Below are 144,179 nucleotides of genomic sequence, written 5' to 3'. Positions count from 1 at the left end.
GCTGGACCACGTGGCACATGGATGGGGAGAGGCTGAGGAACAGAGGATTTTTCCACCTAGAGAAGGTGATAATTGTAGCCCTCCCCTACCAAATGGTGGGAGGGGTGTATAGAAGGCAGAGCCCCAGTTTTCCCAGTTAGGAGAGGCAGGTGACCTATAGACATATATTGGCCTACTTGAAAGATACATTCCTCGTGTGTGTAATGAGTAATTGTTTAACTGAGAGTTCATAAGGATTAACATAAAGTGCATCTCAGCCTCTGAAAATTCAACCCCCACTACTCTCCTGGTTTTGTTTATGCCTTTTAAGTCCTGGATTCTCTTCTCCCCCCTTATGTTAATTTTTATGAACAAAGCTGCTTCTCTGTCATACTCAACCTATTCATCTGTGAGACTGAATGCTTAACATAAATCTTTCAGTGTGAGCATTCTTCCTGCCTTCCCTTGAAAAGTTTCATTATCATCACCATTATCTAGCTCAATTGTGTCAGTCGAGGGTGAGGGACAGGAAAATGTACAGGTGATGAATAGCGAGCAGGGTGTTAAATAATTGGTGCTGTAACTCTAAAACAGTGAATACAAAAGTGACAGAGCTAGCAGGGAGTATTCATGTAAGAACATGGACCATGGAAGCTGTATTCAGCCTGGAGAAAAAGAGAAGACTATGGGGAATCTGGTTTCCACTGTGTCATGGGTGGAACCAATGTGGAGAATGGAATTTTCATGGGAAGAAGAAGAGAAAATATTTTCATGGCAAGAATCATTAAACGTTGAGAATAAAGGTGCCCAAAAAGGTTGCAGAATGTCCATCCCTGGAGGCTTTGCACAGTCATCTGGATAAATTCCAGGTCCATCTGAATTAACATAACCTGATATATCTTTGAATTCATCCCCACTTTGAGCAGGAGATTGAACTAGGTGACCTCTGGACATTCTTTCTAACCAAACTATTCTATGGTTGAGAAGTGGAGCATTTACTTGAAGACTAAAAATGCTTATGGAATTTAAGCAAGTTAAGGTTTTTTTTTTTTCTTTTTTAAATACTCATTTTGCTTTAGAAAATTTATTTTAAGGACAGGTAAACTCTCTTTTTACTCTTAATCTGCTACTTGTGTGATTAAAAATTTACACTTCTTTCCTATGAGATTTGAGATCTCAATGCCTCAATAATCATTTCGAAGGCAAGAGGCCAAAGTCTGCTGCATTGATGAAGTTCATAAGTATGTATATTAGTAACGCGGTATAAGTTCTTCTCCAGAGAAAGAAAGAAATGGCAGTTTGCATCTTTTAAGAAAAAATGTAGCCACTTAGAGAAAATGTGATTGTTAGAACAAGCAGTCTGACAGCTAAACTGTTATACTGATATGTTGATGTTTGTAAATTTATTTTTTTTGTGTGATTTGCAGTTGTCTTTTCTGCAATGCCTATGGTGTATCTATATTTAGAAATAATGTCTTATTGCACTACTCTAACAGCAAAAATTCAAGGCATGAAAAATGCTGTTCCCAAGAATGATAAAAAGAGACGAAAACAACTGGCTGATGAAGTTGCCAAACTAGAGGCAGAACTTGAACAGAAGCAGAAGGAGGAACTAAAGCAGCTGAAGGAAGCTTTACCTGAACAGAATAAGGTAGGTGCCATAACTTCAGCTGGTGTTGTACAGGTACAATTTGTGTTAAGGCTCTTTAACTTCTAAAAATCATAATGAAATAACACTTTAAAGTACTTATCCTTTTCTTCACGGTATTAGTAACTCTTTCCAACTTCAGAAAGATTCAGCTTTTGGGATGAGTGGGCATTGCTGGAAGAGGCGTTTAACAGTGGGATTTTCTTCTTGTTGTTGAGCACTGTTGAGAAGAAGTGGTTTGGTTGCTCAAAGAATCACTTTCAAAGATATCGTCAAAAGTAGGTTTAATATAAATTTGCAAAAGCACAACAAAATTTGATGGCAAGGTTTACTGTTACCTAATCCGTGGATGAGGCATACAAGGAAAATTGAATTAATTTAGAATGATTTGCATAGAGACTGGGGATGCAAAAGAGAGACCCTAGCATTGAGTTTAAGATTCAGAGTGGACCCCCTTACTTTCTAAACTGCTGATGGAGCCTAGTTGTGGCTGAGTTTAAACTTAGTCACGGACTTGGGTGGCTGTTTACATCCAAAGGATTTTAGCAGCACTTAATCATTGACTAATTTGCAAGGTGGTTCAATAGGATTAACTGTAATCACAATAGTAACTCACTTATGTATAGATCCAAGACAGCAACATTCATATTACACTTGCTCTAGGGTGTTTAAATCAATTCACACAGACATGCACACAGACACAAAGATATATATCTATAAATGTACAATTCCCCTTTGCCAGTGGTGCTGGCAAAGCCCACTGTGGCCCAGGAGACTGCTTAGGGTCTCACTTAGGACCACTGCGTTTAGGGTCAGCTTTAGACATTAATAACTTCCCATCCTGGCACTAACCCAAGTTGATAATTACTGAAATTATTCATTAGTCCAGTAACAATGGTAACATTCTGCTCCAGTTCTGATTGAGGTGGATAATGTTCCAAGGCTAAGGGGGACGGTAGGGCAGGTAACTGATTATTTCCAATTCACTTCCTTGGTCAGGCAAAAGGTATCCCTGGTATGAACGGTGCCACTCCCATGGAAGCCATGCAAGAGTTCTGGTATGCTCAAGGGACACTTCACCAGCCAACTCACTACACAAAGGCCAAGGTGTAATGAGAATTTCTGAGGTTGTAAAGCAGGCCCAAAGAGGTAGAGAAGGCCCGCGTAGGGGTAAGGGTGCACCACCAGAAGAAGTCTTTGGTTTTGCTCTTAAGGCTGCCATGAGTAGCTCAGTCATGTTAGAGAATTATTTTTTTAAGTTACTGTTATATTGCCACTCTTAAGTATCTTATGTAGACTACTAGAGTATTGTTGACCTTCAGTAGGTGTTTGACTTATCCAGTGTGTTTTATCTTGCAATTCTGTCAACAGTGTAACTGATTTTTTTTGTCAGAGGACACTTTCTTTGATGAGAATTGTCTTCATAAATGCTGCTGTTCTGCCTTGTTGGCAACATAGCTGCATACTTAAATGATGCCAGTTTGATGACAAACCACTTATTTTTTAACAGAGGCTTAGCATTATTCAAATTTAGTTGCAGAAAATATGACCACCTGAGTAAACTAGACACTACTAAATAGTTGTGTGACATACAAAAGTTGACCTGTGTTTTAACTGTTAATAAGGAGAGTGTTGGAAACTTCAGAAATATTGAATTTGCAATCCATAGACTTAATTCTGTATATCCAGTACTGTAAAGTATTCTATTTGTACCATGTGCCTGAATTTAAGGACCGATTGTGCAAGTAGGCCTGTTCATTTACTTTCTCCTACCCGAATAGAAATAGAGCTTGTGGCTAAATTGGTGCCATAGTTACCTGTGAATGACACTTGCTCTGTGCTCATACATGTCCTGAAGTGTTTTCCTAAGAGTGTGTGGCTTTTGGCTGCTAAAATCTTGTAAAGAGGCAAACAAAAACCTGTATGGCTGATAGTTTCTGGACTAGGTGTTTTCTGATTAGTGACCTAACAAACAGTTAACCAGAACATACTTTTATTTGAAAAGGAAAGTGAAAACATGACTATTGGGGGAAATAGTTTTGATTGAGAAGCATCTGCTGAGAATCCTTGTGCATAAAATGTGTTCAATTGCAAGAGTTATGACCTTACAACAGTTTTCTTTAGTAGTTTTTAATCAGATGCTTAAACAGATGATTGATGGATAAGTGTTAAACATGATGCTTCTGTTTACCTGTATCTTAGATTAGTTTCAAAAATTTGTTTTATTTTGCTAAATGAGTGTCACAGGCAGACTGGAAACTTTGAACAAAGTTTTTCAGAGAAGCCTGTCCGAGTGACAAGGTTCAGAAAGGACCCACTTGCTTTCTAAACTCGTTCTCAGAGAGGAGTCTAGCTGCACCTGGATCCAGTCTTAGCCCCAGACTTAGTCAACAGTTTATGTTTAAAGGATTAGAGGTGTAGTTGAACCTTTATACAACTTTGCCCCTGAGGGTTAAGGATGGCAAACCAAATATGTTTATAGGATTAGAATAAATTATTTTTCTAAATTGGTGATTATGATAACAATAATGATTAGACTAAAAGAGCCTAATTGGAATTATTTGTTACACAGTATAGATAGCTATAACTGCTACTATATTGTTGGTTCCTTTATCAGGAACCTTGTTTGCCACACCCTCACTGCTGTCAGTTTCTGTCAGGAAATTTGTTCTTCTTCAGAGCCTTTAACTTAGGGATTGGTGAGCTCGGCTGGTCTCAGTACTCTTCAATACCAAAAGCAGTATCACCCCCTTCTCTATGCAGCACTCAGAACTTCTGCAAACAGGGTATTGTCGGAGGTGTTTTACCCCCACTTAGGCAGAGTATCCTGCTACAATGAGCTGGAAAAGCTTTCTGATGAAGATGGAGGATCTTTCAAGCTAAAATCCTTAGCCTGGACTCAGCTTCGCCTGCGAAGATCTTGTTTTGATATGTATGGTTTCTTTCCCTTCTCAGCTTTTTATTTAGATTGAACATATTCATGCTTCCAAAGGTGACATCTAGCTCATACAGTTACAGGGTTAGCTTTGTAGTTTTTCTTGAGAAGTGTCAACTCCCTGTCTTTTCCAACTGCTGGTTACACTTTGGTATGGAAGGTGGAGTCTTCTGCTTAGTTGTCACAGACTTGATAATGGCTGGCTGGATACCAGTGGCTATTGTGATGAGGAAAACCTTTTCTTTCCACCAATGAGCAGTGTTCACACTTCAGTATGTAAGAGAACTTACTGAAGAGAACATACTGAAGTATGAAAGGGAACAGCTTGAGATGCTCCTTTCCTAACCGTGTCTTTGTCAAGACTACAGAAAAAGTAATGAACTGCATGACCATGGTTTGGGATATGAAATGCTCTACTTTTGGTTTTGACAGGTACTGCACCATACACAGATCTTTGTGGCTAAAATTTGTAAATATGCCCATGAACAGAACTTAAAACTGTTTCAGAAGATGCATATCTTTATACTAATAAGAACATCTAACTTTTTTTTTTTTTAGACAGATTCTGTAGCTGATGGGGTTGCAAATTTAGAACTTGAAGGAGTAGAGCGACAGATTCAGCATCCTCGAATATCAAAAGCACAGAAGAGGCGGGTATGACTTCACATTAAATATTTTACAAATAATTGATTGACATTATGTTCAATTAAACTTTATTGCACTAACCGAAGTTAAACAATTTTACAGGGGACTGGCTAATTCAGTATTGATGCTGTACCTACTGGGTGCCTTGAAAATCTGTAAATCTGCTGCCTAGAGATATGTAAGCATTTTATAAATAGTTGTACTTGTCTACCCTCAGCCATGAGCTGGGAATCAGAATAGGTCAGGAAATGGGAGACAGAAAAAAGAAATTATGTAAAGCAAATGGGTTTTGAAAGCATTTCGCTAAAAATTTATTAAAATTAAATCGAATTAAAATAATGGATGAAATTTTAAAAATTAATTAAAATAATGGAAAATACTATGTGGAAAATATGCAATAGTAGGACTTTACTTGTTTAACAAAAGAACATTAATACTGAACTTCTTTTAAAATTTTGAGTTGTTAAGAAACACTACCTGGTGTCCTGGCTGTTAGACTTAAATCTGGTTAAGCCTCAGATATTAAGCTATGATGGATTAACATTCTCATTGTACCTGCATGAATATTAGTTCAGGGCCAGAGGAGTGCTGCTTTATTGCATAGTCCATCCCCTCTTACATGATCACTGCAAACATAATAAAAGGATGTTCATAATTCATGGCACCATGTCTAGGCAAGCTGGCAGCTCTAGTCTGGTTTTCCTATATTGTGATTGCCTGAACCAGTCTGGTCTTGATTTATGTTGAATTTCAAGAATGAAAGTGAAAAGATCATTTCCTGTACTGCTTCCTTTTTTATTTGCTTTCTTGTTAACTTAAGCATGAACTTATGAAACATTCTATGAAGGTAATTTTTGTGTATTATTGCATCCCTTCTAGTATTCTTTATATGCATTCTTATCCATTATTTAGGTTAGGAGCAGTCCTTTATGATGTATAGTACCTAGCCTGGGGGGTTTGTTTCCTGACGTGAGCTCCATTATTCAATCATATGCTTTAGTCATAGGTCTCACACTTATTATGTATTTTCTGATGTTTAATTAGAATTCCCCTACTTGAGTGGTGAAATAGGTGATCTTGAAGAAATAGCTGTAATTAATAGCCTTTGTATGAGTGTTGTAAAGTGTTATTTTGCATGCTGATATAATTAAGACTTCTGTCCCATAATTTTAGGTGTATTGGAGACAATTAGGATATATTGGTCACTTACAATTTGCTAAAGTTTGAGTTTAGAAGGTCCCTAATGGGTAGTACCGATTCAGGCAAATATTTCACAGATAAAAATGTACTGAGAAAATATTTGAAGAGTTAGAAGCAAGCACTAAGCCAAGAACTAAATTTTAACAGGCATATTCTAAATTTTAACATTTGATGTAATTTTTGTGTTTTTAATATAAGGAGAAAAAAGCTGCCTTGGAGAAAGAAAGAGAAGAAAGGATAGCTGAAGCTGAGATAGAAAATTTAACAGGTGCTAGACATCTTGAAAGTCAGAAACTTGCCTCCCTTTTGGCAGCAAGGCACTTAGAGATTAAACAGATCCCTTCAGATGGCCATTGCATGTACAAAGCTATTGAAGATCAGCTCAAGGATCGCCAGAATTCCTGGACTGTTGCAACTCTGAGGAACCAAACAGCAAAATATATGCAAAGTCACTTTGATGACTTCCTGCCCTTTCTTACAAACCCTAATACTGGAGACATGTATAGCAAAGGTAAGACTTGTGGCATAAGAGATTTAGAAAAGTATTATAACTGTTTCTGATAAATCTCAATATGAGTTATAGATGAATTGGGACCTTTGTGGTGTTTGTTCTTGAACTGTTATTTTATTGGTTTGACTGTGTTTTATGGAACACAAAATTATGATCCACTATGAAACTTAGTATACCTGAATCTTAGTAATTTAATTTTTTTTTAAAGTAATCTATCAAACATTATTCCCCATTAAAAAAAAAAAAAATCACAATTTACTGGTTACTAGATGGCAATCATGTTCCAGGATGTGATTTAAGTTGTTATAAGCAGCTTGTCTACCAGGTTAGGGATGATTTTTTTGTCAAGTTTTATATTGGTTTTTGCAACATAGGAAAGCTGTTGAAAATAGTTGTGAAATTCAAGAAAATCTATTTTATAATTATTTTATAATACTTTGCATAGATGCACTTTTTAATTCTACCCTTTATTTTCATTGTTAACGCAAGGTTTTTTGGAACCCATTCTTACAAACAGACTAAACCAAAAAATATAAAGAGCTTTAGTATGGAGCAATGGCTCAGTAAATGCAGTTAAATGGAGTTTATGTACCTCTTATTTGAGCAATACATGATTTATTTATTATGCCTGGAATACCACACAAATGACTGCATAATTTTTTTTAACTTAATGCTACATTCAGTTAATAGGTGTTGCTGTGGATCTCCTTTGGTCACTGGGGGCTGTCTTTCCCATGTTGACAGAGATAATTGTCACAGAATAAATGTGTCCCAAGAGAATACTGAATGAAGTTCTGCAGAGCAGCAGGGAATTGTGGTTTTCTGTTATAAGGGAAATGTATGAAAAATAATTCTGAGCAGCCTTTAGAAAATCTGAAGATTCTTTTTTCTCAAAATCTGTTCTTAGGGTTCAGAAGCTTGAGGGCTTGGAATTTATAATTTTTAAACTCAGTTTCTGTAGAACATGATCTGAAAAGAGTTTATTTACCTATTTACAAAGGAACTATTTGGAATAAATAGAGTTTAAAAAAAAAAAGCTAATTTAGAAATTTAAAAAAACCCTCAACCATTGAACTACATACAGTTACAAGACTTAAAATATACCTGACACCTGGCAATTGTAAGAACTGAGTGTACTGTTGGGTTGTTTTCTAGAGTCTAAACATCCCCTGAAATTTAACAGAAGGAAAACTGTGTGCAGTTCCATGTTAGTTGTTACCAGTTTTCCGAATAAAAAGTTTAAATTATGAACTGCATTTGTTATACTCAAACTTGTTTTTATTCCGGTCTTCAGCCGTAAATTTGCTTTTCAAAACAGTTACGAATTTGGGTTTTTTTGGCCTCTGGTGTTTTTGTTTTTCTTCTCTTCAGTGAAATACATGTTTTGCTGTATAATATGCTTGTACTTTTCTGGTTCTAGTTCTTCATTGTACAGTCAGTATTTTTCCTTAGTTGCTTGTTCTCAAATAAGGGAAGTACTAAAAGTTGTCTTTTCTTTCCCTGCAGAGGAATTTGAGAAATACTGTGATGATATAGCCAATACAGCTGCGTGGGGTGGTCAGCTGGAAGTAAGTATTGTCTTGATAATTTTTATTTGGGAAATTCTGAAGTGAGTGAATATACCTTAAAAAAAAGTGCTTCTTAATAAAGAATACCTGAACACATAAGGGAACATAGTCACTAATAGTTTATTAAGAACTTCCTTCTATGGTTTTAAGTTGTTTTCCCAAAGTAGTAGCTTTTCTCGTGGTGCACTGTGTTCTAATGTATTGGATGACATGCAAGTTAATGAATCTGGTAGGTCTAAATATCGTTAGAAAGACTGACACTATGAGTGGGGGAAGACTTAAATGGTAGCAAAGCTGCCTAGATTAGAGTAAAGTTCAGTTTTTATCATGTAAACAAGAACCTGAGCTTTAGAAACTACATGTGCATTTTTGTCTTACTGTTTTATGATAGTTACCAAATTACTGAAAGTAGGCCAATGTTGTATCCTCAAAACGATGATTAGTTTAAGGCAACCTGTTTTCAATTAAAGTTTTAAAAGTTAAAATAATTTTGCTTATTTTAATAAGTTTATTTTCTGATAATATTTGTAATGTTGTGTTTGAATTGTCTGCTAAAATTAAATGCCTAGTCTTCCTGTCTCCTCCCTACATTAGATTTAATCCTATTACTGAATTGTTTTTATGCCTTAAAGCTAAGGGCTTTGTCACACATTTTGCAAACACCTATTGAAGTAGTGCAAATGGATTCCCCTCCCATTATCGTTGGTGAAGAATATTCAGGCAAACCAATAACACTTGTGTAAGTATGTAATTTCATCTCTTAAAATTAGTGCCCTTATTTCTATAACATAGGGCTCAACTTTGGTTTTCAGTTGCTCTTTTACTTTCTTATTACATATCTGACATTGAAATGCTGCTTGAATAATGACCATGCAGGTCAGAAATTGTTTTTGATTGACACATTAGTTTGAAGAAACAGTAATTGGAGTACTTAAAATGCTGACAATGTCTGATGTATATCAGTCACTGTGTATCAGCTTTATAGAATGCTGCAAGGTCATTTTGCCTGTTAGATAACTGTAAAATAATTGTGAAATTGATATAAGATCTGGGAGGAAACTTTTTTTCCCTCTTCAGAGTATATGTCAATATGTGCCTGGAAGTCACCAGAATTAAAAATTGTCTTTATTAATGAATGCTCTTGTATTTAATGAATATTTTCCATATATTTTCTGTGATCAAACTTGGCTTTATTTAAGGTGTCTTCCAGTGTTGTTACTGTTTGGCATGACATGTACTTTTAGTTAAACTGAACACTAATTCTATAACTTTTTTTTTTTTTAGGTATATGAGGCATGCCTATGGATTAGGAGAACATTACAACTCTGTAAAACTTGTAACAGATACTGCTACAGAAAACAGCAGCTAGCATACAAAAGTGGTACATTCGCATGGATAACAGTTGCATCATGATGTGTTGGGCTTCAGGCAATTCCCAGACAGACTGGAAAGTAGAACTAAATGGAATGTATTAACAATGAGGGAAAAAAAAAAAGACATGGAAGGTTTGACTATAAATCAGACATAGCTCTTGATTTAAAACAAACCCAAACCAAATCCACATCATAATATTTTGAACTTGTTGGTATTAATTATGTTTAGAAGATCTTCTCTAATATGGTGGCTATATAGATCAGATTTTTTTTTTAAATAAAGCTTCTTCCCAAGCTGCAGTGAAAATACTGAGTAGTAAATGTTTTGGTTAATCTACATTTCTGCTGAACAATTAAGGTTACTTGAAGGTTCCTATTCCATTATTTCTGTTAGATTTTGATGATAAAAGAAGAGTTAAGGCATTTGAAATGATTGTATTTTGGTTGATGGAATATCCTCTACAGTGTTCCTTTAGTTCTATCAGGATCTACTTGTAAAGCTGTAGTAAGGATCTCCTTCTTTATTTGGACATAGAAGACCTGGAGGCAAATCCAGTAGTAAAATACCTAACTTGGCTGAAGGAATTGCACAATTTTTTTAAAGACTTTCATGTGAGATTTTTGCCAAGGATTGAGTTAGGGGTTTTTTGCAGTTGACAGGAGGAACTGAACACCTGTGCAGCAAGAGCATTGCTGTTTATGACTGTACATATTAGCATTGATGCAAGTTATCTGCACTGTTCATTCTTCATAGTCTTTCATTTGTGCATTTCAATGATACAGGAATCTAACAAAGAGCCCCTCAATGTCCTCATAAAACTCATCTGAACTCATCATTTATGGATCTGCTGATCTAAGCACTTTGTCATCGAAAGTGTAATGTTTTATAATGCTTAAAAAAGCTGGTTGCATGCATGTAGAAATAACCACTTTGGGTTTTATCAGTAATTTTAAAGGTGATCTGGAGAACAATTAAGTTTAATTGCTTCTTTGATGCACAGAGACTTGAAAGGTGGGAATTTTAGTGTGGCTTGACTTTTTACGTTAGAAACGTAAATTGTTGTCTTTAAGTCACTATAAATGTGACTTCAAAATTAGAAGCATACTGAAACCAAAGTTGTAATGCAAATGTTTTTTTAACAGGTGATTTTTAAATTATTTTTTGTTTAAAGCCTTAGTTAGTAACATAATTATCTGTATTTTACTGCTGCTGAGTTGGTTTGGACAAAAGTGGTTCATATCCAGATTAGACACCTTTGCCCTGGTTTGAGGATTATGACCTAACAGTACACATCTTGTAGCCCTAAAGCTAGCTAGTAGATTGACATTCCTGGAACGTACAAATTAGAAAGAAAAATCTGCTCTTATTTAAGAAGGAGATAAGTGTTCACTTTATGGGTCAGATTATGTCTGATTTAAAGCACTTTGAGAGAGAGGGAGGGAAAAAAATCAGATAATTATAGCAGAGGGTTTTGGACAAGCAGTTCTTTAAACTGGTGCCTGCCAGGAAAACAAAGTATTAACAAGACCATAAGTTTTTACATCCTTATTTATCTGTTACAGTATAGCAAATATAGTTGGTTTATATATCAAACCAGCTGGTTTACTATAGAATTTGGCTTACTAACTTGATTGTATAAAATTATGTTTTTAATTTCAAACAAAAAATAGGATACAATAGCTTGGATAAAGTGTTTCTATTCATAATACCATTATGAATTTCACTAAAAATAATAATCAAAAATACTCTTCTCTGCATTTTTTTGAATTGATGTGATATGAAATGCACGTGCTGCATTTTATAGATACTTGGTGAGAAAGGTTCTTTGCTTTATTTGGGTCCCAGTTTTGTTTGATTAACCGAGAGAGAAAAGATGCTGGAATCAGGGAGCACCCCTACCAACAGTTTGTCATATTGAGGATGTTTACAGTTCGTTTAAAGTTAAATAATGTTCTAATGTAGTGAGTGAAAGATTCTTACTCATGCTGTATGGGACTTGCCAAAAAGTAATAAATTGGTTTATTTGTGGCAAATCTTGTTGTTGTCGCTTTGTATTTTGTACTCAGATACTTCACTTCTTATTTCTTAGTAAGAATAAGCTTACCCATTTACCCCTTGTGACTTTAGGGTCCTACTGTAGTATGAATTCTCAAGCAACTGTTTATATTCAAGCAGATAGAGCTTTGCTCTGTGTGAAATAAAAGTGTTTCTAAACAAAATTTATCCTCAACAGTTGAACTTTTCTGAAAAGTTGTGTTTGAAAATACTGTTGAACTTCACCATGCATAAAAATGATCAAGTGAAGCCGAGAGGTTTTTTTTCCCGCAGTTTAGCTTTTAACTTCTTTGTCAGTTTACATTTTCTCTGCAGAATAGTGGTACTTCCTTTGAGTTTCAATGCATTTCAGTAGCTTTTCTTACTTTTATCTGCAATTCACTGACATCAGTTTCTTCAGCTACTATATGTCTTAAGGATTCTTAGGTGTTCTTTTTCCAGATTGAGATTAGTTTCCACTAGGAATGCTCACATGAACGGGAGGGAAACTGTCTAGTGATCCACAATAAATTGTGTACAATATTCTGAAAGGGACAAACCAATTTGTTGTTGAAAGCAATGGGTATAATTAGGCAAACTAGGACACAGAAGAACTCACCTCCTCTTGAAGGCACCTGTGGCATTTAGTGCTCTTCTCTGTCCCTTTCACTTGCTCTGCACCAGTCTCTGCTCCCCTGTGCATGCCCAGCTGTGTGGGCTGCAGCTAGCCCTGGAGAGCGGGTGGGAGGTGGGTGGCTGTGGGAGGGAGTGCTCTCATAAACTGTTTAAATAGTCCATGAGTTCGAGAGGGTTTTTTAAAAGAAAGAAATAATATAAAATGCAATGAAGCTGTGATGCTCCTTGTGCGCATTTGTCCAATTCTCATAACTTCTTGTGTTTATGAATATTAAAATGTTGCACCAAAGCTAAAACAGAACTTTACGTTTAGAGTGGTTGAGGTGGTGTAGTTTAGGAACAGCACTCCCTAATTTAGTGCCTCCCTCCTCCTGCCCCAAGACTCTCCCAAACCAGGCGTCCTCGCTCCCCTCCCTCTTCCCATGGGAGATACAAAAGGCAGAGATGATGGATTGAGATGAGAATAATTTACTGTAAACAGCAGTGCGATGAGAAAATGAACAGTAACAGCAACAATACTAATAACAGTGTACAAAAGAGAGGGTGGTTTACATGCAAAAATGCTCACCAGGCCCAGGACAATGAAAAATAATGGCAGACAGACCCTCTGCACCCTCCCTTTTTTTCCTGTCTACAAGCCATGCCCACCTTCTTCCTGGAAGTGAGAATCCCTGACCTTCACCCCCTGTGGTGACATGAGATGGTATAGAATAACAGCCCAGGCACACCCACATGGTGCCAGGCTCTACCCCCTCACACCTACTACAAAAAAATTTAACTAAAATCCAGGACAGGAGGGAAAGCTACTGAGAAATCCGTTGGCATAGTCAGAAGAGAAACGCGTGTTCTGTGTGTTTGCTTCAGGCTGCAGGTCCCTTGTTTGTGTGTCAATATTGCTCAAAGGGACCACACTTCTCAGAAATTCTTTAGCTGAGGATTTCCCCAGTTGGAGATGAGTTTTCCAGCTTCTTCAGGCTCAGCCTTGTAGGTCACAGGGAGATGTTTGTTTGGGGTTTTCTGAGCACATTGATTGATAGAGCCATCTGACAGACTAGAACAGCTTTAAAGGTATGTCTTGTTATTCAGCCTATTTACAGTGCTGGTGTGTTGTATTCAGTAGGATTAACTCACCTGATGCTTATTCCTTTAGACAAGTTTTCCATTCCATTCTTATCCTTGACTCTGCCTTTCTCATACGAGCTATCATACCTAGTGCTTTTCAAATAAATCATTCTATTAGAAAATAGCTGAAGAGTTGCAGTGGTGGACTGTAGTCTCTTTCTGCTGGGACTGGGGACTGTTGAAGTTACTGAGGAATTTTACCATTTGATCTGTTATTGCTGGGGACTCCCGGAGCTCTCAGCTGTGTACCGTGGTGGTTGTGAGCACATCCCAGGCAAAGAACACTGCTTACCTCTTTTGGGCACAAAGTCAAAGTGAGCAAGTCACCCTTGGTTTGCTGCTTGAATTTCAGTTTTTGTCATTTTTTGTTTATATTTCCAAGGACCTTTCTATGATCACACCTCCCTTCAGTTTAGCAGCAGCTGCACATCTCATTAAAGCAGTTTCTATTTCTTGCACCTCATTAATGAAGGTGTTACAAGACTGGACTGGACATCACTAATGGACTTTGTCACACAGCATTAGCTATCTCACTCAGTGGATGCCTTGAACTTTTATAATTCTCTCTGAACCTGTCTACATCATGGAACACCAATCCCAACAAGCATGGAGTGTTTCTGGCAGACTTTGTTATGTGGCACCAAATACTTTGTTAGCTGGACAAAAATTACCCAAGTTATTACACAGAAATCACTCATTTCATAGGCCTTTCACCTCTTGAAAAGGCTTCTTCGTCTCAGAGTTGATAATGATTTCTTTGCATGTGCAGTTCTCACTGCTTCTTCTCTGACTGCCAGTAAGAGTTCCAACCACATGATGATTTTTTTCAAAATCTGGACTTCATCCATGAGTGTCTGGATGCAGGCCAGGGAGCTAATATCAAATAGTTTGTAGTAGCAATTCTCTATTATAACTCATAGAGTACGTAATGAAAAGAGTGACTTGGAAATAGAATGTCCTAAATTCCATGGCCATCTCCCTCAGCCAAGCAGTTCTCAAGACACACTTGCATTTATATTTACTTTCTGAAGCGCTGAAAGTCCTAATTTTTCCCTAGGTCCTCTTAAAGTTACAGAGTTTTTGGAATAAAGATTTGTGTGTTGGATAATGAACTTTCAACCCCATATTAAATGATGTAATGCAGTTAAAAGTTGCTCTTTTAACAAGCAAGAAAGAGGCTGAGGTGGATATGCCTCATTCCAAACGTGGGTGACTTAAAGGGTCCCATTATGGAAAAATAAATGGAGCTTCATACCCATAATTACTTTAGCTGACATGTTTAGCTGTGCAGCAATAAAACATACATCATCTTAATATATATTGTTAATCTTGCCAATGATTTATACCATCTGAAATTACCTCACCAGGTTAGATAAAATGAAGTCAGTGAAAAGCAGCTAAGCTTGATAATTAGGCTAGACAAAGTGGCAAGTAGGTTTTTCACTGCTTAATATATGTTATTACAAATTATTTAAATGCTGAAAGATAACATGAAATTCCTTTCTTTTAGCTATAGTTAGTCCTGCTGCAGATGTGTTCAAACAAAATAGGTATTTCAGATATTTCATAACAGTAAATAGACACGGTTTTGTTTCATTTGGAGAACTGCATTTCAATGTGCTAAGATTTTAGGTTAAGAAATACCTCCAGCCTTGACATTCTCCTGATAAATCATGGTTGCAAAGCAACTAACAAGAGAACTTCATTGTTGTGTGTGTGTGTATGTGTGTTGGAGTACATTTCTGTCTGTACTGCTTGGGAGAGGACATTTTTGTTTAGGTATGTTTCTTCCTATCTTTTCTCACCTGAGAGAAGTCAACGTGGAGGTGACAGAAACTGGGAATCTTTTTAATTTTCAGAAAATCAAATTGTGTAATCGTCTGCCTTTTCCATTTGAAGATGATTATTCTTTATCTGAAGTGTACGGCATTTGTACTTATTGGGATATTTTCAAGCAATTTAGCATAAAATGAGATTACGTTACATTTCATTGACCAACAATATCCTTCTTTTAAACATATAGATGTATAAAAGCAATAGTTCAAACCTGAAATTTGGAAGAAAATAAAATCCATATGCTTTTAAATTTTTCTTATCATTGTTTGTAATTTTGTAACAACTTGGAGCAATTATCTTAGTCCAAGATTTTGAACAGAACACAGTTGACTTTTTAGTCATGGCTGCACAGTTCCTTAAAGGCCATTAGCACTTATTTTCTGTATGACAGTGAACACAGGAAAACACGAATGTCTTCAAAACAAAGAACTGATTTAATAAACTGTTTGTGGTTACTCCTAGTTTTTGTTCATGACTGAGTTGTAAAGGATATGCTCCTATGCAAGCCTAATTTTATGAGGTGGTATGAATTATTGGGTTCTCTTTCTATGCTATCAGTTGAGCACAGGTGCATCTTTGTGCTTGTTATATGGGCCACCGATTTGCTGTGGTAGATAAGGTCATAGAGGTTAAATGGCTTGTCTGTAATATGATGAATTGTACAACAGGAAAGAGAATTGCATTACGCAGAGATGTGGGATGAGAAATTGAGATGGAATTGTAAATCTTTGGGAAGCATTTGGATGTGCAGTACTGAGAAACAAGAAATCCTGAGCATGTACTGTTCAACGTGAGCATAAATATCTCTGGAAGTAAATGAATTTTAAAGTCATGAAAGTATTTGGATTTTAAAACTCTCTTGTTTTTCTGGTTCTGGATGATCTAAGATAAGGAGACTTAGAGTACTATTAATTGAAGGACTGAATTTGATTGATTTCTTGTATAGCTGCTTAACCAAAGGCTTTATTCTGTTTTAGAACTTATAGGTTTATAAAACATTTTAAAGACATCAAATATGAATGCATTTTGGGTCCCAGTGTAGGTGATGGAAGGGAAGGTTGAGGACGGTCAACACCTCAGAAAGCCAAATCTCTTAAGAGCAGTTTGAAAATGGAACGTCTCCCAGCCAAGAGTAACAGCTGGATTTCACAAGCTTAAACAACTTTCCAGCTGGATGTTGCTTATGCTCCTATTTCTGTAGACACAGCTAACATTGTGAAAAAAGAGTGAGAAACTTGAGGATCTGTTTACAGCATCTATATAGTGCTTACCTTGTTATTACTGGCAAGTCATCCATGTCATGGAGTCAAGAGTCACGGAATCGTCATGGTTGGAAGGGATCTCCTGAGATCATCTAGCGTAAGCCCCTGCTTAGGCAATTTAAATCTCTTGGTACGTTAGCTATGGATAGAAATTAAGTTAGGTTTCTAAAGATGTTAAACTGAATGTTGACTAGACAATAATATTAACAGTGTCTTGTCTTTTGAAGTGAGGAGTTACTAATCTGCTGGATTGCACCCCCTTGACAGGGAAAGCAGGGTGGAAGTCCCTGGTGTCAGGGTGGTCTTTCTCTGTTGCCACTCTGTGTGTCCTTCCTGTCTCTTTAGGCTTAGGCTGTTCAGGATCAAAACCACCTCTAGTCATATGTATGATGGTCAGCCCCTGGCTGTGAAGTCAAGTGGCACAGCCTGGCTGGTGTCTGTGTTGCTTTTCACAGCAGCCTGTCCCACAGTGGGAGGCACAGCAGTTGGCTTTGGCTCTCTGTTGGACCCTGCTTGATGCATGCATGGCTCTAAGAAACAATCTTTATCTTTTGTGTGCTCCTCTCATTTTAAAGTTTCTCAAGTAAACTGAGGGCAGTTTGTTCAGCTCACAAGGGCATTGCACAGAATGGAAGTGCAGGTATGCATGCATGTTATAGAGTGCAGGATGAGGATTTTTAGGGGTTTGTGGGGATGGAAAAACTTCTGGGATATAGCATTAAATGACTGAATATGAAAAAAAAACCCAGAACTGGTGTAACCTTATCCATACTGACTTTTGGCTCTGGTTTGTTTTTTTTTTTCAAGTGAAACCTTCTCCAAACTTTGCTCCATTGCCTGGAGCAGCCCAAAAAAATGCAGGCAATGAGCAAAAAATGAAGGGTCTGATGCACAAATTTGTTTTCTAGCCCTCAGTTACTTATCAGTGTGGATGTTTGCCACAAATGCTAGTTAGAATATTATACTACTTAGAATATTATTTATACTGCATTATAAATAATAAATAAATTAGAAATTAATTTCTTCTTCCTAAATTAAAAATAATCTAAGTTGCTTTTTTGCTCTCAGAAGCCTTATGTTTTCTTTAGCAACATTACTTACTGTCCACTCCTCGCTCAGGGTTGCACATGACATGGCAGATAACAGGGGACCCTATCCTAAGGATCTCTACATTTAAGTATTAATCTTGAAGACAAAATTTAAGTGTAAATTGTGCTCTTGAAGCCTTTGCCTTCTAAACCATTTAAAAAGAACCAACACTGTACAGAACATTTGACAGAATAAGAATTCATCAGTGCTTGTGGTACAGATTTGTGGAAAGTGATCTTGAAACATTGGTGCTACAGTTTTTCTTAAAAAAAAAAGAAAGTATAGCACCTCTTATTTTGAGAAGAAAATTAAAATAAGCTGAAACATATACCTGCCAATATAGAGATGATGCTGTGCTCCTACCCAGTGTAGGATCAGTTGCTGCTGCTGTGCCATAGAGCAAGCAGGGAATGCACTCACTAGATCTATCAGATTGCTCTCTTTGGTATTGTTTACAATAACTGTTAATTAGTTTCCTAGGATAGTACCTCATTTGTGGTCAAAATAAAATGTACACCAGATGGAGAGAAAATTAATGCTGAAGCAGTAATCTATTCATATACATAATTATTCCTTGTAACTCTGTAATGGTGATGGTTCTGGCTGTTTAAACTCCAGCAACAGATAGATCAAGCAGATGACATTGCTTAAACATTATTCAGGGTTTTATTGGGTAAACCATACACAATTGATGCATGATTGCTTTTTGACTGGCTTCTTTCATGTGTTTTAATTTGATAATGTGATTAACATTTTTTCATTTAGAGACTTTGAGTTCAAATTTTGAAGTTGCAGGAAGTGTTTGGATGTACAGAAAGTGTTACAGCATTTTTGCTGTAAGTCCTAGTTTTGCTTAGTTTTGAGATTTGCTTTTAAAATATGATGTATAGATTTCTCAGTGTAGAAATAGATACATTTTTAAAAATGAAGGTAAAGAACCAGGTGTGAAATGTTTGGTAGTTTTTATGTTTGTTTGTTTGTTTGTTTGTTTTGCTGGTTTTTGTTTGTTTTTTTCTGAAACAGCTTTAAACTGAAGGAGACTCTTAGACTTCATGGAAAGTAGTGAGAAAGCATGAATTACTTTATCTTTAGAATGCTGCGTTTATAATCTGCCTGTGCTTTTATTCCTGTGGATTATTTCATTTGGAAGCAAGATCAGTGTTCCTTTCTTTTATGCTAAGAGTTTGATCATTCATGTAATTTCCCTCTTTTCTGAAACGAGTTTTTTGTCATTTCTCACCCTTTTAAAATGATTGTGTTGTTAAAAAGGTAAACTGATTCAGGAAACATGTTCCTCAGTAGGTAATTAGTCAGCAATTTCAGTGGGAGTCTCAATCTGCTTGAATTTAGGGATGTGCTTAGTATGCTTCTTCAATTAGTCCAAATTTACTTTTTTAAAAATAATTCTAGTATGTCTCCTACTCTTATAATAGATGTCTTACTTATATATTTCTTATAAGTAAGTCAAAGTTCCATAAACAGATGAAGATTTTTTTTTTTCTGTAGCTTTTGTGTTTAGAATAAAGGATTGCTGGAATGCAAATGTTTCTGAAGATTTTTGGCCCTGTGATAGAGCCAATGGGGACTTTGGCTCTATCTTGATCTTTTCACTTTGAACAATGAGATCAGCTGAGAGATGGTGAACTTTTTTTTCACTGCTGTGCAAACTGTGAGCGATATCTCGGTACTGCTCCAAATATTCTGTCACCTTCCTGAATCTGAACATTTCAGTAAGAGGGTGTTTTAAAAGCACTTAATTCTATTTTGGTTTTTTGACAGAATAAAAATGTAAACATGACATACTAAATTCATATCCCTATCATGGTAAGAGGAAGTTAAGAAGGCTGTGGCAGGTGCCCAAATGTATGGAGGTGACAAAACCAGAGCTGGTTGGGGAACCATAGTTGTGCTTCCCCTTTAAGCATGTTTAGAAAGCGATGTTTTATGTGCAATCAGGTTGGACTTTCAAATAAAAGATCAGACTATTTTCATAGCTGTCTAGTCTAAGACATAACATTGAGCATGATATAAAAACCAGTTATTTAAAAAACTAAAAGAGAGTCTATACAGGTTATATTTTTTGCACTCAACTAATTTATGTAATGTATGTAGTGCTTTTCCTTTGGGTAGGGGATAAATCAAAATCCATCAAGGACAAGGAGAAAAATATATTACTGAAGTTTACACAAGTGCTGTCCCAGAGCAAATATTCATATGGACACTTGCACAAACCTTGTCTCTGTAGGAAGAAATTCACACATACAGGTTAAACATTTAGAAACCTTCCGAAAAATATAGCGAATTCTGTAGAACATTAAAAATTCTCTATAATTTTATACAAAAAGTTATTCTGTCCAACACAGGTTTTGTTGTTAAATGTAGATGTTCTAATTCACACTGAAATGTTTGTCCTGTTTTCCTTTTTGAAAAGCAGTTTTAATTACAACATGATGTTACGCAGTGTTTCCTGTTTGATGTTATATTAACATTAGTTTAAGTTGTTGACTTTTTAAATAACATACTTTACAAATAAATGTATAAAAAAGTAAGGCAACATCAAAGTGGTAGATAGTAATTATAAATGTAGATAAAATAAGTCTTTGGTGTCAGACAGGAGTCTCGTTTATCAGCCACTGGGATATAAGATGACTTGAGGCAGCAGAAGGTAAAAGAAGAATAGGAAAATGAAGTCATGGTTTGGTAAAGTGAGTACTGGCTCTAACAGCTGCCCAAAACTTTGGGCTCCCAAGTATAGGTTCTCGTTACTCCTTTGTAGTTCTTTGCAGTTTGTGTAAAGGATGGTCATGAGAAATCTCACTGCTTTACTTTCTGATGAACTGCTAAGTAACATTTCCTCCTTCCATTTATGGATGGACAGGGAGTGTCTAAAATGGAAGAGACAGGGCTCTTCTGTCCATGGAGACTGAAATGATAGCTGAATGTGACAAATTGGTGTCAGTACGTGCAGGTGAAATCAGTCTTGCTTCTCATTCAAAATGCTTATGTGAGGACACCAGATTTCTTTGAAGTCTGCAAAGGTCTGAAAAGTTTCTCTGAATTAATCAACGTTTCTTCCTCTCATTCTGGTAAATAAGTTTTCTGTAGAAATTGTCCCAAGATGTGTTTTGAAGCAAGAGTTTTTTGGGTTTGTATTTTGTTTTGTTTTTTGTTTGGTTGTTTTTGTTTGTTTGTTTGTTTGTTTGTTTTCAATTGGTGGTTTTTTTATTTGGTTGTTTTTTTGTTTGCTCATTTTGATGTTTGTTTTTTTAATTACTGTATCTTGGAGAAATCTTCCCCTGTCTCCTTTGAAATCCTATTACAATTTCAACTTTGGCAAAATTAACCCAAATTAATCATAGTTTGAAACAACAAATCTATGCTATATATGCCTTATTTTACGTGCTGTTCTACCCAAACATTACAAATTTCTGAATGAATGATTCATTTGAGGGAAGTAATTCCAAAATGGGAAAGTGTGAAACTGATCTGTAATAAAAAAACCCCAGTGAATAATTGTACCAATGCATTTGAGCACATGGAACAGGTTTTAATGGGGTGGAAGGAATGGAATATGGGAATCAGAACATAGAAATCTTGCATAAGAGGAGAAAAAGATTTGTAAACCAGTCTAAGAGAAGACAAAGGCAACATAAGAGCTGAAAAGTCTAAATTTCAAAAGTAGCAATAGAAAAGGAAATATGAGGGGGAAAGGCAAAAAAATAATGGTTTGTGTCATTTGCAAAAATCAGGAACTAAACAAAAGTAACTGCTAAGCACCTGACTCAGCAAACTATCCAGCCACATGCTCAAGTGCATTTTCACTTAACAAAGCACTCCACAGTCAATTAAGCAATCACTAGGGTCAGGAGAAATCTTCCCATAACAGCTATGAGAAGGAATCTTGCCGTAACAACTTGAACTTTTTTCTTTTTTAATGTAGTAAAATGTAGGTTTCATGTCCCTATTGTTTAATTTATTGTTAATTCTATCGGATTACACGAAATGAGGCTAAGAAAATTATAAAGATTTTTATAATTTCTATGTAAATTTTAAATGCATATATAATGAAAAGCTCAGTTTTCGTGACTACTTTCCAAAATGTATTTGAAAAATTTGCATCAATTGCTGGTTTTCTGCCATGGAAATACACCTTAAAAATACAGGTTTTAAAGTATTTAGGAAAGAGCATTGGCATGGAATGACCTGAATTGTCTGTACTCCCTCTCCATGACAAGGAAGGGTGGCAATTTCATAAGGTTTGGAGCTATCTAGGGCAAATATTGATTATTTGGGAAAACACTGATGTTCTGCAACAGTTGTTTGATAGCAGTGGTCTATTTATCTTGCTCCTATAAGCATGTTTGAAACAACCTTTTCAAACATGTTAAAAGTGTGAATGAATTAAAGTGCACACAATTCAGTCATGATAATGAATTAACCATTTCCTTTTTGTCAATCATGGCCAAAAGTCTTATCCTTCCTCCATGCTCCCTCAAGCAGGACAGAACAGTGTGATCCAGTCATCTTTATCAGCTGTTCACCCTGTAGTTGGTGCCATTTTCATGCTGTGTTTTGCGATGTAGGAAATTGCCTAGAACCCCAGGAAAGGGATCATGTTCACAACCATAAGGTGTTTACTGAGACTACCTAATTTACTAGTATCTTATCTTAAATTGTCTAATCTAAGTAACAATTGATGATTAAGAAAGCTGCAGAACTACTACCTTTTCTTCATCAATGATGTCATTAGCAATCACATCAGAAGAGAACAAGAGTATATCTTAATTAGGATGTGAAGCAGAGGTGTAAAGACAGAATGCTTTCAGAATGCATTTGAGGTCACCTAGAAAAGATTTTTTTTGCTGTGAATATAGATCAGTAAGAATTAGGGCAAACTGTCCAAATCATGGAGTCCAGGCCATGCAAGATTGTACAAAGAATTACTTTTTTATGTAATCAATTCTATAAATGTATATAGTTGCATAAAATGTACATAGTTGCATAAAAATGTGCAAGTAGCAGCATTTAATTGGGTTGTCTCAATTATTCTGTAATTTTTATGCAAATTAAAATGGATTCTGACTTGGGAATTGGGGAACATGAATCTGTATAGTGGGCACTTTGGATAAAATATGGACCCATCTAGATGGCATATTTGAATGAGCAAGCTCTCTTTTTTTTTTAGTATATTTTAATGGATTCTTAAGAACCTGGCATGCGAGTCACTGTGCTCTGAGTCATTGTACACAGATTGGGTTGATTTTGTTCCTACACTTTGGAAGAAATTGCTGAAGTAGCAGCAAGGTTCCTGATTTCAGAGCACCTGGCAAGTATACTGTGAGATTTAGTTTGAATTATTTCTAAACTTTTGGAATTTAGAAATGTTATTTTTTTATAACCTATGGATGCATGTACGGGGGAGTTTAAAAGACATTATTTCAAATTAATTTGTGTGTGTCTAGTCACTAAGTCCCAAGCAAGGATGAGACTTTTTATTGAAATAAGCAAAATAGTTCAGCACAACTGTTTATTGTGTGAGTTTTCTGAGGTTAATGTCTTGTAGTAGTAAAGTTGTTTAGAAAACTCATGTTCTTATGCCTCTATATATCCTTCATGCTTTTTTATGGATCTAGTAAAAGCTGATATTACAATTCAGATTATTATTAGCACAGATCTTTTTGTCTTCTGTCTAATTTGGCAGCAATGGATTTTCTGTGTACTTGCTGATGATTATTAGTTAAGTTAGTTTGGCAAACAACAACTTCAGGGAGAAAAAGAATGAAACTATTTTTTGTCTCAGGTTTGAAAAGTAACCCCTTTTTAATTCAGTATCCACTGGGCATTCTTCATGTGAAACTTTCTGTTAACTGTGCAGACTACAAAGTAGTAGTCTCCTAAAATACCTGTTCAGATATTTTAAATTAAAATGGGGAAAGAAAGGGCTCTGTGAATACATTAATGCTTCTAGATTGTTGTTTTTTTTTCAAGAACTGCTTTAGCTGTTCCACAGGCTGCATGGAATTTGATCTGCTGTGATCCTGGAATTCTGTCAGTTTGCTGTCTCTGAGGGCAGCAAGATATTACCTACCTTAATACTAAATTTTAATTATTACTCTTCATAGGCTTTCCTTTTTGAATGGCTGTATTTTCTGTCATATATTGTAAAATTTGTTATTACTGTGATTTATATTATGACAGCCTGCAGATCTGGATTAATATGCTGCCTTTTAAATACACAGTTAACTTAGTTTCCTCAGTGAGGTAATTAAGTATCTGTTTCAGTTGACTGAAATTAAGTTAGTGAGTGAAGTATATGGGCACTGAAATTGCAGGTTTTTCTGATTAACACTTTCATCGACTGATGTGTGTCCATAAAATACTTACCAGTACCACAGTGCACTGTCAAAGTGGGTAGAAATAAGGCGTTTTGAGGCTTTTACATGGAAGAAAAGAAGTGGGATAAGATTATTATGGGATGCAAAAGAAGGGATTTTGTCTACTGAAGGGTCTGGAGGCAAGGTATTGCTGATTATTCAGATAGCAGTAACTTCTCTTTGTAGAGTGTCAGAACAAAAAACTTACTGTTGAAGAAAGGTTATGTAAATTGGGATAATCTGTGATTTATATTCATTCCTCTAGCATAAGATGACGTAACACTCAACAGAGAGGAATGCAGTGAGGAGGGTTAAGCACAAGAACAATTTGTTCCTTGAACTTGTGAAAAATATTCCTGAGCAAGGTTCTGAGCAACTTGATCTGGCTTTGAAGTTATCCATTCTTTGAGAAAGGTTTGGATGAGATGACCTTCAGAGGTCCCTTCCATCTTAAATTATTCTATGCCCCCAGGGTTAGCTGGAGATAAAGTTCTTCAGGAATGCTTATTTCACGATAGTTGTTCCCAAATAGTTCTCAAGTGTAAGAGTTCTGAAATCTGTTTTCAGTCCATTCTGTGACACTTAACCCTGTTTAGAAATAAAAAAAAAAATTAGGCTATTTTTTCTAATTTGAAGGTAAATTTGAAGGTAACCTTCAAACAGCTGCTAGAAACAATTGTAAAAGGAAATGAAAAATGATATTTTCTTTTCCAGATGTTTTCCGTAAGAGATGGACACTATTGGTTTACTTATGCTCATTTTAGATATGCTAAAATTATCTAATATATCTTCTTAATAATTTAATTTTTTTTTAAATTCGTTAACACGTGAATGGCAATTTATTAGCAGACAGCTGTAAGGATCTCATCAGGAACAGAGTTTAAGAGGACGGTTGCATTATCAGATCTTTTTTTTACCTCGTCTCCACTTCCATTTCTCATTCATTAGATGACTTCAGTGAACACTGTACCTGAGCATTAAGAGCTCCCATGGTTCAGTGTCTTGCTAATCTATCAGCTGACCGCCTGTCTTAAATTTTCAACCAGTAAACATATTTAGAATGTAGTGAGTAAACCCTTTATTGATGCTACAGAAATTGATTTTCAACTAACTTCGTTATTAAACTATGTAGTTAGTATTATCCAGTTCAAAACCTATTGTATCATGAGGCAGCATCAGATCTAGATGGTGCTCTTGGGCCCTGCAATAACCAAATGAAAATACCAAGCAAAGCCACTCGATGTCAGTGTTGCTTCACTGAGTTTTGCCTGGCACAGCATCACTAATGGTGCTCAAAAGCCCATTTACAGAGAATATGTTAAAGTCGAGCTCTAGCCATTTGAGCCAGGTCCAGCTTCTGTTATCACAGTCTTTTTCAGCATGATGCTCCAAAGGGCCACGGCAGACCTCGATGATCAGGACGGTATCTACATTTGATGCCGTACTGATGGAACCCTATTCAACCTAAGGCGACTGAAGGCCCACACCAAGATCTTAAACCATCTTGTCTTGGAGCTGCTTTATGCTGATGACGCCGCCCTTGTCGCCCACACAGAAGCAGCTCTGCAGCGTTTAACATCCTGCTTTGCAGATGCTGCTGAGCTCTTTGGGCTGGAAGTCAGCTTAAAGAAGACAGAGGTCCTCCATCAACCTGCACCTCAGGAAGTCCCCCATCATCCCCACATCACCACTGGCGAATCAGAACTCAAATCAGTCCAGCAGTTTAATTACCTAGGGAACCTCATCTCCTCGGACGGTAAGATTGACGGAGAGATAGACAACAGGTTAGCAAAGGCATATAGTGCCTTCGGGAAGCTTCATAAAAGAGTTTGGCGAAATAAACACTTGAAGAAAAGTACAAAGATCAGTGTTTACAGAGCCATAGTGCTGTCTACTCTCTTATATGGTTCCGAATCATGGGTCATCTACTGCCACCACCTGCGACTCCTAGAACGTTTCCATCAACACTGCCTCCGTACAATCCTAAACATCCACTGGTCAGATTACGTGACCAATACTTGAACAAGCAGCAGTCACAAGTATTGAGGCCATGTTGCTGAGAATGCAGCTGCGTTGGGCAGGGCACGTCTCCAGGATGAAGGACCACCGTCTCCCTAAGATCTTGATTTACGGTGAACTTGCCACGGGCTGCCACAAGAGAGGAGCCCCGAAGTGAAGATACAAGGACTCCCTGAAACAACATCTCAGCCTTGGCCATATTGATCACCATAACTGGTCTACTCTGGCCTCAAATCGGGAGGCCTGGAGACACACCATCTGTAACACTGCTGCTTCCTTTGAGAACGCACGCAGATCACTCTTGAGGAGAAAAGACAACGCAGAAAGAACTGTGTCTTGCGGAATATACCATCTAAGGAGTCTTTCTGCTGTGCCTTTTGCAATTGGTTATGTCTATCTCGTATTGGCCTCATTAGCCACCAGTGTACCTGTAATAAATGTGGATAGAGCCTTCCTAAATCTTCATTCGCAAAGCCTAGCCATGAAAAATGAAAAGCTTCTGTTATGCCTGAATGCTCAGCTTTATCTTGTGATAATTCTGATTACTCAGAGGTGTTAGTGTGACCACAGTGCCTCCTAAACATCCTGTATGATGAAGAGATGGAGATTTTAGCTTAATCTGTTTTGCGAAGGGCAAGAATCATATCTGTTTCAATTTAGGTCCACTTGCAAGTATTCGATGACTGAAATCAGAAGTACTTTTAAAATTAGGTATTATCGAAAATAAATGCATTGCATCCAACTCTGGAAGATAAATTGGCAAGCTTCAGAGTTTGTGAATTATTTCTGGTTTTGATGCCCTGGAATTTCAGAGGGAGAAGTTATGTAAATATCAGTGAAAAATAATTTGCATACTTAAACGTATGCTTCTTTTGTGGCCTAGTGTTGTGGTTTAACTGCAACCAGGTTTATGTAATACATGTGATTGATACTCTGTTTTTTTACAGATTTTCAGATTTCAGGAATGCTTTTTTGAAGGTGTGGATTTTTATCACTGTTTTTGTGTTGCTCAATTTGTCAGCACTTGCTTATAATTCCAGTAGCTTATATATTATTCTTTTGTGCTGTGTTCTGTGATGTATAAACGCACAATTTGGTCTCTTTGAACTAGTTCTTCTCACCTCTTTTTTAAAATCTGACTTCCATTCCCATTCAGCTGTGCTTTCTCACGCATACTTGGAATTTCTCATAGGATTTCTCTCGGAATTTTTACCATCTTTCCTAAAGATGGTGACCTTTATTTGGCCAAGATTTTTACCTGTCTTTTTTCTTAAATCTTTCATCTAGTATCCTCTTAATCCTTTAGCCATTCTTATCTGTATTTGACAGAACTATAGCAGTATCAAAACTGAGAAATTGTTGGTCAGGATAGAGGACAAGGATGAATGCAAATTAGTTTCCCCACTTTAAAAAAGATGAGGAAAGCTCAATCATTATATATTCAATATATATTCAGATCTAAATCTTATATATATTTTGCCATGGCCAGCCAGAAAAGTATTTGCTTTGGATTAATGTTAGCATGTACTTTCCTTTATTCAGTGATGGTAGATGGGAGAACATGAGGAATTTGAGTTTGATGCACTGCATGCACTTGGGGATCAAATGATGCACATCAGCAGGAATACAGCTTTAGTTAGTCAGCATTACATTAACATTGGATATTTACAGATATTTAGTTACATGATCTGTGTGCCTGAGAAAACTTACAAAGAGCAAGTCATACTACAGAATCACAGAATCACAGAATAAGTAAGATTGGAAGGGAACACAGTGGGTCATCTGGTCCAACGTCCCTGCTCAAGCAGGTTATCCTAGAGCACATTGCACAGAATTGTGTTCAGACAGTTCTTGAATATCTCCAGGAAGGGAGACTCCACAAACTCTCTGGGCAATCTTTTCAGTTATTTCCATCATGACATCTATGCCTGTCATAGGTGTGAATAACTTCATTTAACTTCTATGAGCATATTTAAATATAAACATAGTTTTTGAACTTTCCTGCCAGTTTATGTGAAGTCTAAAAGCAGTTCATATGCAAGAGCCCAATGATTCCTACAGAATCTGCTTCCATATGAAGTGGGAATTAGTACTTCTCTGTCAGAGTTTACCAGGAATTTTTCCTTTTGGAATCTAGGTTGGAGTAATGTGTTTGGTTTGTTGTTTTTTTTTTAAATCCCTTTAGGCTAAAGCTAGAGAATCAAACTTCCTATCTTCACATATCCACCATGTATGTAAACATCCCATATATATGCAAATATACATGATCCCCTGTGAGGGTCATTTTGTGGTAGGGGTTATTCCATTTTTTTAGAACCTGTTGTAAATCAGGTTTTAAAAGGCCACCAGATCTGATCTATGATGCAATAAATTTCTCCTTTTATATACTATCTGTATTCTAATTTTTGACTATCAGTAATTATCTTTTTAATATTGTACATAAATACACTACTAGAATTATACTTTTGTGCATTTCCAGAAAAAAAAAAACAAAACAAAAAAAAAATATTTAATCACTTGAAAATAGGCTTTACTTGTATAGGAGCATCAAAAAGCTAATTATGAAACAGCTAACATTACAACAATGAGTACACTGACTTAGATGTATAAAATCAAAGGTTCCTCATGTTTACCCTTTGCTGTTCTAGAAAACTGAGTTGTATATGCCTGTTCCAGAGCAGAAGAGGGTCTCATAGTCATGATAGCTCAGGAACATTGTGACGAAGTTCAAACTATGAAAGCCTGCATGGTTTGGGAGTGTATAGATTATAGGTTTATAGCTAAGGAAAACCAGTCAATGAGAAAAAGTTTAAATATCACGTGTGTGGTACAATATGTGTTTCAGTTAGGATACTGATGTGTTTTAGGAAAGTGATGGTTTTTTATGTTTCTTTAAGATTCAAATGTTGGAATATTGTGTAGTGAGGTATAGGTTTGTTGTCATATATCTGTCTTCTCTTAAAAATTTTGATTTCTTTGGGGGTTTGTAAATTAAGTGTTACCTTGTGTTATTGCTAACTAAGAGTACTTTATTAATTTCAGAGTTACAAGGAACAGTGTTTTTCAATAGTGATGATATTATCAACTTCAGATTTATTGATAATGCAGTTTTTTTACTTATCAAAATCATTGTTGGAGTAAAAAAGTTTCCACACAAAGTTCACATCTGTTGTAAGATGTTTGTACTCATGCATGCACACACCCTTAGAGAGATATCATCACTTGTTGGTGAGGGACAAAAGTCTGTTGATATTGCTAATCCTAGGAGTTCAGACGCTAATCTGGGATTGAAGAAAACTGTCCAGATTTACTGACTGTGCAACTATGAGGTGGGAAAATCTCAATTATAGACTTTTCCAAAGAGCTTCAGCGTTTTGATGCAAGAAGTTTTAAGAATGAAGACTATGTTCTTGTGTGTTTAGTGATAGTTCTTTGGTTTTCTAATGGGTTTTTGTTTGGTTTTTTTTTTTCCTGTTTCAGAATATTCAGGGCTTCTAGCAAACCATGATTTAAACAAACAAAAAACTCTTAGTTTCTTTTACACAAGTACCTATATTTGAATGTGTTTTTGCACATGCATATCTATGTGTAGAAATGTATTTTGATTTTTATTTCCTAGTAAATGCTATTATAATTAGATGCACTGAACATTTAATCAAAACTAAGCAATACCTGACTGCTGAGTAACTCTCACTCTACTCAGAAAGATTCCTGTCCACTTCTGACCACTGAAAGTAGGTAAAGATCTGTTTTGTTAAACACTTGGTATACATAAATACCTTGATTATGAAGTCCTTGAACTGCAATTTCAAATTAAAAGCAGGAGGTTGCATACACAGAAAACCAAAACCACAAACCATATGATGGATCTTGCATTTTAACTTAAATCTCTTTGCTATTCAGAAACACAGATAACTGAGAGGAAAGCCCACTGTGTCCTTGCTTCCTATCAGACAGGGCATTTAAATGTTTTAACATTTAAAATTCTTCCACTTTCTTATCACTTTGCGTCTGAGCACTTTGTGTCGCACACAAGGTACAAGATGTTATTACAAGAACAGAAGTTTCTTGGTGAACTATCTTTGCTGAGAGAGCCTTTGCTGGATGGACAACCAAAAGCAGAAAGGAGTAGCTTTAAAGAAGAATGATTGTCACAAATGCTTTTGGCACATCCCATGTGAAGCTGATAGTTTGCAGTCCTTCACTGCACTTTGAGCTTGTTACTCTTCAGTCTGAGTCTTCAGCCTACAGAGAGACTCTGTGTATATTTTCAGCATGACTTATTGCTACCTGATGTTCTGCATTTACTACATAAACAAGCTTTTTACTGTCTTTTAAAAGACAAAATGTTGATGGAGTAAGACAAGTTCTCTGTTATGAGCTTTACTGAGGACTTAATGCCTTCTACCTATGGCCCAAAAAACTCCCCCCCCCGGAAGAGGCAAGGCTGCTTTCCCAGGCTTGGCAGGGAGATGCCGGGTTCGCTGGGCACTTCCCGCTCAGATTAGCATAGCCCAGCCTATATTGCACACACTCCCACTAATACCTCGTTTTGCCACTGGAATGAGGCCAAAAGCACAAGCATTACAGGGATATAAAGCAGGAGGTTACTGGAAAGAATTACAAACTAACGTGAGATGAGACCAAATTTTTGCAAATAGCAGAAAATGTGATCTTTGCTGTAAACAGTTCTTGCATTTCATGTAGCTGTTTATATTACTGAAGCTTTTAATAAGTGTTTTCATTGAGTATAGTTACAGAACAGCTGCAGAAATCTTAAGTGCTTCTGTTCATTTTTTTTCCTCTGCAGTTTTGGAACTGAAAAATCTCAGAAGAAAACTGGAGACTGACACAGATCAGGGTCACTCCTCAACTGTGCACCCTTCTGAGGCACTGCTTTTGTGAGGTGGGAATGATGACAGGGGCAAAAAGGAAAAGAAACACAGTCTGGAGGAAAATCCAGGCTGTTCGCTTTGAAGATATCAAAGCCTGGTGTATGGGAAGGTTGCCCATCTTGAAATGGGTGCCCGTCTACAACTGGAAAGAAAGTTTGGTTCCTGATGCAGTTTCTGGGGTGATGCTAGCCATTCAACAGGTGACTCAAGGTACAGCTAACTCATTTAAGATTAATATTTAATATTATTTGACTGAATTAGTCTGGTCTTCCTTTTCTTTTCTTTTTTATTTTGTCTTTCTTGTTTTATATTATTATAAAGCTTTGGTTAAAACAATGTCATGCTTATAATATAAGGAAAAACGTATATTCTTAACTCTTAATGTGTATATAATGGATATGCAAATGTGGACAGAAATGCATTGTGTTATTGTAGTTGATTTCTGTGGAACTTTACTGTGTATCCCATCCCTCTGACAATTTTTCAAAGACTTAAGATAACAGATAAGAGAGCAGTAACTCAATTCACACAGAATATGGTTATATACAACGGTTTGTCATTTAATTGACCACCTTTTTCTCTATTTCATATGGAAAACAAAATATATCTGAATGATAATTGCACTATAAGATATGCTATTCTGAAAAAAACATTTGCATGATACTATTACCTGTGAAAGTCCGAAACACAGCAGGAAAAATGAACAACTTTCTGGGCATAAAGGGTGCTTCTGCCAGAGACATTACCCAGGAAGAATATTTGCTGGCATCTGTGGTTTGTGTGTGGATTTAATCCTGTATTGCATTACCTACCACATCTCTTGTCAAGCAGCAATACAAAGTAGGGGTGGAGCTAGACTACATTTGGCAGCTTAAAAAAAAAATTAAAAACAGTGAAGGAAAAGGAAAAACTCCCCAGACTAAAAGCCTACACAATGATCTGCAGAAACCTTAAGGCCCAGTAATCTTGGTTAATAAAGTAATTGCTACTTGGAAACAAAGGCTTTTGTCAGTTTTTGATGTGTTGTTTATAGTGCCACCTTCTTATGGCAATATCTTATATTTGTCTTAGGCAAATCATAGCTTCTTATCTGCCTCAGATGTACTTTAACTCCTTCCTTTATGTAAATGACATACATTGTTTCTGAACAGTTTTCCATATTAGCTATGCTTAACTATCATTCATGTTGTTAAATTATAAAGGCTCCTTTAATTGAATTATGCTGGAGCTGGAAACAACTGATTTGTCTAAGTATTTGTTCTTTTAAAGTAATTAGGAACAGCTGCATTGGCTTGATTTAACTTTAAGAACCTTCATACCATAACACTGCAAAGTATCTAATTTCCCCAGTTTGTATGTATACAACAATTGTAATTAAAATGCTGCTAATAACAGTATGTTGAAATTCATCAAAAATGCTGAAGAGCAAACAAGTTAAACAAAAAAGTTAAACAGCATTTCTGCACTGCTGGCAGTTTTAGCCAGGATTTTCTTGTTTGACTCTTGTACCAAGAAGTTGTGACAGATAAATTTAAGGAGATCCAGTGAAGACAGAAAATACTAGTTTGTGCTCTCTAGATTATTTTTAAGTACTCTAGAAATAACTTTATCCTTATTTTATGCTGTTTAAAAAGCAGTACATTGACAACCTTCCTTCCTGTTTTTCCTTTCTCTGCTTTCTGCTTGTCAAGATTTTGGAATGATTTTAGGAAACAAAATAGGAAGACAGCTAGATACAAAAGCATTTTATCGTGTTTGTGGTGCTTTAATTTGAACACAACATATTAATTTGGACCATTAGCTCCTTCCCTAGTGTTGTAAGCATTCCAGTTATACTTTCACAGAGAGGTTTATAGATTAAAAAAGTCCCATTTTTTAATATAGCACAGAGTGAAAAAATCTCAAATTTTGAGAGGTCCTGTTGTGACTCTTTTGTTTCACCCACAAGATAAAACAAGAAGTTTTGTAATGAAATGAAAGGTAGAAATTCTAATAAAAGTAGAAAAAAAAGGTAACCTGCGATAATTGACTTGTAGAGCACAGTATCATTTGGTGTTGCAGCAACAGGTTTAAGCAAATTCAAATACATTAAAATAAACTTGAGTTATGGAAGTGTATGGAAAAAATGTACAGCTGTATTCACATGCAACAGTTTTCTGAGTGAGAAGAAGGACAGAGAGTAGTCCAGTAGCTCGAGGATAATTAAGAAAGGCCTTCCAACTGATCTGTGTTTTTCACAATTTCCTATTGTGTGGTTTCTTACTCATCTGGCATTGGCCATGTTCAGACTATTCAAGTTGGCAACTACTCTGACCTGGTGTAATGTGTCTGTGTTCCAGCATCTAATCTAAATTTTAGACAAAATTGCTGGCTTCCCTTTGTAAAGTAAGGAAGGAAAGACAAAAGTCACTGTCCTTACTGTGTCATAGTGAAAGGAATGAAGATAATGCTTCACTCTTCCTTGCAACATTTTCAGAAATTGCTTCTGGAGAATTCATGTGTAGCAGTAGTTTTTGGTGTCTGCCTCATAAGTGAGAAAAACAAAAGAACAAATTAATAGAAATATCAGCAATCAATGTATACAGATAATTATTGCTCCAAAAAAGTCTTTGATAAAGGTATAGGATGCTTCAGAATAGCTATTCTGTGACATCTTTTATTTTGGATAAAGTTTGAAAGAGCTACTAAAATTCATTTGTGATTTGCAGTGCCAAAATTATTGTTTTCTAAATGTGACTTAAACCTTCAAACTTCTGTAAGATACCTTCAAGTTAGCTACTTGAAAATTGAAACACTTGAGCTCACATATCAGTTTATATTTAAAAATCTTCCATCATGACACGCATGAACTATGTCCCGTGGTAATAGAGTCTAGGAATGGTGTAAGAAAGGAATGCCACCTGAGTGTTTAATTGTTTTTACTTCCACGTACAATGTGGAAGAAATAGATCTTTAGAAGATAAGGCGTTACCTTGCCTAACACTGAACTGAGGTGATACCTGTAGGGAGATGGGAAGGAAAGGTGTGGGATCATCATGATGTGCTTCTTGGCATTTGTGATGAAAGAGTCTTTGCTGAAACCAAGCAGTCATTCTTTAAGTGTTCCTACAGTTGTTTCATTGTCTGTTAAAAATGCCAAAAAAATATTAATTCATGAGTCCCAAAATTCACTGCTGAACTCTCATGTCCTGTTTAGCTATTGAGACAATACTTGTATTGTCTCTGTGTATGTCCTCTAATTTTAGAGTACTTGATTTAATTCCACAGAATATGGAGAAAGAAGTGTCAAATATAATTATGTTTCTAAAAATGTTATAAAAATATCCACTAGGAACAAGAACCTACAAGTTCTAACAAAAAAAAAGCCCTTTCAAAAACACCAATTACTGGAAAGATTCAGTTGGACTTTCATGGTCTCAGACTGCAAAGTCACTCAGCTACAAGTCAAAACCAGTAAAGGAAATCAGGCTTCATCAGTTACAGATATTTAATATTAGTTTCAACTACAATTTAATAATACAGAGCTCAATACCTTATTTTTCAGCCATAGAATCCTTAATCATACTCTGATACCTAACATTGAAGAAATAACCTTTGAATCTAAAATAGACATCGTCATCCAGTCGAGAAGTTTGCTATATATTTTCACAGACACTTAAGAAATTTGAGCTTTTATGTTTTGGTAATCACTACTTAATTTGTCTCATATTTTTTCTCAAAAACCTGTTAATGATAGACTAGAGCAAGATATCTCTAAATTAACAAAATAGATTTATTAATTTTAATTAATTTTCTTGTTGGACTAGTATTCATCTCTCTCTTCCCTTTCCTTTTAAAACTTATTAATACCCCATCAACAGTCATTCTATAAAGATTTTACTTTCCATTTCATTCTTTATTCCTCTCCCTTGGAAACAAATTCAGTTGCTAGCTCCATGTAGATGTCTCATAAGTGCCTAATATTTTTTTTTACCTTTTCAAACTGAAATTGTGCTAATAGAACAAAGGGGCTGCAGTGCAGGTAACTAGTTCTCTGCAATCTGCTTTTGTGTTCATTACTATATAATGAGGATCTGGTTAATAAGAGCTAGTGAACATTAAGCTATTAGAGAGCATCCAAAGGAGGGCAACGAAGATGGTGAAGGGCCTTGAGGGGAAGCCGTATGAGGAGTGACTGGAGTCACTTGGTCTGTTCAGCCTGCAGAGAAGGAGACTGAGGGGACACCTCATTGTGGTATTCAGCATCCTCATGAGAGGAAGTGGAAGGGCAAATACTGATCTTTTCACTCTTGTGACCAGTGACAGGACTCCAGGCAATGGCATGAAGCTGAACCAGGGGAGGTTTTGGTTGGATATGAGGAAAAAGGTTTTTCACCCAGAGAGTGGTTGAGCACTGGAACAGCCTCCCCAGGGAAGTGGTCACAGTACCAAGCCTGCCTAAGTTCAAGAAACATTTGGACAGCACTCTCAGGCACATGGTGTGATTCTTGGGGATGGTCCTGTGCGGGGCTAAGGGTTGGACTTGATGATCCTTATGGGTCCCTTCAAACTCAGTGTATTCTATGATTCTGTGCTTGTGAGAGGTGGTGAATGACTGATTTTACATCACTTTTTTTTTTTTTGTTCACTTATTAAACTTGACTGAGAAGTTTTCTCACTTTTGCTTTTCTGATTCTCTCCACCATCCTTTGAGGAGGAGCAAGTGAGTGAGTGGCTGAGTGGGTACTTCACTGCTGTCTAGAATCAACCCTTCACAAATATGATTCATGCAACTGAATCTAATAATCTGCTTTATCTAATCATCTGATTAGATAAATAGGATTTCCTTTGAATGTAACAAGGGATTGGCTCAGGTGTAGACACTGATGAGTCAGACATCAAAGTTTAGGTGAGATGTGCCTCAGCCATTATATCTTTAGCATTGTGGGTAATAAACAGTTCATGTTCAACATGGTTAGAGACAGGTCTTACTGTTTTCTTTTCTGTAATTTATCCATTTACTTGTCACAACAATACCAGAATTATTTGTGGCTTTTTCATGTGACATGAACACCCCATACTTATATGAGAAGAATACTTTGATCAAACTGTGTCTGAATTTTTCTTGATTTCCTTACATGATAATTTTAAGATGCATTATGATGCAGTCTTTCCACCTAGTTAAATTTCATAAAACTGTCATCATGTTTTTTTCTATAGCATTTGGAACATGTACTATAGTCCCAACATATCTCTTCTGAGTGCAGCTGCTTAGCTCATTTTCACAGTGGTAACTTTTGTTGCACCAAGCAAATTATTCATCTTTATTTTCAAGGCCTGTCATAGGTGATCCTTCCTGACATTATTTATTTATTACCAAGGTCTTGATTCATGCCTCATTAAACCATTTTGTTACCCTACTTCACCTAATCTTGTCTTTTCAAAGAAATAGCTTTGTGCCTTCTCTCAGGATTTAAATTATGGAATGTGTGTTAGTTGGTACATCACACCTCAGTATTTGCTTTTGGATTGCTATTTAGAATGTGTTTCTTTGTGGTTTGTTTGTTTGTTTTGCTGTTTGTTTTTTTTTTGCCTGGGTAGAACTATGAGTACTATCGACAAAGACTGGCATCTAGAAACCAAGTAGCGACCCATCTGTAAGCTTCCCTGAATGTAAGAAAAGTAAAGCTGAGTTTACCTAAAAAAGTGTATAAAATAGACTCTCTATCGTACAGCTGAATTCATCACAAGAGGAATTATTCCCCAAGTTGTTCTGCTTGAAAATGCATTTTAGTGTAAATAATTTATTTATGTTCTTTATATAGGTAGGGGACACAAATGTGTCTGAAGTATCTTGGTGTGATGGGGGGAAACAGTTTTCCCCCTGAAGTTATAAAATGGTAAAATCCCAGGGGGTGATGACCCTTGAGGTTTTACCCAATGAACGCTTCTGCAAAATATAAACATATCACAAGCAGACTGGAAAAGAAGAAAAGTAGTTGTAGCAGTTGTAGGAGAGGTGACCATGTTCTCAGGCCACGAGGAGAAGGGGCAGGAGCCCCTCTGGGGGGCTCTGGCCCCCCCCAGCCCCCAGCTGGGGGGCTGCAGGGACTTGGAACAGTGTAAGACTGGGCTAAGTGCCTGTAGCTAGAAAGCTAAAGTTTTCTTCACCGTGAGTGAGCAGACAGAGAAGCAGCAGCAGCAGTGGCAGAACTGCACTGACCGAAGAAACAGTGGCAGAGAGCCAAGAGATAAGAACAAGCAGCAAACAGGCATTGCAGCCAAGGAAGAGAGACACAGAGTTGTCTGAGAGAGCTGAGAGAGAACCGGCAGCAGAGAGAGAACTAAACTCTACAGAGAGAGAGTGAGTTGGGGTAAGAACTGAACCAAAAGACCCAAACTCCTTGGAGACCCCTCCTAGAGAGAGGAGGATGGACTTTTAGTCTTGGTGCTACAGCACTGCAGGAAGGAGCTGAAAAGCTCAGAGAAGGAATGAAGAGGGGGTGACCTTGGCCCCCCCCGCTGCTTGAGACAGAGCACAGAGCTCTGCAAAGGGGGCTTGGATCCCCTGAAGATACAGACTGTCATGAAGGCTTCTGCACTTTGTTGATATGACCGTGGTGAGATGACCTTGTCCAGGTGAACGTAGCCCACGGAAGAGAAGACCCTCGCTTGGAGACGATGGGACGAGGGGCTTGGATACCCCCTCGTGTGTACTGGCAGAGATCCAGCTACAGCTGCTGCATGGAAGAGAGAGAGATAGACTGCTACTCTGAAGAGAATGCTGCTCTGAAAGGGGAAAGGATCTTTCCTTCTTCTCTCCTGGACTTTTATTTGGAGGGGAGAAGAGATTTGATCCATTGTAAATACTTTTATGTCTTGGTAGAAATAGTTAAGATTGTATATAATGTATTGTAGTATTTATTTTGTACAGTCATTGTAATATATAATCCCTTCTCCCCATTTTGAGTCTCATGTGGTATCTGGAAACCCATGTTACACCAGGTTGAGATGTGGGAGGGGGTTTGGACTAGAGAATTGGATTTTGGGGCTCTCAAACCATGACACCTCGTTAGGGCCTACTGTGAAAATTAAGGGCTCTGCTTAACACCTGAAGTTACCTTACTCTTTCTGGATGTAAATTCCTAATGCAGGTACCTAACTTCAGGAAATGTCAACCCTGCCCCCCCAACTTCTTCCAAAATTGTGCTTGACGTTCTGATAGTTATAATCCTCTTCTGCAAGCCATTAATGACCAGAGAGACTCCTGCTTAGACAAATATATGACTTAATTTCTTTTCTGGTCATTTTGTGAGTGACGATAATGCTTGTACCCTCCACTTTTCATTATAGCAACTTAGAGCTCTTTACACTGTCCAGAAACAGAAAAAGTATATGGGAAAATGAGGGAAATAAGACACACAAAATTACTTTTGCTTCAAACAGAGAAATGACTCATGCAATGCTGCACTGAAAATTTATGGTGTAAAGAATTCAAGTTTCAATTGTTTACTACTAATATGAATGTCCAACATTGCAATTGAGTTAGACCCTTTCCAAAAAACCCAAACCCACAAATGTTTTTTCAGCCTTAAAAAAAAAAAAAAAAGAGTGTTACAAAGCTGTGAAAAACAAAAACCTGATACTTTCTGTTTAAGTATTTGGTCTGAACTGAAGCCTCAGTACAAAATTAGAACTTTGACTCAGTTTTCCTGAAGGATGATGACTTTGCCCATGTGGGAAATGGTCAAGAATGAGGATATGTAACTGAGATTAAACACAGAAAATGGAACTCATTCAAATTGAAGGCTGAGATGGGTAATCATCATCTCAGAATTCTGAAAAATTAGGTAAGTGACATTGCAGATCTGGTAACAATTACCCTAGATGATTCTGTCAAATTTGAAATTATATTCTGTGATTGATAGTGAGTATAGTGTATCCCAGTTACAAGTCTGTATTGCAGATGAGGAACTGGACCAGATGCAAGCAATAGAGGTGTATTTCTCTTTAGTGGTAATAATAATAATGAAATAATATTTACATGTAGAGCACTAAAGGATACCAGACTGATTGATTCTGCTATGAAATTCTGAAGCAAGGCTCTGGGACATCTGGTGGGTTCTGCTTCAGATTTATGTATGCATTCTAAAGATGAAACTGCTGCTGTTCTCAGTTATGAGTAGTTTCAATGATCTTTTGGAAAATAATTAACCTGTTTGAAAAAAAAGAGTTGCTATGTGAGTTAGGAGCTGCACAGAAGCTGATGACCACTGGTAGTACTGTCCATTATCTGAAATATAGTGTGTAATTTTCATTGCCTCTGTTCATGGAAGATGATCAGTAGAAGAAAAGGCTAGGAGAAGGATCAGGAAAGCAGAGATTATATTTGAGAGAAGACTTAAAAGGCTCAGATAGGTTAATTAAAACTTGAGAAGGTTTCTTCCTAATCAGGAAAGGCTTTTAAAGTAAAAGACCTTTCTCCATGCAGCACATGGAGAAATGAAAATAAAGTAGCACGACTATGTTTAGACTTAAAATTGGAAGCAGTTCTAAAAATATTCCATTTAAATATTGGAATAAGAAGATGAATCTCCTTATCGCATAATTCCATCCATAGAAATGCTAAATTACATGTTTGGCTATCATAAGGGGGAACAGAACACAGGGCACCCTTTCAGTGTCCACTGCTATTCAAAAAAATTGTGAAGTTTTGAACTGGGGTGTATCCATCAAAAAGTTAAGACAAAGCATGGGTTTTTTAAAACTAAAATAATGTCACTGTATTTCTGGATTCAATCTTTTCTTGTTAAGTTTCTGGTGTTAGGCTGGATTAATACGCATTAATAAATATGATACTGTTTGTTTTGAAATAAAGATCTGTCCATGTCTGTGCATACTCAAAAACTCAAAAGATTTGGACTTTCAAATTTATCAGATTTTCAGTTATGTCAGCATTTGTAGTTTTAAAAAAATATCTTTTTTGTAGTCAACTATTATGTGATATACTTCATATAGAATTTGTATGGAGTACTATACATTTGCTGCCTTTCCTATGACCTATCATGAACAAGAAATGCTTTGGCTCAAGTGGGTTTTGGTGGGCTGTTTTTTTGGAGGGTGGAGGGCCCTTGAGACATATTTCCTTTAAAAGTTAAATATGTAGATGGCATCTGATGAAATCAGTATTGTTATTCCTGCCAACTTTTTTTCCTTTCATTCAACAAACCCAATAATAACTCAGTGAATCTTGGTGTGGTTTGTATGTTTTAATTAAAGTTAATTTAATCTGGAGCTGGATTTATTGCTGAATAACTAATTCCTAAACACTGGCTGGAGACCTTGCCATTAAAAAAAATGAACGACACTGCCTTCATGCATTCCAGAACTGGTGTCCAGTGTTTTGGAAGGCATGATGCCAAAAGCTTATACTTTTTTTTTCCTTAGCTTTTCATGGAGGAACCCCAGCTGTATCTTCTCAAGGGTGATAGTTGTTGGGGGTTTATTTCAGGCTCTGACCATAAATGAAGACATTAATATTCTCTGAGATGACTAACTGGAGCTAATAATTTTATTAAGGGTAAAGCTGTCTTGTAAATATACATCTGGCATACAAATTGCATGTGTAGATTGAATAGAAATTGAATAAGCACATTTGGAAACAGAACCAGAAAAATCTGCTACAGAATGCATTGGAGAATCCATGTAGTTCATAAATGAATTGTGGAAGAGAGTGTCCAGTTGAACTCTTTAAGTTCTCCCATGCAAAGAATAATGATGTAAGCTGAATATGAAATGTAACATGTTAGTGAGTAAACGTGGGACAATGTTTCATATTTTACAACTTTCCAGCAGAAACGAAAGGCACTTATGCTGCTGTGCATCCAATATTTAATTTCTAAAGACTATAAAAATTCTTCCAAGTTATATGCTTGGAGGTTTTGCAAGTTATATGTGCTAATACAGAGCTGTTTGACAGACTACCAGAAATGTGCATTCAGTTTCTGAATGACCTCTGACTCTTTCGGAGCCTCATGTCCGGATACACTCACCTTTGTGTGACCGGATGATCTGCGGGGATGTCACATCCCTGCACTGTGGTTGCCTGAGCACCATGGACAGAGACTGAGAAATCCAGGAAATGTTGATTCCTGAAGGAAGAAGAAATGACACCACATGTAATCTTCCAGATCAGAGAGATCAGGAAAATTGTTAGTGTTCAGATCCTTGGCCACCAATTTGCCAAAATGGATGCCCTTTTCATGGATTTCAAGAAGTCCAGTTCCTCTTGATTAAGGCCTGTCATCACTCATGATAGGTTTTTGTTTCTCTGCAGTGTTGATGCTTCTCAAAAACTTCCTCATAGTTACCTGCTTGTCAGAAACTTCTTATGACTTCATTCTTTGTATATTCTTACTGAGATGCAGAGGAATTTACTTATAAACCACTTTCAAAATGATTCTTTTATTTTGGAGATGGCCAGATTCTTCAGGTATTATGGCTGACTAATGATTATAGCTCATAGAATTCTCTGTATAACAGTTTATATAATCTCTGTTGTGTTCAGATATTGTGTCAAATTCATCCTAAAGAGTTCTTAATACTACATCTTGGATTGTCTGTCAAGAGTTATAGGTTTTTTCAGGCTATTAAAAGAAAATACTAGACTTTTTTTTTATTCTATTTATTTTAATGTGAATCTAAACTTCTTTTAGGTACAGAGGGTCAAGCTTTCTTGAATAGAGAAATTATAAGTGGGTCACACAGTCCACTTGTTTCTTCTACCATAATGCTTGCAGATCTTTTTTGAACATTGAGATGCAAATGCCAGTATCGGGAAATCTGCAAAGTGGTAGAGTAGAACGCTGTTTTCTCAAACCTACCTTTGATGCAGTTGCCAGATGGTAAGCTGGGAGACCTGCATTTCAGATACTATGACTAACACAACTGAGATGCTTAATTCTCACCAGACCAAAGAAGACAATTAGATGGGAAGGAGCTGCACTGAACTTTCCTTCAAAAAAGAGACAATAGTTGCTAACTGTGTGGTGTTTAAAAGATTTATGGTTCACCATTCAGAATCTGTTCTTCCATCTTGCCTTTATGTTCTTCCTTTGTCTGAGGCTTTGAATGACAGAAGAACCAAGGAATGATTTTAAGCTTTTGATCCTTTTGACATAAAATAACTCAGACAGAAGATACAATCCACACTTGTAGCCCCAGCAAACGGAGCCATTATGAAATAGAGATCTCGCAAGCACGAGGTGAATGTGCATTGAGAGAACTGCTGTTGATCTTCTCGGTTTTTGGAGATAGATGATATTATTTCCAAAGGATCATTTTGTGTTAATAGCTTTTAATCAAGTCACTGTCAAAGCATCTCCAGAACTGTAGGTTTGTATAGGAAAGTTGTTATGAAATATAATATTAAAAATGTTTTATGTGGTGGGTTTCTTCAGTAAAAGTCAGCTATCCTGGAGTTATGAATTGAAGACTGTGATATGAGTCATTGGGCGTTTGATTTGTTAGTTCTCCAAGAAGGATAGATAGGAGACTCATTAAATATGTATTAATTCTACATTTTAGGGCATCCACAGGAAATACCTTTCTTACTACATAAGTCAGCTTTGTGAACAATGGGAGCAATTGTATTTTTCTGAAGCATCCGAGAAAGTGACCTCAGCTCTGCAGATAGTGTTTTTGAGTGGGATAAGATGTATTAGTGTCATTTTGGGTTCCATAAACTTGGGGCCTGACCATCTTGATATAGTCAAATTTGAGAGTAAAAGGTTACAATAACAAAAAGTTATTTGAATATATACTTTATCAGAAAAAACCTTTTAATTTTATAGCTTTTCACAGTAAATATTAAATGATACAAATTTTTATACTCCTCAAATTAATTATAGGCTTACTACTTTTCCTGCTTCTTCGTTTAATTTCTGGTTTGAGTATCCTATTTCCAAAAGACGTGGTAGAGCTTTCCTCAGAACAGATGTATGTATCATGAGCGTATTTCCAGATGCAGAAAATTGTTAACTGACCATACTCTGATGATTCATGGGTCTTCCTATGGAAAATATTTTTTTATTGCCATAGTTTTGGCACTAGCATAGCATTGGCCTCTTTAACCACCAGTGTGCTTGTAGCAAATGTGGGTAGAGTCCTTCCCAAATATTCGTTCGCGAAGCCCAGCCATGATTGAATTAGCAGAAACTATCAACTTAAATGGAGACCTTTCTCCTGTGGTAGGAGATGGCCTTGTTTCTATTTGTATCAAGCTTGTTCTTTTGTAGGTACTTGTGTTTGACGCTGGTCAGCAGTGGTGAACATCTCTTCCTTTTCAACACGGTGTGCCAGAGTGTTGTTATGCACTTGGTGTTAATTGGAAAGGAACATTTTCAGTGAAAATGTGTCCTACAATGTTATCTTATGATAAAGAGGTAGCTAAAACAAACAGTATTAATGTACTGTATCTGAACTTACTGTTCATTATGTGTTTGCATTTCTTTTCATGGAATTTATATTCTTATATGAAAATCTTAATGTCACTGCCACAGGGGTTTCCTCCACATTATCCATGAAGATTATGTGAGATCCTTATTTTATGATCTATTTCTTTCGAGTGTTATTACTGTTTGGAATGAAAAAATTAAAATAATGTTTCATGTCTTTTGACTAGTTCTTGAGCATATGGAATGCATTGCAGTGAAGTTTAATATGAAAATTAAGGAAATAAGTTGAAACATACTACCAATTATATCTTTAAAAGTATTTCAACCCTTAGAATATTTTATACATAATCAGAAAGCCTGAAGTCTTTACTAACTCTATTTTATAAAACCTCTCTGCTCTAACACATGATTGACATACTTCAGTAATGAGAGTAAAAACCTAACAAACAGAGCCAGGACTTGAGTCAAAGGCTGGTAATTTTATCTCTGTCCTGACTGCCATGACTTCATCATGAAATAAAATGACACACTGCTTCTAAAACTTAATATAAAGAGAACAGGGAAGGTCTGTGCATGAAATGAAAAAAACAAGGGCAGCAGCATCTGCGAGTAGAATCAAAATTCCTGTTGGATGCTGAGGGTTTACTGGGCAGGATAGCCCCATTTCCACAGTTTTAGAGGACTCATGCCAGATTTCTGTTGGCCAGTTCTTCTGACTGTAAGGGTTCATTCAGCTTGTGCCTCTCTGTTCCTCTCAGCCCTGTTCAGAGAGCTGAACTGAGATGTTGACACAGTGTGTGTGTGTATGTGACCTAGGGCTGCATTGAGCTCTTGCACTTTACCCACAACATGTACAGTTTGTGCTGGATCGAACACAGTCTGACCATGATTGTCAAATGTTTCAGATTCAGAAGATCTTAGGAAACATAAAACCAATGTAAACACGTAGAAAAGTGAGAATTGGCTTTTACAGCTAGATGGTGACAGAATATTTTGTAGTAGCTGAAGCCTTGTTTTCCTTCTAAATGTTGAGAGGAAAGAACAATGTACACTGTTCTTAGCCCTGGATTGATTGATTTCCATTGAATAGTTAAAGAGCTAGTGGTCCCTCTTCTGGAACTAAGTTAGCTCAGCCTGTGGCATAGTATGTGCCCTTCGGTTTTGTTTTGTACAGCTTCTAAGCTAATTTTCTCTTGACCTGTATGATAAGGTTACTTAAAAGTGAAACATAGATTTCGTAGGGAAAATTTCAAGGTCCAAAATTAACACAATTGAAATATAAACTTTAGAATGATATGAACATAACCTATTTTCTGCAAAATGAACTTGATATTTCAAAACATATCTTTCAAAATTTCAAAATTTTAACCTTTCCCAGTAAAGAGGGAGTTTTTGTGCTTCCCTTGTAACACGAGTCCACACAAATGGAGAAAAGGATGCAAGGAAGCGGGCATGTAAAGGAACTCACCAAGGTGAGTTGTCTATGCATCGTGTAGATAGGTGTTCTGCACAGTGTGAATTGAAATTTTTGGAAATAGGATTGTTTTCAAATGAAAATGTTCTATATTTATAATTCTCTGGTTCAGTGTTAGACAATTCCTTTCATTTAATGAGTATCTTAAATATAGAAAGTTTTACAGATCATCTTAATCAGGATTTTTAGACCTCTTCCCAAAATGCTGGTTCAGCATTCAATACTGAATGCTGTGTATTTCCCTTATGCTTGTCTGCACAGACAGGTCCCTTCATTTCAATTATGTTGTTATAATTAAAGTGAGGCTGAAGTTATATTTATTTTTCCAATTCCTTTACTTTTTGGAGAGTAAAATAAATTAGCCTTGCATAGTGCTTTATTGAAAGACTGGAATATCTATGTGAGTACTATTCTACTAGTGAATTAATTACAACCTTTTTATCTGCTTTTGATTTTGTTCATAAAATGGTTATAAGGGAAGAACTTTTCAATGTTAAACAAGCCTTAAAAATGTCTTTCTCCTATTCACTATTTCCCCCCCACCCCATGCATAGTCAGTTTTTTCTGGACAGGGTCACGCAGTTCTCTCCTGTGTTGTTTTTATTTTCCTCAGGCACACCCTTCTGTGTTGCTCTTGGGTCAGCATCTTCTTCTACATCTATTGATCATATGAACATGGATGTCACACTACAATTTCAGAGATCTTTCTGGTTTATGATAATGATGTGCTATGAGAAAAAGGCAGAAGTGTTGATCAATAGATGCACTAATTAAAAGAGCAATGAAGTCCATTTCAGTTAAAAAGTTTTAAACCAGACACACTTTGATATATGTCTTCTCCTCTCCAAGTCATAACTAATAGTGCTACTTTGCTGAGCCCAGTATGGATGAAGATGTCCATGTAAGACACATCTTAGCAAAATCTTTGCCATGATGTTTTTCTAAGAACAGATGTAGTACTAGACCTTGTCTGCTTCACAGGGAACTTGACACTTCTGATCTTCTGGCATTGTCTTGCCTCCCCCCCCCCATTTTTTATTTTTATTTATCTTTATTTATCTTTATTACAGATTCAGATCAAAATTCAAGGAGTTTTTGAATCAAAATATTCACAACTGACACATAAACCAAAGCCCCTAAGCAAAGACACTCTTTGGCACTCTCAATAATATTAAGGCCCCATACACCAACATTTCAGGTAAAAAATGCTTTTTGGAGCAGTCAGGAAAGCTTGGTGAGAGCAATTAATCCTACACATTTAATTTTCTTTGGAGATTTTAAATGTAAACAGAAGGCAACATCATTCCATAGATCTGAATCACCTCTGTTGCAGACCACACGTGGTCATTCTCCCAATACACACACGTGTGCACTAGCTTGTGCATCCACTCAGATTGAAGGTGGACTTCAGGAAGGCACCTTGTGTGTTACACAAGCCAGTCCTTTCGTCCCTGCTGCACGATGAGGTATTCACCAAGATCTGTGGAGAAACTCTGCAAAGTTCTCCTACTCTTAGTCTCCAGTAGTAAGAATTGTGAAATGGCAGTAGAGCTTGCTCTTGCATGTTCTGAGAAGTCTCTCTTTCTGCTGACTTGAAAGGAGTCAATGCAGTCTGGCTTGCTATCTTGGGTATCTCAAGTTGAACAGCAACCAAAGCTCCTGCTTTGCAGGAATATTTCTGTTAAAAGATGAGTTCTTGGCATATTTTAAGACTTTCTAAGAAAAAGATAGATGCTCTCTTCTATAGCTAAGCGATGAAGGTAACTAGTAAGTCTATAAAGTTGAACTCTAGCCAATTCAGTTCATTCTTCATCTCAACGTGAAACTCAAATACTTTCTGTTTCTTTACAGAAAGTTTCTTTCTTCAGCTTTACATAATGAAAAAAATGTTAACATCTAAAGGCTTAAAAAACCCAGGCACCTAAAAAGAATGAACTTTGGAACATTTTTTTGTTTAAGAAATTAGAAGAAAGCAGAATGAAGGGGTTCCGTCCCAACCAAAATTATAGGTTTTGAACTGTTTGTAAGAAATAACCATCTCACTGCCTGGAGCCCTGGCAGTCTCAAACCCATGTTTGTGAGGGTGGGAGTGAAACAATGCTACCTTCTCTTGCAAGGCCTGGCAATTAAAAGAAAGTTTGGAACTACTGATGGAGACAACTTGGAAACATGGTAGCTGGTGAACCAGTTATTTCTGCTGGTGACCAAGACTCAAAAGAAAATAAGAGGATTTTGATGATGAAAAGAAAAACCTTCCACAGTTTTCCTGATTTTAGTTGTGCAGTTGTTGACATGCTCTAGGTTTTAATAAATGAAGGTGGGTTTTTTTCTGCTCTTAATAAAGTTGTAGATATTTCCTCATTAAAAAAACCAAACCAAACAGAACAGTTTTATCTTCATATAGTGAAATAATTCCATTTAACTTTCTATAGGGTTGGCCTTTGCTGCTCTGTCTTCAGTCCATCCAGTTTTTGGTCTATATGGCTCTTTCTTCCCAGTCATAGTTTATGCCATATTTGGAATGGGACGACATGTTGCAACAGGTAAGTATCTATTTCCTAAAAACCTTTTCAAAAATAAAAAACTGGAAATTGAACTTCTTTTGTTTTAAGATCAATGGAAGGAAAATATCATCTATGACTAAACATCAAACTATGTTTTTGTGCTTCTTTTTACACCTATTTTTTGTCAGTTTAAGTACTTTAAAGAGCCTCATTAAGAATATATTGGAGTTACTTCTGCCATTATAATTTAAAATTGGATTGACACTTCTTTTGTAAGTGTAACTTATTAAGAGTTTCTGTGTTTTAACTCTGCTCTAGAAATCTGCTTCAGGCTAAGATTTTAACAAAGGGCTCTGCCAACAAGATATATGCAAATGGGACTGAAAAAGGCTCGATTGCCTCTTAAACCATAGAAAACACATTACTTCTCAACTGTCTAAACCACAAATCCTGCATTTTTCAGGAAAAAAAAAAGGCTTTTTGTGCCTATTACTTGCTATTGTGTTAAAGCTGGAGACTCTCCCAGTGAGGGCTGCTGTCCACACTTGTAGACTGGTTAGGTAGGTAGTGAAAGGTGCTCCCTGGCTACTATGCTGGTAGTTATTAGTTACTTGTTTACCTTCAGCAGTCACAGCAGCTGCAAGAATTGAATGGCTTTGATCTCCTAGGTTAGGCTGGTTAATGCTCTGTTTCTGATCCCAAAGAAACTAAATTATATGTGGAAGCTGGAAATAGTACTCATTACGTTGAACCACAAACTGTTTACCATGCAGAAGTTGGCACCTGGTGGCCTCTGAAGTTTACAACTAGGATGAGACAGGCCCAGTAGTAACACACATCATGACTGGGTAAAGGGAAGCAGCCTCTGTGGCTGTCGGAAGGTTTAAGGAGGAGGAGGAGGGATGTTTTCCTTAAGGAGGAGAAAAAGTCCTGAAAGGAGAAAAGATGGTTGTGGGTAATCACACACAAAATGAACTCTGCAGAATCTCATTGCTCTCATGTATGCAATGTTTTAGTAAGCAGTTAGCAACATATTTTTTAGCACCTTTTTTGATCAAAAACATTCAGTTAAATTACAAAAAAAAGAAAAATCTAACCAGCTGTAAATTGTCTTAGAGCAAAAGTGAAGCTGAAAGTTTGTTTTCCCTAGATACGCAAAAAGTATTTGAACCTTGTGATGTTCGAAAAAGATCTGTGGATGCTGTTAGTGTCCTAATGTTGTAATGACTGTACTCAGCCCATGTGAAAAAGAGAAGCATTTGAAAAGAAGTGAAAATTTAGAATTTGGAAAATTAATTTTACTCTTGAGTACAGACAGATTAGTACACTTACTAAAACATGAACCTATATAAAAAACTATATTAACAAGTGTTGTCAGAAGTTTGTTGGTGTAAGATTATTAGGAAGACAAGAATCCATCATATGTAGCAAAGCAGATAAGTAAGTATCTGGCTGGCATAAATTCTAGTAATTAAAAAAGATGATAAAATAGGTAGGTACAAGCTGTTAAGTCTGATGTTTTATTCTTGGGAGGGAATGATGTTCAGAGAATGACTTGCTTAGTCCCACAGCTTCATGTCTGCAGATTTCTGCATGGTCACTGGTGTGGAAACCTATTCCTTCACTGATATCTATTACAGAATTTAATTTTAATCAAAAAAGGGCAGCAAAACAGTTCTCTTGCAGTAATGAAGATTTTTTTTAAAATTAATAAATTTGTGTGACATATGTTGTCAATCATTTCAGCAGAAAAGTCTCATGCACTCCTCCCACCACTCGGTTGAGCTGTTGAGCTGTGTAGGCTGAACTGGAGCTATACTGCCTGCCTCAGTTTCCCAAATGTTCCATAATTCCTTGTGGGCACTGAAGACAATCTCTTCACCTATCAGCATTTTCTGTAAGATCTGTGGTGCTCTCCATATATACACAGGCTATAAAAGTGTCCTTTGTTAGTGAGGTCAGTCATGTTAATATGAAATGGAAAATTCATCAGTGGCCCAGTTCTGTCAGCTTTTACTCACTTTAAATGTCTCTTCTTTGAGATGGCTGATCTACTTTAAAAGATTATACACCTGAGCGACAAACACCTACACCTTTTCCTTCACTGTTTGTGATATGATTGATTTTGAAGCATCCTCTGAGACAACTTCATCCGTCATAATAACACCTTTAGGTCTTTGATTTAAGACAGAATTTTATGTAAACTGTTTTCAAATTCAATTTTATGTAAACTGAATTTTTTTAAGTAAAAATGAGAGAACAGGCTTAAAAGAAAAAAAAAAGCAATCTGAAAACCAAAATATTTACAGCTATCCTGTTGCTTGAAAAAAATGTATTTTTGGCCTAGATAAAAAAAAGAAAATGTAATCAAAATAAACTCCATCATGGTTTGATGGGAAAAATTAAAGGGACTCTCCTGAGAAACAGTTCGCCACTTGAAAAATGGAAAGCTTGGCCATATGAGGTGGGCAGGAAAGTGATGAAATGTGACAGGTCAAACATATGCAGGAACATTAAGGGGCTAAAAAAAAAAAATTAAAGTATTCCGTGGAGAGTATGATCAAACTGGTAGTTAAAGTTTCTTTAAATCCTCCAAAATCAAGACAGTGAGAAGTAAACTGGTGGCATATCTTTCTGGCAGAGGTGTAGTTAGGACATTCTGTGACAAGGCCACAGGATTGTCAAGTTGTCAGTGTAATTTCATTGTCATAAGGGCTCTGCGGGGAATGCTGGGAATGTCAGACCTGTTGGTAATAAAAATAAAAATACTGAATCACAGAATCTTAGAATCACAGGATGGCTTGTGTTGGAAGGGACCTTAAAGATCATCTAGTTCCAACACTCCTCTCATGGGCGGGGACACCTTTCACTAGACCAGGTTGCTCAGTGCCCCATCCAATCTGGCCTTGAACACTTCTAGGGATGGGGTGAAAAAAGATATGTATAATCGGAGTCTGTTGGAGAGGAGTTAATATGACTTCTGTAAAGGAAAATCCTACCTCTCTAACCTCCAAGGGTATGTATGAGTGTCAATAAGCACATGAAGAAAGGAAATACTTTGAATATACGATATCAAAATGGTCAAACAGCTACTGATAAGGTTCCACACCAAAGGTCACTAAAGAAACTAAGTTGTCCTTGTGATAGAAGAAAAGTCCTTTTATTAATTATTAGTAGATTAAAGGTTAAGAAGCAAAAGGCAGGACTTCATGGCCATTTTTCAGGGTGGTGGTGTTCCTGGTAGGTTCCCAAGGAATTCATGCTGGGAATCCTGGGCCTTTATGAAGGCCACAGTGAAGGTAGCACTTTGTTCACTGGGTCCTGTAACAGTAGAATAAAGGTGAGTTCAATGAGATATAATTTTAAAAGACTTTTAAAGTATAGATTAAATAAAACAGTACAGCAGACAGTGAACTTCTGGAACCCGCTCTCAGAGGACATTGTGGAGGGAGAAATTACAAGCAGGTTGAAACAAACCTTTGACAAATTCATGAACTAGTCCACAAAGTCAAAAAGGGCCAGGTAAGGATGTACTTTAACACAACAGCTATGGATGCTGGCAATAAGGGCAATGGCCTGCAGAAAATGGCCAGGCTTGTGTGCTTTTCCTGGGTAACACCTCTGACTGTCACGGCTGGAGGCAGAGTACTGGGCAAGATGGACAGTTGATCTGACATGGTAAGACATCTCTTATGCTCCTATAGCTCTTCATGAATGTGTTTGTGCTTATTAAGCTATTAGAGGGTGTCCAAAGGAGGGCAACAAAGTTGGTGAAGGGCCTTGAGGAGAAGCTCTTTGAGGGGTGGCTGAGGGCACTTGGTGTGTTCAGCCTGGAGAAGAGGAGACTGAGGGGAGATCTCATTGCAGTTACAACCTCCTCTTGAGGGGAAGAGCAGGGGCAGACACTGGCCTCTTCTCTGTGGTGGCCAGTGACAGGACCTGAGGGAATGGTCTGAAGTTGTGTCAAGGAAGGTTTATGTTGGATATTAGGAAAAGGTTCCTCACCCAGAGGGTGATTGGGTGCTGGAACATGCTCCTCTGGGGAAGTGGTCACAGCACCAAGCCTGACAGAGTTCAAGAAGCATTTGGACAATGCCCTTGGGCACATGGTGTGACTCTTGGGGATGGTCCTATGCAGGGCTAAGGGTTAGACTTTTATGATCCTTGTGGATCCCTTCCAATTCGGCATATTCTGTGATTCTGTAATTCTGTGATTTATCTGAGTGTCCGTAAACTTGCTTTATCTCAGCTGCTAAATGTTTCTCTCATAATGTGCCTCCATTTATTAGAATGCTAGGTGCTATGAAATGGGCTAGGTACCATATGTATATCATAAATTAATTGCCCTAGAAATCTGGTTCATGAACACTTGGGATTCTCAGACAAATAACTGTTTGGTCATGTCCAGGGTGAGTTAAAAGCATTTCTGATAACTTGAAATAGTTGTAAATTGTTGTATTTGAATCTCTTTTGTAAACATGTCTAAATGAATGTGCTCAAAAAATTACATTTAATTCACCTGTAAAAATGGTATTTTACAGGAAGAAATATGTGTTAAATAGAAAAATTACTTTAAAAATTGTTCTTATCATGACAGAAATGTACAAAATGGTACCTTTAGTCATAATGGCCAAGTTTTGAAAAAGAGACCATGAGTGATGAGTACATACAGATATAAAATTATTTTTCACTGATTTGTGGCTTTTTTTATAGGAACTTTTGCTTTAACTTCCTTAATATCTGCCAATGCAGTTGAACGTCTTGTTCCTTCAGTCACCACTAATTTCACTGCAAACAATAATTCAGGAATTTTGGGCTTATCGGAGTTTGAAATGCAAAGGATTGGAGTTGCAGCAGCAGTTTCATTTCTAGGAGGAATCATTCAGGTTGGTAGAGGTCTCACGTTTACTCATGCACTACCTTTGTGACAGCTGTGACATTTGTAATACTTTTATTTTTCTCACTTCTCTGAGAACAACTGATGAAAACATCTGGTCTGATGGTCATGAACGATGAAACTAATGTGTTTTAAGAATTTGCTGCTCCTTTGTTGAGGTGTAGTAATTATCTGTATACATGCTGCTAGTGTGTTACAATATGAAGTAAAACCACATTCAATCAGCTCTAATATAATGCTTAGTTGCTGTTGGTGCCCCTTTTTCTTCCCCTTCAGAAAAAAGACATGAATCAGCTCCTGGGAAGCACTGACATATTCCTTTGGATTTCTGTTGCTCTTGGCTTTAAGAGAAATAGTATACAATATCCAATGATTAAAAACAGCAGGGAAAATGTTTAAATTCTCTCCAGGGTTTACACACCCATCATTAAAATGAAATAGTAAAACAGATGCCTTTGTATGATTCTCCAAAGCTTATTCAAATGATCAGAGGTCTTTTAAATTTCTTCTTTTTTCTTATTCTGACTGCAAGTGCTGAGTTGCTTTATCCACTGCCAGTTGCTTAGATCTTCAAGAAGGCTTCTCTCTTTCCTTGTAAGTATTAAAATGGAGGAAATGTTCCAGCATGCAAAATTGCAACACCTCCTGGGTACCTGGCCTCCTGAAAGAAACCCAGACTCCTGCCCTTGTTGCTTTGGATCCCTCTACCATGCAGAAGATGAGCAAAGAAGCCCAGGGCATCTCCAGTGGCCTGCATGCTTGGCAGGAACGGGGCATATCCTTATGCTAGTCAGTAGGAAATATCAAGAAGCATGACAATTTCTGTTGTATTTTTACTATTCTTTTATTGGATACAGGATTATGCTGTATGGTAGCAGCATGAGGGAAAGCCTGTGGACAATATACAAGGTAGAACTGGTGCTGATTGTGCCTGGCTGTGCATGCACGTGCTGTCTCATTGCACCAGTATGTGCAGTACAGCACTGCATCTTGTACAGTGTGCTTGTAAGAGCAGAGCATGCACAGAGCTCTTTGCATGGGAATCCTGTGCTCACAGCTTGGAAATCTCCTACATTATCCCCAGAGAGGCCAGAATGCTTCAAGCAGGAAGTTGGTGCCTGCATTCATTTGATCTAACTTCAAAATCCAATGCAGAAATTTTTTGCTTAGTGGATGGAGAATCCCGTTAGGTGTGTAAATCCTCTAGACCTCTTACTCTTTCATATTGAAAAGTTCTGCTTTTTCATATACCTTCAATTGCATCAGCTGACTTAGCCTATGTCCTGTTTAAGCTTGATTGAAATGAGAACAACTAAATCCTCTGCCTACATCTTCAAAGCAGGTCTGATAGGGAACTGTGCCACGTGCATGGGCTCCTCTCCCAGGTCAGTAATGTCACTTGCATTGGAGTCATGCTAGCACAACCACAGTTTAATGGTTAAACTCACATAAATGGTTTAATTAAAATACTTATTTCCTAGAGAAGTGCCTTGAAGCTCTTAATAATGCAATATGCAAGTGAAAGTCTGGATCAAGGCTGAGATTAAATTGTGCCATCTTCCCAGGTGCTGTTAAGTGTGGGAATCTATGTTTCTCATCATGATTCCAGTCTGACTAACAGTTCCTGCAATTCCCAGATAAGATGACAGGGCACATCTTGCTGTTAATGGAGAGCTGTCAGTGACCTGCATCTAGTTATCAGATTAGACTAGAAATTATTTAATAGCCTGGAGTAAATGTATATCTGGGACAAGAGAAATAGTGTGATGCATTTGGGGGCAAGAGTTTTCCACTGAAGACATCCTAAAATACAGAAAGAAACTGAATTGTCATTGTAGCTGGTATTTGGGATGGTACTTCTCTGGAAAGGGAGCAGACCTGGGCTTTGGTATCTATTATGACTTGTTATTCTGAAAAAAAACAGTCAAAATGCAGTGCTCTAATCAGCACAAAAATCTAATTTCGCAAAAACAACTGATGCTGTGATTATTCCATACCGTGGTCAACCTCCATATGTAGGATGAAAAGTCCCTGTCCAAAACAGCTGATTCCTTCTATGAAAGAGTAGGTAAAGACCTGAATGTCCTTGGCCTGAAAAGCAATTTGGTACTATTTTTTCAGTAGCCTGGCTAAGTACTCTAATCAGCAATTAATGTCAAAGAAAAAAAAGGAAAAACATACAAAATACTGAGTCATGGAGGGAAAGCAAAGGGTAGAGATGTGTTTTTGAAATGATCTGCTGTTGGCTGCTGTATGTTTTGTGCAGACCGTAACTGTGCATTTGTGTGTGAGGCAAGCTCTGAGCAAGCTTTGTGAATCTCAGTGCCATCTAGACATGAATAAATTAGAACTGTTTTCTCATCATCAGGTGAAGCTTATGAGATTTGAAATTTGGTGCTTAGTTGCTTAAATTTTTTTCAAGTAATAAATTTCAGAGTCCTAAACAGCTTTTTAAATATAATGTTTGAGGGACTGTTTATAAAAGACGAAAGATATTTAGTCATCTTAAGAGGCTTCTGATGAGGATAAAATAGTATTAAAATAGAAAATAAGTAAATGTAAAATAAAAACTGTAATTACAAAAAATAATATAATGAATTTACTATTTCATTTTTTAAAAGTAGAAAAGAAGGAATAATGAAAATTTTTTCCTATATTTGTGTAGCTCCTACTCTATTAAGATAAACAGGGCATGGAAAACTAGTCAAGTTAATAGAATTCTTTCCTGATATTAAATACATCAGATGTATTGATGGAGATGTATTGGGGAGAGGAAGTGAAGGAACATAACAGATGCCTACAGGATAATTTTGTAATTAAAATTGGATGATGCCTTTATAACATTAAAAAAACTCAAAAAAGCTTTTGGATAAGATTTTTTCCCCCTATTAATATATTATATGTGCAAGAATGCTTGCATAAATATATGTGTCTATAAAAGAACCTCAGCATACTAAACTGAAATTCAACATGAAGATTTGCTAATAGAGGAAAGCTGCTTGCAGATCAAAATGAGAAAAAATAATTTTTATCCTACAAAAAAATTTTTATTCTCTTAAGACCACAGTGTTACAGAGTTCAGCTGTGCTACTCTTCTGTAAATGAGAAATAGCTGCTCATTGCATTCCAGTCTTCTACATTTTCACTAGTAAGTTTTTCAACTGCTGTATTTTGAAAACTAACATGTAATTAGTTGCTGATATAAAGTATTTGAAATAAAAATGTTTCTAGTTATCAGGAGAACAAATTTACATGGTATATTATCAGTTTACTTAACAAAAAAGGAGCACATTTGAATATGAAGGGTGTTTTTGTAAGGCTAATATTCTTGTCCAAAACTTTTCTTCCCTGTGGGGAATGTTATGTTGCTCTATTCTATGTTACACATAATTTTTCATGAGATTATAACATGAGTCTATTATAAATGATAATCAGGAAAACAGTTAATTTTTCTTTTACAGTGGAAATAACTTCTTGCAGGTTCATATTCTGTATCTTGAAAACTACAAGTAGGCTAGGTGGGACATCTGGTTCCTACAATTATGGTGCAGCATACAATGTGTTAGTACAGAAAAACCATAGAAAGAAGACTTTTTCAGGTCCTGGAGTGTGGAAAGATCACCTTCCACACCATCAGAAGCTACCAGACACTCTTGAGACACCCATAATGAACATGAGAGTTGCAATGCAAAAGACCAAAAGCTCACAATTAAATGTCTATTGAAACAGGCTGAGAAGAGTTTTAAACATTGCTCAGTGAAGCTGAACTGCCCACGTCTGACTGTTTTCTCTGCATGGTCCATAGATGTCTTGATTTTTGCAACCTCTGACTTTGAGATAACCAGTACAATGTACTAAATGAGAGTCTCACACTCTGTAGTGTTTCCCTCCAAGAGATGTTCCCCATTCCTGACCTTGTCTTCTCAGCCCATACAGCAAATCATCAGAAAGGGTACCACCACTTTTATTTGCTATAACAGTGAAAAAACCTTCCAGGACAGTGGAGTTTTAAGAGCTTTAAAATTCATTCTCCAAAACTGAATTTGTGCAGCAGGTAATATGATATCAGCCTTTCAATTACTCTCAACAGAAAGTTTGATATTAGTAATTTTCAGAGAGCTGTTAAGTGATAAAAATTTTTACTGACCATGAAGTTAAATTGACTACATGTTGAATGGAATTTTAATAATAATAATTTTAATAATAATAAACTGAGTGTGTTGTCATGGGAAGAAAATATTGAAAGTGGACAAGAATCAAAAGGGCTTGAATTTGCTTTTTGCAACTGCTCATTTTTCTTCTCCTGGCTAAATCCCCATTCTCTTCTACTTGTTGGAGTAAAATTATGGAGCAGTAAAGACAGCTGCAAGAAAAGGTTCCATTTGTATTATCTTTCTTTCATCTTGAAATTTCCTTTTTTTTTTCTATAATTTTTTTTCTTAGAAATCACATCATCCACCACTTTTACCTAATTATCTGGTTGTATAACTTGTTTCCATGATCTCTTTTCCTTTACTGTGCATTCAAGGCTACTTTCTCTCACTTTCTCTTGTGGTTTTTTTTTTCCCTCTAGCAGCTCTTATTTTCATTTACATGAATTTAATCAAAAATGCATACCTGGTGAAAGCAAATTGTCTAACACAAACCATACTCATGGTTTGGATGTATTTTACATAACCCACAGTTATTAGCAAACAATAAAAAGTATATTTGAAGTGTGATCTTTTAGTTACTATCTGTAAAGCAATCTCTTAAAATGCTGAAGATAAAAAAAAAGTAAAGAACCAAAAAATAAATCTGAGAGTGATGCTGAAGTTTCTAAGTTCAGCAATTATGACACCATTTTCCTTTAAATCACAATAATAACTTTCTCTGAAATGCTAATAGTAACTAACACTTCTGTGTGATATTAGGTAGTTCAAAGAATTGTCTCTAATTCCATGGCTAAATAAACATACATCTAATTCTCTGTAAACTAAGCTATTACCCAGTTAGAAATATCACCTTCATACAATAGAAACTGATCTTAGAAAACAAACAAAAATTCACCAGGGAAGGAAGAACTTAATTCTTATTCAACATCATTACTGTGAACAGTGTTTTAAATATCTTAGTAGGCAGACTGTTAGAACAAACAGCTAAACAAAATATCTGAAGTTAGTAATTATCAGTTTTAGGCCTGACTAACTAAATTACTACTCACTGAGAGTATAACAGTAATTATCATTATTGGAGTCCAATCTTGAACAGCAATCAATGTTCCAATTGCACGTGATACAGAGCAATTTACATGCTATTAGTGGGAAATAGAAAAAAAATCTCAGATTTAATTGCTCAGATGGAAGAGGAAATTGCTCACAAGAGATTTTTGTGGTAAATTAAAATCCACTTTGGTATTTTTGTTTCTTTTTGGGTACTATGCTCATAGCTCACTGCATACAGGTGAATTTTATGGTGAAAAAATAAATAGTGTTCAAGCATCAAGAATGCTAACATTTGGAAGTGATACTTTTAGCTTCAGAACACAAAAAAAAAGCAAAGGACACTGTGATATATTCCAAAATGATGATATTTAGTGTGGTAAACACAAAATAATCCTCTTAGACGGTATTGTAAGAAACAACTATGTGCCAAGAGCATGTAACTTCAGGCAGAAGAACAGCAAATGCAAGACCATAGAAGTAAGAAACTGCAAAATTCATTGTAAGGGGAGAAAATGTAAATAATTTAACGTGTCAGAAAAAAGTTAGGCATTATGTAAACTACAGTAGCAGCTGTAGTCACGTAACAACTTTATTCAAAGAATTAACAGCTCTCAAATCTCATACCTCAGAGGAAAAGAATGTTTGAAGTCTGGGATAAGGGGAGAAAAGAGTTGAGCCCAATGGTGCTTTGAATATTTGTCCTGTATTCCTATGAAGTATCTGCAATAGTTGTAGGTTCTGCTGTAGTTCAGATTCCTGGATTAGAGGTCTCTCCATGAGACTCTCCATACCACTTCATAAATTTGGCAATTACTGTTGGAATTACTAATGTTGGGAATCTTGATATCAAGATGATGGCAATCAGTAAGCTGGATGAAGATAACGATCCTTTGCCTACTCAGGCTGGATAGCAGTGAAGCAGGAATGAGTCTTAACACCACCCTCACTTTTTAAGTTGCTTTACTTCCTTTTGCTGTGTTGAACTGATGTTTTCATGGTGTTGATTGTGCTCATATATTTGAACAGGAGAGAATACTAAGAGTTTCTCTGAGTGCGATTTTGTTACTAAACTGATGTTAGAATCTGGTAAATTAGTGGTGCAAGTAAAATAGTGCAGGTAAACCCAGAGAGCTTCAGTGGATTCCATTTTCAGCTATATTTGTCCTTCAAAGACTTTTGCTTTTTATCCTCAGCTCTTTTATCTTAAAATATATTAAAAGAACCGTGGCTCATTGTCCTATCACCAAGATGGTGCACTGTATTATAACTGCTGATACTCCTGCCTTTGTCCTTTAGGTAGCAATGTTTATGCTGCAGCTGGGCAGAGCCACGTTCTTGTTAACAGAGCCAGTAATAAGCGCGATGACAACAGGAGCAGCTACACACGTTGTGACTTCACAAGTGAAGTATCTGCTGGGAATGAAAATGCCATATATATCGGGACCACTGGGATTTTTTCATGTGAGTTCAGTGAAAGAGATGGGTTACTTCATTAGCTAACATTTTATTAAATAACTACGCTATATGCTATATAAAGAGTAAGAAATTTGTTATGCACATGTGTGAATGAGCACAAGATGAACCTTCATCTTGCTTTGTCTGTTTGCAAGAATGGATTTGGAAAACTTGATGAAGAACTAGCAGAAATGGGTCTTATTTTAAAAGGATACAGTAATCAATTTCAAAGAAATATATGTGTTAAACCTGACGGTCATTATGGTAAAAGGAAATTGGCCCATGATTTGTGGATCTCCTATGCAAAAATTACCCAAAATATGTTACTTATTGCCTTATGACATGATAAACACAGCAAGTGGATAGTTTTAAGGTAATGTTTATAAATTTCATTCAGCATTTCATGCAGTAATGTTCCCGTGAGTGGTTAAGCTGCTTAAAGGATCACCATCAAAGGTACTGGCAAAAAATCAGGTTTTAATATGAACTTATGGAAGAGTGACTAACAGAGTTCAATGGCAAGTTTCACTCTATTAGTTATTCCATGGATGAACCATACATAGGAAAATTGCATTAGAATCAATTTAGAATGGTTTACATGGAGACTGAGGATGAAACAGGGTAAGGATACGGATACAAAAAGATAAGGTGTGCAAAAGGGCTGAACAGCACCTCATTATTGATCAATTTAGCATTTACAAAGTGATTAAATAGAACTTGCTATAATTATAACAGTGACCTAATTATAGCTTCACAATAACATTCACACCATGATCATTTCACACTCACAGACACAGGCAAAGATGTATACATCTATTTCTGTGCATGTACAGGTACCTGTCAAAAATTCCCTTCAAGTTCAGTGAAATACTAACAGCAAATACTGCAGTGTTTCTCAACAGGCATGGGTTGCACCCCAAGGTGTGGGGGTGTGGGGGTGGGTGTGTGTGTGTGTGTGTGTGTACCAGCCCAGGCCTCGTCCTAACCGATAGTCTTTCAAGTATTGCAGACTTGAAGGTTGATGAGGGTTGAAGAGGTGCCCATGATCCCAGAGGGAGGTGCTGGCACAGTCCACTGTGGCCCAGGAGGGCTCAGATGGCCTCTGACTTAAGACATCTGTGTTTAGGTTCACAAGATGATTTGTTTTAGTCATTAATCAATTCCTATGCTGGCACTAACTCAAATCAATAATTAATGAAATTATTCAAAAGTCTAGTAACAATGGTAACATTCTATCAGTAAGCTTCCACCTGGGCCATAACCCAGGTTGGTAACTATGGGAGTTTCCAAAACATTTGGAAATTGTTTCCAAAACTCAAGCAACAATGGTGCTGTTCCACCTGGGCTACAATTCAGGTAGGGTATGTCCCAAGGCTGTCAGGGAATGACTGATTATCGTTTGTTCCCTGCTTTGGTCAGACAGCTGAATTTGCTGCCACAGTGTTTTTCCCACCTGTGTCATGCATGAGCACCTGGTACAGTCAAGGACACTTCACCACCCAGCTGGTTTGGTCAACGCTGAGATCGTAGGGCTGGCCCAAGGGTGCAGGGTGATGCACCACCCCAAGTATCATGGTTACTGCCTTTGGAAAGTACATATTGCTGGCTGAAAAGTTAAAGAGCAAAACATATTCTTGATGGTAACTTATTCCATCAAGCTCTGAGTTTAGATGCTGTGAGCATAATCTCTTGGCATTAGTAATATTACAACAGTAGCTGCCAAAAAGACATTTTTCTCATAATAAAACTTTACTTACTTGTTGAGGTGATACTTACATTGCACTGATAGTGAGGCTTCATTTAGTTAGCCACTAAATCAGGACACCTTATTTAAAAGCACTGACTGTATCTTCCTGCCCTGCTATGTGCTTTATTTTTTGCTATTATTTTGAGAAATTTGTTAATGGGAAATCTCTGATAAGAAAATGTTGCTTTTTAGAATGGTTTTTCATAGTATTTTATAAATTTGATAATTTTTGTATGGATAATTCATTAATAAGTTTTTTACAGGACCAATTCATTAATGAAAATTAGGGACATGTAATAAACACAAGCAATTTATCTTGTAGGGGTATAGCCAGAAGTATCATAGCCATTTTTATGAGTTGGCTTGTGAAACTATTACAAATTATTCATCATATATTAAATTTTTTTTAATTCATAAATAATTCTTAATATAAAACGTGACTAGCCTCTTTTACATGGTGTTTCCATCGAGACTATACTTACATATAGGAATATTGTCATCTTGTACACATGAGTGGTGTTAAGTACCACAGCCAAAACATAATCAAAGTATACATTATGAGCAATAATAAAGAACAGCAGTGATATGAAGAAATAATTCCGTGTTGGTGTGCTGATGATATCATAAATGAGGTCATTCAAATGCTTTGAAAGAAATCTATTCCCTTATCGCCTGTATTTTTTAATGTATCTGAAACAAGTTCCTTGCCCTTCACTTCTCTTTTGAAATCAAACCCCTTTGAACATTTTCCAAAGAAAAATTTTCTTGATTTTTTTTAAGGTTTTGAGTTGCTCTGTAGAATTGACCAAACGAAATTCATTCTGTACAACTTGAGAGAATAATAAAAAAGGGACGGTTTTACCATAGAAGTGTTTTAAAAGGTTTCTAGTATCTGTTTAGACTTATGGGTTGCCTTAAGAAGGTCCAATATCTCAGTCAGAAGTACCAGATTTCGATTTTAACAGCAATTTTCTTCTGTGGTGGTAGTTTTATATGAAAATTATACTAATTATGTATAAGTTAGTTTGCACATGTAACTAGAGAATGAAAGGAAAATTTGTCATGTTTCTCTGGACGTGTTCTTTACTTCAAATTCTCAAAACCCAAAGACTGGTATTTTGCTTACATTTTTCTTCTTTCTCTACTCCAAAACACCTCCCACTCACAAAACCTATTGCTTTGCCTCAGGCAGCCTTTGGGTTGGCAAACCAAGAATAACAATGTTTAATAAAGTGTGATAGAAGAGTTGCAAGTAAAGCAAGGCAGTGAAATGGATTCTTTATAGCAAGTGAGATCATAATTGAATGAACTTTGCATGTGGAGAACAAATTTAGTAGGCTGGCCTTGAACCTATGGTTTTTTTGTTTTTTACGCATGGTTTACATAATTTCATTTTCTGTGTACATGGTTTGTAACACTGCAGTTAAGATGCACAGTGCAGCATCAGTTGATACTTTGCAATGGAAAAGGCAAGGTGAAGGTGAAGAAGAAAAATGATGAGGGAATACTACATGAGATCTAATTTTACAATGGACAAGAAAAGCGTTATCAAGTTTTACTTAGCATCTGAAAACAGAAGAAAGTATCTGTGTTTACCCTTTATTTATGTATAGATATATTTATCTTTCCACATGTTTCTGAGAAAATACAGCACTGCAAAATGAACTGCAAGTAAGAAACTTGATTTGCAAAACAGGGTTTTTTGTGGCTGTGTTGCAAGTTTGTTGTCCTTGTGGGGTTTTGTGCAATTATCTGAAAAAAACCCTTCATGTTCCCACTATCAGCTCTTTTTTTCTCCTTTTTTTCCCAATTTGTTCCCTATACAATTCACAGTAGTTGCCTGTACATTTTCCCTCCAGTGTGATGTATTTGTCTAACAAACTTTGGAATTAAATATTTTTGAAAATGCAATGAGGTTTTCCACTCTTAAAATGTATTAAGTATTTTAAATAACAAGTTCCTTTAATTCATTTGTTTGCTTCAGCCTCTATACTCATTTTACAGCTAATCTTTTGGGGTTTCATATATGCATTAAAAAAATCCCTCAGAGCATTTCATTAATACATCAGAATACACATCCTTTCTAGAATATAAACCATTATAATGTTCAATATTACCCTATGAAAGTACATGAAAATACAGGGACATTCAGTATCTGTATACATATGTGCAAAGCTAAAATACTGCTTTTTTCACTTAGGTGAAAATTTGCATTGATTACCAAAAAGTTCCTTGATTCCTCTTCATATTGTCAGATAGGTTCCATTAAGAATCTTTACACAAAAGTAGCTAAAAAATTAAAACTACAGGAGGCAAACAGCTCAATTAATTTATTATTACTGATTCTAAAACCTTTTTTAAATTATATAGTGACAAATATTGCTTTTTACACTGCAATATAAAGCTAAATTCTGCTACATAATTTCTAAATTATTTCAGTAAGTGCGTCCTCAAAATATGTGAAATACTGAATTTATAATGACATTTGTGATTAAAACATTTGTAAATATCTCTTTGAATCAGATGCTGGTGCTATTACATCCTTGAGCTTTAGGTACTTACATTTAGGATAGACAGTTTTACTTTGGATGAGTACAGTAACTGAGTGGACAGAATACCATGTAGAATGTATAGTATAAAGAGATGGCTATAGTATGTTAACTACATTCATGTTAAGGGCCATATACTCTTTCTTTCTTGTGAAAGGTCTTCACTGGTCATATCATGAATTGATTGTTTTTAGATTTTCAGAAAATGGTTATCCAGGAACAGACTAGTCAGTAGAAGCTCTTTAGTCTTATATATTTATGTATTACTGCCAGAATCGTTTCAGTGTATTACAGACACTTTGGGGCTGTTGGGGCTACTGAATTCATATGGGCTATGAAATGTTGGTAGTTCCATTCTTTTTCATTTATTGGCTGATGTAGACTACATCCTGAAGGGTATGATTTGAAGAGAAACACAGAAGAATATTCTAGGCAGTTCACATAATGTTTTTGTTGCAAAGTCTGAAAAAGCTATGGCAAAGATTTACAATATTTGGCTATGTATTTTTAAAATGAAATGGAAGTGTCTTTTTAGTAAATTTAAAAGAACAACAGAAATTCTCAGAGCTTATATATACTTCTCTGTAAGCCTTCATTAAAAATGTATTTATTCAGTCAATTTTATGTCTAACTTTGTCTAGGAAAATTAGATTTAATGCCATGAACACAGATAGCTAATGCTGACACTTTCATAGACACCACTCATTTCATAACGAGCCCACATCTCTTTGATTTTGGAATCAACTCATTTCTTTCCTTTTCTTAACACTTCTCCTTAGATCTAGCTGACTCTTTGGTGAATTTGTGGGCACAGTTTTCCAGCCTCCTTTTGTCTTAATTAATCATAGCTTCTGACTGGGCACTGAGCCAAGTCATGTGCTCTCTTGAAAATGCATTCTTGGAAAATTATGGGTACAGAGACTAGTACCAAGACACTCAAGACACAATCCACATATCATCTGAATACAGTGGAGCACCATGTGGGTAAAAACTGATTTAATTGCCATTCTTCAGATTTAAGATATATATAGATGTCACTTAACAAGTTGATTTTAAAATGTTTTCTTGGTTTCTGAGAAATGTTTGTGCTGTGTTATACTGTGCATCCTTAATTGAAAGTCCAAGGGATAAATTTCAAAGAACTGGACTACTTTTTCCTTTTTATGAGGAAAGTTACATTCCTGTAAGCATTTTAAGGTTGGTTTTTTCCCCCTTTCTAGATTATGAAAGTATTCTCAGAAATTATGAGCAAGGAAAAATCAGGAAGTTATTGTAACTTACTCATTCTTCAAAATGAGCATCACCACTTCAAGGAGTGACAGAATCAGAAAAATAGAACAAAGCTTATCATCATATTGACCACCTTTCTGCTAGAAAAGGGTTCTTTCCTAAGATAATTTTTCTAGTACGTTTTCCTGCCCAATATAAATATATGTATTTAAGCTGCACACTGTCAAATCTTGTTAGCATTATACATGTATTTGAGAATATGTTCTTTGGGGTAGAAAATTATTAATCTTTATTTTGATAAAACTGCAAGTGTCACTTTTCATTTATTTTAGCGGTCTTCTTAGTCATAGCCAGAGAAAGCACTTTTTTTAAAATATTATTATTTCAAATCTCAGTTCCTTGCTTTTATTACCCTTAATGTTGTGGTTTAAAAAGAAGTTACTTGTGAAGATGCCTAAATCTATATCCTAGATCTTAACTTCTGTTCTGTCTACAGTTTACAATTCAGAATACACAATAATTCCCAGCATACAAATGCAAAATTCAAGGGACTGAGCCTGCCTTGTTTTCTTCCCTTTACAGTTTTAGTAAGCATGAGGATTGTATCCATTTTTATGGCTCATTGTTCCTCTGGGCAACAGACTATTGCTTTTGTTCATGAGGCCTGAACATAAGTTGTAATGAGGATCTCATTATTTCTTTATTTATCAGGATAGAAGTTCCCTCTCACTTTCTCAACCCTTTCTAACCATTTCAGCAAACTTCTAATTTTTTTCATTACTTTCTGTTAATCTGTTTTCATACTGATTTATGCCGCATTTCCTGAACCCACAAATTCAGAGTAAAGCCAAAATGACAGTTCACTGTGTCATCTATGCTGGTATGAAGGCAACTGCAATCTTCTGAGTCTGTTGCCTACAACATCGTATTCATCATCAGAGACTCCTGTTGCTCATCACCATTAGTCATTCTATTACGGTTCCATATTTCTATTCCCCACATTCAGCGCCATATTTCCTTTCTTCATCACAGATCCAACTATATTTTTCTAACCTGTTTTACAGTATGTTGCAGCACACCTTAACCTCTGAAAAGCTGAAGGCCTTCACAGCTCCATAGCTCTGTCCCAGTCTCATCTTCCTCTTTTAACTCCGCAGTCAGCAGAAAAGGAAACAAACAGGGCTTAGTAGATAACAGTAGTTAATTAAATAACCAATAACATGTACACAAGCTTGGTAACTAATTAGTGTGTGGAGTCTCTAGACCTGACCAAAGCATGTATGGAGCACTGTTTCTGTAAGGGGAAAGAGCAACCAGTAGGGAAACTGAGGATGCCCTGCTGAAGTTGTACAGTTACTCTGGAAAAATATTTGGGTGGACCTCCTCGCAGACTGCTGAGTGTGTCCTGAAGAGGATGTTCATTTTGGAAGATTCCTGTTGCATCTCATCCCATCCAGCCATTACTGCATTTTATTTCCCCTTTTCTTTCTTCCTCTTTCTCCTTGTCTTTTCCCCTTCTTTCTGTCTTTTAACATTTTTCCTCAGAAATAACTTTTATCACTAGAGTTGGTGGATGTTATATGCTATGGACACTACAAATAAATCTTTGTGCATGAAGCTTTTCTCTACACTCATTTATGTTGCTGATTTTAATGAGACTGAATAAGAAAAGGAAACATATCACATTTATTGGAAATTTGTTGCTTGCTTCTACCAATAGAAGTTTGTATATTAATATATACAAATATTCACTGCAATTTTTTTGAGTTTTAAAAAGTCCATAGTAATAGTAAATTGGTGATTTTCTTCCTTGTAAAATCTAAAGTATAGGCCAGTTTGTCCAATAACTCAGCTTCTGCAGTGTTGATTCAGCTCTCACTGATTATTTAAGATGTCTGAAGTTGTGTAGAAGATGCTGTAGCACGTGATCCAGAATACACTTTTTGACCTGTAATTGTTATTTGCTGCTCGCTGTAGATTTATGCCTACGTATTTGAGAATATCAGATCAGTTCAGCTGGAGGCTTTACTTCTCTCCTTGCTGAGCATTGTGGTGCTTGTTCTTGTTAAAGAACTGAATGAGAAATTTCAGAGGGACATTAAAGTTGTTCTTCCCATCGATCTACTTCTGGTGAGTACAAAAATTATATATCAGGCTTTTTCTTAGAAAGCTTTAAGTGGCTCAACTAATCTACTAAAGTTTACTGTGCTGTCCATAATTACCTGCACCCACACCTGCCACTTATTAAATGAACAGCTATGTATGTTAATTGTAAGAACAAGAAACAGTTTGGCTAAATAATTAAGAAAGAAGTGACATATGCTCCCAATTTGTATAATATTTTTCATATGTTTGCTACTTTTTACATAGTCGCAAGAACACAAAACCTAGTATGTTAAAGTGTAAGAAGTTTGAAATAGAAAATGAAAAGTAACCAGCACACGGTAACTCCAGGCAAGTTTTGTGCTGAATAGTTGTGGCTTAAATATTGCTTGTTATTTATTTGTAACAAAGTTAAATATCTATGCTGTTGCTTTATATAATTTTACTATTTATTTTAACAGTTTTCCTTTAACATGGCAGAGACTAAACTGAAATTAACTATTGGATTATAAACCTCTGCTTTAAGGATTAAGCTGTAGTCATATGATCAGCACCAGGGAAGAAGGTTTCTGGTTTTCTCTAAGGCTCTAAAACAAAATACAAAATATGAAGAACAGGTACTTTTCATGGTGGATTGTCACAATTAATCTTCTTTTGCTGGAAAAAGTTATTTACAAAAGAATAATTTTTATTGGGCAAAATGCTGGAAAAGGAGGTAGTGTGGTTCTCCATGCTTTAAGATCTGTTCCCATCCTTTTTAAAATACTGGATAAAATGTACCAGTAAACTACGGATTGTGGACTGGAACCCATGCCTGTTCTACTGGGATTTGTGTGTTCATCTCACAAAAAGTATGGGAAATGATTTTGAACCTCTTTGGGGTCAAACTTTCCACTCCTCAGCAAGATTCATACCTGCTGGAACATAAAAATAAGAAGCAGACATATATTCTGCTGTCTTTTGTGCTGAAGTCAACAATGCCAGTCTGGATTAGATGTGCTTAGAGAACATCTGCTGAATCAGACTGTACAGGGACACCTAAATTACACACTTCTTTAAGCTTCTCACATGAATGGCAGTGGTTTGGGGTGCAGGCTGAATAGAGGGAGTTTGGACACTGATTGGCAAGGTTCCTGAGGCTCTATAGAGGTTCATACAAATCTCTTTCATTACCACAGAATGTACAAACTGCACAATAGTCCTTCTCCAGCCATCTTTTCTAAATTCATTATTGTGTCCAGATATCAGTTTCTTTTGACTCTCTTCCATATTTGCAAAAATTTCATAATAACACTTTGCTGTCTTACTAGATTGATCTAAGGATAAATGTATGAACAGTTTTATGTGCTTAGGTGTGTCAATAATAGGGACCATGTTAGAAGCTAAAACCTATAGAAATATAACGTCTTTTTCTATGTTGAATCAATAGATAATTGCTACATCCATTGCTTGCTACTATGCTGATATGGAATACATCTATGGCCTAGAAGTTGTGGGACATATTCCTAAAGGGTAATGTGCTTTTTATTAGTTCGTGGCTTTTAAATATGTTTATTTCTGAGAACAGTCTCTGAAGAGGTCAAAGTAGTTTTCCAAAATAAGAAGAGGCAAAAATCTATTATGTTCATTTCCCATCTCCTCAAATACTCTCTCACAATTCAACCCCACGTTAACAAGTTTTGTCTGTATAGACACCATTGCAAAAATGTATTCTTGTACATTTTCATAGCTTTTCGTGACTTTATGGAATAAAAAGTAGGCACTAAATACTTGATATATGAGAGAAGGGCAGAACACTCTCTACAAGATTATTGCAACCTGCTTTTTGAGAGTTGCCTTGGGCTATTGTAGCAGAAAGGACTTGCAATAAGATTTATCAATTACTACACTTCATTCTTCATATAGTAATTTTAGACAATGCAGTTTCTGAGGAAATGCGAAGGATTTAATTATGTTTAATCTAAAAAAGAGCATTTTTACTACAGTTAGTGATACACTTTTCTCCATGACCTTGAAAGAAGGCAAAAAAAAAAATCAGTATAAGTAGCTGGAAAGAGAAATGAGATTAGTTTTCAGACAAAATGTTCAAACTCTACAGGTTGTTATGGAAGAGCACAGCTGTTGTGTAACCTCCTGTTTGGATATTGCAGGATTTCCCTAAATATCACAAAGTACAAGTTCAAGATATCGTAAGTGCCTGTATGGTAGTTGCACTGATAGAAATAAAACAAGGGACATTTCTGAGAACAAAAATTGGTTTTAAGTATTTAGGGCATGCTATGAATCTGAGATTAAAACAGGGCAAAGTGTGCCCTTTCAATGTGTAATGAACAGGTAAATTGTATTTTTGCGGCTTTAATCAGGAATTTATTTTCTATCTAACTTCACGCGAGTAGTGCTGAAAAACAGAAGCAGAGCCTGAATCATTCCTGTGTATTTTTAGTCATTTACCTGAAATATCTAACTGCCTTGCCAATGAAGAGCATCAGAAACCTTAAGAGCACAATTTGTTTCTCAGGTGGTATGATTTGTGCTCTGGAGAGACCAAAGTCTTTTTGTGGGGTACAATTTAGGGTGATTTGTTGTTTTGTAGCAGTCCCCATTAGAAGGTCTCCATTAGATGAAATAAATGTCCATACTGTCCATTACCTACAGGATATGAAATTGTTTAAAAGGTTTAAATTAAACTTTACAGGAAAGCCAACTATTGAAAAAAAATAAAATAGGGTCTCTTCTACTGAACATTAAAAAATTAGTGAATGGTTGCTGATTTTATCTCTCAGTGAGGCAATTAAATTGAATACTCCATCTGAAGCTGTTTTATCTTCTTCTACAAATTCTCTTCTGCAGTTCCCGACAGATTGAGATCTTATTAATCTAAAATATTGAAAAGTGTCACCTTACAAGTAGCAGAAAAATTAGCCATGCATGCAGAGATCGTTTTCCTTGTATTTCCATTAATTGCAGGTTTATAGAGACTATGTATCAAGTTTTGAAAAAATTCTTGTCTTTATTTTTTTATAGGTTGCCATCACCGAAAATGCCACCCATGAATGTCCTGCCTGAAGTAGTCACTGAAGCTTTTGGAGTAGCACTGGTTGGTTATGTGGCCTCACTAGCTCTTGCTCAAGGCTCCGCTAAAAAGTTTAAATACACTGTGGATGACAACCAGGTAAAGCTCTTTCTCCTTCCTGTCACTAAGCCTTGACATCACTTCATCATTTTGGAAAAGTATTATAGATGAATGTCCAGTAGGAAAGGGTATGTTCCCTATGGCATCTGACGCCTTCTAGTGATTACAGAAACACCCAAATCTTGTTCAGATCATCTCTGCAGAACACCCTCGCTGGTTGAGGCCTTCTTTTAGGGAAGCACATCCTTCAAGATAGTCTTGTAAGACTACATTTGGTGCAGCATTTGGACAACAAAGAATTTTTCACTGCTCTAAGGTGAGACAGCTTTTCCTCTGGCATGTGAGCTCTTAAAGACAAATTATGATGTTAAATCAGCCACTGATTAATGAAACAAAGCAATTCTAAAACAAAACCAGGTACTTATAAGCCCCAGGACACATCTGATGTTATAAAAGGAAGTTATTTTACACGAAGTAGAAGTCTCATCTGAAATAAAGGTTTATTTGTACAAAAGAAGCAGGGTGGGTTCAGAGAGTGCTGCCAAATTTACAGCCATAGGAGCTTTCTTTTCATATTTCCACTTTACAGAGGACATACTTAAATAAAACTGGGCCATTATTTCTACACTACATTGCTTGTCATGGTGGGTGGGTAACTCCAAGTCAACTGGAAATCCATGGAGACAATAATTCAAGCACTGTGGTAAGAAATGCTCAATTGCAGATAACCGGCAATAGTACTGTGTGATGAACAGGCTGCCTCCACCTTTTTGTTAAGTGATTTGGGATGAATGACAGAGAGTTGGCTTTGCAGCTGGAGGTCTATTTAAACAGGCCAGTCTTGCTACATCAGTTCCTCTGCTTTACAACTCTTATGTCATTGGAAATTATAGTGGGAATGGTCTTGCCTACTCAAGTCTCTAAAATATTTTTCAGTATGAATACACTGGGCCATGAATTTCTGTTGATGCTTCAGAGCCATGTTTTCTAGGGAGCAGCGGGAAAATGCTTTGAGCTTAACACAGGCCAGACTTCACAGTGACATGCTGCTTTGTTTCAAGGGCACTCAATGGAGCACAGCAACCTGTATGTCTTCCTGCAACTTTGGAAGTCTTGTAGCTTGCACAGCTAATTACTGAAGCCTTGGAAACTCTGTGTATGTCTGCACTGAATAATGGAGCAAAAGAGCAAAACTTCCATGAGAAGAGAGCAGTGGTGTGACTGTACTGCATTCAGGGGCCAGGCACAGTCTCTGCATGGTGCCATGTGGGAGGGGGTGTGTGAAGCTGCCTGGGAAGCTTTTAGGAGGTACTGTGCTGTGCTGTGAAGATAAACTTATGATAAGGTGTTCTCCTGGCTGGATACAGTACCATTTGTGGCCCAAGCACTTCTGAGGTCTTTTCTTACACATTTTCCTCAGCAGACCAGTATGCTTCAAACAGTCTGGGAAGAAGACTGATGCTGGGTGGCCAAGCAGGAATGCTTCCTTAGAAAACACTGTTCAGCTTAGGCTGCATATACAAGGTGGCTTCTCCACTTTTTCTTCTATAAATCTTTGGTCAGACGTGTCTGCATTTTGACTGTGAACAAACACCAAATACATTTGTGATGAAAGACAGCATGCAAATAGTACGGCTACCACACTTCACTTTGACTAAAACATCCTCTAAAAGAAACAAAATCAGTGTCTGTCTTCATCCAGTAGAGTCATAAGCCAGAAATTATCTGGACACTCTCCAAATATAACTATCTGGGGCTCTGGCCAGTTAAAAGGCAGATGTAGATCAAGATGTAAATATTTTGGTTGAACTTTGTCTTCAAAACTTAGCAATAGTGTTATTGTGTGAACAAAATGTGCCTCCTGCTTTTGATGAATCTGGTTCAGCAGCTCATCACTCAAATTAATTCTGAGTTGTGAGAAGATATATTCTGTTGGGAAATCCTTTTTCATGAACATATGTGATTTTTTTCCTTCAAAAATATGCCCATCCTTTATCAGTTATTTACATCGGGGACTCCTTTGTTGGCAAGAGGCATTGAAATGACAGAACAATAGGAAAAAAACATCTTCTGTTTAACAACTTTGCAGGAATTTTTGGCTCATGGCCTCAGCAACGTGATTCCTTCATTTTTCTTTTGCATACCAAGTGCTGCAGCGATGGGACGGACTGCACTTTTGTACAGTACGGGCGCCAAAACACAGGTAACAGGTTAGAGTGAAGTAAGTCAGAGAACTAAAACTGTAATACTGCTCACTGGAACTTGTACTGATTTGTGCATTGTGTTTCCCTATTATCCCTTCTCCTCTATCCTGGGAATGACTCTGCCCTGTCATTTTTAACAATCTGCATGAAATTGCATCTGATCAGCAATGTCTTCCTAGGAAAGCTAATGGTTCCAACTTACTCATTTTTACCTGCTTAATTCAATAATAAACTGTCAGGTCTGTGGCATCAAGGAGGTTAGGAGTTGTGTTTTCAGGCTGCAGAAAGCTACATAAAAGCCCTTTCAGTTTATGTGAATTTGTCAGCAGTGTAACAAAAGTGCCCTCCAATGGTGTTTAATGGATTTAGTAGTACAGCCTAAACTGAGGTTTTTAGGTTTAATAGCGAGCATGGTGGTGGTTCTAGGTTGATGGTTGGACTTGAAGACCCTAAAGGTCTCTTCTAACCTTAACAATTCTACAGTTCTGTTGTCATTTTATAACTGTTGCTCTTGCCTGTATAAAGGCCATTAGCTGCAAGGAAAAAGGTAATGAGGTACAACTGAAAAGGCTAAGTACAATCCATAGGTATTGTTTCTTCTTGACCATGTCCTGCAATTATTTCACATGCAGATGTCACAATACTAAGGAATTATACAGGGCTTTACTTCAAAAATCTACATGTTAATTACTTGCTAATTAGCCTACAGGGCTAACTCAAGTAATCATAATGAATAATCTAATAAATAATAATCTTGAAAAGCATTTATATGCAAATAGTTTAGCTACCACCTGTTATTAGTTATTTCATATATTTTCATTGTATTCAATGCCATGTCTTGTGCCCTCATCCTTATAGACATCCTCTTCTGCAACCTGTCAATGTACTGATTGTACAGTTTGCAGTTGTACTGCATCATGTTGTGCTGGCTTTTTCAAGGAAGATTTAAGGAAACCTGAAGACCTACACCTGAAAACCTATAACCTGAAGGCATATAGGGTATTTGAGCACTTTGGCTTTGGTACATGTAGGCAAAGGCCCTGATAGAAGGTTATTCAATACACGAAATGGAAAAAGAAACCACCGTAGTTTGATTTCAAGGTAGGAGATGCATGGCAAAAATCTGCTTTGTTTTATACATTGGTTTCACAGTATAGCAGAGCCTGCATCTGAAAGTTAGAGTATGGCTATGAGAGTACTTCAATAAATGTAACGATCTCTCTCCTGCCTTTTTTTTTGGAAAGCAACACATCCAGTTGATCCTCCTCTTTGTGGCTGCCTAGGCAGAAAGAAGAGATGAGAAAAACATCACTTGTAAATGTTGGTCAAGTCATAGGCAAAAAGAAGAGAGAAGGGTTGCTTTGATTACACAGAGACAAATGAGTTTAGCATAGGTCATGGAAGTAATGCAAAGGGACTTTCAGAGGCACAGAACTGCCCTTTTTTCTCAAATGGCTATGCCGGGGTTTCAATTTTGCCATTTGTTCTTCAGTGATATCTTTTCCTGGGAGAAAACAGAAGTGAGGGACTCTATCATGGACTAGAAGTGTCCTTCAAACAGAATCAACACTTTTTTTGCTTGCTGTTTGTGAAGGCAGAAGGAGGGAAAAGTTCTTTGTGACTTCACCAGCAGATTTTCTGTCCCTTTTTCTGTAAACACTCTGTCTATCTTTCTTGATGGTATTTTTAAGTACACCATGACTTTAATTTTCTAGTGTTTTAGCAACTTGTCTGGTTTTGTTTTTAACAACTTGTCTCTTAAAATGAAATCTAATTATTTTAGTAAAGAAACATATTATCGATATAAATTTAAAGTGAGCATCTGTCTACTTATCAAAAACCTTCTGTGAATCTGAACTGTATCTTTATAAGAGCAGAAGAACTCAGTGAACACTCAGAGTGGAGTAGGACAGTGCAATTTTACTGTAGTTTTCAATCAGATCAATACCATAAATACTGTGAAGAAGCATATAATTATTCGACCATATATTTTTCTGGATTAATTTTACCTACATTAATTATGATTTTTAAAATATTTTTAAAAAGTGTACTCACATTTTCTAAAGTCAAGTCCACTGATATTAGCATAAAATCATTAGTGGTTTTTGACTTAACATAATACTTTTCTCTTAGTGTTAATTCCAGTAAAAGAAGTTAAATGTCTTCTGCAAAAATGACAACATACATAACTTCTGCTTAGTGCTATAACAGATCTGCTATTTAGTGCAACATAGGGTGCATGGCTATAAATATGTTACAGAATGACACTGGGTGCTAAGAAACTTCTGGGATGAGATATTGCACACACGTGCTCCATTTAATAACCAAGTGCATAAGTGATGCTCTGCTCTGTGTCTGTGTGCTGGTAGCAGGGTCAAGCACAGATGTCGAGATTTCTCACTGTGTTTTCACTGTAGTTGGTTGAAGGTAATCACCAGAGATTAAAACTGAAATTATATGCATCTGCAATTCACAGATATGTTAAGAGCTAACATCTTCAGCATCTGATCCTTGACTTTATCTACAAAATTTTATAATTAATCCTTTTCACAATTTTTTTTGGTAGTTGTTAGACTGATGATCTTCATTTCTTGTTTATTGTTTTAGATGGCTTGCCTTATCTCTTGTGTACTAATTCTTGTGGTGATCTATGCAATTGGACCTCTGCTGTACTGGCTTCCTATGGTACGGTACTTATCTTTTTTAAAGATTAAGATGTTAAACACTTTCTAATGAAAATTTTTTTCAGGGAAAGGCAGTGCTACCTCTAAAACAGCTCTATTTAATGTCATTGGGGGAAAGGATAGTAAGGGTACAGTAAGTCTCCAAATCATAAAATACAGACGTGACAACATAAGACATAATAGATTTTACACATATATAGTTGCATATATAGGCTATCACATAAGTAAATAAAAAAAAGTGCATTTCTTTTCTACTTACTTTTGGCCTGTAATTTATGAAAAACATACAGCCAAGTTGCTGTGGATTTGTAAATTGACAAAATGTGCTAGAAATTAATAAAGATTTTTAATATTTCTCCAGGTATGCATATGATACATGACTTTGCTCTTCAAATAAATTTGACACAAATTATTTTAGATAGTGATCTAAGCTTAATTATAGAAAGATTGTGAAGTATTCTTATATCTCTGTCATGGGATACATCTTCTATGTTAAGACTATAAAACAGTGTGGCATCTTTTCACATAAGCTATATTTGTCTTTTGGTATTACAAATTAATGGTTAATTTTAACTAGAACCATGTCAAAGCTGCAAAATACAGCTCCAAAACTGTCCACAATTTTGCCATGTTTCTACATGAAGTTTTAGCTCAACTATGTTTTAAATTTACTTTATGCTATTGTTTACATGGTGTCATGAAAGTTCTCACTTTTCAAACAGATCCTTTTATAGCTTATTTTAAGCATGCAAAGTAAGGACACTTGAAGAGGGATGTACAGTATGTCCTTTTTTTACTTTCTTACTTTTTTTCTTTTTTACTTTCCTACTTTCCTACTTTAATTTTTTAAAATGGATTATATGTAAATTTTGACTGGTTTCCTGTAGGCATTTTTTCCCATATTTAAAATATACTTTTTGATTGTTGCTTTCTTGATATTTTATTTCTCTTCTAATATGTTTTTTCAGCCCTCCCCACCTACCCACTGCAAGTTCATTGGTTTGTACTCCATTCTTTTTGGTTATAGATCATCCATCATCCATATCCTCCTCTTTTTTGAATCAGAGAACAACAAATTATTCTGTTTGCTTCAAAATTAATGGGCTTTTGCCCTAGAGGCCTTCGCTAGGGGAAGGAGAGGAAGTGAAGAAGAGGAATTAAAATTCTTCACTGTGTAGAAGTAGAATGTTGATTTGCTTGTGAGTACTTCAGACTATGGGAGAATGTAGCTGGTCTGGTGACACATGGAGAGCCTTGGGTAGTCCTGAAATTTCTGTAATTTTTCTCGTGATGAGGTGGCCCATAGATTGCATTCACAAAACAAACAAACAAACAAACAAAAAACCCCAACGAAACAGGGGTGACGCTCTTAGTGTTTATGTCACAAGGACACCTGTACTTATCCCGTTTTTGAAACACTAACCATTTATTTTATAATTTCATTATAACATTGACTGCTAAATAAAAGAAAGAGCATTTGTTTTCACTTACAGTTCTGCAATTCTTTTGTTTTTATGTCTTTGCAGTGTGTCTTAGCAAGCATTATTGTTGTGGGCTTGAAAGGGATGCTAATGCAGTTCTGTGACTTAAAAAAATATTGGAATGTGGATAAAATAGACTGGGTAAGTCAAACTTAATCTAAGGAGGTTTTCCTGAGACTTTTTAACAAATACCTAATAAATAAACTTTAATAGTTCTGTGACCCTAGAAGATATAAGTGCAAGCCATTAGTATTTTTGTGTACTATTGGCTCAGAATAACAGCATCTCTAATATCAGTTGTATTAAAAAATGGCATTTTAGCAAATGATAAATGATCAAACCTAATTTAATGCTAGCAATGTGTATACAGACCAATCAGGTTAATGTGTGCAAATATGTGTTTAATTTTTATGGCTTCTCTATCTGGTTGACATAAGCTGTTGCTATTGCAGTATTATTGGAGAGATTTGGGTATCTTTGTCCTCTGGGGACATGGAATGACCATACAGGAAAAAACAGAACTGGAAACACTGGGGACACAGAAAGATACGTGTTGAGGTGTTGTTGTAGGTAAATTGCCTTAACTCTTTCAGATTTTGCAAACAGAATATCTATTGTTCAATCATAACGAAAGATTCTGCACTATGAGGGGAAGAATACATCAGAAATCTAGTTTAATACAAAGTCTGAATAGTCTGACAGAATTTGCACAAAATTCCTAGTGAGTAGTAAAGACAAATCTATGTGTGAGAAAAGTCCTGGATTTCTCTTCTGTGGGAGTTTTTGAATGTATTGGCCAGTTAGTGGAACCAAAACTTCTAGGCACTTTCATAGGTACATATATACTGACATCCCATATATTTAAGGTAACTAATATTCAGAAAGATATTTTGACAATATTGTGGTGGAAGATACAGTTTACTGGAGTTAATATTGGGCTTTGATGAACTCACTGGTGACTTTACAGCAGTAATGGTTAAGTCTGACTAATCATTTAGACTGAGTAAAATGTTTTTTTTAATGGGGAACTGGATTTAAGTATGGGAAATAGATCTGTCTGAACAACATCAAGTTTGGTTATGTGAGTTTTTTCACATTTAGTCACAAATGTTTTAGAGGTTTTCGGTTTTTGTTTGGTTTGTTGGTTTTGGTGGGGTTTTTTTGTATCAGCCAGAAGAAAAGCTTTATCTTTCATGCAATCTTATGCTCCTCAAGCAGTAAAATTCTGAAAATATTTTCTATCACTTGTACTGTATTTGATCTTCAGTTTAACACATATTGCCAACGACAGAAATGGTGGATGATGTGGATCAAGAATTATTTTGGCTACACTGGACTTAAGAAAATTGGTAGTTACGGGAGAGAGATATATCTTCTCTATCAGTGCACTGAGACAATAAGTAGTTCAGTTTTCCAGCAGGATATTCTGCAATGTCACTAGATTTGATGCATCTTCACAGTTAGACTTGCCTGATTGATTTTTGCTTTTCTAGTTTTGGCAGAAAAGGCTGAGTGAGTAGTTAGTTATTACCTCTCTGATGTCTATCATTTCTAAGAGAGATTATAGAAAGCGGGAGTTTGCTGGGTTCATCTTTTTGACTGAACATACTTGAACAATGATTTACATTCAAGTAGTTGCACCATCAGTCCTTAGCTTGACAGGGTAAATCATCTTGGTTTAAATAGAATAGTTTAAAGTAAGGCTATAAACATTGATCTTGCATTGCTGCCTGCTCTGAGGAGCCCCACCAAGCCCAGTGATTTGTGTAACTACACTGGTGTTATTTCGGCCTGAAAATATTCACTGCAGCAATTGACAGAACACTGGAAATGAATTATTCAATCACCCAGGTTATCCAAAGTGTTTTGAAGATAGAAACTCTAACAAAATATTTGGAAATAATTAGCAGTTGTCCTTTCTGGAACTGATTCTTTGAAGGGTGTGTGTCATGTAGCATTGAAGTCAGGTTTGTTTTGCTTATAAGTCTGGCAAATGATAGTGCATGGAAACAGAATATTATGGTGTTTGTTACCTTTTTTCTTCACACTTCCTTAAGCTTCTCATTGAACACAAATGGGATGAATAACATTTTCTTGTTGATTGGTTCTTTATAAACATAATTCTTTTAAATATTAAAGGTTCAGCTAGAAAGGTACTGTTCAGGAGCTGGACTTGAGGATCTTCATTCATTCCTTCCATCACAGGATATTCTGTGTTTCTATGAAATTTCTTCTTTTAGCTATGGATGGCTTTTCCTTTCAGATTTAGTGTTTAGGATCAGCTGAGTTCAAATAAGCAGCTAGGCTGACAGCCTTTAGTAGCCAATACCAAATATTATTGCATAAATTTGTTTCAGTTTTCTTTTGACTTGTTTTTTATCAACTCTCAGGGATGTCCTGTTTAACAACCTGCCTCTCAAATCACATTCAATTGCTTTCCAGATAGTACCCCACTGTCCTTATTCCAGAGATCTCTTTCCTGCCATTCACAGCGTCCATCTGAACTTCAAATGTCTCTTGCTTCTCTTGCCTTAAAAAGCTCTGAGGCATCACTTCAGTTAAGGTCTTCTGTCAGTCCCTACACCTTCTTGGTTGGATGACTTCAACAATCGCAGATTAACAATTCCACTATTGCACTGGGAGTGATTTGTCCTGATTTTTTTTCCTCTTTTTTTGGGGAACTATCAGGAAGCTGATCTGATATTTGTCTGTGAGTATATCTCACTTCTCAGGTCCTGAGATCAAAAGTTGATTTCCATATCCGTCCTGCAAGCCTAAATTCTAATCTGGGCCAACTTGACTAACTTGCCTTTTTATTCTCCAGCTTGACAGTGCACTTTGCTAGAATCAATAAAAAGGCCAATAAAGTTCTTGTTAACTCTTGATTTTAAGGCTCAGCATCCCAGATAGGCTGCCTTTTAAGCTAGGCAAAAAGTACTGCCTGGAAATGGACTGTTGAAGAACAATATTTTCTTTGCTGTTAATAATTGGACTTGAAAGTGACCAAGGATGGGGAAAAAGTATTTCAGAAGGTGATGCTCTAAGTGAAAAATGATAATAGAATAAGGATTATTTTTATTAGTTAATTATATAGCATGGATCTGGGGAATTCTACGTAGAAATACTCTGGCATTTAAAGAGAAAAAACTGTTTTAAGGTTGCACATATGACTTGACCACAAAATGACCACAGTTGAGACAAAGCCAGCTTCATGATTGACTTCATGATTCATAAAGCAGGAAGAATGGCAAGAATTTATGGTAAAAATTACACATTCCCTGCAAGGTGTTGTGATGTGAGAGGCAGTTATTGATACATGAATTGTAAGTACATGCACATTTAATAATATTTAAGGATGTAAAGAATGCTACTAATTCAGAAATTAAAGTAGATCCAACAAGGAGGGTCTCATTTTTGACAAGTATCCTCCAAGATCTTGCCAGTGTTGGTTTCTGAGACATGGATCGACCCTCTTTCAATATATTTTGTCAAAATGTTTAGAGAAGAGAGCCCAGGGAGGGTCTTTCTGGAAATTTTGGAGTTCATTAGTGTAATTTCTTGGTTTTTTTAGAACTTCTTAACTTATTATCCTCAGGAGGAAGATGGCCTTTTAGATTTGTCACACATGGGTCCTGATACATGAGAGTGCTCTAAGAGCTCTGAGGACTTTGCTATATAAACAATTTTCTGCAAGGTAGGAAACCATCTCTTCTGTGAGAATAATTTTCCATCCATGCTTTTAGCTTATGACATCCTAGGGAGATTTTCTCTTTTTCCTGCATTAGTGAATATGCTACTCTGAATTATATTACTTGTGCTGTAGTTGATCTCAGTGGGGTGGCAAGGAATTTGCAAATGCTTAATCCATTGAAAGTGTGCTTGCCACATAAATAATTTTTAAAGAGTAATATTTGTATCAGTTCTTCTGTCTCCAGGGCTGTTTGAAAAAAAATACTGTCTTAACCATTGTGTATGGAATACTTGTGAAAAATTATATTAAAGGACTACCATACCACTTTATTATCAGAGGATCATTTAGGTTGGAAAAGACCTTTATAGACCATCTAGTCCAACCATTAACCCAGCATTGCCAAGTCTACCACTAAACCATGTCGCTAAGTGCATTAAGCAGTTTCTGCTCTATGTCTGGTGGTTTTCACTTCAGCCCTTGAATCATAAGTTTTGGTGAAGGGTGTGCTGGGGATGAATGCCAGTATCAATCATTTGTCTGCAGAAGGATGTGGGAGCAGGGTCATGTCACTCAGCCTCCTTAGAGCCAGAGCTTCCTCCAGGACTCCAGCATCTTCCCTGCTGAGACTCTTCCTGAATGAGTAGGACTTTAATGGGATTCTTCTTTTGGCTACATGATGATGATGGCAACATGGGCCTCTCTCTTTGAGCAAGTCATCACAGCCTCACATTCAGATAGTACAGAATTGGTCAGCCGAGTCATGTTAGGGTATGACTCATCTCTTCCTCAAGTAAGCAACAGCATAATCAGGTAGGAGTTAAGCAAACTGCATCCTAAATTCTCCTCACTGTGATAACCAAATCTGCATTAGTTTTGCTAGGAAACTAGACAACTGAGCTGCCAACAGTTAATGCCAAGTGAGAGGGATTCTACCCATTCAGGCAATAGCTGATTGTCTCAGTTTGCAATGAAAAAGGGAAGTTTATAATCTGGTTTCAAAGTGGTAGAGAAACATTTATTTCACCATACCTTAGCATTGCATAGTTTAGCCCTAGGTTCAGAAAATGTTCTACAACTTATTTACATGCTTTTTTCCTACCAAGTTCCCATTTCAGATGCTCCTCAACGGTGGGTGATTAGATCCTATGAAATGGAAAAGTCTAGATGGGGGCAGCTGCTATATACACAGTCACTGCACCTCTCAATGCTTCTGATACTTTCTCATATGTACAGGAGTCAACATAAGTCCATTACTTCTGCTTGTTTCTTTACTCCCTCTTTAGAATTTTTCTTTAAATTAGTACAGTACAAAGATACTTTGAAGGTGGATTTTGTTTTGACTTTTGAGAATAACATGTCTGTAACACATTGTTGCTAAGATTTGAAGAGTGATTAGGTTCTATCTGTCCTGGACTATGCACTAATCATCTTGAAGTAAGTTGCCAAAGAAAACTTTAATATTTTTATGACTTCTTTGATGAACCTTGCAATAGCCCATAAAAAAAGTCTATCAGATCAACATAACTTCTTTCTACAAGTTTGATGCTACACTAACTAAAGAAGCACTGACTCCAGGCCAGTACAAAGCACTGAAAGGGTGATTGACTAATGAGAATATAATTGTTTTGGCTCAACCTCTACATCAATGGCAGTCTCTGATTACAGTTAAGATGTAAGATACTAGGCTGCTAGAGAGGCACTCAGCTAGCTTATTCAGTACTCAGCAGTACTTAAATATTTTTGGGTTTTATTTTTCCTATGCAGACTTTGTATTGGGTTTTCATGTTTTCTTCTGAGATGTAAGAATTTTGCAGCTCTAGCAGCAGTGATTTAGTTAGATGTGATGAGGCTCAGGTCTGCAGCTGAAGTGAATTGCACTGCAGTGGATTCAGGTGTTGTCAAAGGTTCAGCCTTATCAGGATAGGCTAATTCTTGATCCCACCTGAACTTCAGGTTTGTGGTATTTTTGTTAGCCCTTTCATGTCCAGTGAGCTCCTTTAAATATAAACATTGGCTTTGTAAATCCTAGCATTACTTTCTTACTGGTTAATTAAAACTCATATCTGTTGCTCATAAAGGTATTTTTGCAAATATACACACAACAATTTGTATAAGATATCATGTTAAAATACAGCTGCTGATTGAGGACAGTCTCAATGAACTGCCTCTTTATCTAGCAGCTGTGCCGTTGAAGAGATTGCAAAACCTTTTGCAGAAATTAGGAATCTTGAAGTTGAGGGAGGGAAAGGTTTCTTTATAGAATCATGTAACACTGTCCTCTGTGAAGCACAAATTAGTACAGTATGACTTACATTTTATAATTCATAAAATAACAGTTCTGAAATCTGCTCAAGCAAAATTCCTGTGGTTAGGCTGAAAGTGTTCTATTGTCTCTGGCTTTCATGAGTTAAGTAAAAGCATCAGAAAGGATAATCTTAACATTGATCGTTTCATTGTAATGTGATCTGTTATTCTGCAAACATGAACAAGAAGCACTACAAGAAGTAATTGTTGAAAGGGGCACCTGTGGGGATCGGGATATTGAGAGGAGTGAAAATAATTTCCATTCTTCTTTAACACCTTTTATATAAAGATTAGGTGGCAGTCTTTGCTTAAGGTTCCCCCAGGGAAAGAAATTTGTGCTTTATTGTACCAATTAGGTTGGTATAAGAAATCGAGTAATTTGTACTTTTCTTCTTTTAATTGTAAAATATGGGTATCTCTCAGCTATACACATCATTGTAGTATGGAAATAAAAATGAACATTTCTGGTAAGAGAATAATTTTAATAAATGAAATGTTAATTTTTTTAAGTTTTTTTTTTAAATATTTTAAATTTCTTTTCAAAGTTACTTTAGTTTCAGATATGCTTTTGTATATTTTTTTTAATTTTAATTTAAGATGAATCCAAAATTTTAGTAATCAAATACTGAAAGGTGGGGAAGTAATATGAAATCTCACCATTTCTCTGGGAAGGAATTCATTCCCCAGTAATTTTTGTTATAGAATTGTTTTAGTCAGCTTTACTCTGATAAGCACCACTTTTAATCAGCCTCCTTGCAAATTATAATTCCCACATTAGTGGGAGAAGAGCTCTCTGTATGTGACCTCATTAGGGTACATTCTCATTGTGTGAAAGGAAAGGAGGATTTAAAATCTGTGCAGTCAAGAAAGTGGCAGAACTTGCAACGTGAGGTATAAAATACAGGTTTTACAAAACTACAGTTCAGTCTGTTTATGCTGTTAGCACAAGTACATATGCTATTTTAAGTAACTCCGGAAGGAATCTCTGTGATCAGTAGTGCCATGTTGCACTTGGTCTCCCGTGGGGAGGCATTACTTTAATTGCTAATTCAGTCTTCAGTATTTACCAGTTCAAAGATCCAAATGTTCACATCTGAGAAACTATCTTAGTTTTAAAAGTCTTTTTTCTCATTCATAAAATGCACATTGCTATGAAATTTAAAACTAATCACTTCTTTTTCTTCCCTCCTTCAAGAGCATATGGGTTAGTACCTACGTGTTTACAATATGCTTTGCTGCCAACGTGGGACTGTTGTATGGCATTGTCTGCACTATAGTAATTGTGATTTTCCGCTTTCCCAGGTAAGAATCAATTTATTGGAATGTTCTACTAGCACACCATTATGTTTTCTTTCTGCCTATTGATTCACAGTCAGGATGGACATACGGTATACTGAATTCAGTATTTTAGTTGCAGAAAATTACAAGATAAGACAAGTCAAAAGGAAAAGTCACACCCATGCGTTTACCATAGACTAAGGATCTCTACAACATTTTATGAAATGGCATATTTTGTGATTTCTCTTATTATTACACATCTGTATGATTCATTATGTGAAGGTAGAAAAAATCAATAGAAAGATTAATAATATAATTTTTTTCCATTAGATATTTATTTGGTCCTTAATGAGAAACAATGGCAAGCCTTAGGAACTCTAAGCACCTTTATAAACTCCTAGGTACTATGTTGCATAGGAGTTGGTGGTTGACATTTGCACTGCTAATATAGATTAATGAAACATAATTGCACAACTATTCTAATATCTAATAAAAAGTATCTGTTCTGTTTATGAATTAGAAAAGCCAGAACAAATAAACTAGAGTAATCAGAAGTTCTTATATATTACAGTTGCTACTTTGTATCATCAGTAAAGAGAATATATCAGCTGAGGTTCATGATTGATTTGTGCTACAGAACTAATTCACAGATCACCAGACCTGGAAACGACTTGCTGCTTGCATGCAGTTGTTTGCATGAACATTGAATCCCACTGAAATTAAGCATAATATAGACAGCTTGATTAAATGCTTGTTAAAGTTAATGGTGTTAGCCATTTGTGCACAGCTCTGTTCTCTTGGAATAAGTTGCAGAACCAGCATGAAAATAGTTCAAAATTGCAAGGCAGTTAAAAATTATGGAAGATGATCTCTGCTTGAATCAATCAGTACCTTTGTGGTAAACTTCTGCTATTCAGCAAGCTAAAATTTTGGTAAATTCTGCTAGTAAAGCAAAATGCAAGTTTTCATGTTTTTACCCTGGACCTGAATGTTTGAGGTTCTCCAACAGCAGAAAGGGAGGGACATCTAACACAAAAGAGCATGATCCTCTGTTGCCTGATCTAACAGAGACCTCAGTCTGAACCTGCACTCTTCCCAGTGATTTCTGTGTTCTTCAGTCAAGCTGAATGTGATTGTTCACACCATCTAAAGGCACTGAACAAGGTAGCAGCCTTAAAATCTGTACTGTGCAGATGTGGTTAGCGAGACAATATGTAGTAAGACATGCAGTCATGAGCAAAAGCATTAGCAGAAGTGAAGCAAGTAAAATATCTTAGATTATTTATTGAGAAGTTTCTGTTCAGATGCCAGAGTATTGGATGTGATACATGTCACGTATCAGAATGTAAATTAAAACCAGCAGCAGCTACAGCCTAATTTATGCAAAGATGAGAGAACAGCTGACTTTTGCAAGGCTCATTTAGCCAGCCTCAATACCTGCAAATACTCTTTCACACTGACGCATCTATTAAATGTTTGTATTCTGGGATTATTTCCATTGCCTAGCTTTAGGCACAGAGCTCAGATAACAGCTAATTTGATAGTCTTCTTCAGTAAATTGTGTTCCTGCAAATGCTGCACTGAAGAAGAAGGTCAACCTACACTAAGGTCAAACTACAACGTACACCTACACTCACCTACACTGAGCTGCCTTTCCAAGGCAACTTTCTCTTTTCACAGACTGGGTAGACAGCACAGGGATACTGGCCCTTTCCTGTTAAGTTCCCCATTTTGATAGCTAGAGTGCAGTGTTCTTCTTCATCATACAAAAATGTGTCAATTTTAATGACAAATAAAAGTCTTTATTTTTCATGACCCGCAGCTATTCAACAAATTTATTTCCCCTTTCCTTATGTTATGATTTTGCAGGTAAAAAATGTTAATTAAATCTCTTTACTGTTGATGCTATAGATTATATATGAGCTACTTTGGTTTGAGAATAGCTCTCTGGCCAGCTACAGAACAGTAATGAAAATTAAAATTAAGAAAATGAAAATGAAAATTGAGATTTTATTCACCAGAGACTTTCATTATTCATATTTTCAAAGTGATATATCATAATTCTAAAATGAGTTTTTACTCTTTAACTAGATTATCAGAAAAGATAAGCTCTATATGCACAAAAATATAGACAGATTGCATTGTCCCTACTTCAAACCTCTCTGCTGCAGTTTGGCATGTATCTCTTCCTGTCTCTGTTCAAGACTACTAAGGATTTGCCTTACAGATTTTCTCTGTGTATTGATTACAGAGCAAAGACGCTGAATTTGAAAAATGTGAAAGAAGTGGAATATAAATACAAAGCAGAAGATAACTATGTAAGTTATTTTTTTTTAACTTGTGTGTGTGTGTTTCACTGATTTGTTTATTTTCTCTAGTTGGCTATCAGATTGTAATCAGGGAGTCAAGGGAACATTTTTATGATATGACCACTTGAAATCTAAAGCCCATATGATATAGTAAATACAAAACTAGCCGGCCATCAGAAATTGGAATATCTTCACGATCATGCTGCTGGTCTGAAAAGCGAAGTTAGGCAAGTCCTCTTAGATCTATCTTAGTTTATTTGTCATTTTAAGTAAGGAATTGCTCTTTGTAAAAGTTTCCTAATTCCTAAGTTTAAGGAAATCTCTTGCCAGGAATGGCAAGGGCAATCTGAGCAGACAATACCAGTCTCTGTATTCTTATCAGATTTCCTCACTTCCTGAAAGTCCTTTGGTATTCTCATATCCACAATCTCTTTTCTGATCCCATTTCTGCCACCAGCCCCTTGTGACTGGACTGTCCCAAAGGGCACTGTGTGCAGCTGGGAAAGGAGGGCCAGCACCGTGAAGTTGTCACAGACTGCTTCACACATCTCCTCACCCTATGCTCAAACAAGGTACCCTCTCATGAAAACGGATGGAAGAATCTCTTCCAAAGACCATGCTTTTAAAATTTGGCTTCCTACAAACTCAAACTAACCAGTCAGATTCTTTTGGTTATTTTCATTGCAATTATCATCAAAGCTGCTTGTGGTCAGGCCTATGGTAAGAAGAGAAGGGTAATGACCCAGAGAGGTGAACTCCCTCCTCAAAGGTGAACTGGTGGGTCAGCAGCCAAGAGAGAAGTAGAACCATGTGTCCTTTCAGCACAGAGCCCCATCACTGGGACATCTTGCCTTCTCCACAGTGACAGTTTCTACTATGTCCTTTTTCCTTTTCTAATGTTTATGAAGGGTATTATGTATCAGTAAGCCACATGCTCAGCAGTTATTGCCTCACCATTAAGAAGCTCTTCTTTAAAGAATTTATTGTTTCTGGCAAATGTCTTCCATCAGAGCTATCTTGGGCTCAAAATCTGAACTTTCAGGGGCTCGGAGGCATTTACGGTTTTGGCATGCTGAGCAACACTGGAATGTGAAAGGTACATAAGAATGGGGAGGACTCTGAACTGTGAATTAAAAACACTGTTGTTGAGGCTGGGCTCGCTGTCAATTATTATATCACTTTTCATTCTTAAGAAAAACATTGGAGTAACTTTGTCAGAGATGGGTAACCAAAATTTTATTTGCCTGTTTTTTTCCTTATCAGTTCAAGTATTTTGTACAAACCCCTATACATCTTTTTTTAAGCTGTGTTGTTTTTTTTAACTTAATCATTAAGATTAATGCCAGTAACCTAGTAATAACAAACCAGTGTCTGCAGACATTGGGGAAAATAACATTTTGTTAAGGAAGCAAATTGCTCAAGGGCTTATTGCACAAAACAAAGAAGGAAAATGTTTTTAAGATTTAGAAAAATGCCTTTAATTGAATTTGGAGTCACTGGATTGCAGCAGGCATTTAGGGTAATTTTTAATATATGAATGTTACACTGATCCAAGTTTCCCTGGTAAATAACAGCTTAGACATAAACAACAGGACTTTTAAACATCAAAATATGCAAGCTTAATGATCTCCCCTGCCATTAAGGTCTGTGGATTTATAGGGGTTATTTCACCAATAAGAGAAAAGACACTTTAATGTGGAAAAAAATCAAAGGGTATTTAGAAGCTTATGTGAAACACATTGCATCAGAGGTGTTCACTTAAAATGAACCCTTACCCAAGCATAGATGGTGCTGTGCAGAGTGCACTGGGCAATTGCCTGTGTCCTTCTAAGGGATGGCAGGGACAGGCCACTGAAATAATTTTCCCACTTTCTTAGCAAGTACACAGCAAAGAAGAAGTTCATTTTTCTCAGAACAATTCTTTCTAAGAAAGAACCAAACCAGAGCCTGGAATAACTGAGTCAAATTGGGCACATTTGACCTTACCCATTCTGGACAAAAAAAGTATACCTAAGTCTGCCATCGTTTCAATCTGGCCTTATGATTTGAGCCTTTCAAGTTTTCCACCTTGCACTTTTGGAAGCTTTTTAGCCTCTTGATCATCACAGGCTTTTATCTTTGCACATCAGCCTTCCTTTTTCCTCAGTTTTCATCTTTTACTTTCCAGTGCTGCTAAGGCACTGAAGTGCCCACTTGTCTCCACACCAAGCTGTGTATAGCATAATTTTTAATGGGAATCCGTGGAATGTCAGAGTATTTCTCCATTCAAAAATATATTGCCCTCTGTTTTGCCCTTATTTTAGAGCTGTCTTTCATATAAACTGAGCCATTTCAACTGCCATGCTTTGCCAGTTGTCCGACTGAGGTATGTTGGTGATGTGATATTTACCACAATTGCATTCGTAGGTAAATTGCGCAAAGTCCCTATACATAGTCTGGTGTTCTTTGCCTCACTTTGGGATCTTTGAAATGTTTCCTTTGTATGATGGTCACTGCCGTGGTGTCCAAGATATCATCTGGTTCCCAGAAGTCTGAACAGCAGTCTGCAATAAGGACATAGTTTTTGTGGTTTGTGGTGAAGATTTTCATTCCCATTTTACTTGAAAGTCTGTTGGGAAAACTGCATATCTTCGATGCAATCCCAAAAAATTTTAAACTACTTGAAAAATGGTCTATGTCAGCTCCACTTCCTTTTGTTTGAGTGTGACCTTCTTGTATGACTTTTGTTAGGGAAAAGAGAGGCTTTTTGACCTATACTCTCTTGCAAATTTTTTGGTTTTATTTTCATTGTCACACAACCTGTGGAAAATTTATAGTTCAGTAGAATTAACTTAATTCTACCTCCTACAAAACCAGTATTTAATCATGTGATTGCTGATATCCAATATATTTATATATAAATAATAATTTTTTTACTGGCTTTAAGGCTTTTTATGAGTACACCTCGAGAGTGAGAGAAATTGTAGGTTTTTTGTGCAAAATGTTCCTCACTGATGCCTGGGGTTTCTGACCTTTGTCTGATGTCATTCCAAAATTGTTCTGTTGTGTAACATCTATGTTTTGAGGTACACAGTGTGACCCAAGGTACTGGTAAGCTGTTTGTAACTTATTCAGTGAAGTGCAGAGACAGGATCAAGGCTGACTGATGATTCTTGTGTAGATTATTCAGTTGGTTGTAGATACGTGCTGGTAAAGCTTTAAATGTGCCACTCAAGGTTGCTCTGGATCCACAAAGTCTTTTCGTGGAGAAATAGCTCTGTACTAAAGTTATCTTCAGATGACTACGATGAATATTGCCACCTTTCCCCAAATCACCTGCAGTGTTTGCCCCAAAACCTTATGTACTTTTTTTCAAGACATGTGTTTGTCTAATAAAATATATTCTCTGTCTGCAAGTGTTGTCTTGCTTATATATAGGGATAATACCAACTGAAACAGTGCTATTATTTATCAGATAATAGTTCTTAGTATTATGCATCATCGTGAGCATGCTTTTTTTCCATGGTAACTAGAATTGAATGTAATTTTCATTATACATTATTTACATTTCCATTCTTACTTCAGCTGTGTGTGAAGGCTAATCAAGAGAGTTATCTGTTGAATCACTCTCACAATCCAAAGCTCTTTCTCGGTTAATTTACAGGTATTTTCAGGATTTTTAAATAAATGAGTTTGGGTTTTAGTCTCTAAACACAAGATAAACTTTGCAGCATTATGTTTATTTAATTCCACAGGAATCATTGAAACAGGTGAAAATAATTTCAGTCAACAATCCATTAGTCTTTCTGAATGCCAGGAAATTTCATGCTGACCTGATAAAGATAATCCAGAAGGATAGCATGAGCAGCCAGGTACGTGAAGATGTAAATGAGGATATGCTATTTGCTTCATTAATCACAGTGACTGTGTTGAAGATTGTGCTTGCTTTCCTTGCATTTCTTAGAGAACGCAATCAGATACTGAAACAGACATAAAAAGGTAAAATTGAAAATGATTCATTTAGAATAAAATTAATCCTAATCTTAATCAGATTCAGTATGGATTATTTCTTACTATTACTTGAAAATAATATCTTCACTATTTCTGTGTATGATCCTTTAAGAGACATTGAAGCACTGATCCAAAACTCTAAAATTTATGGAAGAACTTATATAACCTCAGATGATGTAAGGCTGGGATTCTAGAAAGACAGAGAGTAGCTACAAATGTGCTTGAATGTGATGTGATTTTTTTCCTATACATGAGTCCATGAGAGATAGACACTTCATTTCTAACTATAAGTAAATTCTGGAGAATTGGGAAGAAGTTACAAAGTGGTAAATTTTCTCAAAGGTAGTATTTCTTTTTCATTTTTTGCACTGATTGTATTGCAAAAATAAACAGTATACAAATTATGTATAACACTTTTTTTTGAAAAAAATCCCTATAAATATAGTATTTTCCAAGTTTATCTGCATATGATTACTGCAACTTCCCGCAACACTTCCTAAAAGGGAAAAAATTAAATTATCATTTGTCTATCAGTACAATGAAGACATTTCAATACTATGCAATGCTTGCTGTAGAAAATTTCATCCAGTTTGGTAAACTGGGCTGAGCAAATCACAGGCATGTCTTAGATAGGTTGTTAAGACAGCAATATGTGTCTACCACCTCTACTGTCCCTTGACAAAGAGTTGTGCTACTGATGTGCACTTTAATAGGTGGAAATTTAGGATTCAGCTCAGAAAATGTGATGCTTTTTATGCTTGGTTCTGCTAGGCTAACTGATTTGGATTGGTATGATAACAAACCTCCAAAGAGAGAGAAATCACTTAGGATGTGCATGGAATTAATATATGAGTTAATTTAATAAGTGTAATAAGTTAATTTAATAAGTTAATTTATACATTACTTAGGAGGGAGATTTTATCCTTTGTCTCTTCTGTAAGGTACTTGGCAGTACAGTTGCCTGAAGTAAATGCATAAATTTTTTTTGTAATTTTTTTTTTGGTGGAATAAATGTCTTTCTGTAGGACATAATGGATGTGGAAAAAAAATGCAGTTTGGATTTTGTCTCTGTGCTCTAGTTCTGGCTTCAGCTCCTATTTCTACTGAGAACTTATACATATTGAAATAATTTTTATAAAAACTCTCCAAATAAAGATAATTTTTAATAAATTTGCATATAAAAATGTTCTTACTAAAATATTAGCATAGCAGATGAGATTGCAGCAAGTTAATCTCATAAAATCACCTATCTTTTCAAGAACATCTTTCCCATCTTTTTAAAGAAAAGCAAAATATCAATTTGAGTATGTATCTCAGTATTCTTCTAAGGTTATACCAGAAAATAATATATATTCAATAGGGTGCTGGATAGAACATGACTTCAGAGAGAATGAGTTAACTTTGATATTGAGAAACAGAATTCATATGCATTGCATTGATTTTCTCTGGTTACTGTGCACTGAACTAGTTTTCCTTGGTGTGTTATTAGTTTGTTGCTTTTATTTCAGTGTGAGCAGAACACATTGCTCTGTCCATTTTCCAATGGAAGTTGTCATGGTGAGTTATCCATAAATTACATTAAAACCAAGATGGATGTAAGTGTGCAAAATGGCTCCACATTTTTCTATATATTTCTAGATGAACTCAAGTTGTATGGAAACTAATATTTTCAGTTAGACCAAACATTCAAGGAAACATGAATGCTAAATCGTATTAAACTCTTAACTTTGGTCTAACAATTCCTGTTTCTCATTTTGTTTTTGACTGACTTTCAGATTTCAAAAGTAGGGTACCCATGAAAGCACCTTTTCTGTGGGAGTGGAAGTTTATAGTGGAGGACTCATTGCCCATGGCAGTGGGGTTGGAACTAGATGATCCTTAAGGTCCCTTCCAACCCAAACCATTCTGTGTTTCTGGGAGTGCCTGCTCATTTCACAGGAACAACTGTGAGCATAATGAGCCAGGTAAGCAGCAGGGGAAACACTTTCCATGTTGCTGCCTGCACTGATCTTCAGATCAGGCCCAGGAGGCTGTTTTGCTCAGCTCTGGTCATGTTTTTTTCCATTCACAGAGTTGAATACTAGTATGGAAAAGTAAAAATACGATAAGATTTTAACCATGTTAAATCTGTGTGATCTTTAAATCCACATAGGAGAAAATCACAGAAAATGTCAACTGAATTATCAGTGACACGATGACTACCCATATTGCACAGTATATCAATACAGTATAGAATAAAGAAAAAACCTAGGAGTTTGCTTTCAATTAAGGATTAAGCTGGATAATTCCACTCTTCCCACATTTTATAACATTTAAATCAAACCAGAGCACTCGCATTCTCATGGGAGAGCTGCAGCAACCTTTTGCAGAAGATACTTTATACAGATGATTTAATTTTGGATTGAATTAAAACACTGTGTTTATTTAAAATGCTTATAAGCATTAAGGTTGGAGCAGATAATCTGTTTGGGAGGCTGTTGTCTGAATTTCTGCATTTATTAACCAGACTCATGACATTTTTATGATGCTACAGTGTTTAGTTTACTTGGGACTGACAGAGTGCTTTGATGTAGCATAGCAACCTGTAATAATGGCTGCCAAAGACTATATTGTATTGTATTGACTATACTGTAAAATTCTATGTGTGAGATGATCTTGCCAGAATGTATTTCAGTTGTCTTGAAGATAAACTGGTTTCTCACATTACAGAAGTGACAGACAGTATAAAATCTCTTTTCTGAAAGCCTAAGTACTAACTTGAGGACTTAAATGCTCTGTTGTTACTTGTACCAACCAGCCTATGGTGATTCTTTGTGGGGCCTTTAAAATAAAAAGCAGGGAGAAAAAAAAGAAAAATACCCGTAAAGAGAAAAACAAAATGTGGAGTTTAAATTTTCAGGAAGGAGGAGAGGAAGAGGACTCAAACCTTAATCCTCATGGCAGTTGCCCTGGAAAGCATGGCAACTTACATCTTTGTCATAAGGAAAAATAGAATCTTTCCTTTCTCCTTTTGGGGAGTACTGTCTGTATCAGCACCAAATGAAACAGTTGCTCTTGCACTGGTCCAAAGAGGGAGCAGGTGTGTACCTATCCCTCCATTTAGAAGCCAGGCAGCCTATAATGCAATGCATCAGGAATTATTACACTGAACAGCCTAGCAGATCTCATAAATCCTTTCTAGGTTTCTATCACAATAATGTCAGACAGGAAGTTCCCTTTAAAATTCTGTATTTTTGTTTGGTATGTATCTGTTGTTGTATGTTGGACAGTGCAAAGACAGTAAATCTCTGGAGATGCAAGTCCAAAAGGCTCTGGCTCTCAGACTACTGTCGCAAAGGAATTATCACCACTGTAAATTTGCATCATGGTGAAATTCTAATTCCCCTCAATAGTTTAAAATCTTTACCTCTGCTCTACCAATGTCATTTAGCTTAACTCATCTTTACATCCAGAATTCCTTTTCTTCATCTTTTTTTTTTTGAGTTGTGTGCATTATGATAACAAACATTTGTTCACAGAATAATGTAAATAAGATGTGCATTATTTTCTAGTTTTCCCTTTATGAAAGCCAGGAATCATTTATCTGTGTGCTGGTTCAGGATGCATTTAGAACAGAGTGTGTTTAGATTAAACACAAGGTGGCCTGAAGTTGAAGAATAAGACCTTTGCAAATCTTGCCAACATAATTTTTTTCTCCAGCAAAAATACGTGATAGCATATTAAAAAATTAACCAAACAAAAGCCAGCACAGTAAAACCTTAGGAAAATGAAACACTCCACTTTACATATTCTTCTTCCTTATGGGTGAATATTAAGTTAAGGCTTAGGCAGGTTTTTAGGTACTATAGAAATCAATGTCATATTAGAACTTAAAAGAGAGTTATATTTTCTATGTATCCCCTGAAAAATCTTCCAAACAAGCCAAGTTATTATCATGACTCAATTAGAAATTCAAATTTGAAGAAACAACTGTTTAATTCTTGAGATACTATGCTATCTAAAACATCTCATTAATAATATGTTCTGCCTGTCATCACTTCATCCCATTGCTCTAAAAGTCCTTCATTTGTGCTTCTAAAATGTGCCATTTGCTTGCTTGATACCCCAGTACATACCCCAGTAAAATTTTTATTGTGATAATTTGGCCTTATTTTGTTGAGCTATCATTACTCTTATATCCAGTTCTTGACTATTCTCTCTTTTAATTAAAGTTTTTCATTTATCCAATGTGCAGGTGAATCTGTGCAGTCATGTCACAGTGAGAGATGTGTTTTGATATTAGACTGCAGTGGACTGAATTTCTTTGACTACACTGGAGTCTCAGTGCTTCTTCAGGTATTCATGATACCAGAAAAATTCTGTATATATTATAATTACACATATGAGTTATTGGGGGAAACTACTTCACCTATATCAATGGACAAACATGTGATTCATGGAAAGGATGAACATAGATCTGGTTTTAAACTGCACTGTGTTTATATATAAAATTGCATTAAAATATTTATAAATATTATGGGTAACAGTACAAATGTACATATCTGCATGAAAGGAAGATGTTTTTCTGAACTTTTTTTTTTTAGTTTTTTTGTTTGTTTGTTTGTTTGTTTTTTTAGTTTTAAAGTTGTTTTAGAGCATATTTGACCCTGTCATGTCAGTTGCCATGGAGCTATGTATAGATTTACCCCTTTAAAATTCCAGGTTTTAATTCTGTGATTTTATGTGTATGTCCTGCTTTCTGCTAAGCCAGAGGTCAAAACACGACCTCCATGTTTTCCTCCTGTGGGTGACATATCCAACAACTGGGTTCAGGCATTGCCAGAGCTCCAAGGTGCTCCCAGAGGACTAGAATCATAGAATCATAGAATCGATTGGGTTGGAAAAGACCTTCGAGATCATCGAGTTCAACCCTTGGTCCAAATCCAGTCCATTTACTAGATCATGGCACTCAGTGCCACGTCCAATCTGCATTTAATAATCTCCAGGGATGGTGAATCCACCATCTCTCTGGGCAGCCCATTCCAATGCCTGATCACTCTCTCTGTAAAGAATTTTCTCCTGATATCCAACTTAAATTTCCCCTGGTGGAGCTTAAGCCCGTGCCCCCTTGTCCTATTGTTGAGTGCCTGAGAGAAGAGACCAACCCCTACCTGGCTAGAACTTCCCTTCAGGTAGTTTTAGACGGTGATGAGGTCACCTCTGAGCCTCCTCTTCTCCAGGCTAAACAACCCCAGCTCCCTCAGCCTCTCCCCATAGGACTTGTGCTCCAGTCCCTTCACCAGCCTTGTTGCTCTTCTCTGGACCTGCTCCAGCACCTCAATATCCTTTCTGAACTGAGGGGCCCAGAACTGAACACAATACTCAAGGTGTGGCCTCACCAACGCAGAGTACAGGGGAAGGATCACTTCCCTGGTCCTGCTGGCCACGCTATTTTTGATACAGGACAAGATCCCATTGGCCTTCTTGGCTACCTGGGCACACTGTTGGCTCATGTTGAGCTTCCTGTCAATTAGTATCCCCAGGTCCCTTTCTGCCTGAAAACTGGTAATCACTGGTTACTGTGGTGAATGGAACTAAACCCAGATGGCTGCTGGCCACAGTTGAGGTTCCCCAGAACCAGTACTGGGCCCAGTCCTGTTTAATATCTTTATTGATGATTTGGACGAGAGGATCAAGTGCACCCTCAAGAAGTTTGCAGAGAACACCAAGTCGGGCGTGTTGATCTGCTGAAGGGTAGGAAGGTTCTGCAGAGGGGTCTGGACAGGCTGGATTGATGGACCAGGGCCAACGGTGTGAGGTTCAGAAAGGCCAGCTGCTGGGGTCTGCACTTGGCCACAACAAACCCATGCAGCGCTACAGGCTGGGGGCAGAGTGGCTGGAAAGACATGGCTTAGCAGTGGACTTGGCAGTGCCTGTTTAATGGCTGGACTCATTGATCTTAAGGGTCCTTTCCAAACTAAACAATTCTATGCATAAAAAGAAGTTCTATATAGCGGATGAAAAATTATGTTCAAAAGCTGTTCCTTACATTTCCATCAGGTCTGGAGTTTAAAAGTTGTGTAGTGAGTACAGAGTTAAATGGGTATGCAAGGTTTGGTTTGCATAATTTTTCTGAGTAAGACAGAAGACTAGATTTGAACTTGGGTCTCAGCCCACGCCTTTTCTTATCCTAACCATTTTTTCAATTTTTTCAGTTACTTCACTTACTCATTGTACAGTGAAGTAAGTGTTGCCTTAAAAGATTTGAAATTAAAACTACACATAGGGATATAGTAAAAAAGAGAACTGGAAAAATAAGGTTAGTGGGAGTTATTCTTTATTACACATCCCTTCAAAGCACAGGGCATTCAATAAAGTATTAATTAAGAAAAAATTGTGAAACTTATTTCCAAAAGATCTTAGAGACCTCTGAACTACAAATTATGTCAAAGAAGTGTTTGACAAATTTGTGGGAGGTAAGTCTGACATGGGCTGCGAAGTGCACAAGTTGGGAGTGAAACCTCTGGATGAATGGCTGGTCCTAAACTGAATTACTCAGAGAAGAACACACTCAACATGTCCTTGTTGTTACACTCCTCCCAAAATGTCATCACTGATGCCAGAGATAAAGGCATTTTTGGACTGAGTATGGCTTTCGGTTTATTTTTAAAAATAGGGTATTCTGATGGGCTTCTCACTGAATCTCGTCTTCCAGAACTTTTCCACTTTATATAGATTATTTAAACATTTTTTTTAATGCAAGAACTGCTTTGAACATTCCTCATCTGGCAGAAAAAGGCTTTACTCTGGTTTTAGAGTCATTTTCACTTTTTTTTTTTTCTCTTTTACTTTCTCTCTTATTCAACATTTGGTCTCTGTGGAGTTGACCATTTTCAAAGAAAGTATAAAGAACAACTTAATGCAGAATGTAGCATGATGGTTATGGTGCTTTTCTGATAAACTCATGAAGTGTCAGAGTTTCCTAGGTCTGATTTCTTTTTGTGTGGACTGGTAGGTAAGCATATGGCAAGGAGATGGAAACAGGAGATCTGGAAATAACCCCCTCAAAAATTATAGTAAAAAATGAAAAATTGTTAATCAAATTCAGTTTTAATTCTTGGCAGAGCTGTAGCGTACTGTGAAGAGGGGGTAGGAAATCAGTGTGGGTTGGTGGTGTTTGCATAATAGAAGGGCTCACTCTGGTGGCTGCTGGCAGTACAGCCGCTACAGCAGCATTCCAGGCGCTTTGCCTGCCTTGGATATAGGCTTTTTGTGTATTTTACTGTCTGTTTAAACAGGTTCTTTTTTTTTTAATTTCGTGTTTTCACACATTTAGATTTACATGGACTGTAAGAACAGACACATCAATGTGTTGCTAGCACACTGCAAAGGCAAGTATCATCTTACAGCAAAAATTTTAATTTGATGGTTTATATATCCTCACTATTTTATCAGTGCTCATGAGTTTGTTTTATTGCAGCTTCCTTGATAAAAGCAATGCAGTACGGTGGATATCTTGAATCTGAGAATCCTGTCTTTTTTGAATCTATTTCTTCAGCAATTGATGCCATTCAAATTCACAGGGTAAGACTTACAAGCAGGGGTAAGTGAAGTGTCAAGGGCTTCTTGGATGCTCACAGCAATTTGTTAAAGTCTGGGAAAGTCTTATTTACCCACTGAAACTTTTGGGCAGAAATCTTTTATCTATCTATTCTCTACAACTGGTCATCAACCTCACAATGCAGTTACCCAGTTTTTTGCTGCTAGCACTCTCTTCACGCCACCATCTCTTTTTTTGCAATGTGTTCTCAATCTCCTATGCTAGATCCAGAGGTACGGTGTTAAGGTGCATTAATCTGGGCACATTCTCCACTTATGTCTCTAGAAACACCTAACACAGCCTCTCAGTGAGGCAAATTAACTCACACCCAGTTCTGCATTACTGACACTACTATCCCTCCTGGGTTGCTTGAAGCTACTTCACACAACACCACTCTGGTCTGACTGAGACCCTTCTGGATCCCCAGCAAGTTTGGTTTGAGCTACAAAGCTTGTCTCTGCCTTGCACTGTAGCATGCCGTGCAGGCTCTCTGGTGGAAGGAGGGGAGAGGAATTGCACGAGGTGGAAGAGAGAGCTAGAGAGAGAAGAAAGGCTTGGCTCAGAAATTGAGGCTTGAGGCTTGAACACGCATTGACTTGAGCATATATTTACTTGCTCAATGATTCTTGCATTCCTTATTAAAAATATTGTAAACCTGGGCTTTCCTCATAAACTATGTGATCCTTTTCCATTGTAATGCCAGTGTAACCGAGTGTGCATTGCAAGTAGTGTGCTTTCCCATGGTTTTATTTATGATTCCAAACATGGCTGGAGCTTGGCTCAAGCCTTCTCCAAGAGACATTAAACTCATCATGGTCTGTGGTTTGGTTGTTTGGGTTTTCCTTAATTTTTTATTTTACTAATTAAATTTGAGTTGCCTATGAAAAAAAAAACCACTTTCCATTGATTTATCCAGATTAAATTGAGTTGGCACAGTTGGTCTAGTGGATTGACCAGAAAAACATGGTCTTTTCAGCTCTTTCCAACATTATTAATTATGTTGCCCTGCAAAAAATAATTTACTGAAATGGTAACTGCAGGGCAAAATAAAAGAGATGGCTATTGTATGTTTTGTCTGGGTCTGATTAGGTGATTTAGAATGAACGTTGTGTCATAAAATGCCTGTATTTTTATTGACATTAATTAACTTTCCTAAGATTCTTTTAAGATGGCTATGCACTAGCATTCTCATTGTATGGCAAAGGCACATAGATAGACCAAACATTCAAAGTGAAAAGGGGGAATTACAGCTCAGAAATCCACTTTTCTAGGAACTGACCACATGTTTCTACCAGAGCTGCTAGGCAACTCAAACTTCGGCATAGTGGCTTAGCAGTTTAGTCTGAAAGGCTTGCATCCAGCCTCAAAATTTAAATGTAATTATGAACAGTGTATATATGCTGCTAATGTTTCTTCAAAGTATTCAAAGTATGAGCTTCAGAGGATTTTATGTGTTTATTGTGTTTAACACCTGGGGAGGGGAATGAAAAGGCAGGGTGACCACAATAGCAGCACCACACTGTAACTACCAGTCTGTCTATATACTCCTCCTGTGACTTTTTAAGATGCTGAGGTCAGTAGGACTTTTGACTGTTTACATTAAGGAGTAGGCAGGATAGAAAAAAATAGGAGGAAGGAGTTGGAGACTAATAGAAAGTGATTCATTCCAACTTACATTTCAGCTTCCCACCACAGAAAGGAATAGTCTTTCACTGTCAGAAAGGTAGAGGCAAGAGGGCTTCATGGTTCATTTCCAACTCTGACTCTGTTCAGAAATGCAAAGATGCTCTTACCTACATCCTCCAATGATAAGGTTGTGTCATTTTAATTTTTATGTTTATAAATTGATAAGAAACTTGCCTGTTGCTTTATGCAGTTCATTCTAATCATAAATAAATTTTTGGAATATTAATCTTTATAGTGGTGGCATTTTCAAGCTAGCACTCCATCTGCTAATTTTACATTATATTCTCAGAAAACTTTATAATACTTTTTTTTCTGTGTCTCTCGATTTAGAATTACAGCAAGTACAGTGAACAGAGTGAAGTGTGATGCCCACTCATTGAGTATGGCTAGTTTCATCTGCTCATATTCAGAATGAACTACACCATGGTTTCTCCTTAGGTTTTTTTCACCAGTGGATCTCATAGATGACCTTTTGTATGCCATATATATTTAGTACATTCAGTAATGATTGATCTACCATTCAGAAAGAAAGTCTTTCAGCTGCTATCACTCAGAGAATGTTCATGCAATTGTTCTATAGTGGTTTTATATCATATTTTTATATCTAGATAAAAATTACATTTAGATAAAAATTATTAAGAAGTAGACATGAGGTACTGACTGTGTTTACCAGTCAGATATATTCTTTTAGATATCTTTTATCATACCATTAGTTGTAATGTGCCTCTGTAGTTTTGTGTATGAAATAGAGACATTTTGAATTCTTAAAAGAGTATGTTATCATTGATAGAGTACATGCAGAGTATACCAATGCATACTGTTTCTAATGTCTTTACTTACCCTTCCTTCTGTTCAAGACAGCCATTTGCTGTGACAGCATCATATCACAGCTATCATATGCTTCCATTTTTCATTCTTGTCTTTGTATACTTTTTAATGCCTGCCCAGGTCCATGGGAAAACTGTGTATACAGAGAAGGCAGTTGCATGTTGATTAAGTGCCCCTTATATTGTCCCCCTCCTCTAGTAGTTGTCATGAGTTATAAGCTGCTACATTTTCAAAGCCACAGGTGTTGTTTAGCTCAAACTGAAGAGGAAAAACTTTTTCTTGTTTCCAGCATAGAATAGTCTTTATTTCCAGTTTGACCTGTGATTTGTTTGATATTGAAATCTTCAGTTATGGCAACTGAGAGATGACAGTGGAGACACATAAAGTGTGAGCCACATTTCAGCCCTAATCCTGATTAGGGATGTGCAGTACTGTGTGTGAACACACAAAGTGGATGGAGGAATTCACAGGTTGAGTATTTGGTTTGTATTTGTAGATTGTCAGCAATCATACTAGATTATACTAGCACATCAGTATCATGTTATATGGCAACACATTGAGGCCTTCCAGTACCTGAAGGGAGCCTACAAGAAACATGCGGAGAGAGTATTTACAAAAGCATGTAATGACAGAAGGGGGATGGCTTCAAATCAAAAGAGAGTAAGTTTAGCTGAGACATTAGAAAAAAATTCTTTACTGTGCAGGTGGAGAGACACTGGAACAGGTTGCCCAGAGAAGCTGTGGATGTCCTAGGCCTGGAAGTGTTCAAGGCAAGGTTGGATGGAGCTGTTAGCAATTTGTTCTAGTGAAAGGTGTCCCTGCCCATGGCAGGGTGTTGTAACTAGATGATCTGTAAGCTCCCTTCCAACCCAACCATTCTATGATACTACGTACAACTTTTTTGCTCTTGCCTTTGTTGCCATATGTGAACACCAGCAATAAAATGCGAGCTGAACAAAAAGGAATCAAAAAATGAGAAAGGATGAGGTAGTAGGATTTTTTTTCTCACTGACTTAAAAAATGTATTGAAGCTAACTGCCCTAATGGCCATCTTAGCACTACAGAGAGGAGGGAAGTACAAGAGTGCTTTGTGCAGCTTGAGTCTAGAGGAAAAATCCAGTGCTGTGTTCTGTTTTCAGCAGCAGTTACATATGTATGCTTGTCTGGGCCATCCTTGCTCTGTCTGCCCAAAGCTGCTGCCTGAAGGAGATGAGGTGGCTCATGGAGTGACTTTCATGTCCCTGCATATAGTTGTGTTAAGACATTGATAAGCTTTTCTTCTAGTCTTGATAATTACACACTGCTAGATGACAATGGGAGAGAGCCATGGGGTTTTTTGCCTTTTCAGTTATGAGTAACTCTTGGAGTTATTCCCCACTTTATCTCACAGATGACCAGAAACGTTCTGTACATATTCTTCTGAAACTGCTTTCATAATTACTATGCAAAAGGTTGATAAATAACTGTGAGAAGCTCATTATACACAGAAGAAATAAATTCCATATATTGTCCCAAGTGCATTAATTTCAGATGCTGTAGTTGATTGCAAATGACTCATTACATCATTGGACTCAGTAACAGGCTATAACATTTGATTAATAATTTCCTCAAACAGTTTTAGTAATTTATTAACACTTTAGAAACTATTTACAATGTACTTTAATTGTAGAAGCATCAATTTTATGTCATGGCTGAATGGAGATTTCTACTTAACTGCGAACTGAATAAATGAATAAATGGTATCTTTTCTACTAAGTTCAGCATTTATTCTTTGGTGGGTAAATGTTTTTTTCTGAAGATGTACAGATAAGTTGATTAATGAAATTGTTAAAAATAAGGTCTTTAGCAAAGATAACATCTACCAGGAGACTTTCAGTTTTGTTCTGAATGATCTTTTAAATGGAACAACACAGATACTTTTAAAATTCCTTGTAGTGTTAGCCCTTGATGAAACCCTCTGCATCAAATGATCAATTTTGTAGTGCTTATCAAAATTACTTCCCATTTCTACTGCTTTCAATAGGAATAAATTTTCCACAGTTAAATGGCTGGTTTGGGATGGACATTTATCTCCCATTAGCTCAAAGATCTTCTAGTGACACAGTGTCATTTTTAAAAGTGTTTCACCAGTGTAAGACTTCAAATTCAAAATGTCTTAATGCTGTGATTACTGCTTGATTGTCTCTCAGGGCAGAATCAGGGATGAAATATATTTTTTCCCTTAAAACATTTAATCATAACTCTGAATTTCCTAACCTTCCAACTCTGGGCTTTTGGATACTAGTAATATTTCTGTAATATATTTGACCATACATAATTAGCCTAAATAAGCTACCATTTCTGAGAGTATGTACTGTTAATCAGATTCCCTTTCTGGCAAGTGGCATTCCTTAGGATAGTTGTTTCTCAGCAGAACAGAGACTCATGAAGATAGCTGCCATTTCAACTGCTTCTAAAACATCTGTGTTGAGTTTAGGCCTTGTAAAACTGCTCCATGAGCAGCCAGTGGCGGAGGATCATTTCTCTTTTGCTATTGACCTTGAAGGGCAAATTACTTCACTACTGATACAGTTTCCATTTCTCCACAACCCACCCCTCTGAACTCTTGAAGTTTACTGAAACTGTGCTTGCACATGGCCTGTCTTCAAACCACCAGGATGAGATGCCATCAGACCTCATGCACCTCATGGACTGCCAGATCACCAGTTGCTCTACTGGTGGGATGGGAATTGCTTCGTGTCCTCCCTGAGCTGCTCTCTGCAAATCTCCGGTGATGGTGTATTTGTGCCACTGAGTCAACTGACAAACAACTGGTTAATTCTTTGGGGAAGATTTAAGGAAACACCCTAAACCCTCTAGGTTAAGTTTTGGAGGCAATTTCAACTATCACTTTAAACCCTTCCCTCAATGGTTCTTTGTACAGCCTGTCCACTAGCTTCCCTCTGGCTCTCAGGAAAAATTATTATGTAAATATATAGAAACCAAACCCAAAACATCACAATTAGCTTCACTAGAGCAGAATGGAATGGAATGAAATAGAATAGAGTAACATTTGAAAGAAAACAACAGTGATCATCTAGTCCAACTGCCATTATTATAAAATGATAGAATGTTATAAATAGAATATACCATATTTATTCTTCTGATCCAGAAGGGTGAAATGAGTCAAACTCACCCTGTAGGATAGAGCCTGCTATCCACACGGAGGGGAATTAAAGTCAATAAAATAAGGAGTTTAGTTATTGTACCCTCCTGAGGCAGACACTGATCTTTGTACCTTCAGCTTTATTTACTTGAACATCCTTAGGGAGTTTTCAGAATAATACGAAGTTTTATTAACTGTGCTTACGTATGTGAGCTTATGCAGCGTTAGCAATAAGAGCAAAGTGTGGAGGTCTCACTGCTCTTACTGATTTCTAAAAGTGCAAGAGATAGACTGCATATGCCAGCAGAGGCTCAGTGAAGTCTCTCATTTACAAACAAGTTTTAACTAATGAAACCAATGAATTTACTACTCTGAGTAGTAAGCAAGTCTGAAAACCTAACCATTCACTTTGATTCCCGTATGTATACTTATACCAATATGCTCAGGTTTTACATTTCTAAATTCAAAATGTATCAATCACCTAGCTTATGGAAATCAATGCTTCAATATTCTGCATTTCATAGGAGAACTTTAATATAAGATTGCTTTCCAGAGACGGCTTGATGTGTTTAGGAATTTTTAGCTATTTTTAGGAATTAATCTAAATTTTAAATAGTACCTCATGTTAATGGGAAGTTTTCCACAATATTTAAGTTTTGCTAATCAGAATATATTAAAATGGGGATCTAATCAGATGCTTCTTACAGAATTTGTGTTTCACACATTCCAAAACAAAGTGAGCAATGAGGAAAAAAATAGAGTGCAAACTGATGTTAAGAAATGAATATAGTGGCAATTAAAAATTTTAAAAAATTAGGCATAAAATATGTAATAAGGAAAAGACTGTTAACATTATATTTATGCAAATTAAATGTTTCTAATTCTCATCATATGTCTTTCATTTTAAAGGTTATTTGTCCTGATTCTATGATTCAAGTGTCACAAGGTCTGGCTGTAGCTGCTTTGACATAATTTATTTGACAGCTCTGTGTGTCATAAATATATAATGTAACAAGGAAAGGTATCTTCACTGTTGAATGAAAACATTAATGCGTCAATACTGGGTTTGAATGCTGTTTGACATTTACTAGTTACAAAAATAAAATATACAGTATGCCTTGAAAATATGGTAGTCCTATTTTTGGAAGCTATTTCTTTGTCTACAGAAACTAGTGTGTCATAAATAAATGGAGTGCAGTTCCAGAGTGCATGCTAAATGGTGCTTTCATCATTAAGATAGATTTTTAGTAAAGATCACCTAATCTGTATGTTTCCATATGTTTTACAATGCAATTAATAATTTTTTCTTGTTCAATTCTGTGTATTAGCATATGCAACAATAAATTTATACTGAAATAAATTGGAATATGAGACAATTTCCATGTAGAAGGAAGAAAATGCCCTCATTATTTCCATTAGCACCTTTTTAAAAAAACCAAACAAACCTGTACTAACCAATCTGTAATGTATGTTGCCTTCTCCAACCTTGCAAAGTATTAAATCTTCATAATCAAAGAAGAGAAACTGCCTTACATTCAGAAGTTTGACTTCCTCACAGCTCTTACGGGAGTATGGCATCTAACAGACATTTTTACCTCTTTAAGACATAGAGAAGTCTTGGGCCATTTTTTCCAATATTGCCTCCTTGCACGCGCTGTTGCTTGAATATGTCTTTTTTAATTGTCATTTGCATATACAGATGGTGCACCTCATATCCAATTTGCACATACTGATGGTATTGCTTATATACAGTCTGTGGCTTATCCCAGTAGAGAGGAAATGATGGGTAAACCCTCCTACCACCTCTCAATAACTGTGATGACATTAATGGAAAATGGATTGACATAATTTTAAAAATTTGGCCTTTAAAGTAGCAGCTTGATTTTTCAAGCCTAGTAGTTTATGAAAGCATTTGCTTCTACCAAAATGAATGCAACCTCTACATTTTTTTGATTTTACAGTAGTTTGCAAAAATATAAACAATTTTCAGTTTATATTACTAGATACTACACAGCTAAATATTCTTAATGATATTCTTAATGATAAAGGCTATTTTCTAGAGCTATCCTTCTCAATTACACTCAGGTAATATCAAGGAAACTGCTTTGGAGTGAGATAACTGAGCAAATATTATTTTCATTCCCAGAATGGACATGTAGAAGATCAGTTTTCACCCGGAACTTGAAAGGCAACTTGAGGAGCAACTCCTTCCCTAATGGGAATCCCCTGGCTCCACAGAAGTTCTGGAGAGCATGACATGCAAAAGCAGAGACATGGCTGTTTGGTTATTTTATTTCTAAGGTGTTTTCCAATAAAGAGGTCTTTTGTGCTGGATACATTGAGGTGGTTAGAAATTAAGAAGAGCCGAGGGAGTGGCTCACATTGTTGCTCTGACTGACTTGACAATGGTAGATATTTCTCATCCCCATTGTGCTTGGATTGTGTTTCATCCATGTAAGTATGAAGTACATGCATAAACAAGCTCACATCTGCCTCTTTTCAACCTCACAGACTACACCTTTTCAGCGAGACAGGTGGTCCACAAGGAGGAACAGGTGTAGCCCGTGTTGCCACCTCCATGTTATGGGCAGTCATTGCAAACACTGCACTCAAAGCACTTCAATCATTTCTCCATCAATGTCACCACTTAAATACTTCATCAAGGATAGTGACAGCTGTGTTCATGTCATGCATCAAATAAAATTTAGCATAGAACTAGAAGTGTGTAACCAAAAGAAAGAAAGAAAGGTAAAGGGGAAATGCTTTCAGTTGAAAGATTAATTCAAAGCTAGGATAACAGTTTTAGAATAACCAGTTTATTAGGACTAGTCAACAGTTACTACAGACAAAGTTGATAGAGTTTCATTGGGATATGGCATCCTGTGCCTTGGTGTGTGCTGCCACTCTGCCTGTTCAGGAGAGTGCCAAAACCAGGTGGTGCAGTAGAGAGCCGTCCTCGGTGTCCTCCGTGCACCTTCAGAGCTGTGCTGAGATGCACTGCCCTGGAGGTGTGTGAGCACTACACAGAAGACCAGTGTGACTCACCTAGCATAGGGCAACCAGGCTTTAGGGTAGGCAGAGACACTGTTGCACCTTTTATCAGGAGAGAGACATCTGTGTAGGTTTGGCCAGCTGCTGAATCTGTCTTTACAAGGTCTTCAGCTTAGAACGGGATCATCCTACCTACCTGGGCTGTGTACACCAAGGTATGGTCTGGCAGCTTGAACTGAGTATTGCCAGATCACTGAAATCTACTGTGCCCTGGTCTGGACATACCAGTAGAAGAGATGGCCATATTGAAGTTAGATCAGCAAAAGCCGTGAAGCCTGACATAGGGCAAAGGCAGCAGAGGGCATGAGCTGGCATTTCGAGTTCCTAGGATCTGGTCTTTGTAATGGTGGTTTAACATTAAATATATATATTGTCCTCAGAAGAGGGACTGGTACCCAGGACTTCTCAACTCCTATGACTTCCCCAGGCACTAAAAAGGGGTCTCTCTCTCCTCTTCCCAGACTGCCCAATTTAGGCTTAAACTCTTCTTGGTATGTTGGAAGATATGTACATTTATACCCATCAGTTGGAAGGTTATTGCTCAAAACATAAAACAGTAGATGTGAATTTTGTCATCCTGAGAAGGATGTAATTTCTGGATTTCTCAACTCATGTGGCAAAAACTGGGCTATTGTATTGAAAGAGCTGCCCTAGCTTATGTTTGAAATGAGGACTACCAATATGTTAGCTCTCTGCTGTGAAAACAGTGGACACATTGGAGAAATCAATCTTTTTATTTGTGCAAGGAGTAAGGGAAGTGCCTCACTGCTTGGTCTGGTAGCTGTGGGACAACTCTGGTGTCATCAGAGCCACAGGTCTGGGCACTGGATAAAAGCAAATAGTATTCTGATACTGCAGCCCCCCCTTAGTCATGAGCAACTGCAAAAACCTTTTACCAGGTGTTGGAGGTATTTCCTCTGCCCACGCAGTTGTCAAAAAGGAACTTTCTACAGAAATACTATTTCCTTTAGCAAGTACCAGAAAAAAAAAAAAAAAAGGTGATGTTTAACTCTGTGGCATGCAAAGTGTATCTGCATCAGTGTTTTCTTCCCCATGAAAAATGGCAGGTGAGTTTTGGTGACAGTCAAGCTTAGGCTTTTTTTTCCCCCTCCAATTTCCTGGTATTTGTAAATTTAAGATAGATCCTTAACATTATATTAACATAGATTTTTATGTGTCAATTAACAGATAAATTCATTATGAAAACTCATTTAGGAAAGGGCTGACACCAGACAAAGCCTTGAGGCAGCTGTGGAGTGCCAGGATGAAACATCTGCTCCATCAAATTGCACTCAGGTGCTCCCATTTCTCGGCTGTTTGCCACTGCTCCACAGCATCTCAAGCAACTGCTTACCTTCCCAGGGCATGCAAGTTCAGACACAGACCCAAAAAGGTCAAATGTCTCCATCAGTTCTCCCAGGCATAACCAGCTAAATAAAGTTGTCAAGACATGCAACACTTTGACTTTGTGAAGAAAAAAAAAATCTGAACAAGCTACCTGCCATGTTGATTTTTCAGGTGAGATTTGCTTTTGTTATTTACTCAGTTTTGAATTTGACAACCATTTCAAATATTAAATCTACCTTTGGAACCCACCTATTTTCTATGTTATGAACCTCATTTGATATGTTAGCTAATGTAAAAATGCCTTCCGTTACTGGTGGCGTTGCTTCTCATGACATAATAGAAATTGTCTCAGAAAGTAGCATATGCTGTTATCACCCATAATAGATCAGCCACATCTCAAAGACTGGAAGCCAGAATTACCATTTGGCATGTCTGTAAATTGAAACATAACATCTGTCCCAAGCTGAAAATGAATGGAATTTTATCTATTTTATATCATCATCATCATCATCATGGCTGGGCTTCGCGAACGAAGATTTGGGAAGGGCTCTACCCACGTTTGTTACAAGCGCGCTGGTGGCTAAAGAGGCCAATATGAGACAGGCACATCCGGTTGCAAAAGGCACAACAGAAAGACTCCTTAGGTGGTAAATTCTGCAAGGCACGATTCTTTCTGCGTTGCTTTTTCTCCTCAAGAGTGATCCTGCGTGCTTTCTCAAAAGCATCAGCGGCATTAAAGATAGTGTGTCTCCAGACCTCCCGATTGGAGGCCAGAGTAGACCAGTTATGTTGATCAATATGGCCAAGGCTGAGATGTTGTTTCAGGGAGTCCTTGTATCTTCTCTTCGGGGCTCCTCCCTTGCAGCAGCCGGAGGCAAGTTCACCATAAAGCAGGATCTTAGGGAGGCGGTGGTCCTTCATCCTGGAGACGCACTGGTGCTGCTATTTTATATATATACCTCTCAAAGGCTTTGCTTTCACCACTGCCACAAAAGATTTTTCATCTACTATTTGTGTTAAAGTAATTCTCCATGGGTGTTTATTGTTGTTGAAGAGCTCATCAGGCTGCAATTTGTAAAACATGTCTCCTTCTATCTCTCTGCAAATTGTTTCTTCCACTTTGAGGTTCAGTGCTTCCAGAAATATAGAATTGGGAGAATGACCTCAGAAGCTGTTTTACTGTCTCCCTGTCCCAAGGCAGGACCCACAAACCATTTCCAGCAGGTATTTCTTAACAAAATAGAAGTCAATACTAAAATATTATACATTTATACATATACACTATTCCTTTATATCTGTGTAGTGCATATAAAAAATTCTTCCCTATCGGCTGGTACTATTTTACCTTTAGATTTTAAAGAACTGATGATTCAGAAAAGGGCAATTACTGAGAATGAACTTTATCTGAACACTTTCAGAACAGAAAACTCCCTGACAGCAGTCAGATTTCCATGCATACATAATGGAAGGATCAGACCTTTCACGGGTAGCTCATTTCTGTACCTGTAGTTGTGGTGCCTTTTCAACCAGCACACAAGCTCCTTTTGAGGGTGTGTTGGGTTTTTTTACCCAATTGTACCAACTTTTTTTTAGGCAGCCTCTGCCACTAAAGTGTTTCTTTTCAACAGCTGTGGTTTCTAAATGGGACAAGTTATGCATCCCGTCCTGCAAACCTGCCTGCAACGAATGCCTTTAGAAAGCAGTGGAGCTTTCACATGGCAGATGGCTCCTGGGACTGAGCTCTACATAATTTTGCAATATTTTAGTTGGGGATATTTTAGTGGCTTTTTTCCTATGCATGACAGCCCGATTTGCTGGCTGCTAGAAAATGTCATCAGACCCTTTCTCATTCCACAGTGAAACCTTTGGATTTATGTTTGGGTTTTTTTTGAATAAGCAAAAATGTTTTCTTTCCCTGTTGTACAGAACACTCCTATCTGATGAAAAATATTTCCAGATAAAAACAGTTACAGTAGAAGGGTAGAAGAGCAAAATAGCCATGTTGTGATTCAAAATAGACATAAAGCCAAAAGAAAGGGGAAGAGGTTTTGTAAAAGCCTTTAAACAAATGTCTTACTATTGAAAATGCTGCCATCCCCTAAAACCCTTGTGGAGGACTTTCTCATTATTTCATTTGTGGTGTCATCTGATTTCTCCTACAATGCAATAAATGCAAAAATATGATAAATTCACCAAGTTGAGCTTTTTTGCATTCACTCAAAAAGCATAAATTCAAATGGTTATTGTATATCAGTCCACATACAGACTGCATCCTACAAAAACATAGCAAAATTAAAAAAAAGTCGCTGCAAACGTCTCTCTGTTTTGCCAGCATTTGTGTCAGTCCCAGAAAGAACAATTTCACTATCCCTGTCCAGGCCTATATCTGCACACAGTGATTGCAGTGGATTACTTTGCACTAGTTTTGTCAATGGACTTTGCAGGCAACATTATTCTTCAAATTGGTCACAACTGATGAGTGGTAACAAGACATATTCTGACCTGCCACTGTAGTACTTTAAATGGACTTGCACGTCCAACAGATCTTTAAATTCAAAAGACCTGTCAGTGAGTGAATAAAAGGTTACCTGGCTCCCTGGGCAGTCCTAAAATCACACAGGAGCCCTATTCAGACAGTTTACATTTCCCAGTGTGTCATTCCTGTAGAAGATATATGTAGCTATGACTTACCGTGTCTGGCTAGTAAGATTGATTCTGCCATCAGGTTTTTTTTGAAATTTTATAATTCTAAGCATCTATGTCTGTGAATGGATATTCTGTGTACATCTCACTCCTTTCTAGACTTTGTAGTCTTTAATATAATTTACAGCACACACAAATATACAGCCCCCTTTGTATTTTTTTTCTATTCTGATCTTGTGAATAATTATTCCCTTCCAATGTTTCTGCTTGTTTTCATTAGGCATTCATTCTTCTTTGATCCTTCATTATGGTGGGTATTCCACAAAACTAAAATTAATGTGGCTTCCTTGTTTCCTTCTGTATACAACAGTGTAATCAATAATATCAACTGACTTCTGGAGACAGGAACTGTTAGTTAACCTTCCTTGCCGCTCTTCACTGAACAGTTGCCTGGCATTGCAGTGTGTAAGATGTTGTAAATTACAGAAAAATTGTGGCTATCTTTAAAAATATGGTGATACAACAGTGATTTTAACAGCAGGATATTTTGATTCATTGTTCACATTCAATATTCACATAATAAGCACTTTAGATTTGAGTCTGGGTTATTGAAGAAGGGTTCTTTGTTCAAAATAACCATTGTACGAATGATACTCTGAGTCAGACACTAGATCAGAAAGGTCTGAAGTCTTGGGGGAGTATTCAGACTCCCAGCTGAGATCTCCATGCGAATTTCATGTGTTGTCCTGCCTAAGCATGGAAATACAAATTGAAAAAAAATCCCCTAAAAAAACAGCACTAGGCATGATGAGGGATCAGAATTATTTTTTTTAAATGATACTTTGTCAAACAGAGAAGAAAAAGTTGTAAGAAAGGAGAATGGATAACAAGGAGTTTGCTTTGGCTCTTGAGAGTCATGAATGTGTTTTGCACCTGGGAACCAATACAGCCAGGGAGGAAGAGTGCTCATGATTGCACCAGCGGCAAGAAGTCAGTACATGAAGAATTAATAAGCCCATATTTAGAAAATTAGGGAACCAGGACCTTGAGGAAGCCCTTTAAGGCCTAACATGCAAAACCATTTTTGCTAATCAAAGAGGCATTGCAAACTTGGCTGACATTTGCTTTACTGAAAGACTTTAATTTTTGTCCAGCTCCTCCACAGAGTTCAAAACTGTGTAGCTGAAACTCCAAATTGTCTAGTATTTTGTTCTGAAGGACGGAACTCTTTTTGTCAACAGAGAAATCAATGTATTGTGCATTCCCATTGACCAGACTCTCTCCAGCCAGCATGAGTGACCTCTTGCTTACGTTCACAGACTTGTAGACGTAACTTAGTTCATGAAGAAGAAAAGGAAATAAATATTGCTATAGAATTACTACATCAGATTTAGAATTCTTTGTACAAATTTACTGAACCAGACCAGTAAGTTCCTTTACACAGTCACTTCAAATTTTCCCCCATTTCCTAAATACACTAACACTGCTCTCCGTATTTTGGAGGAACCTGTTTTTTGACATTGTTGCCTAAAAGCAACACATCTTAACATATTGTCATCCAAGTAGTAGCTTTCACATACACATGTACAATATTCCAGAAAGAGGCAGTCTCTTAGTCTCCTTTTATATTCTAAAAGCTAAGTTGCATAGTGGATTGTAACATCAAAACTGATATATCTGTTAAAGTTATTCTCTGACATGGTCCTTAAAAAATTTAGTTAGTATAGCTTACATCAGAATTCAGTCACAAAGGAGAGAAAATAGGGAATATTTACTATCAGAGGTAGTGGGGTTTTTTTAAATTTTCAAAGTAATATTTTGTGGAGCCACATCTAGATTAAAGGAAACAGTGTTGTTGTCTCCAGTCTGAGATTTGAGGGGAACCAGGCCTTACTGTGGCAGAAAAGACAGAGCATCTCTGAGATGCTAGAGGTCACTTCATTGACCATCAGGAAATATCATTGAAAAAGTCTGGATTTATGGATTGAACCCTGAAGAAGAGTTGACATGCCTGAGATATACCCTGCCCTGCCTAGAGGGTGAATTCTGACAGTACCCAACAGCATCCTAAACAAGAGCTGATTAAAGAGAGGATAAGTACATCAGAACAAATTAATTTTTATATTTTATTCTCAAAAAAAAATCTTTATTTTAATTCCTCAAGAATGGATTGTGTAGGGGAAAGAAGATGTTTAGATGAAAATAACCCCTTGTTCCACCAGTTATACTGATTTGGTACCTAAAATATGAATGTAAAGTGCTTTTTGTCCATAAAGAAAATATATTTAGAGTTTTCACTTGAATTTTTGCACTATTAATTAAAAGGATGGATATTTTTTAAGTCTTTTAGTAAAATTTCTTGTTAATTGCAAAATAATTTTTCTCAGGGTAAAATATTTTGATAGAAAATTGTCAATTTAGCCTGAGGTAAAAGAGAATTAAATCTTTTTATGTTGCTAGAAAATAACAATGATGGAAATGAAATTATAATCTACCATGGAAAAGCAAGTTTAAGTCATAGGAGACAAGAGCCTCAGTGGCTGTTTAGCTGAAAATCCTTAACATCCTTCCAAAGCTCAGTCTGAGTTGCATCCGATGTTTTAGCTGCTTACGAGATCCAGATTTTAATTGAGAAGATGGAGCTGTCTTGACCAACACTTCTGTGGTGTTGTGTTTCCAAGTTGTTACCCATTCCAGGAGATGCCAACACAGACAGATTGTGAAGGGCTTACACCTTTAATTACTTTGATGCTGTTCCATGAACTTTCACTGAGCTGCTTTATATTTTTTTCATCTTCCATTAATAATAAACAGCAACACAGGTAATTAATCCATGTATTTCATGGGCTGTCAATATGGAAAAAAGATAAATTTTGGTCAGTATTGGAATCTAATTCTTGTTAACATTTAAACAACAGACCTGTAATGATGCTCTATTTCATTGATAGTGAGTTTGAAGTATGCACAGCTATGCTTGAACTCCATTTCCAGGAATGAAATGCAAGATAAAAATGCTCTTAATCTAAGAACAGAAACAAATGCACTATTTACATTAGATACTTATAACAATAATATTGATTGTGTAATCCTAACTACCATTATTGATTCCAATAATTTTTTGGCACTTAAGTAGGCTCCTGCTGAAAACTTTTTGCACTCAATTTGTGTTTGAAAATATTTTTAAAAGCTGAACTAAAACTGAATAACAAACTCTATGGGTACTTAACTGACTAACCAGATTTGTGACTTGCTACCTGAGTAGCACTGCCTGAAAACAATTTTGTGAAACAGCTTCCTGACAAAATTGCAATTTCACTATTTTCAAAATATTTAATCAATTGATTTTGAGAAAATGTACCATGAAAAAAGTAAAAACAGGACTGATTTATTCTTTAATTAGTTTAATTTACTATCCTATTCAAATGCATTGAATATCATGCTATATTTAAAGATCTTAATGTAACATAAAATACCAACAAAATATCTAGAATTATAACCGAAAACTTAGAATTTTTACAATTTGAAGTTGAGTGATTTTTATCTTGTTAGAATGACAGTATTGGGATTAGAATAAAATAACACCAGATAGATTGCTAAAATAGATTGCTTCATTAAGCATGTGCTAAGGTTTTCTGAATTTTTCTGTCATGATAAATTTCAGAATTTCAGCTCCCCATTTCAGATAATTCGGAGGAGAGAAAAACAAAATTATTACTCAAAAAATTGAATGGCACTGCAAAATAAACAAACTTAAAAACAATGAAAAAAGAAGTAGGAAAATCTTGGTCTATGAGATTACACTTATATGCATGAGGACTGACATTTCTTATTATATTAACAAACCTGCACACATGCATATGATAAATGAAAAGAAGGATTTTGACATGACATTTAAAATATTCAGGGTTTCATCCTCTGTATTGCCTTAGCTCGTAGAGTGTATTTATCACTTTTATGAGGACACATAATTTATACGTTCTCTTCACTTGACCTGAGCCACTAAAGCAAGTGGATTACCATCAGTTCAAGTCAGTTTATACAAAGACCCTTTTCATTGACAATGCACTGCACCAGCACAATAACCTAACAAAGGCCCCACATAAAAGACTTTGTAGTGCTTTTTAGGATACTTTGTATAATTTTGATCTACTTCAGTATACTTTGCATACCTTCTCTGTGTTGATATTATTTGAGTTTTAAGTACAATAGACTTTGTATAAAACTAGAGAGGAATGAAATAGGGAATTAAAGCAAAAAAAAGAAGAATCCCTTCAAGGCTTTCATTTGTGGTCAGCCACCACTGTACTCTCTCTCATTTCTTTTGAGATTTGTAGCCAAGCCAAGATCTACGGCCATCTGTTTTTAATCTCTATTCAGAATGATAGTCTGTGGATCAATGAACTCCAGCCATAGTCTATAGAGAAACTGCAAATCTTTTTGGGATAATTTCCAGAGGATAATAATATTCACAAGAGACTTCTTTTGCCTTCCTTATCTCCAACTACAGTTTTTCATAAAAGAATGGTATCATAGCTGCCTGTTCCAACAATTGCTTCTGTCATGATGCATTATTGCCAGCAAGCTAAACAATTGAAGCCATAAATCTTTGAGCTTTTAACTATGCTACTGCTGCCCAAAAGAGATTTTGTGAGACTGCAGTGAGCTGAAGAGAGTCAAGTGACTAAATGCAAGAGAGTGAAATGGGACAGAAAAGCTTTCCTTCTAAAATACTGTTCAGATTTTCTTGCAAGAAAAACATCGCATGAAATAAAGTTCCTTGGCAAGTCTGAAATTAAACAGAGTGCACTTGCTTCAGTTAATGCCCAACACACACTTATCATATTGACATAAAGGAGTAATTCTACTGGCAGTACAGAAAACATTGAGAAAAACATATTAGCAGAAAATAAAAACTACTGCATGCTGCCCTGGTGCCAATTGACTTGGCATCTTCAGAGAATTAAATGCACAAACTCATATGCTAAGGAGTGCTAATCTACCTGGCTATCACACAGTTCAGCCCCTTAGCACTCCCCTGTGCATGACCTGCAGCCATCTGGCCAAAGCCAAAAAACATGTGACTTTATAAACCCCTGAGAGGGATCCGTAGTGCTGCTGCTTCTCCCCTCCTCATACTGAAGAAAAAAGCGGAGAGAGTATTTTGAACTGAGGGAGATACAGGTTCTCCATTCCCAAAATGAATTCAATATAATACTGATGGACCACACACTACTCTTCTTAGTTGGCTGAATTGCCAGCCCCTAAAGGCTGCTCGTTACCACCTGTGCATTGCCATTCCTTGCAGAGAGGCATGAGGGCATGACAAGTCAGCCTACCAAAGTGCTTCAAAGAAAAAAAAATAAGCAGCAGTCCTTAACCTTTAACTCTCCCAATGTGCTTTGTTATTTCTTTCAGAAATCTGTCCGAAATGAAACTGGTATAAATTCAAGAATTCTTTCTAATCTGAGATGCAGGCTTCCTATCCAAACTGCATCACTGCACTTAAAAATCACATCCTTGTTGATGTGAATACTCATCTTTTCAAATTATTGTTATATATGCCATATATAACATATAATGCTGCAACATTTGCATTTCTCTTGAGAAAAAAACTAAGCTGACCATTCTTTCAGATTCTTGCAACATTTTTTAAGTATGCTGAGATTCTGCATTTTAAATATGAACAGCTGAATTCTCCCCTTAGATACATGAAGCAATTCCCATTGAAATCAATTAAAGCTGTCTTGAAATCTCATAGAGTACCCTAAGCTTTATATCCATTTATATCTTGGAAGTAATTGGAGATACATCATGTGAATTGTCTAATGGAAGGATGAATTGTCCCCATTTCACTGTCTGGAAGGAGAATTTGGATACTTGATACACAGCTTTTCACTTGCTGTAAATTTTCAGAATCACAGCTTCTTTGTAAACCTGCATTTGTATAAATTATTTCAATTTCGCAGTGCTAATCCTCTTTTTTATGATCTTCATATGGATTTCCTGCCAAGAAAAAAAGAACTATGGGGAAAAAATAATTTTTGAGCAAGTCTACTGTCATATATAATAATTCTACTCTATAATATTATGGGCATCATTTTACAAAAAAGTGGACTTTGTAAGAAAACAGCAAAGCTATGGTATTAACCTGGGAAATATTCACAAGGAGAATGACTACAGTAATGGAAATTCCAGTTGTTGCAGACTAGTGCTTACCCAATCCAAGTCAATAGATTTTTTTGTTACTGATTTTTGTGCTGGACGGAATTTCACTCTGCTCAAGGGGATTTCTCTCTTGCCAGTGGGATCTTTAGAGCATGTGAGAAAAAAAAATGAAATGGAAATTTCTTGCATAAGATTATTGCAAGAGTCCACAGAAACACTGATAAGTGTGTTGGTGATTCTAAAATGACTTTTTAATTCCAAGCTGTCTCTAGTTTCCATTAAAAATAGTAAAGACTCCAAGCTTATGCAAAATATTCCTAGTTAATTGCAAAATATTTTTTCTGAAGCAATTTCTGAGATATTACTTTCATTGTTTTAATAGAAATGTTGTCTTGGTTTTAACAGTTTTAATTTAGATTGAAGTAAAGTTAGGTTGGGTTGGAAAATCCACTTTTAAAGACATATCTGATGGCTGGGAGATATAGATACAGGTCAGAATCTATTAGTAGCCCATCTAGATAGCCTGTGTGAAGCATCATCCTCGGGAATGAGAGTCTGAGGACAACAGGTAGGCAGCATCTGGAGCCAAGGACAGGGGGAAGCAGCTTTTCTGTCTTCCTTTTGTTTCTACCACAGAGTTAGCTAGCTTTGGCTTTACATACAGAATTTCCTTCCTGACCATACTTTTAATAGAAGAGCCATAAACTTTTAATTAAGAGGTAATCTGAATGAAACAGAATATTTTCATAGAGTAATAGTCTCCTGCTGTCAGCAGGAAAGGCCTTTACTGAAATGAGATTTGTCTTCAAAGCAGAAGTTATTGATCGTATGCTATTGCAATAACAGTATTATTTCTTTTACCAGGTAACTGCTGGTGAAGCAATGATTTTGACTGATGGATGTCAGTACACGGGAGAGACAGTGGTTTAATGTGGTTACTCAATGGCAGACCTCTAAATAGTTCAAGTCATAATTGTCCCTTCTGGGGGCCAGAAAGCTAGGACAATTTTAGAAAACTATGGACTTGAAATACCGTGATTAGTATATTTCCTAATCAATGAGTTTGTAAGTATTTAATTACAGTAATTTTAAATTATTTTAATATTTTCTTAGAAATAAAACTATTTCACTAAGAAAGTATAATAAAGAATAAAGAATATTCTTTTACATTCACCCTTCTGAGTTTTACCCAAGACTCATGAAGTGTTTCTATGAACACAGAATGCACCTGTTGCAGTCACCCAGTTGTGTATTTTTGAGTGTTGACTTCAATTGTCCACAAATTTCCTACTGGGATTTCCAGTTCCCCTCTCCTATGGGTATGAGAATCTCAATTATCTCTTAAGATTGGTGAGGACCTCAATTATCCCTTAAGATCGGTGACGAATTCTGTGTCTGTGTTGTATCTGTTCTGCATCTGTTCTGTATTCTGTATCTGTGAGGTGTGGGAACACACTCTCCCTTCTGATCATCACTTGGGGTACAGCCCTGCCTAATCTTACTTTTGGCATCCATTAAGAGCCCTAAAAACATCCACAGTTCATTCATCCTTTCTCAACATATACAGAAAGTATGTGAAAATACAATTCTTTAAAGAGAGTTGGGGAAATCCTGGTTCTTTTATCCTGGCCATTTCATGCTGAAAGTTGTAAGCAGGATATCCTCCCCAGGAAAAATGGTAAGAACTCCAGGTATGGTTTGCCCCCTTTTTTTTCCCCAATTCATTTTATATCTTCTTCCTAACAGTATATCTCACAAATGATGGAATTTGCCCTAAATATTGTGGTTTATTATCTTTCCAAAGTTTTGTGCCTTTCTGTCCTGAAAAAAATGATACAATGACATTGACTAAAAGTGATTAAGCATTTTTATCTTTATTTCTGCTTCTTTAATTAATTTACTGGGGATTTAGAAATTGTGGAAAAAATGTTTTTTCCTGTAGCCTCTTGGATTTTATGGTGGATCAGGGACCTTACAAAATACATGAGAAATGGTACTCATCTCTATTTTCATGAGTTTATTTTGTTGGCTTCAAGTCCTCTGTACTTTCAAAGAAAAATAGATGTAGGTATAAATAAAGCATTTTTAAGTTTGGAAATAATCACAGAATATGCTGAGGTGGAAGGGACCCACAAAAATCATTGATTCCAGCTGCTGGCCCTGCGTAGGACCATTCCCAAGAGTCACACCATGTGCCCAAAAGTATTATCCAAACACTTCTTGAACTCCGTCACACTTGGTGCTGCGACCACTTCCCTGGGGAGCCTGTTCCAGCACCCAAACACCCTCTGGGTGAAGAACCTTTTTCTAATATCCAACCTAAACCTCCCCTGACACAACCTCAGGCCATTACCTCAGGTTCTGTCACTGGTCACCACAGAGAAGAGATGAATGTCTGTCCCTCCTCTTCCCCTCACAAGGAAGTTGTAACTGCAATGAGGTCTCCCCTCAGTGTCCTCTTCTCCAGGCTGAACAGACCAAGTGACCTCAGCCACTCCTCATACAGCTTGCCCTCAAGGCCCTTTGCCATCTTCATTGCCCTTCTTTGGACACTCTCTAATAGCTCAATATCTTTCTTCCATTGTGGTCCCCAAAACTGCCACAATATTCAAGGTGAGGCCGCACCAGTGCAGAGCAGAGCAGGACAATCCCCTCCCTCAACAGGCTGATGATGCTTTGCCTGATGCCCCCGAGGACATGGTTGGCCCTCCTGGGTGCCAGGGCACTGCTGACTCATATTCAACTTGCCATTGATCAGGACCCCCAGGTCCCTTTCCACAGCGCTGCTTTCCAGCATCTCATTCTCCAGTCTGTACAAACATCCAGGGTCACCCCATCCCAGGTACAGAATCCAGCACTTTCCCTTGTTCAACTTCATATGGTTGGATTGACCAGCCCTCTAATTTATTGAAGTCTCTCTGCAGGGCCTCTCTGCCTTCAAGGGAGGCAACAGCTCCTCCCAGTTTTATGTCATTGGCAGACTTACTTAGTATCTCTTCCAGTCCTGCGTTCAAGTCATTTATGAAGATATTGAAGAGCACAGGGCCTAAGATGGGGCCCTGTGGAACCCCACTAGTGGCAGGTCATCAGCCTGATGTTACCCCATTCACTGTTACCCTCTGCTCAGCCCATGAGCCAATTGCTCACCCACCACATGATGTGTTTGTCCAGCTGTGCTGGATATTTTGTCCAGAAGGATACTGTGACAGACAGTATTGAAAGCTTTGCTGAAAACCAAACAGATGACATCAACTGGCTTCCCTTGATCAGCCAGGTGGGTTACATTGTCATAAAAGGAAATCAAGTTGGATAAGCAGGACTTTCCTCTCATGAAGACGCACTGGCTGTGATCAATGACAACATTGTCATTCAGGTGTTTTTCAGTATCTCCCAGAATAATCTTCTCTGCAACTTTACCAGGCACTGAATGAGACTGACATATCTGTAGTTTCCAAGGTCCTCTTTCTTGCGTTTCTTGAAAATCAGGACAACACTTGCCAGCTTCCAGTCAGCTAGAACCTCTCCAGATTCCCAATATTGGTCAAAAATCGTTGAGAGAGGTTTTGCGATGATATCAGTGGGCTCTTTGAGGATTCTGGAATGAATCCCATCAGGAGTCATAGCTTTGTAGGGATCCTGCTGGAACAACAGATCCTGCAAAATTTTAGGGTCAACTGGGAGTTGATCGTTCTTGCAGTCATGGTCCTCCAGCTCAGGTCACTGAAACCCCTTTGGTCTGTCATCCATGTTGAAGACAGAGGCAAAGAAAGCATTAAACATCTCTGCCTTGTCTCTGTCGCTGTTTGTGAGGTGACCATCCTCATCCTGTAATGGGCTAATTATATTTCTATACTGCCTGTTACCATTAATATATCTGAAAAAACTCTTTTTATTGTTCCCCACCAAACTCCACTTTGCTCACCAGATCCAATATACTGACAAACAGCAGATCAAGGAGGGCATCTTTCCAAGTTGGCTTCCTTATGACCTGCTCCATAGAGTTGTCATACAGGTTTTTTAGGAATCTTCTGGCCCAGATTGTACCAGATACGTGATGCTTCCAGTTAACTTCTGGCAAATTGAAATCCCCCACAAGGGCAAGGGCAGTTGACTTTGAAGTGTCCCTTAGTTTCTCAAAGAATAATTTGTCAGCGTCAGCGTCCTGGCTGGGAGGTCTATAGCAGAATCCCACAATGACATTGGCATTATTTGTTTGCTCCTTGATTCTTTCCCAGAGGCTCTCAACTGTGCCACTGCCAGCTGTGAGCTCCATACATTCTAACTCTTCTATTACATACAGTGCCACCCCTCCACTTCTTCTGCCCTGCCTATCCCTCCTGAAGAACCCGTAACCGTCTAAGAGGGCACTCCAGGCACAGGACTCATCCCACCGGGCTTCACATGCCAATGAAGTCGAATTTCTGGGACTGGGCCAAAGCTTTGAGCTCCTCTTGTTTGTTCCTCATGCATGCAGCGTGAGAGGTCTGGCACTGTCTGCCAAATGTAGGTTCCTACTGTGTGTACCTAATGAAGCAGTCCTGCTAAACTCAGTTCTCGTATTCCCTAAACAGGTGACCAAGGACAAGAGGCTTTGAAGACCTCCAAAGGCAGATTTTTTCTGGCAAGTTGAAGCATCTAATTAGCCTCCTTTCTGGGAGCCTGCAGGGGAATCTAGATTTTCCTACTGATTATACACAATACTGCTTTAGCCGGATAATTATGCCAAAGTTTAGATGTTCATCTTTGGTGACCCTTCTGACCAAATACTTCCTCCCTCCTGCAGGGGAAGACAGGGACAGGGATAGGGTATATGAGCTGGACTTTTGGCCTTCACCAGGCGTTTTCTTGGCTCACATCTTTCTCTCTGTGTCTGCTCTGGTATCAACCCCAGCAATTTGAGTTGCTGGTAGCTTTGCTGCTGTGGGGTATAGGGGTGAATTGAAGTTTGGACATGAAAGGAGCTGGGATACAGATGAGAATGAATATGGGACTTTCCTTCTATTTTTAAACCTTGCCTTCTATTTTTAAACCTGTCTTTGCTGCCTTGCTCAGTAGGATTGAGCCATCTCGGTGTTTCGGAGGCCCGGGGAGCGACATACGTGACGTCCGTCTCCCCTTGTCCATCTCTCCGGGCTGCCCCGCAGCATCTACAAGGATGCTGCTGCCTGCCATGAGGCTCAGGCAGCTGCCTGTCCTCTGGGATCAGCCCTGTCCGGCTCCTTCCACCCGCAGGGGAGAGGCAGGGTGGGCAAGCTGTGTCCCAGGGTGCAGGGGAGGACCTCTCCCCTCTCCCCGGCTCCCCCCTTGCTGTGGCCAGGGGCAGCGGCGGAGCGGAGCGGCCCTGGCCCGGCTGCCCGGCAGATGCCCCAGCCCCGGGGGGAGACGGGCTCTGCGTGGGACACAAGCTCTTCCTGGCGCCCTGTCCTTGCCGTCGCCACTGGCGCCGCCGCCGCCGCAGGCGAGACACCCCCGCTCCCCTCCCAGCCCCTTGCCGCTTGCGCTGCGGGCGCACTTTGTCCTTCATTTGAATAAAACCACCATCAAAACCATTCAGTTGAGTCAGCTAATAAACCGCTTAATTCCCGAATCCATACCATGGGTGATTTAGAAAAGACAATTAAAAAGCCAGGCAACAGTCTCTGTGGCTTTTTACTGTGAGCTCCATCAGTCCAGAGTGCTGCCTGCCATCCGCTTCGCTAATAAAAGCCTCAATACACGGATTGCAATCGTGTTCTATAGGTGCCTGCTTTGCTTCTCCTCCTCTGCCCCAGACTGTCAGAAAATGCTTTCTTGGATATAAATAACTTTTTAATTTTATTTTATTTTATTTTGCTCTCCCTACAGAGTTAGGGCTGGACTAATAATGGTCACGGCATAACCAACAGAAAGAGAATGGCAATGAGACAATCACCCAGTGTGAGATCAGTCCTGACTTGCTGTGAGCTTAACACCCTTCTCCTGGGCAGAGTAAAGGAACAGCAGGGCTTGGGAATGAGCCAGCTCCATCACAGCTCTGCTATTGCGCCAGCAATGCTGGAACATAACCCTCCTCAGGACTGGGATCAAGGGTCCGGTTTCACCTTTGCTAGTCAAAGGCAAAGAAGATAGGACTTATACCTGCAATTAAAGTGGGCACAGTTCTGCTTTAATATCTATTAACTCTGGAGTAACAAAGCTAAGAGAAGAATGACTAAAACAAGACTCACAGCAGGATCAATTTGGAGGTAATTTTTTGTTCTTATGTTTTCCTCCTGCCTGCTCAAAAACAAACTAATATCATGCTAATGTTCCTTTTATAGACACTGCATGAAGCTTGCTTGTTCACATCCTGCAGTATCTGAACAAGAACCTGTCCCAGATCGTATGTTCTGTGTCTCCATTACGTGCTGCTGGGTCAAAATGCTCTGTGAAAAGAGATCTCCAATAGCTCGCAGTTTTCAGATAAATTAGCAAGAATCTGAAGTGTCAGAGATTTGGATTGAATTCAGCTTTTAATTCAGAAAACTCCAGGCTAACTCTTGACTGAAAACCCTCCCCTGTTTCCCAGGCTAGAGGAGTGGCTGGGAAGGCCTTTGCCCTCACTGCCAGAGCAGAGCAGGGCATGGTGCTACAGCAGCAGGAGTGGGAACTGCCTCTTGTGCCTGGAGTGAAACTTAGCAGAGAGAAGTTCCTCAAAAAGAGTTAATCTAGTTCACAACAGAGATTCCTGACTGTGCTGTGTCCAGTGTGTGGGCCTTTGTGAAAGCACTTTCTCTCTTGTTCTTCTCTTTGAAAATTTGCCACCCCAGACAATTGACAAGGCAGTGCTTCTCACTGGATAGCATTAATGGAGTTGTGTTTCCTTGCAGTTTCTACAACTGTCTGGTTTTCTACTTCTCTCCCTTTTTCCGTTTCCTGTTGGCACTGCATCCTAAACTCCTAACCTCTTACACACATGCACTGGTTTTTTTCACTTGCTGGGGGAGGTGCTACACAATGAGATCCATGTAGTGAGAGTTCAATTGCTACATGTCAGAGCACGGCATATGCTAGCCAGTTTTCTCACCCACACCCGTCTCCGTGGGATTTCTCAGCACATTTGCTTCCCAGCTCCTGCACTCAACATGTGCTGCAAAGTGTAGTGGAATATCCGGGTCTGAGGCCCTGCAGTGTACAGGAGGACTCTTTCTGACTTGTATTAATATTGCTGCCAGTGAAATCTGTGGCATTTTGATTGCTTTGGAGCTCCATGGCTGAAATGCTTTTCTCTCTGCTTACCCATATGACTCTCCTTTCAGCTTTTTGTCTTCACATGAAAGGGAGGGCAAAAAAAAAAATCTTTTGATGTTTTTGAGAATATTGCAAGATATTCTCATGAAAACACCATTTCATTTGCTCAGGCGCTTGTTCATACAGGCTTTCATGACTTCCAGGATTGACTATTTTAATTTGTTCCTGGTGGTATTCCAGATTGTTTGCTAAACTGGCTGCAGATGGTTTTGAATGTTGCTGCTGCCAGAATTGTTACTAGGACTTGATCTACAGATCATATTTCTCCAGTCTCACGTTCCCTCTACCCTGGTGCCTCTTAAGCAGCATATGGCCTTAAAATTCTTTACTGACTTATAAAGCTTGCACTGGCCCCGATTCTTTTTACCTTCCTGACCTTATAACACTTTAGACTTTGGCTAAGGCTCATGGCTTATCTGATGTAATGGCCACTGACAGTTCAGAGCCAGCATCCAAAAAGCAGGGTCAAGTATGGCTTTGGGTTTTGCTCCTTGTCATACTTTTCTTTCAGTGAAGGAAGTGGGTTTATTTTTTGCTTCTATTGCTTAATATTCAAATTATTATTCCAAGTTTTACACTAAGCTTTTCCACGTAGATTCACACACAGACACAGATACACACGAAGTCAACATATAAACAGTATGCTGCTCCTTTAAAATTCAAAAGTGCAAACAAAAGCAGTTTGGTTCCCAGCTGATGTAGAAGCGAACTGGTCTAATAAATTCTGGAGAGCTGCTTTCTGACAACAGTGCATGAAGAGGGAGAGCTTCTTGTATGTGCATGGCATGAAAAAATTTTGGAACATTGCCGCCTTTTATTTGCATGCCCTTCAAGTACTTTGATTACTGAAAGCTAAGGAATGTTACTCTTAGCTGTCTGTCAGCTTTGTATTGCTTCATCTGAAAAGCAGGTATGCAAGAACACTGCCTTGCATGGGTATATTTTGTCACAAAGCATTTGATTCCCCTGAAACTAGTGAGACCGTGCTGCTGGTTTTGATCCCTGTCAGATGCAGAACCAAGGACAATAGAAGGGACCTGGGTTCTTTTCACCTGTAACTGAATGTGGTCATAGACCTTTTATTAACAGTGGTATAGCACAAATTCACAGTGGGTGAAATTTTGTATTTACTGAAATCTATGGGAATTTTTTTGGTGGCTTTGTTAGAGACAGGGCTTAAAGGAACAAGGTTTAGAAGCAGAGTTGGCTTGGATTGCAAAGTTGGAAACTATATAGAAAGAGTTCTCGCTGTCAGTAACTTAAGTCAAGATTGCTCTTGGAGGTCATTGAGATGTTATCAGGGTTGTTATAATTTTAGATTCCCTTCTAGAGAAGAGCCACTCTGCAAGCTCAACTGCTGGTATTCATTCTTTAAGGGTTAGGTCAGGGAGGGTTCTTATCCTCTTACTAGTCTTGAGCCCCTCTGGAGAACTGAGCTGTTTGTCGCCAGCTGGAAAGAATTCAAAGTGCTCTCTTCTGCTTCCACCTCAATCTGCAAGACCAGACAAGGACCCTAGGGCTTTCCACTCCTCTGCCTTTGCTGAGAGAAATGCAGTTATTTCTGAGAAGATACGTAAGAATTTCTTTAATCTGAGTAGGTCTGAGTTTACAGATCTCTTTGTCTTCTTAGACTCCCCAGTCTGATTTTCTTGGTGAGATCCTTTATATTTTGTACTTGTTCCTTTTTATTCTGTCTTTCAACAAAGTATAAAGCAGAACATAGGTTCTACTTTCCCTATGGAAAACCATTCCATGCTTTTTTTCTTCTTTCACTTGTTCTAGAGTTGATCATAGTTGCATATTAAATAAATTTCTAGAAATAAAAAAAGGGGGGGGTAGAATTTGAATAGGAAAAAGGGGGGAAAAGAGAAAAAAGGGAAGAAATAGAAGAACTTGAAAACTTATGTTCACTGCCATTTAATCTGAATGCATTCTGTCTGCTTTTTGTGTCAAAAAAAAAGAGAAGAAGGAAGAAAGAATGGACATAACAGCACTTCTTCATAAAAAAATCTTTTCCTCAGGAGAATTGTATATTTTACGAAAAAAAATTCAAAGTTCAGATTACTTTTTGGATCATAGAATATATTAAGTTTATTCCTGTATGGTAAATTTGTAAAGGGAGAATTGTAGTACTCTATAAAAAGTTAGAGTGCCCTAGTACAGTTGGAAAGTATTGGAAAGGAACTGTATCTATAAGGCAGGGAACACGAGACAAAGGACATGGAAACTCATTAAAGTCCCTGACAATTTATTGCTGTGATATTGAGGCCAGATGACTTATGAAGTCCCCAGGTATACAACCAGGTCAGCAATAAGTAGAAATCAGGAGTTACTTTTCTCCTGTGTGTACAGACTAGTATGAGAACATGGCACACAGGACTGCAGTCAGCTTTTTAAACAAGATGTTGAGCAATTGGAAAAAAAAGTTAAGGAAAATGAAGAGAAAGTAAACAAAATTATCTGAAAGATAGAGAAGTTACTTTCTCGAGAGCTAGAGGAGCTAATTTCTCTTCACAATCTTTAAGATCGTTGTGTTTATTTGAATTAAAAGATAGATGTTGAAGTAATTTTTAATTAAACATATATGGCCACAGCAAGAGTTATGGGTGGAAACTCTGGCCAAATGAAGTCAGAAGAAAATGTGAAACAGGCCCTGAGCAGCAATGGCAAGAAACTACTGCAACACAATACCAAAAAAACAGTGATATTGCCTAAACAACTCCAAATGCTTTTCTGAAAGACTTGTGTTCACTCAATACAAGTTTTACTTTAGTCACACATATTACTGAGCTCGCTCACTATGTGAACATTGAATAAAACACTGTGCTATGGGATGTGCAGTAGAACAAACTGAAAGAGATGTTGGCCCATCCTGACCTTAAACTTTGGGAACCTGGGACATAACTTTCTGGGGTAGGCCAGGTTTCTATTACCCCTTGCTTCACACAGAAAGATGGAACAACAACCCCAAGAGGTTACTTGTCTTTACTTTCAAAAGGAGGAAAACAATTAATATCAATATTTTTACAGAACTAGTTAAAATGCGTTTCAGCAGATCCTTTCAATTCCTTTGACTGAAGTTAAATGCCTTAACATTTCCAAATAGAATTTTCATTTTCATCTAATTTTAATTTAGTGACTTGAATGTTTTAGTTCAGGACTCAGAGGGACTTTGATAGTTCAAATGCAGCATCCCCATTTTTCCTCTGTTGGTTTGGGGTCTCCAATTGGATCTTGTATGATGTTTCGACTTCAGGAATGTCTATGGTGAAATTCAGAAATGGAAGCTTATGAAAAAAAGGAGAGCTGGGACATGTATTATCTGAACTAAAATCCCATGAGGCATTTCTCTGACTTTCCTCTCATTTCTCTGACCATGAGGTTTAGTCTAACTGATGTGGTCTGAAGTGGTTTAACTAGTCAAAATGTTTTCCTTGGAGTCAGTGTTGTCCGGTAAAGATTCGGAAACTTCAAGGAATATTATTAATATTTCCTAGCAGTAAAGTTCAGTTTTGCAGAAAATACATTTTATATGGGAAAGCATTCATGGAAATTTCCTGAATAGTTTTATTTAAGAACTAGAGAACCAGCTCTTAATTAAAAGGGGGAGAGTGCCAAATATTAACACCCCCAGGGACAGCGAGATTGATTAAATACGTGTCTAATGTTCTGTTTTTAATCCAAAGGAAACTGCTTCGATGGCATACATGTTGTTTTAAGTTTTTTTCATTTTCCTGAAAAAGTGTCTAAGTAAAACAGCATGTTCTTTATGCTGGGGTGCCATTCCCTGGGGTTACTCTCATCGTGCTCACAGCGCATAAGTGCTGCTTATTTCTCTGAGTGAATAGACACGCCAGCAGCATGAGGGCTAGAAACAACAATGAAGAAAACACTGTAGTGGTCCTTTTGTGTGTCTGACTAACTGCTAGGTTGTGACCCATGGTGATCTGGAGACCCGAGCTTTCTTAAAATTGTTGTCCATTGATTTGTCCTTCCTGAAGTTACAGCTCTTACAAACAGGCGCACTTGATGACTAAAATGAATGGTGGGACACTAAAAATGGCAAAGTTGCTGCTGAAAAATCCATCTCTTTCCAAAATCGCAGAACCACAGGTTATCTGAAGTTGGCAGGACCTCTGGAGGTCATCTGGTTCAGTTCACCCTGCCCAAGCAGGACCACCCAGAGCCAGCTGCCCAGGACCTTGTCTAGAAGGCTTTTGAATGTCTCCAAAGATGGAGATTTTACAGCCTCTCTGGGCAACCTGTGTCAGCTCTTGGTCATCCTGACAGTAAAAAATGTTTCCTGCTGTTCAGAGGGAGCCTCCTGTGCTTCACTTTGTGCCTACTGCCTCTGGTCCTGTCACTGTGCACTGCTGAAAAGAATCTGACTCCATCCTCTTTGGACCCTCCCTTGAGTTAGTTACAGCCACTGATGAGGTCCCCCTTGAGCCTTCTCTTCTGGATAAACAGTCTCAGCTCTCTCAGCCTTTCCTCATAGGACACATGCTCCAGGTGCTTAATCATCTTCATGGCCCTTTATTGCACTCTATCCAGTATGTCCATGTCCCTCTTATACTGGAGAGCCCAGAACTGGCCTGAGCACTCCAGGTGTGGCCTCACCAGTGCTGTGCTGAGGGGCAGGATCACCTCCCTCGACCTGCTGATAATGGCTTGCCTCATGCAGCCCAGGCTACCATTTGTCTTCTTTGCCACAAGGGCATGTTATTGCCTCATGTTCAGCTCAGTGTCCACTAGGACCCCCAGGTCCCTTTTGCAATGCTGTTTTCTAGCGAGGTGGCTCCCAGCATATAATGGTGCATGGAGTTGTTCCTTCCTAGGTGCAACACTTTGCATGTGCCCTTGCTGAACTTCACAAGGACTTCCTTATAAAACTATGTGTTATCAGATAGTAATCTTTGCTGTTCAGATACAAATCACATTAAAATATAGAAGCTAATTTACAGAAAATAATTCTGATCTTCTATCAACACTTACTGCATATGTATTCACCAACAGCACAATCAGAGTCAATTAAGTATCCTGCCTCCTGCTATACCAGATCCACTTTTTCAGAAAATGTGCATGTTGTTGATCAATGTGCTCTAACAATGAAGAATATCTAAATATGTGAGCTATTGAGAGTACTCTTAATGCTGAAATAGCATTACCAAATCTTTCAAATCTCTGCTGCCAAGAGGAGAAAGCAACATATCTTGGTTTTTATCCCTTAACTTATTACCATTGTGGCACAATGTACCATCTCTGAAAGAAAATCCACATCTCTGTAGTACCAACCTTTAACTTCCTGACAGTGATCAGATAGTCTATTGCAATACAGGCAGGTGACTTAAGGAGATATGGATCACACTCAAGATTGCTTTGGTAGCTCTAGATTTTCAAAGCCTTTAAATTTGCAGGATGAGTTATAACAATGTTACTGTAATATCATCTGTTTGAGTGCTTATTAACCTGCATCAAACCACATGATTTTTCTTGAAATGCATCACACATTTGTATGTGTGTGCATATAGGTTTTTTTAATTGAATTTGTAGCATGTTCAGCTGACATAAATCTAGATGCAGTGCCACACTCTTCACTGGCACTTATTTCCTGGAAAGGCTGATGAATAATTGTAACTCTAGCAAATATATTTTCTTAGGTGACTCTAAGGCTGAAAGCCATTTCTATAATCTGAGGTATGAAATACAATTTAAGAAAAAAATATCTCATTCAAAAGTCAGAGTAAATGTAGGCAAAGGTTAAGTCAAATCTGAACCTCTTTTACAGTACAGAAATGCAGACCAGAGGTTGCATTAAATCCACAATCCAGTTTTGTAGACAATACCCTGAGAAAAAAGCAGAAATTCTGAGAAAAACTCATCCATCCATAACCAGCAGGTTCTTCTCATCAGTAAGCAAAAAACCAGAGAGGCAGAAAAGACCAGCAAAGCATTAGTTTACTTTTACCACTAATTCGTGGATGACTAATTGGAGAGGACTGTGTAACAGCAAGCAACAAATGCTCAGTGTTTATATCAAGTAATCCAGTGAAATGGCCAAAGACAAGCCAAATCATTTACAGGAGGCTTTCAGTGTGGCAAAGGCTTTCAGAGTGGCCTTGTCAGTACACAACTAAGCTCTGCTGGAGGTGTTGCATTTAACTGATTCTCCGTGACCCATCCCAGTCTCTGCATACAAGAGTAGTAACTGCATCTACCTGCGTAAAAGCATTAGGTTTCTGGCTGCTGCTGTCTCTCATATGGCTAGGAAAATAAAGCTGGAAAACCCTTCTGGGGATGCCAAATAGTCTCTAGCAAATAAATGCATTGAATATTTCCTTTCATAAAAGCACCTTTAAAATATGATACAGAGCTAATAAATTTTGAAGTCACAGTAAATTAAAATTGGAAGAGTTGGGAAGCCTTTCAAACAGCAACTTTACAAGATACATAAACATAACAGTTCAGTGAGGTGCGTATGGGTAGGAGATCATCTCTCATCTTCAATGCTGAAGACATACCTAAGGAGGAAGTGGAAGAGTTGCAGTGATTGGCACTTGTTTCCAGATCTACTCCTGGATTAGATTAGGACTGCTGTATTTGTGACAAGGGTTTCCTGGCCAGAAGTATGTGTGCATAAACCACCCAGATGGCCTACACATGGACTGGAAATGCATCCCAACCTCAGCATTTCTGATGTACTGTGCATGTGCTATGCAGCTGTGCACACACAGTCAGATGGATCCAGTACACACAGCATTTACACTGTCATCTCTACAGTCTATAAACTACTGGGGGAATCAGGCATATGACACATGTACACAATGTAAGACTTCTGGTTGCTTTTAGTCTTCCTACATCCTAAAATTCATCATGGAGGTAAAAAGAGGACACGCATGGGACAACTCAGATAAATGGGGAACATTCTTTCTTACATATGATTTAGCCAAAAGGTGATTTTGTAGAAGTTGAAAGATACCTGTTGTGCATTTATGGACTGGGACACAGACAACATGAGCAAAACCAATGCTTTGTTCACCCAGTGAAAGAAAGTAAGTGTTTAATACATGACTTCTGGACCAAGCTGCGAATGAAATCATATCAAAGCAAAAATGCACTATTCAAGCAATGCAACATAGCTCCCAGATGCATAAACTTTTGGAGTAAAATAAAACCACATGATCCCCATTCATAAAAGCAGCTTTTGGTGGCATTTGCTCTGCCTTTGACTTGCAAACATTCAAGTGAGAAAGCTTTTGTTCATGAGGATATGTGCAGGGTGGCGAATAGTCCTGCACGTACACTGCTGATATTTAAAACTATATAGTTATACAAACCTCTGTGTAAATAGGCATCTCCTATAGTGATTATCTTGAACACTTTGTTTTGGGAGTCAGGGAGCGGGTAGTATATGGTTTTGATGAGGAAATGCAGACTTGGAAGAACAGAGCAGATAAGCAGTTCATATAAACTGCTATTATACAGAAGTATTTGAAGAAATGTGTGAAAATCAATTCTGTACTTTGGTAAAATAATGTCTGGGAAAAAGCATATAATGGAGATGATGTATTGCTCATAGGGATTAAATGTGCACAGTTGTCAGCTGTGTGTATGGGTAAAATTTTATTGTTCACAAGGAGAGAGGCTTGAAAGATTTACAGAAAGGAAATTCACAATAGAATAGTAGTGAGCATTTTTTGCCAATAACAGGACCTCTTGCAGAATGTTTCTTTCCCTTGTCATTTCAATTCAAGACCTAAACGTTATTCACTGACACACAAACTAACAATGACATTTTAAAGCTTGCACAGTGCATATGCATCCAGCTCCCCTAGGAAAAGTCAGGCAAACACCTGATGCCTGCTGGGAATTTCGCTGTGGGTGCCAGACAGCTGCTGCCCATCAGTGTTTCCAGGTGTGCTTATTTGGTTAGGAGGTCGCTCCAGCTGCAGACACAATCATAGCAGGGACTCAGGCAAGCTGGAGAGACAGCGGACATGCTCAGATTTTGCTGCTTGGGCTGCCTTGGTTTTGCCCTGATTTAGAGCACCTGGCTTGTTGCAGGATGCAGATGTTTGCTCTGTTGCCCAAGAACCAGCACTTCATTCCCTTTATAATGAGCACTGTGACCTGGGGGAGTTATTAAATCTCTGGTTCAAAAGAGTCTAGTTTTCCTCTCTTTTTGTTTCTCAGCTGACAGTCTAAAGTTCACAAACAGATTAGTGGAAGGAATATATAGAAATTAAAAACTTAATTTTCAAAGTCCTCTGAGTCAAATCTAATTGACAATTTGAATTATAGCCTGCGCTGTTCTTTGTTTCATTTTTCTTTGGGGAAATCCCTGGTTGTAGATTTGCTTTGTCCTTTACTATAATTTTACAAGCCTATATTTTAAAATTATTCTGAAGCAACTTCCAGAGGCTGAAGCAATTTTAGGACTACTGCAGTGCTGGTGTGAGACCATGCAATATTCAAAATTGAAGAGATTATACCTTACTCAGGAGACTAGGTACTTTTTTTAAGACCATCAATTTAATTAAAAAACGCAGGCTCTATATTAGCAGCAAGCTTATGGATCATCATATGCCAGTCAAACATAATGAAATACATGCAAATGTTAGATGGCGTATTCTTTTGTCTCTGAAATTAACAATTTCAGTGAACAATTTCTGTACTTTATGTGGGGATTTAATTTTTTTTTTTTTTGCTTTATATCTTAAAAAGTGCTTGTCCGAGTGTGTTCCTTTTGAATGATAAGAAGGGTAAGAAATAATCAATTATCAACAATGTTTTCTTTACAGCTTGGCATTCTCATCTTCCATTAGGGATGTCTGCATCATGTACAGCATCAACATCGTGGCAAGGTGTCCTCTGTCCTATAAACACACTTTTGCCTTTGGAGACTGTTTGCACTGAAGGGGAAAAAAGTCATGAAATTGAAGCCCTGGAGAAAATAATCTATGCTCAAGAAACACATTTTAGCCTTTCTGTCTGAACACGTTTATTTTCTATTCCAACTTCATTCTTCATCACTGTCACCCATCCACTCGGCCATTTGTATTTGAGAAGTCAGGGGACAGGAGAACATTTGCTCTTTGTGTTTCTGCCACTGTCAAGAGCTGTAGCAGAAACTAGAGAGCCATAATGTTACAGTTCCAGTGACTATGTGTCTCTGAGAATCTTAATAAAAGCAAACTAATTTTCAGTAAGGGACAACCTCACAACTGATAAATATGTAAATAGAGTAAAATATATTGGGGAAAAAATCCAGAGTATGAATATGATATGAAGACAACTGCAGAAATAATCTTTCTGATTTATAAATCTGAAATAAAAATAGAGTCTTTAAACAAGTTCTTAAGGATGTCACCAGTATATGACACTAAGTTTATGCCAAAGGGAAGGAATTCTACAGTTCTTTTCTTCTAAAGAAATATGATTCTGATATTACTGCAAGGTCTTTGTAGACTTCTGTTAGTATAATTTTTGGTACATTAAATTGTTACAGCTCTGTCTAAAGATGCTTTTTCTATCAGTACAGGGTCATCAGAAGTTCTCTATGTAGTGTAAAAGGGTCTTGTGAGGAAATTACCTTTTAAATCAATATATGAGAATATTTTTTTTTCTTCATGAATATGACCATTCTTTGCTCAATTATTACATATGCTAGTGCTCTCAGCTTGCCCTAGAGATATGTCATCACATTCTGAATAAGTTCTATTCCTTCAAATACATTCTGGTAACAGCGACAATCAAAGTATTTCCAAAGACAGTAAGTCATAAAGTCCTAAAGGTGCTTTTCACATCTATTTTAAAATTTTTATCTAATTTATTTTCTTTTATTATTATTATCATCATCTATTTTAAAATAACCCTAGTCGGTTATTTTGTAATACATTTTTTTTTATTTATATTTATTTATTATGTAACCCTAGTCACGTTTATTAAATGTCTTCAATTTCCTGATGCCTGTAATCTCACACATACAGAAAGCTTACTGCACATGTAAAGTGTTGTTTGGGTCTATCTAATCTTGTTTTTTCATAGCCAAAATTTAGATTGTTCCTGCTAAGTTATAGAGAAAAAGAGAAAGTACATTCAAGAAAGGGTAATGATAAAATATATGCTTTTCCTATAGTTGAACCACAGGATGTCACTGTTTCTCTTTCACAAGAAACAAGCTTCAGATGTGAAAGTAGAGCAGATTCTTCCTAAAATTACAGAAATGCACAAAAATGACATAAAAAGCACAGAAATTAAGTCAGACGTTTCCTTTTGTATGTGTGAGTCAATCTAGGCAATGTGTTGCCTATGTAGAATAACAATTTAATATTCAATTCAGTCTCATCATGTACCAAGATTGATATATTTTTGGTACATCCCTCCAGACAGAACTGACACATATCAATATGTCCCATATTGCATAAAGAGTCAGGCAGAGCTGAATAGAGTTCAGGCAAAAGTTAATGTAAGACATTAAAACTTCTTGTAACCTTCCCTAGTTAGCACTGAATTTCTAAAATTTAGCACCCTTTGCAACCACAAAGCTGGATCTTGACAAACACATGCTGCTTCTAGAGATTTAATATGATCCCTCCGCAAGATCTTTGGTTGCCTTCATATACAGAGTGTCCATCCTAGATGTCCCATAGAATGCTGGACTCTAACTTAGAGAGGCTTTAAGATGTCAGTGTGCTTCAGGCAGCGTTTTACATAAGTCTCTGAGGTCATTGCAGAATAAAGTCCTTTCCGCACACTCATTCTGATGCTTTCTTTTCCTCATTGCAGTACATGGGGCAACTCCCTCACTCTCCTCAAATCTTCTTCAGAAGTACCGTGTTCAAAACTCCAGTAATATTGATCTGCCAGTTCACACAAATCCAAATGCTGTTTATTTAATTACCATTTGCTGTTGATTCCACTTCTAGCTTTCTTATGTTTTCTTGGGAGTGATCTTGTTCTTTCTGAATTATTTCTCTATACTGAACACACTGATTGCACGTGATACATAATAAAGAGCTGGGTTAGTGTCATAGATTTCTCTCATGCTCTAAGGTCTAGTGACATAGGTTTTGGGAGACGACTGCTCCCTGTTTTTTCTGGAATGGCTTGTGTAAAATGCAGGCATTCTGACACATTTTACTCACCTTTCTGATTTCTATACTTCTCACAATTTCAGTAAAATGGACTCTTCTATTTTCATTCCTCTTGTGGGATGACATGTGAAATATATGGAAAATGTGTAGGAAGATTTTTCACAATCACCAATTTCATCCCTGCAGCCCACTGAGATCTCAAACTGAATCACACCCCATCTTCTACATGTCTGAAATAATTCCCATGCTATTCTTTAAAACGGCAGCCAGGAGTCAGTGAGAGGCGGGTGCAGAGACATGAAACATAAGAGAGTGCAGTACCTGCAGGATTCTTTTTTCTGAAGATTATCTAGCATCTGTCTGAAATCTAACTTTTCCTATCACAAAGGAACTTCTAAAAATAATTACACATTTAATCTTCATTATAAACAATGAGGGTACTTGGCATGAGTCAGTCTTACTGGTTCTCCTTCCAAAAAAGAGAGGAGCTAGCAATTTGGGGTAAGGGATTGTGTAGTGGTTAGCAAGACATATGGTGTGCAGCATAAGGACCATACTGGAAACAACTCAAGACAGTAGCAAAATTCCCACCCACATCTCCAGATATGAACCTGGCCCATAAACACTTTCTTTATTTGACAAAACACAGTATAAATTACTTTCTATTTTATAAATGGACTTTATAATTCCCCCTAAATAAGGGGGATTATGAATGCCTTTGAGCTCTCTGATGCCAATGGCATCCTCATTGCCGTAAGAGCTAAAACACTTGAAATGTGGAACAAATGTACAGAGGTTAAGAAGGGTTTGTAGGACAGGTACCTAAACCAAATATGTGGTGACAAGCATTTCCTAGAAAAATTTCCAATATTTTGAGGAATAGATGTATTATATGTACATATATATATATTTTATATATATATATACATATATATATATGTATATAATGCGGAGGTAACCATAGGCTGAAGAACAGGGATACAGTATTTTATCTATTGATACAAGTGGCCAGGATGACACATTTGTGCCTCAAGTTTTCTGTTTCCACAAACTACAATTAAAACTGGGTCTCCCACGGGTCAGCCCATGCTGTTCTAGCGGAGTAGAGTGAGAATCTGATAGCAGTATGACAGACGCATCTTCAGTAGCCTCAGCAAGGCTAAAATATGAAGCAGCAGAAAGAAAGATGGGGCAGCACTGATATCCTCCTAGGCTACCAGCTAAACACTTCTCTTGTGTGACAAAATGTAACTCCACTGCAGTGTTACTGGGGCTGGTGAAACATGGCATCTTTGCTGCAGTCATACCCTTCGGTGTAGTAATACATTGTTCTGTGACAGCACTTTCGTTGAAGCTTCTGTCCATATGCATTGTTGACAGAATATGGAAACAAACACACTAACAGTCCTAATGCACAACAGGCAGAGTTAGGGCAGTAATATTTTTTGCTTTTCCCAGACCATGTGTCAAATTTTACTTTGCTCTGAATGAAAGCAGAATTTTCTCCCGAAGAAAAGATAGGGAAGATCTTGTTAGATTGAGGACAGAATGCCATAGGGAGAGTGAGCAGGTTACAAAACTCTCCAGTGTCTTTTTTTCAGCTGTATTGATTTTTTTTTTAATTTCTATTTCATTTTAAATGAATAAAAATAATTTGTAGGCCTTAGGACCCTCAGGGATACTGAAGCCTGGAGCAAATTTAAGCATACTTACCACTTCAAAGTGATCTGGGCTTTCTCTTACAGCAGACTAGTTAGCATTTCATGGGGAAAAATTCCAGGATATTTCTCACCGGAGACGAGTGTAGAGAAAATGTGCTTGGCTTCCAGCAGAAATAAGGTGGGTTTGAAATGTTACCTTTTTTATATGGGACTGTTCCCTTTAATATCTTCTCAATCCTTGGTTGTCCAGACAGTCACAACTGCAGTCAATATGTCCTGCACCATTCAAAATCTCTCCAAGTTTGGGTGAATGGACATTCTGAGGGCTTTCATATCTGATGAGTTCTGGTTTTGGTGATCTTAGGGATGTGTGGAAAGCTGTTTTGGTTTGATGAGACAATTACTATAGATTTTTTGTATGTGTTATGGTTGGACTAGAAGATCCCATCAGAGATCTGTGCCCAGCTGTGCCATGTGTCAGGTGATAGTAGATGTGAGTCTTAATCAGTAAGGGACTATCTGAAGCACATACTTAGTGCTTTCAGCATTGTTTACAAATTGTTCTGGTGCCGAAGCAAATTAAGAGCTTGCATGAAAAATCCTAAATTTGACTCATAGTCTAGCTGAGAGTGATGACTGAAAAAACAGATTTCATGAAGTTTTAACTGGCAGAAACTGGAGAGCCATACCCTGCAGATGGAGCGTTGGTACCAACCCATGGAAGCCACAGGTGCTTGATTGCTGCCTGCTTGGCGAGTTCTGCCAGAACTTCAGAGACAGAAAGTTTGTTTGGCACTGATGGCATGTTAGCTATTTGCAGTGTCAAACACTCAGTAACCTCAGTACCTCAGGCATGTCCAAGATAAAGGAGCAAATGAGGGGAGTAAGTCTAAAGAGTAGACATAGGTACCAAGTCCCTTCCTGACTGTACTTTGTCATAGTTTGAAATTGGCCCCCCCGAGAGGCTGGGGGGCTCAGAGGTGACTGGGTGCCAGGGCAGTGTTCCCTGGAGAGCCAATCACCATTCGTCTTGTTCGCTTCTGCTGAAAAATCATATATACCCAGCAGGGAAACTGTTGGCAGTGTTTCTGTTGGTGTCTGCTGCGTGTAGGTGGAGAAGGCCAGGGAGTGGCTGGACTCCTTTTCCCCCCTTTGGGGGGGGAAGGGGAGCCCTGCGGCCCCCCAGCTCTGCCTAGGCCAGAGTTAGAGGCAGCATTTAGAGTGAGTGTTTGTGAGGGACGTGACTCACAGCACCTGAGGTAAGAGGAGAGAGGCAGGCCTTGCAGCCAAGCCCTCTTCCCCCTCCTTTCTGCAGTTAAGCTGTGGAGGGGGGCCTTTTCTTTCCCTCCGCTGTAAAGTGGAGGAGAGGCTCAGAATTGGAGCAGAGCCAAAGTGGACAGGCTAAATTTAGCTCGGAGCCAGGGAAAGGAATCCCAGGTGAAATTGGAGACGGACTGAAGAGAGAGGTCAGGAGGATGTCTCTGCCATGATCTAAACGCAGGACAGCCGAAAACCCGGAGGAGGAATCAACATTCCAGGACCCATACTATGATAAGCTACACTGCAGCAGCCTACAAACCAAGGTATGAGACTGAGAAAGAGAGATCACACAGCAGACCGAGGAGAAAGGACTCAAAGCTACTTTCTTGAACTTCGTGAGGAGAAAGACTGCAACAAACAGCTGGAGCTTGGTGAGGGGGGAGCTTTCGGGCCCCGAACACTCCCACGAGGGAGAGACTGGTTACTTCCCAGCCTGAAAAGGCTCCTCCTGGACTGAAGTTAAAGGCTTAAAGGACTAATAGAAGTGTAATAATATATATATATAGTTGCCTTTAGTTTGTATAGTATTTATTTGTGTAAATAAATGTATATACTTCCCCCTTCCCCTATAGAAGCCTCTGGCCTGAAAGTTTCTCTCCGGTGTTGGGATAAATTGTGGGAAGGGGTGGGGGAAAGCCTGGAAATTGGATTTTGGATTTCTAATGTGGCTCAAACTGCCACAACTTATAAATGAAAATTTTGTGAATAATTTTTCCCAGCTCCTTTTTCTCCAATATCAATACTATCAATATTAGGTCTATCAGTAAGTGATGTCTTAAAAAAATCCCTGATTCCTGTTGAAATCTGTCTGATTAGCTGAAAAGTGCCTTTTCTCTTGTGTTGAGTGAGATCAGTTCTAAACTTGGTACAATTAGCAACAAGAACAGATTAAACACCTTGGTTTACTTCAAAACCGATGATAAAGCCACATCAACAGTTTCGCCTGTTTCTCTCCAGTCAGAAGTACACAGGTTATATTTTTGAAGATCAGAACTTCACAGGCTTCCTGAAATAAACGGGGTGCAGAAGAGAAGGGAAGAAAACTGGTCTCTGGATACTAACGTCCTTCTTGCTTAAGCTAGCAGGTCTCATTATGATTTTGCATCTTTCAGATAACTCTGAACAAAGTCCAGCACCTGATGATACGGTGCTCATTTATTTTATGGCCTAGATCTCTATGGGCTCATAAAAGAAGTGCTTATTCTTAGTTTTACTATATTTCCTTTGCCGGTACAAGCATGCAAGAAGATACATCTAGTATTCCAGACTTCTCTCTCATAAAATAAAATCAACCTACAACACAACTAATTTCAATCATCAGGAAAACATATTTTTCATTTACTCTTTCAAGGTCCTCTCTGCAACAACCCCCAAGTCTTTAAAGGCAAGCACTGCCCTGGGAAGATCATTAAAACTTTTTTTTGGACCAAGTGGAGGAAGCAAGTTCAAAGAAGAAGGCTTCCCACAGAGAACAAATTATTCTGTGAACATCTGAACTACTGGAGTCAGAGTTTCTACTAAGCTGTGTCTTATGATTGAATTTGGTATCTGAGAAGGTGCTATTTTGATTGACATTTGGGGGAGTATTGTTTCTTGTTTGTTGGGTTTTTTTCCCCCTTTCCCCCCTGTAATGCAAGAATTGTGAAGCCTCTCTCTGGAGTAGATTCTTTGGTTGCTTTCATGTGAGTGTCTCATAGGGACTCTCTCCTTAACTTTTCATGCTTTTTAAAGATGTTAATTTCCTTTGAATCATCTCCATCTGTGTCAAATTTGATTGAATCCATCCAGAACGATCAAAACCCTTTGTGTTTGTGTGGGAAGCTGGACTTGCAAAACATCTGCAGACATTAGTTTTAGGAACTCAGATTCTTTAACAGTCCCCCTTTTTAAGTGACAAGGGCTGACTGGTCTTTGCAGATTGTAGCTATGGTGAATCCCACAGGTGTGGGATCCCTCCTCTACACAAGGATGGTATGGATGTGACATCACTTCATGAGCTATCCAGGCACAGAATGAGAGGTGATTTGCAAGTAGGATCATTTTACACAGGAAAACAGGTTTGCTGTCACTCGCATTCACTCCCTTTGCCCAGTTGTGGCACCAAAGCTGTGTTCAAAGGTAGCTATCCCATCACCAGTGATTCCCTAGACTAAATGGTTTCCTTTCCCACGGGGCAAACTGCTAATAGACACAGACTGTGAAAAATCCTTCCTTGTAACCTACATATATGTTGCCTTTGCTGTAAGGTAAAACATATGCAGGTATCTTCCCCAAGAACGCCAAGGCAGTGGAAAGGGTTCACAAAGGGTTTATTTAGGAGGCAAAGACATTAAAACTTACAAACGTCTCAGCCCTGCCAGGCAGTACCAGGCCTCAGAGGAAAAGGCAAGTTCCCACTCTCTCCAGGGCCTTTAGTATCCTCTCTGTTTCTCCCTGGCCTTCCCAAGACCTCTGTACATGTCTATTAGGGTTATCTCTCTCTGGCATAGCAGAGAGAGATAACACAGCTCTCTCTGCAGCTGCCTCTGGACTGCAGAAGGGAAAAAAAACATCTAACCCTTCTGAGAAGGTACTTTGCAGTGCCTAAGTGAAAACGAGTACTAGCTTTCTGTTACAAATTCTTCCGAAATCTCAAGTATCCCTACAGCTCCTTACCTGTCTCAAGACCATCTTTATTAAAAAAAACCTACTGACTTTCCAAACAGTCAAGCAAAAGTCTTCTTTTCTCTTCCCAGCCTCCCCTGCCCAAATATCTGTTTTAGAAATCTAACAGCAAGGTTGGCTTAGAGACACCTGGCTTCCCTAATTGTGTAGCACCACCTTATGACCGATGGATAGAATTTAACAACACTGTGTGAGATCCAGTAGTTTATTTTTGTGTGAGAAACAGAAGAAAAAAAAAAAAGGGAAAATGGCAAATGGGCAAATAGAAGGAGGAGCTAAAATCCAGGAGGATCACCTTAGGGCTGAGCAATTCCCTGCTCTTTAAACCACATCCTGCCCAGAGTGACTTGTTTTGAAGCACTTAAAAGTGCAACTGAGTGGAAATTGCTGAACAAAACATGTTATAGTGAGCATGGGTGTTTCGCTGAAGTGAGAGACATGTTGCACACTGTTTTGTCTACTGACTAATGCCACAGTCTAAGGGACAAGCATCACATTAAACAGATGAGAGCAAGAAAACTGAGTGGCAACCCCCACTCGCCCCAGCTGTGCTGTCTTGGCTCTGCACTGAGCATGGTGATCATAGTCTGGCAGAGCTGTTGTAGAAAATGAGGTCTGGAACATTAAAAAACATTTTTGAGTGAATTCTGTTTGTTAAACACCACTGAGACCTTTTATATCAATTTTCAATCCTTTCAATAACTTGTTTTCCAACAGCACTAAATTATCCACCTCTTCTTCAGATCTTAATTAGGCCATCAATTAGTTAAATCACATCTGTTTGTCCTTTTCACCACGGTTCCCCATGTACAGTAGTTCTGGATATTTTAGAGTATACATCCATGCTGGCAAGGCGAGATTGGCATTGCTCCCAATGCTGTTGCCACCCACCCTCTGTTTTCGCAAGGGTGCACACAGATGCAGCAGGGTTGAGGATCACTTCTGCTGCAAATGAGTTGGGTTTGAACAAGCGAGTTACTCTTGGCTGAAAACCCCTTAGTATATGCAAGTATAAACAAAATCAGCAATAAACGTGATCAGTTTGCATGACTGTATACTCAGACTAATGATGGAATAGTTCTTGGGCTTAAACGGCTGCCAACTGCTGTCATTCTGCATATTCCATGTTCTGTACAACTTTTCCATGGCATGGAGAAGTAGGCACTGTTTTAAAGAGGATGCAGGTGTGGACTCGCACCTGGAATGTTAGGAGGATTTACCTCCTTCACCCTGCAGGCCCACCATCATGCTGGCAGATGGAGTCTCAGGAACTGAACAACTGTGGCTTCTAACTCACACGTACTGTGTGCAGGGTGCCAGGGACGTCCCTACAGGGCAGGCTCTCAGTCCTGCCTCCAGCCCTAGTACAACTCTCTTTTGCCATTTTTGTAGGCACCAGCTGTTTACCTTCCTTGTTCACAACGGCACTGAGCCCACTCTGAGGGTCCTCCATCAGTTTATTAGTCTCGACCAGACTTTAATTTTGTGTCTTAAACTTTTGTTGGTATAGATGGTATCAGGAGGTCCCGATTCCTCCTGCACTGAATCTCTCTCACTCATCAGATGGCTTTCACTTCAGTATCTCACAAATTCAGGTTTCTTTTCTTACTAGACACAACTGAGGAAAGAACATTTAAGTGGGTGAAGGTTGCAAAATCTGACTTTGGGATTATAGGTCCTGACTCTTCTCATCTGAGCTCCTCATAGAGTCATTGCCACTAAGAAGATATAAGTATGGAGTGGATGTAAAAAGCTACTACTCAAAACTCCCCCCTCAGAAAGAAATATTCTTATTACACTTCTCACACTTGAAAACTACACACCTAACATAAAAGGCAGTGTATAATTGCTCCTTCATCATTCATTTTCTTCTGGAACTTAAAAATAGCATGCATATTACAGAAGAAGGAAGATTTTACAAGGATTCCTTTAACAACTTAAAACAGTTGGATATGTTAAAATTATACTAGACATTTCAAAATAAAAAATAGAAGTTTCAAATTTTAGCCTTCAATTAAGTGAAAAATTTACTAAATTAAGATAGCATCTAAAATTTGCTATATTAAGATTGCATCTAAGACTGTTCTTGCTATGTGTGTGCACTTTGGAGCAGACTACTTATACGAACTTACAACCTCTCTGCTAGATCCATCTCATCTGATGAACAGTTTCAAATGCTCTGGTGTTATGATGCTGAAGAAGGGTGCCATTACCTGGAGGATCCTTGTTAAAGAACTTTGGAATCTAATTAAGTGTATTGGAGGCAAAGAAATTATTTCATCACTAGTTTAATGAAATGCAAGTTTAGAGAGCTGCATCTAAATCTATGGCACAGGATTCCTCTGTGATGCTCAGTAAGTCACAAAAAAACTTACTTTCCTGTGAGACTCATTAACATTGTTTTCTGGACTCCTTGTGCAAGTTTCTGAAGCCCAGGCTAGCAGAGATGCGAAGTACTCACAAAGGCAGGATTGGTGGATCGGAGCCATGAGAGAACGTGTTATGGGCTAAAAATTGCAGTCATCTGAAATATCAGGACCTCACCAACTTCAGTGTTCATTCAAAGGAAGAAGCTTGCACTTACTCGTGATTCGGTTTCTCAGAGGTTAAATTGTTGGTGTGGCAGGAATGTCATCCAAATGATATTTTTAATGCCTGTGGAAGAACCAGAAAGAAGAAGCTCTGTGAGAATGGAAACTGTGATCAATATCTAATTTGAATGATGTCTGCTAAAATAGTCATGGGAGTACTTGGCTTTGTGCTTAATGGGGAAACACTGGGGAAAGTACTGAGTAGCATCCTCGAGCAAAAACCATGTGGCTGCTTCATTACAATGCTAAATCTGTGTAGTAGGTTTGCAGAAAGGAATGTCACACCTTCATGGACAAGATAGACATCCTCGGTGTTCCCCTGGGCAAGGTCCACACCCCAAATTCACCTGGTCTTGAGTAAGTTGGGGAATATCTAAGGCATTACTAAATTAATCTTTTTGAGTTAAAAGAATAACACATATATGACATATACCAGTCACATCACTCCATCATCTTCTGGAAAGCAGCAGGAGATACTGCAACAAGGGAATGAGCTCCAATGGGAGCCGCAGTATGCTAATGGTTCCAGGGCTCATGGCAGCATAATTTTGGCAATTAATTAATGTCTCATTTTCTTCCATGTTTTCCGCCCTGTTGATTACCACCCTCCAGTCTTCCCACTTTTCTTCTGAGATGGAATGGATCACAGGAGCAAAAATCACACACAGTGGGAAAGTTACTACCCAGTGAGGAGGCATCAAAAGGGCTTTTCCTTCCTCTCTTTTTAGCAAAAGAAATACATTCCCAGGAATCCTTACCTGTCTCTGAGAGGGCTGTGAGGACCCTGGGAGCATCCCCTTCTGGAGATCTAGCTACCAGCCCAGAGCCCGCTTAGCGACAGAGCAGCTTGGAGTGGTCTGTTCCTTTGGTGGCATGGAGAGATGCTCCCAGACAGCCTGACCTCCTGTTCCAGCCTTGACCAGTCTTTGCCCCAGGGAGTTGCCCACTGTCTCTCTGCCCAGGCTTCCCCCTGTCCTGCCCTGTCCCTGGCTGGGGCGGAGGGGCAGGACAGACTGAGAGGGAGCCCCCAGCCCGTGCATGACAGGGAGAGTGAAATTTTTCATCAAAATAGCTAGCTTCTCTTTCCTTTTGATTTTTTAAAATTAGATTTCCATTTTAAAATACCAGCAAGAAAATGTTCTAAGAGGGTGATACCAATATATGAATGTAGGGGGTTGACCCTGGCCGGATGCCAGGTACCCACTAAAGCTGCTCTCTCACTCTCCCTCTGCAATTGGAGAGATGAGAGAGAAGAAAAAAAAGCAGCTAAGGACTCATGAGTAGAGATAAGATCTGGGAGAGGTCAGTTACTGATTACCTTCATGGGCAAAACAGA

At 37.5% G+C, this 144,179-nt stretch overlaps 2 protein-coding genes and 1 long non-coding RNA gene across 3 annotated transcripts; all 3 read left to right on the top strand.

The window, feature by feature from the left end:
* Nucleotides 1-1,474: 1,474 nt before the first annotated feature.
* Nucleotides 1,475-11,893, top strand: OTUD6B (OTU domain containing 6B). Its single transcript, XM_029959427.1, has 6 exons — nucleotides 1,475-1,630; nucleotides 5,121-5,216; nucleotides 6,606-6,918; nucleotides 8,425-8,486; nucleotides 9,119-9,225; nucleotides 9,771-11,893. The coding sequence occupies exons 1-6, from the start codon at nucleotides 1,490-1,492 to the stop codon at nucleotides 9,853-9,855; spliced, it is 804 nt and encodes a 267-aa protein (XP_029815287.1). The 5' UTR covers nucleotides 1,475-1,489; the 3' UTR covers nucleotides 9,856-11,893.
* Nucleotides 11,894-30,796: 18,903 nt separating this feature from the next.
* SLC26A7 (solute carrier family 26 member 7) lies at nucleotides 30,797-99,843 on the top strand. Its single transcript, XM_029959398.1, has 19 exons — nucleotides 30,797-30,913; nucleotides 31,043-31,337; nucleotides 47,468-47,578; nucleotides 52,253-52,425; nucleotides 58,937-59,101; nucleotides 66,599-66,751; nucleotides 68,154-68,236; nucleotides 69,749-69,896; nucleotides 71,947-72,060; nucleotides 74,669-74,746; nucleotides 76,272-76,367; nucleotides 83,417-83,523; nucleotides 85,751-85,817; nucleotides 89,543-89,659; nucleotides 91,307-91,355; nucleotides 94,033-94,133; nucleotides 97,114-97,168; nucleotides 97,258-97,361; nucleotides 99,394-99,843. The coding sequence occupies exons 2-19, from the start codon at nucleotides 31,145-31,147 to the stop codon at nucleotides 99,427-99,429; spliced, it is 1,950 nt and encodes a 649-aa protein (XP_029815258.1). The 5' UTR covers nucleotides 30,797-30,913; nucleotides 31,043-31,144; the 3' UTR covers nucleotides 99,430-99,843.
* Nucleotides 99,844-122,318: 22,475 nt separating this feature from the next.
* LOC108640294 lies at nucleotides 122,319-133,030 on the top strand. The gene is made up of 2 exons (XR_001921075.1): nucleotides 122,319-122,466; nucleotides 132,313-133,030. It is a non-coding gene; the product is annotated as an uncharacterized LOC108640294 (long non-coding RNA).
* The last annotated feature ends 11,149 nt before the right edge of the window (nucleotides 133,031-144,179 follow it).

Source organism: Manacus vitellinus, unplaced genomic scaffold (genome assembly GCF_001715985.3).
Source record: "Manacus vitellinus isolate BGI_N305 unplaced genomic scaffold, ASM171598v3 scaffold_1_pilon, whole genome shotgun sequence".
Classification (NCBI taxonomy): domain Eukaryota; kingdom Metazoa; phylum Chordata; class Aves; order Passeriformes; family Pipridae; genus Manacus; species Manacus vitellinus.
Note: the sequence above shows the minus strand (reverse complement) of the source record. Positions and strands in the feature narration are given on the sequence as shown.

Excerpts from the sequence above, each read along its gene's own strand:
- OTUD6B (XM_029959427.1), top strand. The coding sequence starts at position 1,490 with ATGAAAAATGCTGTTCCCAAGAATGATAAAAAGAGACGAAAACAACTG. Across the intron at positions 5,217-6,605 it reads CAAAAGCACAGAAGAGGCGG|GAGAAAAAAGCTGCCTTGGA; the intron begins GTATGACTTCAC and ends TTTTAATATAAG. Across the intron at positions 6,919-8,424 it reads TGGAGACATGTATAGCAAAG|AGGAATTTGAGAAATACTGT; the intron begins GTAAGACTTGTG and ends CTTTCCCTGCAG.
- SLC26A7 (XM_029959398.1), top strand. The coding sequence starts at position 31,145 with ATGATGACAGGGGCAAAAAGGAAAAGAAACACAGTCTGGAGGAAAATC. Across the intron at positions 74,747-76,271 it reads TGCTGTACTGGCTTCCTATG|TGTGTCTTAGCAAGCATTAT; the intron begins GTACGGTACTTA and ends ATGTCTTTGCAG. Across the intron at positions 89,660-91,306 it reads AGGATAGCATGAGCAGCCAG|TGTGAGCAGAACACATTGCT; the intron begins GTACGTGAAGAT and ends CTTTTATTTCAG.